The sequence below is a fragment of the Mytilus galloprovincialis genome, chromosome 14, assembly GCF_965363235.1.
Source record: "Mytilus galloprovincialis chromosome 14, xbMytGall1.hap1.1, whole genome shotgun sequence".
In the NCBI taxonomy this organism is placed as follows: Eukaryota; Metazoa; Mollusca; class Bivalvia; order Mytilida; family Mytilidae; genus Mytilus; species Mytilus galloprovincialis.
Window position 1 is genome coordinate 64,711,509 of NC_134851.1, and position 144,179 is coordinate 64,855,687.

General features: G+C 32.2%; 1 protein-coding gene and 3 long non-coding RNA genes across 4 annotated transcripts; 2 read left to right on the forward strand and 2 right to left on the reverse strand.

Annotated features, from left to right (window-relative positions):
* The first annotated feature begins 44,323 nt into the window (after positions 1 to 44,323).
* LOC143058539 (uncharacterized) lies at positions 44,324 to 53,640 on the forward strand. Its single transcript, XR_012973107.1, has 5 exons — positions 44,324 to 44,494; positions 46,472 to 46,684; positions 47,108 to 47,214; positions 49,447 to 52,090; positions 52,840 to 53,640. It is a non-coding gene; the product is annotated as an uncharacterized LOC143058539 (long non-coding RNA).
* Positions 53,641 to 58,755: 5,115 nt separating this feature from the next.
* On the forward strand, positions 58,756 to 74,290 carry LOC143059204 (protein cueball-like). Its single transcript, XM_076232691.1, has 8 exons — positions 58,756 to 58,856; positions 60,035 to 60,106; positions 60,791 to 60,965; positions 62,939 to 63,151; positions 69,391 to 69,512; positions 70,859 to 71,119; positions 72,700 to 72,799; positions 74,016 to 74,290. The coding sequence occupies exons 2-7, from the start codon at positions 60,046 to 60,048 to the stop codon at positions 72,771 to 72,773; spliced, it is 906 nt and encodes a 301-aa protein (XP_076088806.1). The 5' UTR covers positions 58,756 to 58,856; positions 60,035 to 60,045; the 3' UTR covers positions 72,774 to 72,799; positions 74,016 to 74,290.
* A 5,602-nt stretch (positions 74,291 to 79,892) lies between these two features.
* LOC143059052 (uncharacterized) lies at positions 79,893 to 85,850 on the reverse strand. The gene is made up of 4 exons (XR_012973363.1): positions 85,606 to 85,850; positions 82,694 to 82,776; positions 81,224 to 81,317; positions 79,893 to 80,189 (listed from the first exon to the last, which is right to left on the reverse strand). It is a non-coding gene; the product is annotated as an uncharacterized LOC143059052 (long non-coding RNA).
* Positions 85,851 to 99,130: 13,280 nt separating this feature from the next.
* On the reverse strand, positions 99,131 to 104,588 carry LOC143058567 (uncharacterized). The gene is made up of 3 exons (XR_012973123.1): positions 104,235 to 104,588; positions 101,011 to 101,090; positions 99,131 to 99,741 (listed from the first exon to the last, which is right to left on the reverse strand). It is a non-coding gene; the product is annotated as an uncharacterized LOC143058567 (long non-coding RNA).
* Positions 104,589 to 144,179: the final 39,591 nt, after the last annotated feature.

Genomic DNA, 144,179 nt, shown 5'->3' on the forward strand with positions numbered 1-144,179 from the left:
TACGTGATAAATCACTTCTTTTCGTGGTTTTAATGACATAAAAATTGACTTAATTGCACCATGGCACTACCAATATGCAACAGACTGTATTTGTTATATATTTGTTCTGTTATTTGTTAATATATAAACCATTAAAAAAAAGCATTTATATTTTAGTTAAGGTTCACATATTTCTTTTCAACGGTAAACAATATTGAATACTTACTTTTGAATATTTCAATTTCTACATTCTCTCTTTTCTTTAACAGCAACGTCTTACACATGCTCCATGGAAATGGATGATATTTTATAAATATATTGTATTTTATGTTTAAGCTTTACCTTCGTAAAATGTAGATTTTACTATCGCAAATTAAGTTTACCTAGCGCTGCGAAAGCTTAAGATATAATGCAGTTATCCTTATATAATACAACATGTTTAAAATAAATTCTATTTGATGAATATTGTGCCTTAAAATGACACAAATGAACACGTCCGCAAAATTGTTGCATCGTCTTTAGCATCTTTACCATGTCACGTCATATATATATATATATCGAACATTGTTGGGTTGTTGTTTAGACGAGTTGTATATACATAATGTACACAGCCATGTATCACCATCATTGCTGGTGATCCGATGGATAAATCTGTTGTAGAGTTGTCACTGACTCAGACGTACTTATAGATATAATTATTTTCCGTGACTGTATCTTACATTAATTTGTAGGATCCTTTACTATAGATATTTGAGCTGATCTGTAACAATAACATCTCCTTGCCTTATATATCATGTACTGTAATACGACGCTAGATTAAAACTGACGAGGACAGGTAACGCATGGCCACTGAAAGCTTTATTTTTGAAGCCCAGGTGGTCGTGTGGTCTAGCGGGACGGCTACAGAGCAGGCGATTAAGTGTCACGATATCTCAGTAGCATGGGTTCGAATCCCGGCGAGGGAAGAACAAAAAAATTTGCGAATGCAGATTTACAGATCTAATATTGTTGGGTTGATGTTTAGACGAGTTGTATAAACATAGTGTACACAACCATGTATCACCATCATTGCTGGTGATCCGATGGATAAATTTGTTGTAGAGTTGTCACTGACTCAGACGTACTTATAAATTCAATTATTTTCTGTGACTGTATCTAACATTAATTGGTAGGATCCTTTACTATAGATAATTGAGCTGATCTGTAACAATAACATCTCCATGCCTTATATATCATGTACTGTAGTACGACGATAGATTAAAACTGACGAGGAAAGATATCACACGGCCACCGAAAGCTTTATGTTTGAAGCCCAGATGGTCGTGTGGTCTAGCGGGATGGCTACAGTGCAGGCGATTTGGTGTCACGATATCTCAGTAGCATTGGTTCGAATCCCGGCGAGGGAAAAACAAAACAATTTGCGAAAGCAAATTTACAGATCTTACATTGTTGGGTTGATGTTTAGACGAGTTGTATCTATAATATATATATATATATGTGTCCTGTTTGTGTAGTATTTTTTTGTAGTAATTTTGATGATCCAATACCTATAGTCCAGTCGAAATGTGAAACAATTGCTCAGATTGTGGTAAAAGCATCAAACTTTGCAGAGTGTTAGTTGAGGTCATAACTAACATTTATAGCTATGGACCCAATTCAGAAAATCAAAATGGCGGTTCTGGGCGGCCATTTTGAAATCATGTCCAAAAAATCAATAATTTGTTTTAGAAAAAATATGAAAAATGTGTTACTAAACTAATTTTGATAAACTTACGTATTTTTTATGACAAAGAATATAAACTGAGAACCATTGAAGTATTAAGTGGCCATCTTGAATGGTGGCCATTTTGGAAACGTAAATTTGCAATATATTATCATTCGCTATCCTAAATTATTTTTTTGAATTAATACTAAGTTTTATATGCATTTACAACTAGTTTTGCTAATCATTTATTTATGACTGTTGCTTTTCATATTGCTCAAATAAGGTATGCATATGTTAACAAATAAATGTATTTAAAGAAATACGTAAATTCTTTTAATTGCAGTTTAGCATGTAGGGTTTAGGTACTTTTTTTACCATAAAAAAATGCGTATATACAATATGAGCACTGTATGTTGAACAGGAAAAATACGTAGGTATCAAAATCACTAGAGCTGAAAAAATCTAATAAATAGATAGACTGGAAAGAATTCCGTAACGGGAAGAGGGGACACGTGATGATTTACAATGCCAAGCAAATACAAACATTTGAGCTGTTAATCAGTCATTTTTTGTAAGCATACAACTGTTCCACGTTGATGAAGGCCATACAATGGGAGAATCACAAGACAAAAGGTACTAATCCTGTCAAAGCAAATCTTGATATATATAGTCAGGAAAAACAAAATGAGTTACGGATTGAAAAAAAAACCAGTAGAATAACCAGCCACAGTTGTGATGAATCAACAAGAACAATGATTGCAGATATTTTTTTCTTTCTTTGTGATGAGGTATCTGACTATCATCATGAAGCATCAACAATTGTGATCGACAATCGAGTATGTGACTGTCACTTGAACTACTAACCATTGTTCTTTTAGCCAGACTCAGTGCTGAAGATTACAAGATCTACAATATTTCAGGAGCCGATATCATGCTAAATGTTTGTTAAAACTGCACGACAAGGCAATTAGACAGAATTCGAGAAACAGAAAGAAAGTCAAGAATCTGTTATCCATTGCAATGGGGCTTGCCTAAATAATTTGCTCACAGTCTGGAACAAATATTGTTTTAATATTTGAAATTGATGATATGGAAAAATGGTACAGTAAACGTCCTTAGTGAATATGAGTTGTCATGGAAGGAATGATTAATACAACATTTATGAAAAATTAAATAATAGCTATCATAGATGATATGCAAGCACACATGAAACATTGTGAAAGGTTGCGTCTTTCTCTGGATTCTCAATGACTATGTTAGGGAAGTTTTGAAACAGGCCATGTCTTTTACAAATTGTTAACGTCGTGATGGGGAAGGCCTCTTCATAGTCAAAGTCACTAGAATAGTTTGAAGAGTTATGCTTGCTACTATAGAAAGGTTTACAGGGACATTAATTGTAGGCTTTCAAAATGAATCCGTTCCACAATCTTTGAGACATCTTACTCTCTATCAGAGGACTGAAAAGTTGCAGTTGTATCCTGTCGATACCGAGTTGCACAATTGAACTATTATAGCTGAGAAATGGTGAGTGTTGTCTTACACTCATCGATATTACTCGATTGTGTCTCGATGTTTGGCCATCCTGTATCATTCATACTAAGGAAACTTATGTCTGGTGAACTGATTCGTGTTAATAGCTGTTGTTGAGTGTCCCTGTAAAGCTTTTCTAAGTATCAAGCATATATAGTTTGCCTGCTATGGCTATGGTGATACCCTTTAATTATCAGGTCTGTTTCAGAGCTTCAAGAATACCTTTGTTGAAAATCAAGAGAACTAATTTATCTTGATTGTATGCTTGCAGATATCCTTTGTTAGCTACATTCCTATTTTGTTAGATGCGTTGTATCAGTCCTTCCTTTCATGATAACTACAAGTTGTTTCAGGCGTTTATTGTACAATTTAGCGTGATCTGCAAGCTTGGAGATTGGTACAATACCTCTGCCAGACCGTGTGCCGTCAATCTATTTTATTATTTTGGCAAGCACAACTCCAAGGATAAAAAATTCTTGGCTTTCTTTCTGTGTCTTTTATTCTGCCTATTTGCTATGTTGTCAAGTTTTATCAATTATCAAGCAGGATACTGGTAATTTACTCTTACTTTGGCTAAGGAAATATGTCTTGTAGTACAGGCGCACAGTCATGTCCCATTTTTGTCAATTTTTAAATTTCGAAGTATCATGGAGATCTTCAGATACATCACCACAGAAAAAAATACATTGCAGTCATTGTTTGTGTTGATTCCGTATTACTTAACAGTGTCTAGTTACTTCTTGTTTTCTTTCAACTGGCAATTTATCTTCAACATCAGAAGTATGTTTTCCCTTTTACTGATGAAATATTTTGAGGTCTGAAAATTTGTTTGACAGGATTTGTGCGGTCTGGAGTGCTTCTACAGTTTCATAACCCTCATTCAACTGTTTCAAATTGAGCGAAAGGAAAACCAATTCAAGACCCAACATCGCTGTATGCCGGCATCAAAAAGAGTGATTGCCAGCTCAAATGTCTATGTCTGTTCTGTTTGGATCTGCTTGGCATTGCATGCAAACCCTCACATGTCCTCTCTTGCCGTTTCACACATTCCTTCTAGTCTAAACGCCCATTATGTTCTTCTGATATCTAGCTCCAGTGTTTTAGAAATCTACAATTTTGATCTTTTCCAACAACAACGTTCGGTCATAAATTATGTATATGTAATTTCTGTTATAAAAACGTGTAAGTAACAGTTAGAAATTCTTATACTGATATCTTTATTTTGTAAACATGTACATGCCTTATCTGACCATTTTATAAATATCCAATGCATATTAGTAAAAAAAGTGTGAATGCAAACAGTGTGAATAAATAAGACTAGCGAATAATGTTATATTGGAAATTCGTGTTTTCAAAATGGCCATCATTCAAAATGGCTACCAAAAAATCAATACATATGAAGTCCTCAGATGACAGTCCTTGTCATCTGTGATGAATATACCATATGACTTTATAATAACTTCCTGCAGCAAGCGCTTAACTGATGAGTCAAAGTGAACACGGTTACTAAGGAAATGCAAATGTGTAAAGGCAGTATTAAGTTGTACTACTCTATGTAAATGTGGAGGACAATGTGATAGAACATGATAGACAGAGTGAGGTTTGACAAATCATGTACATTTCATTTTTGTTAGATATTGTTAACGTCAATTGAGAACATTGGAGCAGTTAATGTTCCTATAACATTAAGTACTTGTATGATATGAAATTCATTATGTCTGCAATCAAGGTTTTTGAAAGTTGTTTCAAATGAACAATATCAACAAAGCGAATTATCCTGTAATCAGCCAACTATTATAAGGGACAGGTATAAAAATATTTTCTTTCTTTATTTATATTTGTAAAATAAAATTCTCCTGTTATTCTATGTTGAACAAGCGGTGGCACGAATATTGCTTTCAGAGTAACAGTTCATTTTATGATCGTCTTCGTGGTCGCGTTTTAACTATGTCGATTACTTTTGAACATTAGAGACATGTACATTGTCGGAAAATATAAAGTAATTTGCACCCTCAACGAAACAGAAGAATAACTCGGGGGGGGGGGGGGGGTTCATAGGTTCGCTTTTCGGCCTGTTCATATAGCTCAAACAAATACATTTGTATATCTTCGACATTGGTTTTTTTTTTTTAATTTTCATCGAATAATGACTACCTTTTTTGGCTTAAAAAAAACAAAGATTTTCAAAATGGCCGCCATTCAATATGGGTAATATTTCAAAAAACTTTGTTCAACAAGACAATTGGAATCAGCACTGTTATACTATTACCCAGGTTTCATGTCAATATCTTCTCTCATATTATTTTCATAATTGTTTTTATTAATCTATAGAGATCAAACGGTCGCCATTTTAAAATGGCCGCCTCTTCCGCAAATTTCGACTTTCAGAGTGGGTCCATAGCTTAAAATGTTGTCCATGACATATACTACCATTATTCCAAATTTCATGCTTTTACCACAATCTGAGCAATTTTGTAAAAAATCTGCACAAATCGACTGGACTACTATTAAGTTTACTGGTTGGTAGATTCTTATAGACTCTCTCTATCTGTCTCTCTCTCTGTCTCTCTCTCTCTCTGTGTGTGTGTCTCTCTCTATATATATATATATACATATAAGTGCCTATAAATAGCAGCACATGACATACAAATCTATGGGAGTGTGGATTAATCAGTACGGAGATCAATTCAATTACACAAATACAATAATAGATTGCCTAACAATGTAATTTTAACACACTATTTAGTATGTAAATATAAGAATGTTTAAAATATTTACAAAATTATGAAAATAAACCCAATCTTCGCCTGACCAACTAGCTTTATCAAGCGTGCATCTATCCAGGTGAAATCGGATGTAGATGATAAGACACTTTTGCAGCTCAATGTATATGTTGCACTTAACTGCCTTGAAAATAAGAAAATTTTGCAGCTCAATGTTTATGTTGCACTTGATTTAGCTGCCTTGAAAATACGAAAATTTTGCAGCTCAATGTATATGTTGCACTTGGATTTAGCTGCCTTGAAAATACGTAATTGTTAGTTGAAGTTAGCAACGTCCATTGGTCAAAATTACGGAATAAAAAGGAAGATGCTTTGTTTTAAATTATTCTTTATCTTTCCTGTATCTTTTCTCGTATTTTCGTTAAGACCATCATGTTCTAAAGTGTGGAGTTGGTGGATCCAACAGTTTTCTCTTCTCCTTCTCGCCGTGGTGTTCCACTCGGTGTTGACTTCTATAATTTGGAAAGTGACATTATCAAAAGGATGTTTCGTTGAACGAAGATGTCTTGTGAGAGGACAGTTTTTGTTGGTTTTTTACAATGAACGATGGTTATTGAGCCGAATATTAAATTTGTCCATTGTTTCTCCCACATACTGAATGCCACAAGTGTCACATGTTAATATATAAATTGAGTTCTCTGTTTTACAGTTGGAATTAGATTAGATGGTATAATTTTGTTTAGTATCGGAGCTGATGAAAGAACTGTTGTATTGGCAGCTTTACAACACAAACAATTCCTTCGACCACATTGTTTGTAGCAACCGGGCGATGGAGTAGGCTGCTTTGATAATACAGATGTCACTAATTTGTCACGGATGTTTTTAGGTGTTCTGAAGGTCATTTTTAGATTTAAATCATTTTCTATAATTTTCCAATGCTTCTAAACAATGGATGACACTTTTTTAAAATCAGGATGGTAAGTGAGTACAAGGGGTGTTCTTTTAGCTGCTTTATTCTTATCTTTGTACTCAAGAAGTTCTTGGCGACTAGTTCTGTTTGCTCTTTCGAAAGCGCTATCAATGATGTTGTTATTGTATCCTCGAACAACTAGATGTTTACGAAGTTGTCCAAGTCTAGCATTTTTCGTATTTTCAGTAGAGCATATTCTCTTGATTCGCAATGCCTAGCTGAATGGGATACCACGAGAGCACTGTTTAGGATGGCAACTTTTAGGAGAAAGGAATTGATGTATGTCCGTTTGTTTGCTATGAAGGTCCGTTATAATGGTTCCGTTCTTGATGTAACTCGTAGTATCGAGGAAGTTTATTTTCTCAATAGACGATTCATATGTAAATTTTATTGAATGGTGGAAAGAGTTACAGTGTTCTAGAAATTCATTTAGATGTTCTTGTGAATCTGTCCATTTGAAATCAATATCGTCAATGAATCGAAACCATGATAAGGGCTGATATGGAGCACTAGCCGCCAAACATATAATGATTCATATCGCGGTTTCATCTCTAGGACATCATTATGATTATGTTCATGATTACAAGGGGGATATGTAACTTATATGTCTCTAAGCAGTCATAATCTTTAGGTTAGGGGTTCTTTTTTTGGAAAAGAAAAGTTGAACCATATATACCAAGAATTATGTAATATATGTTTTGAATATAAGTATAGAACACATATATTCAAACTCTGTTTCAACTTTGAACACAGCTTTCTCATCCCCTGTTTTTAATTGATCCACTTGACATTTTAGATTTCAAACGCTTCCTTTTACATGCGCATCCTACTGACACAGATTCTAAAACTTCTTCAAACTACATTCGAAAATCAGTTTCGGTGGAACATTTAGTGGCTCGCATTACCAGTGGTTAATAGAATACCTCTGAACATTCAAAGCTGCTTTCAACTTTATTCACGCCAGCATTAAGACTACATTCGGAACATCTACATTTTGCCTGAAGTAACATTTTTGGAATTCTGTTATCATCTACGTCTAGTGCATAATAGTGGAGACATGGATTATCATTCCTTTCAAGCGGACATATTTTGGAATCCAATCAAAGTTCAGTGTTCTGTTTGATTTAAAATTCAGCAGGGATCTGTCTATCTGTCTTTTTATTATTTAATATAATAAATTAAAACTATCAGAAAAATAAGAACCTCTCTTAATTAAAGAGTCTCATTTTATTTTCCTCATTGTTGTTTACACGTTAACGGTATCGCAACGACAGAAGAAAATGCTGCGGCCACATAGTACATAACAAGATATAAAAGAAGATTATACAAAACACAAATTTATTGTATTAATAAGGAACATTTTAAAGGAGGAAGATACAAGTACAAAATTCGATAAAAAACAATACATGATAGAAATAATGAATTGCTAGCTTTTTATTGTATTGCATGAAATATTGCCTTTGTACACAATTTATCTCTGTGTTAATCTTGAAAGGTATGCTGTGTTTTAATTGTTTTTTTTATGCAAAAAGAGATTTATTTATAAAGATAAATTGTTATAATGTATTTCTGTTTAATGAATTTGTGCATGAGCTTACTTGTATCATTTTTAAAAATGTCGGTACAGTAAACTATTGATTTACTTGCTTTTCATTTTATTATAATGCTTTAATTTATATGTAGTACATTAACTTCATCAACTGCGTATGTTTTCCTAAAGTTTTCCTTTGCCTTCTATATCAATGACATGTCAACACTAACTACTTTTAAAATGTAGTGATTCATCGAGTCAATTGAATGACACAGCGAGAAAATGCAAAAGAGCAAACAATATCGATTTTTCCGTTTATGTTAAGTATTTTTTATTCTTATGCGCGCTACTTAAGGATGAATACCCCCTTGCTCATATATATACCCTTCCTTCCTCTATCTATTATAATGACGTTAAGCAACCCACAATCAATCAATCTATCTATTATAAAACATGTAGTACTTTATTTTAATGTTCTTTCTGATCGTCCCATATAATTGTTTACAAACCTTATAGTTTCTCTATCCTCTATCTTGTGTCTCTTTCTATTTTTAAAAGTGTCTGTTTTTCAACAGTGATTCACCATACTCCAAATGTGGATTAAAACGTCATTTAAGGTCCAATATATAAAGAGTAAATTTTTTGGGTGTTTAAAAAAAAACCCTCATCAAATATACAAGGCTTATATGTTTGTACGCCAGACTCGCATTTCGTGCTCAAAGGGTGCAATCAACAGTTTTCTATGACTTCATATGCTAAGGGACCATGTATAAGTGACCCTAAGTGGTGGAATTGTTGATGAAGATACTTGTATAAAACTAGTTATCATATACTTAGACTAAATAACATATGATTTTTACTGTATGATAATAGCATTAAATCAACGTAAATTCCATATTTGTCGAATTGGTGCTTAGCGGGCTGATATGAAAAAAACTATCACATGCTTCGATTGTTATCACATGCCTCTCCGTAACGTTATCGCATGGCATTCCGGTGATACTCGGCAATTTCCGTAAAATACACCTCAATGCTACGTTTTCTATGAAAAACATTACAAAGTAGTGTATAAAACAATTATTTGGATACTGGAAAGAAAAAAAAACAAAAAAAACAACAACAAAAAACAACAAACAAATTATTAAATAAATGCATTTTAAATGTTTCAAACATAATTTAGAAAGTTACTTTAAAAAAGTTGACTTTTTCAAACAGCGTCTCTGGCCTTTGCTAGTCTTGTATTATTTTAATTTTAGTTTCATGTGTACAATTTGGAAATTTAGTATGGCGTTCATTATCACTGAACTAGTATATATTTGTTTAGGGGTCAGCTGAAGGACGCCTCCAGGTGCGGGAATTTCTCGCTACATTGAAGAACCGTTGGTGACCTTCTGCTGTTGTATTTTCTATGGTCGGGTTGTTGTCTCTTTGACGCATTCCCCATTTCCATCCTCAGTTTTATTCATTATGTATATTTTTGTCGATTCGTCCATATTAAAATGAGTTTCTTCTCTGTTTAGGCGCATGTATTATTAGCCCTCGGTCGATATCAGCCCTCGAGCTATGCAGCTCTTGGGCTGATATTGAACCTAGGGCTGATAATAGATGCAATATGAAAAATAACATGTAATAATCTGATAATATCACTGGAATCAGAATTTTCTCTAGTTGATATTGAAATAAAAACAAAGTGTACTTTTAAAATAAAAAAATAGTTCTACCATGAGATAATGGGAGAAAAAATGTCTATTCTGAACATGAAATTCCTGAAATCGGTCATGTGTAACAAAATATTTGTTCCGGCGTGACATTTGTTTCGCCGGAACAAATTTCATAGGAAATATGTTCCACCGGAACTTATATCCCAGAAAATGATCCAGCACTATAACATTTGCTCCAGAACTTTTTTCTTAACAAAATGTGAAATAAGTTCCGGAACAAAAATCATAGCTCCATCATGTCCATGAGTTTTGTTCCAAAATAAAAATTAAAAAAAAAAGTGGAATAAGTTCCTGTGATATAATTTTTAAACGAAGATATTTCATAAAAATCAATGAATATGTTCTGCTTGAACCTATTTCATAGGAAAATAATTACCTTTAAGAAATTGCACAGCAAAATATTTTATTGTTACACTGAAATATCATAATGCAAGCTGGATGTTGTACTGTGCTTGCAGGGGGTACATTTGCAATTGAAAGCATGACTGTAGAATGAAAATAAGGAATAAAAAGCAATGATAATGTATCATAATTTGTATCTATGTTTTATCATATATGTGATATTCGACCTCCTTGTTTCCTATTGATCTGTCATTGGTGTTCTCATCATACATGTACTTAGATAAGGTCATGGCACAGTTTCAAAAGAGTATTTCTTTTGTTTCCTTTATGTCTTTTATTGTTGATCAGTCACTCTGTTCTTTTCAATTTAGTACAAATGTTCATCTTTAACTATAATGCTTTTTTTCGGAATGACTTTTATTATTTTTTCTAATTCTACTCTTTCCTGGTTCATAAGTGTCATTTTTAGTATTATTATTTGATTATGTTATTAAACTTTTGCTTTACTTCAGAGGATCCAATTGGATGTTTACACTTTTTATTTATTACATTATCAATATAATACATGTTTTTTATAATGACTTTAAACTCACTGAACTTGTTATATGTAAAAATATCTTTCTTTGTACCGGTTACTTGGTTTTATAAGAAATAAAGAATATGAATGAATTTTATTTAGTTTTTTGGATTTAATTACCTTAAACTAAAGAATGCAGAAAGATATATTAAGGTAACTTTTTCAAAGTTTAAGTTGATCAATTATTGATTAAAGTGAATAAATCAAACTTATTTTCTCGAGGAATATATATATATTGTAAGGTATACTGTTCCCAGATTGAATAGTTTACAAATCCGTGTTCTTATATAAATAGTAATAATTTTTTTATCGGCGAAAAAGATAGATACTTTTGTTATATATCAATATGTATGGCCAGATTATGTTTCTGTTTGTAAGAGAGAGTTGTTCCCCTTTTGCCAGTATCTTGTATTGATGTTTGTGGCGTCAATCTTTGTCTGATTAAAATGTAGAAAATAGAAGCTGATGTGTTTTTATATGTCCGTATGTAATCGCCTCCATTCATGCTACCAGAGCTATTCCCCTAGTCTGTAATATGGTTGGGACCCTAAACGATCGGTGGATAAAGAAGTATACATTTTTTGGAGTTTTATTTTCTGTGGATTTTTGATATTTTTACATTCGAAGTTGACCGATTGTTCCTGCTGGATCCGGATTTATGCCGCCATGATGCTAACGCTGAACACTTTTAATTAGCTTTATAAATTTACAGCTGAACGTTTATTATAATATTTATTACTATTGTACCAAAATTTAAATTGATTTTTGGAAAGAAAAACAGACCATGTCTCGTCTCGAATACGTACTGTCTTTGTGAATTATTAATGAATGTCTACATGTATTCCGTTCGCAACCAGAAAGCACGCGAGATTTATCTCGTTGCATCATACATTATTTTATTTCTATAACATTGGATCCTGTTTATTTATATATAATATTTTTATTTGACATCATTCAATTTGTATCGGTGATAACTGTATCGCCATGCATACTAAAGTTCCGATTTCACCAGAAGAGCCAATTTACTGTTTATTGATGTTGACCCAGATTTATCCGTTGAACTACACGTGTGATGTGTATTGCGTAATGTTGACTGTATTGATCTACAGAAAACCCTACAGAATACCTTTTAGATGAAAATATATTCGGCAATTCAAGTTCAAGGGTCGTGCCTTATATTATGCAACTTGTGCCTCCAGTGAAATAGAAGAAATAAAAGATATAAAAGGACTTAAACAATGAATCATTTAAAACTTTGTTTGAAATTCTTAACAACCTAAAAGATCAAAGGAACTGGATAGCACAATATAGCCGCATTCAAGCTTCATTAACGTCTCAATAAACTGACCTTTTAAAGCAGACCCCATTATGCAAAGTCGTTCTGATAGACCTATGAAAATAATAAAAAATTGTGCCTTAAAGATATTAGATACTTTTATGAGAATAATATAACTCCAAATAGTCAGTTTAAATGGAATTTACAATTTTGGAAAGAACTACAATGGGTAGATATTTAGATTACTTTGCAAATAGGCAAACTTAACAACTTCAATGGAAGTTTATACTCTACTATAATATAATCTACACGGAAGAAAAATTGCAAAAAATTAATCGGTCAACGGAAAGTGTAAATTTTGAAATGAAAAAAAAATCACTGTTTTATCTTTGTGTTTACTGTAAACTGGCGGAAGACGTTTGACGGGATTTGTTTATTTTAGAAAATATGAGAATTTTGTTCAAAAATGGGAATCGAAAAATTACAAAAATCGGAAACGAGTACCATTCGGGGTGTCATAAATGCAAATACTTCTTACTCGCAAATTTTAGATATTCCATATGATAAAACATGAAATGCAAATCCTCTAAACTACATATGAACAATGAAGCCTTATCTACTATGTGCGACATTTTGGATATATACATATATTTTGAATGGTCAAGCCAGTGTAACATGTGTAATGATTACTTTAATACTAAATAAACTCTCTTATACATTGCTGTCATCTCCCTTTATGTATTATGTATTATGTATTTTCTATAGTGTATGTAAATTTGGTATATTTAAATGCATGTAACAAGGACATTTATTCAGACATGCAGTATCAAGAGGTCAGTATAAGCAAATATTTACTCACCATATACAGAAATACAAATAATCCTTTTTGGGAAACACATTCTTATTTTCCAATCCAATTTTTATGAAAAAACTACACACTTCCTTTCAGTTTTTCTTAAACGAAAAGCACGTGGGAATAGATCACTCGATCGTAAACTAACATAACAAAAGAATGGTTTGAAGGGCTATTGAAATATAAACTGCTTATAACATGTATAAATAAATACAGGAAGCTCCTTTGAGAGATAAAAAGACCCCAATCGAATGAATACTATATTCAAATGATTATATTTGGCATGAGGCATAGATACACTGATCATCGATTATATTGCATGTTGCATGTGTACATGATAGATGATATTTTTAAAGATAGATGTTGCATAATTATTTGAAATGAGAGTTGACCCCGACAAATGATTCTGTAAAAATAGAAGGCCCCTTAGTTGCCTCCCTGGGCAACTTAGGGTTGATGTAACAGGTGATAATTAATAAAATATGTTTGAAATTTAAAAAAAAAATCCAAATTTTGTTTTGAATTTTTCGAATTTTAACCAAATAATTAAAATAATTAAAATATTAGAATTCGAAATATCGTTTTTAAATTTGTAAGTTTAGATATTTGATCAATCTTTGAAAATACTAAACCTAACGTGCAATTTTGATTATTTCACTTTAAACAGTTTGATTTCTACATTTTTTATTAAGATATCAAAGATATAAAAGAGGCGAAAAGAGGAGTACCTGTAAACACGACTCTGATTATAATCATTCTTAGTTAGGAACAATAAGCGCGAATATATATATATATATATATAATTTTTTGTTTTAAATGAATTAAATCCTTAACAATATGTAACTTGATGGAACGGTGTATACAACAAACGTGTCGAAACCTCAAGTGTCGTAGACTGGAGGGTTATAAAAAGAATTACAAATTGTATTTCAACTAGAACTCCAGACATTTTACAGTGAAAGGACTTATGTTGATCACAGTTTGGACCACCTTTTTTTATCTGATTTTTGTTTTGTTATTTTGTCAATACATTTTTGCAAATGTTTCATCAAAAGTCATGAGAATTATACAAATCAAAACAAAACATAATTTCCAATCATTTTGCATTGATTGATTGATTTTTAAGTTTTATTTTTTAGATTTGAACCAGTATTGTTTTAAGTTATGCATGTTTTCGCACTTATCATCGACCATTACTACAGTAAAGTAGTATTTTGGTTGTCGTTCCGTTCTACACAGCAACCAATTATGTCGGACGACACTAACACTTCTTACTATCTAGAGGTTTTTTTTTGAAAAACCTACAAAGGAACTTAATATCATATAATAGTAGCCAGAAGATTTTGAAAATATACGTTGTAAAAGTGGTACATTTGATGTTTTGTATTGGTATAAGTGAAAAGGTTTCAGAATGATCGACTTTACCGAAAAACTTTTTTTTAGATACTAAGATTCACTGGCGCAATATTAAATAAGTGGCATTCTTATACGATTTACAATAACGTTCTAAGACAGATGCTAACGATTTTGATTGATTTTCTTAAGATGATATACAAATTCTGTTATTTTATTTTCATATTTTGACGTTGAAGTTCCCATCCGTGTATTAAAGTGTAAAATCCGTACTTCACATTCGTCGTCTACTGTGAAGTTGATCATTTATAAAGAGCTTACGTCGTAGAACAGCCCAAAGAAATCAAAACGTTACCTATTAGCTGACAAATAAATATATTCTATTTTTACCATCGGTGTGTTATCAAAGTGTTTAAAAACTGTTAAATTAGAATATACAATTAGCGAAATCTATGCTAAGAGGTGAAATATCTAAAATATTTCTAAATTTTGTAATATATTATGCACAGGTAATTGTAAACCGATGAAACATCAGCACGATATTTAACCATCATTGATGTATTCAAAGTTTCTTGTTGACATACAGACAAATTGTTTTTAACAATTTGTTTATCAAGGAACCAGGCTTATGATTTAATATGCCAGACACACGTTTCGTCTGAATAAGACTCATCAGTGACGCGCAGATCAAACTAGTTAAACAAGCCGAAACAAAATTCCAGAGCATTTAGGACCAAACTTTCCCCCAAAAAAGTTGTGCCAAATACGACTTAGGTTATCTATGCCTGGGATGAAAAAAATTATTCGAATAATTAATATTTTTGCAATTTGTAAGTTTGTTACAATGACCATATAACTTTGATCACCAATAATTATGTCTTTTAAGAACAAAAATAGCCTGCATATGTCACATTATAGAATGTGCACACACCAGGTCAATATACAAGTCAGACGATTATAAGAATATCTGACGATCTACAATAAATAATTATGATCAAATAATACCATTCCAAATATCGATTGTCTTTCTTTAAGCACTATTCAATACAACAGCGTCATAATCAGTGCATGGAAGAATGATAGTGTACAGCAAACATATACAGAACTCAATTAGAACACACGGACAGCTTTAAATCATTCTTAAAGTATAGATCACAAAAAATATTACTCCCTTTAATTATTTTATTATTTAGTTTATCCTTTCCTTTTTGGTGATATGAGTGTGTATTTGTTATTGGATGTACAAATACTATGGGAGTTAACGTATACAAATGATCCAGCTGACCTGTAGATATCGATGCGAGTGACATATCGTTTTGTAACATAGTATCAATATAGGCTTTATATTTAATTGAAAGCGTCATCTTTCCTATTTCTTTCTTTGTCAAATATATGAACTATTTGTTAAAATGAAATATAGTAAATTTTCACATTATTCGTTTTAAATCTGGCTGGTACTATTATGTCCTCCTGTAGAAATATGAGTTACAAACAAGAATTAAATAAATAACAATCAATAAACAACCAGCAGGCATAAAAAATAATATAAATTGCTAAATTTCTACATATCATTGTGTCCTTTAACAACAATGACATAAACGGGTTTTAATTTTAAGTATAAAGCGTTCAAATCATCCGTTGATTTAAAGTTTTTGTAAAGTTGACATCTATTGTCCGTTTTGTCCGCTTATCTGTATATCAAGATCAATAATAAAACACAACATTCATAATAGCATGACTAATTTGTATTGAGAATTGCAATATAGTTTGCCATGTTATTTTTACTGAATGAGATTGTGTCTATATAGAATTTCTTAATAACGGTATTGTCATTAGCAATATAGGCATTATTGTGCACCATTGGCATACACAAACCATTTTGTAAACAACATAACGCTATCTTAATAAGAAGAAAATTACATTTTTTATTGACTTGATGTTATGTCGATCAAAATAGTGTCAGATAATGAAAATAACACTGTGCGTTTGACCGGCTATTAAAACTATAAATTACCAAGTAACCCGCAGCACCAACGGACTATAAAGATAAGGACGGGAAAAACACCAGGTAAATAAAATAATAAAAAAAACAAAATATTTTGAATATATTTTCCACCTCATATGTTGTACAGAAAAAGAACAACAACGGGCATAATATGTAAGGTTGATTTTCGACAAATTTATTAAATCCACGATAGTTGATAAAATTAATATATGAACATTTACAAACATAAATTAATTTCTACTAAATTTTAATAAGAAGTTTTAAAAAGTAGCCACAAACACTTTCATGTTTCCAATCTAAAAGGTATAAGAATACCTCCTCGATAATTTTGCGCGAAAAGTGTAAGAAATAAATAATCAGGAAAATATCAAACAGCAAACTAGTCACAATGACTAAATGTTCAGGTATATCCTGCTGCGAATATGTTGGAGATTAATCCAGTCACTATTATCTCAGATATGAGATTTTCATTTTTACATCCATACAAAAATCGCGTTAAAAGTAATCCTATTCTTACCTTATATTAATGAGTGATGTGAATTGGATGCATACATTTGATTTCCTTTTTTACATGTGAAATTTGTTGCAGTCTCTATACTACTTAGTTTTTTATATCGAGTAATCGAATTGAGTTATTAAACTTTAAACTAATAAAAATGGCTAATTTTTCAATAAGTCGGAGTTCCTCCAGACACTTTTCAAAAACAAGTATATAACAAATAATCCAGTTAAGGTGGTACCCAACATCTTCACTAAGATTAATTTGGCTCGTTTAAATTTTCATAAAATTTTGATAAAGTATTTACTTTGACCCTTGACAAAAATATGAAAAAATTAAAATATTTGAACAAACCAAATTATCAGTTACACTGGTTATGTAGCAGTTTGACAAACACTAATTTTGATCATTGAGAAGATTAATATTTCCTTAACAGCACAACGTAATTAAAACGTTTAGCTGATTGTACAGAGTTATATCCCTGTAGTGTTAGGTACCACCTTAGTTTAACATTCAGATATATTGATAATGTTCTATCCATTACAATTCAAACTTTTGTAATTGGGTTTCATTATCTTCCAGAACTAGAAATAAAAGAACTGAAATAATACCTCTACATCATTCTTTATACTTATACCTCGAATTCAACATATGCTGTCTCAGTACCAGAATATATTAATTTTGAAATTATACATTTCTAACCTTGGCAGCAATATTCCAGCTTAATATTAAATATATATAAGTGAAAATGGAAATGGGGAAAGTGTCAAAAAGACAACAACCCGACCATAGAGAAGACAACAACAGAAGGTCACCAACAGGTCTTCAATGCAGCAAGAATTCCCGCACCCGGAAGTGTCCTTCAGCTGGCCCCTTAACAAATATATATATACTAGTTCAGTGATAATGAACGCCATACTAAACTTCAAATAGTACACAAAAAACTAAAATTAAAACTAATGCAAGACTAACATAGGCCAGAGGCTCCTGATTTGGGACAGGCGTAAAAATGCGGCGGGGTTGAACATGTTTTTGAGATCCTAACCTTCCCTTATACCTATAGCCAATGCAGAAAAGTAAACGTATAACAATATGCACATTAAAATTCAGTCCAAGGGAAGAATAAACAAAATGACAATAATACATAAATAACATCAGACTACTAGCAGTTAAATGACATGTCAGCTCCACACTTCAATTAAACTGATTGAAAGATTATGCCTTCTTTATATGAATATCAGGCACAATCCTTCCCGTGAGAGGTTTAGTATTATACCATCATAACATATATGAGAAGAACATAACCCGTGTCATGCCGACAACTTGTTAAATAAATGTGTTTAATTTCGATGCAAAGACCCTATAAGTGAATAAATAGTAACGTCAAAATATGCAATCTTTAATGAACTGACAACAGTATCGTAGCTATATTCCTTCTTAATAAGTCTATTTAAAGGTTTGGTAAGCTTCTGAGGTGAATACTGAGATTGTTGTGCTTTTATAACAAATATTTACATAAAATTTGCGATGTTAAATACGTATAAGAAGTTTGCATGTTGAGCTATATTGACGAATGATGTTCTTATACCGATGATAACATTTAGTAAATGTTTTGATTAGTTTGTGATATCAAAAACCCTGGTGTAATAATTATTCAGTAATACATAAATCTCTCTCGTTAAAATCTAAAACACTGTTACATACACGAGCGGATCGTACAAGTTGAGATATACAAACACCGTAAGATGGTGACAAGGAAACGTCACCATCTAAAAATGGTAGGAAATGAGAAATCATCTATTTTATCATCAATTTAAGTTTTAAGCTTTCCGTTAATGATATAGATATCAAGATCGAGGAAAGGGCAGTGGTCATTGTTAGTATTAGCTTTATTTAAAGTAAGGTCACGACCACATTTGATTAAGCAATAATTAATGAGGTGAAAATACGAATCCCTCCTTATCAAAACGCATAATTTGAAATGTAAATCATATATTGATAACCATTGCTTTATAAAATAATGCTAGTGACTTTGTGCACATGAAGTTTTTTGGTTAGCTATCTGTCAAAAACCGTATATACTTTTTTTCTAAATCTGTGTTATATATACTATTCTGTACGCCAATAATACTACCTACCAGATTTTCAATGAATTTCGATAAGTAATTTTCGGCTATTTTTATAATATAACAATAATTGTAGAAAAGAGAGTGGCAAAATACAAGAAGGACAGTCATACTCATTAATCGACTAAAAAATTAAACAAGACAGACAAACCTTAGCCCACAAAATATAACATTGATAATTAAATACTTAGCAATACGAACACCACCAACAACTAGGGGTTATCTAGGGTCCTCTGGAAATGTAAGCAGATCCTGCTCCGTACATGCCACGATTGTGAAGTTCATAATAGCAAAACGGGTAAATAGTATATTCGGTAGGCCAAATTCAATTTTGGAATAATTTGAAAGTGTAAATGTTGGGTTTCGCCATTTTTGCATGATATTTTTATTCGAGAAGCACTATTTAGGTTCTATCTGGATAAACACAAATACACGAAAAACGTCATTATAAATAGTTTCATTTTTACAATTTCGACTTGATATCTAAATTAAAAACTAGCGCCAAAATATTATTTTTTTCTCCATTAATACTGTTAAAATGATATTATTTTTCTAGCGGATAGAACAGTTAAAGGGGAATATTATCTTTTTTCAAATCTTCTTGTAAAATGCCGATTGGTTGCTTACAACAGTACACATAACGAAGAAAATGTTTTTATTTGATATCGTTCAACTCTGAATGTTCACAAAAACAACTACAAAGAAAAATGTGCAAAGTTAATACCATCGGAATGGTGTTTGTCTACAGGGATGTTAAGGAATGTTTATATAGTTTTAATGGAGTAAAGACATTTTCATGGTGAACACGTTTAAATAAAATGTATCAAACCAAACAGTTAAGCAATGAAACCTATCAGGCTATTCCTCAAATAAAAACAAATTATATTGTTATTATTGCATTATATTTTTTTCAGGATAATGTTGCGGTCTATTTCAATGAATAACTTTATACATTTCCGAGAACCTCAACGACTAGAATTTGAGGAGGGCGCTAACTATATTATTGGTGGGAATTCATGCGGCAAGACAGCAATATTTGAATTGATTCGTAGAAGTTTGTCTAACGATATCAATACAACCTTTTCGACGATCCCGAACATTGGAAGTTTATCTTACAGCGTTTGCCATTTTGTTATCCCGGATGAAGCCAATTTGAAACAACAAGTTTCTGATATTGCAGCATGTCTTTTTGTAGAGTCTAAGAAAGACCAGACAAACCATGACTATTATAAAGTACTGTGTACACCTAAAAACGGCAATAGCTATGATTGCTACGTGAAACAATTTCAAAATGGATACTTTAATCCAAAGCCAGTCAAACCAGTTTACAGACATTTCATCCAAAACAGTAGTTTTATGAAAAAGATTTTGATAAATCGTGCAGGAGATTTTGATACTCATCTACGAGACTTTTTTGAAAACATTAAAAACAATTCTAAGAAAAGTTCTAGTTGTCATGAAACTACGGTACAATTGCATAAGTTTCTAGGTTCTGCATATGTTGGAGTACTTCCAATGAGATGTATAGGTCCTCTCCAATGGACAAGAAATAAATCTAACTGTCATGACCAACGTGACAATAATTACAGAAAGGCTTGCCACAGGGCAGAGATCATAACTTCACTTTTAAACAGTAATTACACAGATCAAAAATTGAAACATATGTATAACCGCGCACTTGTTCATCCTTATGCATTCGAAATAAATTCTAAGGATAAAGATTTGATAGAAGTTTATAATTCTGAAACGAAAGGTGACAGACTGCCACTGTTAAAGACTCCAGAAGGAATACTTGAAGCAGAGCAATTAATACTGTTGTTATCTCAGAGGGATATATTCACAATCACAATAGAGGAGCCTGATAGAGGAATGCACCCTCAAATGATTGCGAAAATGAGAAATTGGATCTTTAAAAAAGTTAAAAGTAAATCTTTATTGATTATAACCCACAACCCCTCAATGTTAGACCATTCGGTAGTGGATCGAACACATATTTGCTCTGAACGTATAGATGGTGGACATGTTTTTCATAATGTGATTAAATTTCCAAGACCGATTACAGACGAACATATCTATCGAAAATATGGCAGAGTTGAAGAAATGAAAAACATTTTATTTTCTCAGCGAATACTGTTTGTTGAGGGTTTTACGGATAAAATTATTTTAGAATCAATGTTTGATGTACTATTTAATTATGAAGATCTGAAATATGTACATCGTGGTAAAGAAGCTGTTGTGCTTGATGAAGAATTTAGGCAATACATTTCAAGTATACAGATAGTTGAATTGGAAGGAAAAGATAATGGCCCAAAGAAGATGAAGTTTTGTGACGAACTTAGACGAGATTACTTTGTTGTTGAAGATTTTGATGTCGTTAGGGTCTCCAATTCACCTTTACAGATAGCAATTGGAGATTTTGAAAAAACATTTCCCCAAAAAAACGACTTTCTGTCAGATGACAATATGGTTTCTGCCTTTGACTCTGCTTGCATAAAAGAAAGAAAATTTATCTGGATCGTAGGTGCAATTGAATCAGTTATTGACACAGTGGCAAATAAGTTCGACCAAGAAACTAAAACCCGGTTAGAGATACCGATGAATTCAAGAAAGAATTATGGTGCTTGGAAAAAAAGTCTGATAACGAAATCTGACCATGATATTTTCGAGCTTGCTAAAACCATTATCCTAGAGTCTACTGAGTTTACGAGATTTGCTGAATTCCTGTGGAGAATGATGAAAAATATGCCAACAAATGGACAGAAAAGGAAAATATCAGACATGGATGTAGCAGGGCCTAGCAGTTCTATTGATTTACAAGAACAATTTCATAAAAGGCGATCTCCCCGAAGTGAACTAGATTTTTCAGACACAGAGTTATCAGCTCCTAACACTCCACCCAAGGATTCTAAGACACGTACTCCTCGAAGATAAATGGATTTTTCAGACATGGATTTATCAGCTCCTTACAGTCCGAACAAAGATTCTTAGAGACGATCTCCTCGGCATCCAAGTTTTAGTTCAAAGAAATTGGATACAACCGACTAATAACAATGAATAATTAGTAAACGTTATGGGTCATATTCAGAATCTAATTCTTGTTTATTTTTTTATTTGTTGGTGTGAAATGGTCTAAGGCAACCAGTGTGAAATGGCATAAGGCAACACTTAAAACTTTGAAATCATTACTAAAATTTTATTAGAATCTTTTTTTTTCTTTCCCTTTCTATTTTTCCATATTTATTAGAAACAAGTTTGGTTTATTAATTCACTGAGGTCTTTTGGAAGTACTAAAATCTTTCGCACAACTTTGTCTGGCAAATGTTAATTACGATAAAGATACGTCTAGTCAGTTCCAGTTATCAATGTTGAACTTAAATATGTGGGTTCTGCTTGTAGATAACATGCAAACGACAAATCACACCTACACCGATGCGTCAGTAATATATTTTTGAAATTTTCCTTTTCATAGGGTTTAGTGTTTAAAAAATTCCATACTTTTGTCATATAATGCAACCACTTTCTTTGTATTTGTGAGATTAAAAGTTATTAAATGGATTGATCTTTTGTCCTTGTTTTATAAGATGTAGAAGAATCTCACAATGATTCCACTGTAAGCATCCGATTCTATTTGGCGTCTTTAACTTTATTTATATTCTAGCACCATTGAAGAGTCTTTTGTTGACGAAATGCTTGTATGTCGTATAAAAGTGCATTGATGAGTTTAAGTACACATGTTTTTCATAGATTCTGTATATTCTCAACTTATAAATATGTATCTGTTTTAAATCACTTCGAATTTGATTTTGTTAACCTTCATTATATATTATACTATAATGGTTTTAGTATTTAGTTTGGTAATCTGAATTTAATAGAAAAAGGTACTCCAGTAAAATATAGTCACAATTGAGGTTTTTTTACATCCTATTTAAGGAAAATGTTTTGATTTCATATATTCTTCGAAAACAAGGACACTGAGATAAAAAGAATATTCCTTGCCAACTAAGATATGATATGAAAATAGATTCAGTTTTACAAAAGTTTGTTTTTCATCTTAGTTTGTAAATTCATTGAAAGCTTTATAACAATACTACATTCACTGTATAATAAGCATGTTGGTGCATACATGTATATCAATTAGTTTTAGTTTTATTTTCGTAATGCAAAATATAAAGCTGCTATTAGTACGTTTAATGATGGTATATCTAAAATTAATGTTAACATAATGAGCAACAAATCAGATAATGTATAAGTGTCAATTGGGTTTAACCGTTTTTGTTTAATTTGTCTCCGTAATTCTTTCATGTTTTTTTTACTGTTTTTTTTTTTCAAATTGGATCCAGAACACAGAAAAAACAACGGGGAATAAAAAGCATGTTAGATGCGTTATTATTTTCTAATTGGTCTTCATTAACTAATACAATGTATGTTGTGTGAACAGGGAAATCTCTGTTTTTCTTTAAAATTGTATATAATATAAAAAATATGTGTCAAAAACAGTAAGAAGTGACATTAATTTCATATATACAAATGCAATGATCATTCTAAAGGAGCATAATCAAAACTTCGATATATTTTATTGGTTTAGATATTTCCACTTTGGGCCGTGCAGTTCCAAAAATGTCCGACGTTGAAATCAAACCGTTTACATATTTTTTGTCTCTAGGTAAGACATTCAGTTTAAGTAGGTTATTGTTAGCAAGTGGTATATGTTGCTTACTTAATGATCAATATTGTTTGCATTCCTTATCATGATTATGAAGTTCGTTTTTTTAATTATGTTATTTGATCATCTGTTACTATACGCACTATGATTTATCTACTTTTTTTTTTATTGTTTTCATTGTCATAATCACTCGTTTCTTATTTTGTAATCACTTTCTCGTTAATAATAAAACAATTGATACCAACGTATTGCAGCCTGTTTTTTAATTCAATTTGTTTTACTTCATGTACACGTATTGGAGTTTTGTTCTCAGTTTTACTTTTATTTTGCGATTGCCTGCTATATGATAATTGTATCAACGCAGACAAAAAAAGCCTACATACATTTTGTACATATTGGCTACAAAGGAGGGGCGAAAGATACAAGAGGGACAGGTCAAATTCATAGATCGAAAATAAACTGACAATCTCAAGGTTAAAAAAAGAAAAAAACAAACTGACAAATAATAGGTATTCCGGAAGGGTACGTAGATCCTGCTTTTTATGTGACACCTGTCGTGTTTCTAATTTTATTTCAAACCCAGTAGATAGTCTCATTTCGTGAACAGGGAACGTGATTATAGGAACGATATAAGGAACATATCCGGTATCATCGGTGAAACGGATATTCAATAACGGCCAACCAAATCTAAATGGCGTCCGTAAAATTTGCAAAGGGATAATTTCTACTTCACCTTTTGAAACTCTTGGTTTATAAACGTCCCTTTAAGCAGCAACCGTGTATCAAGGATATAATGATAGTTAATATAAGCTCGGGTATATTGTATCAATTGGTCGATACATACTCCATATTCAGGTGCTGCTCGAATATTGCTTTATAGAAATGGACCATTCACAATTTGAAAACTTAAATCATCTGTAATGTCATAAAGTTTTATTTTCAACAAACCCTCATTGTCAATTTCTAGATTTAAATAAAGATATAAGGCAAAATTAACTGTATTTATTTTATCATATATCTCTAGTTCGAAGGGATAAATGCGTTCAAAATAGTCACTTTATTTTGAATTATTTAGTCAAAGATATCTTTATATAGTGTAATGTAAAGTTAATGGATATTGTTAACTTCTTATCTTTCTTCCTCAGAAGTTCCTGTATGAAGTCAGCTACAAAATAATAAAGGAAGATGTTGACATTAAGAGGTGCTCAATTGATTCCCATGCGAATGATTTTAGTTTGTTGAAAGAAACTTCCTCCAAACGTAATACATATGTTGTCAATCAAGAAGTTAAGCATCTTAGTTTCAGAGAATGTTTTTGTTTGAATTGAAAAAATTCTCTACATAGAAGGAAATAACAATTCCTAAGACAGACACTTGTATCTACATTGGCAATAACTTTTCAGTGCATTCGTAAACTACATGTATACTACGAGGGTGTAACGTTTATTTAGTTTGCAATAACATATTCTAACAACAATGCATATATTTCTGCGTCCTCAATGTTACCATACAGTTTGATTATGCCCATATTTTTTTTCTGGATTTAAAGCTTCGCTGGTCGCATTACTTGTCATCTGTCGTCCGTTGTCGTTGTCTGAATTAATTGAAACCAAACAGTGCATTAATATTCCTTATTAAGCGCAGACCAAGTGTTGTTACTTTGAAGCTGATCTATCATCCAACATGGCTTTCGGTGGGGTACTTTGTTTAAAATAGGACCGTATGTACAACACATACAAATGTCAATTTTAGAGCACCACTTAATGAAGCCAAACAAGGCATGAATGTTTCTATATATGTTTTGACCAAGTGTTGTTACATTGTAGCTGGTTTGTCATTCAATATGTCTGCCAAGAGTGAAAGTAATTTAGACATTGGACTTAATAGGAAATACATACATTTTTTTCTCCTAAAAAACACTGATAGGAATAAAACCAACATGGCATGAATGTTCCAAATGAGTTGCTGACCAAGTGTTACTTTGCAACCAAACCATCATCCAAGATGGTCGCCAACTGGGGACTTAGGTTAACATAAGACCATAGGGGAAATACATACACATGTTTCTTTTACAGGAAGAATCATTTGTATGTATGAATAAAAGGGAATGAAACCAAACATGGCATAAAAGATCGGTTTAGGTCATAACATGCCTTATTTTATATTATATAACCGATGATTGTTCGTTGTTCTGTTTTGCTTGCTTTAATTATTTAATGTATGACAATACTTCTTAGTTTATTTTTTTTTTATCTACGATGAAGTAAACACTGATATCAAAATCGATACACTTCAAGATGAAAGTATTGCAAATTAATACTTGAAAGGTATTATTACTTTAAGCAAATAGTTTTAAGCAGTTTTGAATAGATTTAGAAATTAGAATTATACCAAACTATGGAACGATAAGTTACATACATAATTAAAAGTTTAAATTTTAAAGAATACTTCCATAAAAAATGGATGTGAAATACCTGAACGTATAAGAAATCTGCATGTTGAGCATATTTACGAATGATAGCTTTTAACTTTAGATGATCATGTTGGTAGTTGTTTCATTTTTATATGAATTGTATTTGAGCAGCACTATAACAATACCACTATTAAACAAAAATGCCATAGAATTGAGTCCTATGTTTAAGCTTTAACATACCGATCGACACTTAATGAAATCCTCTGAAGCTTTTCGATATTATCACCTGGAATTTTTTTTAGTTAAACAAGATTTTAGTGAACTAATTGTGAGTATCTGTGGAAGCTTAATTTAATCATTCACCTGTTTTGCTGATACATATAGCTGTCGTTTTCTTATGTTGTGTACTGGATTATGTTTATTTAATATAGCAATGCATAACTTCACTATAGATCTTAGAGTACAACAATTGTAACCGCCATTCTTTGACCGGAGAGTTATTTGGTTGCACAATTAATGTAGTATACTATTTACATAGTATTTTATTTTATTCTTTTTTTTTTAAATCCGGCCTTTCGAGATAAAATATGTTTCTAGTTGTGTCCAATGATATAGAATTTTTACATTTTTATCGTCTCATTGTAATTGTGATCTTCATGTCATTAATGTATTCATGAATTTAGTAAGTGCACGGTTAAGTTTAAATACGAACACAAAAGAGTCCGTGTCAGTTAAAAAAAATCAACCTATTGTGTATAACATAGGATGCAGAACAATAAACATATTTTCTACAAAAGACATGTATGAAAGAAATGAGGTCAATCTCTGATTTTAAGTAACTTGACGCGGAAACTTTTAGTTTAAAACACACATTGCATTTGTGTTTTAAAAATTCACACATGTTTACTTTGAATGAATTAAAGTACCTGTACACGCTATAGTATTTACGGTTGGTATTTACTATTCAACATTGTTTCCTTAATTGATATGCCCGCCATATTATCATAATTGAACTTAACGTATTGTAATAAAAAGAAAGAAAGCAAAATATAAACAAATATCATTGAATGGTAGACAAAGATCATGTTTTCTTAATATGACCTATAAAGACAAATAATGTAATCCAATCAAAAACGTACAAATCTCTGGAATGGAAATGCTTATTACCAATACCATACTTTGATATGATGTCAATTGTTATTATAGGGCTACTAAAATATCTATCTATTGAATATTTCTTATTGTTTCAAGAAGTCGCGTACCACCGTTTTTTTTTAAATAAAAATGAAATAAATAAGCTATCGGTTAAAATTTCAAAAATATCCTGAAAATATATAACTTGTATTCAACTAATTGAATACCGTTTTGAAAAAGTTTATTGTTTGCAAAAACGAATTTGGAATACTTTTGAATCTATTATACATTTGAAGGTGATGTGGCACACATAATTATCTACTTACTATCATCAAGTATTCCTTGCCAGTCATACTGATGCAAAAGGTCACAACTGGAAACAAAAATACAAAAAAATTACAAAAACAGGATTGTCACTGATATGGAGGTCATTTCTCTTTTTTTATTTGATTTCTTGCATTCACACAATGGTTTATACGCACTTCATACTTCAATGTTGAACACATGTAGTTCAGTTTAAATATTACAAACCCATATCATGTATATTATTAATCTATACTATATAAACGCAGAGACCAAAAAGTCTGAAAAAAAAACTGATGACATATAACATTGAGAATGTAAATGGGGAATGTGTTAAAGAGACAACAACCCGACCATAGAAAAAACAACAGCAGAAGGTCAACAACAGGTCTTCAATGTAGCGAGAAATTCCCGCACCCTGAGGCCTCCCTCAGCTGGCCCCTTAAGATATATATACTAGTTCAGTGATAATGAACGCCATACTAATTTCCAAATTGAAACTAAAATTAAAATAATACAAGACTAACAAAGGCCAGAGGCTCCTGACTTGGGACAGGCGCAAAAATGCGGCGTGGTTAAACATGTTTATAAGATCCCAACCCTCCCCCTATACCTCTAGCCAATGTAGAAAAGTAAACGTAAAACAATACGCACATTTAAAATTCATTTCAAGAGAAGTCCGAATCTGATGTCAGAAGATGTAACCAAAGAAAATAAACAAAATGACAATAATACATAAATAACAACAGACTACTAGTTGTTAACTGACATGCCAGCTCTGGACTTCAATTAAACTGATTGAAAGATTATGATTTCATCATATGAATATCAGGCACAATCCTTCCCGTTAAGGGTTTAGTATCATACCATCATAACATATACAAGAAGAACATAACCCGTGTCATGCCAATATAACTTGTTTATAATTATGTATACTTCACGCGAGTTTTGCCTACACAATACTCGCCAATAATACTCAAATAAAAAAACATGCGAAGTAAAGGAGCATTAGTGGCAAAAATTCCAAAATTTTTGGCAAATATAACCTAGGTAAACTATTCACAGGGTAACAAATCCTTAGTATTTTGATTTTTTGAAAGTGATGTCAACATATCATTTATATATGTTAGAGTGATTTTGTGTAATCACTGGCTATTTTAGGGCTTATATATAATCACTTAAATATTCAGGGATTATGTATTATCACTAGAAAAAATGTTAGGGATTATACAAAATAACTAAAATGAAAAAAATAGTTTTATATAGAAAGAAACTGAATAAAAGTCAAATAGTTAATTAAATAAAATCATATTAACACATCATTATAAACATTTTTGTAAAATGTTCAGCACAATATATCAAAAGGATAACCCTTTTTTAGCTCACCTGGCCCGAAGGCCCAGTGAGCTTTTATCATCACTTGGCATCCGGCGTCTGTCGTCATTCGACGTCGTTAACCTTTACAAAAATCTTCTCCTCTGAAACTACTCGGCCAAATTTAACCAAACCTGGCCACAATCATCATTGGGGTATCTAGTTTGAAAATGGGTGCGGTGACCCGGCCCATCAACCGAGATGGCCACTATGGCTAAAAATTGAACTTAAGGGTAAAATGTATTTTTTGGCTTATAACTCTGAAACCAAACCACAAAGTGCAAATCTGACAGGGCAAAATTGTTTATCAAGTCAAAATCCATCTGCCCTAAAAATTTTCATATAATTCGGAAAACTGGTTGTTTGGTTGCTGCATCTGTATTGGTAATTTTTAAGGAAAGTTTGCCGATTTCGGTTATTATCTTGAATAGTATTATTGATAGAGATAAACTGTAAACAGCAATAGTGTTCAGCAAAGTCAGATGTACAAATACATCTGTAAGTCAACATGAATAAAATGGTCAGTTAACCCCTTAAGGAGTTATTGCCCTTTATAGTCAATTTTAACAATTTTCATAAATTTTGTAAATTTTTGTAAGTTTAACCAAATATTTTCCTCTGTAACTAATGACCCAAGTTCACTATAGATAGAGATAATTGTAAGTAGCCAGACTGTTCAGTAAAGTATGATCTACAAACACATCACCATCACCAAAACACATTTTTTTCATGAATCCATCTGTGTCCATTGTTTTTAATGTGCACATAGACCAAGGAGAGCGACACAGGCTCCTAAGAGCATCTAGTTTAGAATGTTAGACACATTATATTAAAATTTTAACAAAATATATTGAAATAATATGCTTCACATCTGTTTTTACCACAATATTCACACTTAAAAAAGCTTTTCCTTCACATATCGAATCAGATTTGACGACACGCCTAGGAGAAATAATGTGTTCAGTAAAAATATCTGAAGGTACCCCAAAAAAAGGGATTAGCAACTCAAACTGGTTCTAGAAAGACACGATGTGTTGTGGCCAGGCGATATCGCTTTTCAGACTGTTTGTGAATAATTGTCCTTATGTTTTTTTAGGGTTTCCCTTTCCTTTTTTACACTGCTATGAGAATATCACACCAAATGCCAGCTTCCACTAAGAATTTGTTCTATTTGTCAATCCTTAGTTCTGTCTATTTTTCTATACATTTAGATGCAAAAGTTCTCTCAGTTTGACTTTCTTGATCTTTTAATCAACAACAAAAAAACACAAAAAACAGCCCAAAAAAACAGATGTTCCATACTCTTCTTCACAATTCAAATTTTAATTGAGGTCGGGGTTAAATCATTACTTTACACAAATCTACCCGATACGAATACGTCGATCCGTGTACGTATCGCATTACGTGAATAATACAAATGCTCAATTATAAGTTAAATATAAAGTTATTTAGTTCTGATGTGTTGTTTGTTTGTGTTATTATCATTTAAGAAATAGTAGTGTGTATAGATGTTTATGTTACAGTGAATTTGTATAATAAATCAGTGCCTTTATATATGAACTACTGATAAAATTTTGAGTTAGATATTTCTTTACCATTTCTTACATCATTTACTAAATTCTTCCATTTATACAAAGATTGATTTGCAAGTTTAACTGTACATGCAGAAACCTATCTTATATTTACGATGATGTTGTGTCCAAACCTTGAAACTAATAAACGGTTTAGGTTACCTCCTCAATAAACAAATTTAATCATTCTCAAAGTTTATTTTATTTGTATAATTATAGATATTGATATCAGTAGATTAAAACCAAACTTAGAAATTTCATGGTTATTTTCGACTATACGGTTTAGGATTTTCTCATTGTTAAAGACCGTGCAGTTCCCTAAAATTGCTGACATCAACTTCCTTTTCCTTTGGTGGACAGTTTAATCATAAGCCATCATAAATCGTTCTTTGTTTTCATATATTGTCAAAGCATAATCATAATGATATTCATTAAATTGAAGTTTTACAGAAGTATTGTCGGTATTTTTTTTTTAAGAACATAGTGTACGTACGTTCACCTACCTTTGGTTTTATATTTTTTATTTTTGGACCCCCCCCCCCCCCCTACAAAAAAAACTCTCTACGCTTGACAAATGAGATCTAGCATTTTGGATATGAACACCCTTCTATCTGTGTGCACTTGATCCATCCGTGATTGTAATGCTAATATATATTTTCATTACAATATATGATATTCTGAAATTCATTTTGGCTGCTCTCTTTGTTTGCAGCTTAATATAGTGTCTTCTACAAAAGAGTGATCTGTTTTACAAAACTTTAATCACTTTAGGTGTAATAAGTTGATTATAAAGGTGGATTTAAAAAAAAATCATTATTCTGACCTCATTGAATTTGCAACCCCCTTTAGAATCAAAGGTCTTCCCTTTAGTAACAACTATTGTTCAGCCTTTCCATGAGACAAACATTTTGTTATGCCATCTTTGAACGTGAACTATTTAGAGAAAGCGTTATCAGTACACACGTGTTTCAGTAATTAGGTACAAATAAATGTGCATGACATAATATACGTCTTACTTTATCATATAAATATCCCACATATCATATTTCGCCAAATTTAAATGAAAATCCATTCCAAGTTACTGAAGCGCATCAATATTTTCAATAATATCAGTTTATATAAAGGCAGAAGGAAGATTCGTGGTTTTGTTGTGTTCAAACGAAGTGATTATTCAGTTAAATTAATTATATAGGAAACTATTGAAGAAATCGGTAGGTGATATTCGTTTTAAGGTGGTACCCAACACCTTCACTCACTAACATTAATTTGGCTCGTTTAATTATCTTAACATTGTTACGGCCAAAAATCGCCTTTAAATTGTAGCCAACAAAAGACACAAATCAATAAGAAAATTTAACAATATTTATTATACAAAAGTTTACAAGAAGTATTACACAATATAATTGTCAACTTAACTGTCAAAATATGAGTCCAATCTTTTATCTTTATCTGTATCCGGATATCTTTCGGAATCCAATCTGAATATTACGGTCACAATCCAGTATGATGTTGTTTGTAGAATTAAAGTGTCAATCCAAATGCTATGAATATTAATGTCTATCGATGTCTAAGTCGAAATCCAAGAGTGAGTTTAACTTTAGTGTCTGTATATATATATATTTCTCATGGAAGATTCTAGAACAGTCTATAATGGAACATCCTAGAAAGTTACAACAGAAGTTTCTAGTAAAATGTAGAAGTTTATATAATGCATCTTTTATTAGGATCATTCTGGAAAGTTCCAATCATTCTGTAATTGTTCCAGAGATTTCTAAACTGCACAATTCTAAAATTATTCTGTAAACAACTATCAGGCCACACAATACAAATCAGGCCAACATAAATAAATACAATAATTACAATATCATAACACCTCCCCCCTTAAAAGAAGTTTTAGTGTAACAAAAACTTATCATGAAAAAAATGAACAAAAATACATAGTATATACAAAGTGTTTTAATAAGCTCTAGATAAAGCATCTGCTATTACATTATCTTTACCCTTAATATGTTTTACAATTACATCATATTCCTGTAACAATAAACTCCATCTAGTCAACCTCTGATTCTTGTTTCTCATTTTATGTATGAAGGTGAGAGGATTATGATCAGTACAAACAAGAATAGGATATACAGTAGGATTCAAATATACATCAAAATGTCGAAGTGCTGACAACATTGCAAAACACTCTTTTTCGATAGTTGAATAATTTTTCTGATGTTTATCTAATTTCTTTGAAAAATATGATATAGGTTTCTCAACATTATCATCTGTCTCTTGATATAAATTGTTTTTCAAAGTCTGGAGTAATCAGAACTGGACTATTAATTAAAAGTGATTTGCTATTTTCAAAAGCGTTTTGACAATTTTCACTCCAGATAAATTTAGAATCTTTTCGTAAAAGATGAGTCAATGGTTGAACCACAGTAGCAAAATTTGAACAAAATTTTCTGTAAAATCCAATCATGCCTAAATATCTCATAAGTTGTTTTCTATTTGTAGGAGGAGGAAATTTGGAAATAGCTTCCACTTTAGCCATAATAGGTTTCACTTTACCTTGGCCAACTGTATGCCCTAAATAATCAACAGTGGCCTGACAAAATTCACTTTTACCAAGATTAACAGTCAAATTTGATTGTGACAATCTATCAAAAGTATCATACAAATGTGTTAAATGCTGTGCCAAGCTATCACTACATACAATTAGATCATCAATATAAGCATAACAACAGTTTAAATCTTTTATAACATTATTGATCATTCTTTGAAATGTAACTGGTGCACTTTTCATGCCAAACGGCATTACAGTATATTGAAATAAGCCATCTGGTGTAACAAAAGCTGATATTTCACGAGCTCTCTGTGTCAGTGGAACTTGCCAATAACCTTTCAACAAATCAAATTTACTCACAAATTTTGCTTGACCAATGTTGTCAATACAATCGTCTATCCTTGGAATCGGATAGGAATCAGATTTTGAGACTGAATTTACTTTTCTGAAATCAGTCACGAAACGAAAGGTTTTATCTGGTTTTGGCACAAGGAGACAAGGAGATCTCCATTCACTGTAACTCGGCTCAATAATATCATTGTCAAGCATATATTTAATTTCTTTTCTTATAACTTCAAGTTTGAGTGGATTGAGCCGGTAAGGATGTTGCTAAATGGGAGAAGCATCTCCCACATCAACATCATGACAAACAGCAGTGGTTTTGTTTGGCACATCTGGAAAAAGATTTTTAAAAGAAAATACCAAAGTTTTTATTTCTTCTCTACGATCAAAAGACAGATGTGCAAGTTTTGAGTCTAAATTTGACAAAATTTCTGAATTTTTCAATCTAACTGTCTCTTCCAAAGTTTTAGAACTAAAAGGTGGTTCAATTACATCTGGTTTATCATGATTGTTCTCAAATTTAACCATGCCTAAAGTGGCAACTGGTTTACTCTCACATTCATTAGTACGCTCAAAATATGGTTTTAACATATTAATATGACACACTCTGTTTTGTTTACGCCGACCTGGAGTTTTTACAATATAATTCAAATCATTGATTTTACTCTCTATTGTATAAGGACCACAATATTTAGCCTGTAAAGGATGTCCAGGGACTGGCAAAAATACAAGTACCCTATCACCAGGCTCAAAAACTCTGTCCCTGGCATCTTTATTATACCATATTTTCATCTTGTTCTGTACATTTTTTAAGTTTTTCTGAGCAATTTGACAAGCAGTATACAATTTTTCTTTAAATCTAGACACATAGTCTAAAAGATTTAAGTCAGTATGTTCAGTTAGCCACTTTTCCTTAACCAATTTTAACGGTCCCCTTACAGTATGGCCAAATACCAACTCAAAGGGACTAAATCCAAGGGATTCTTGAACAGCCTCTCGAACTGCAAAAAGTAGAAAGTGAACTCCATCATCCCAGTCTCTGTCAAATTGAAGACAAAAAGTTCTAATCATGTTCTTCAATGTTTGATGAAAACGTTCTAAGGCACCTTGAGATTCTGGATGGTACGCACTTGATCTATACTGAGCAATCCCTAACTGGTACACTACTTGCTGAAATAAACTTGACATGAAATTTGATCCCTGGTCGGACTGTATAGACTTAGGAAGTCCTAATTACGTGAAAAATTTGATAAGAGCTTTGACAATAGTAGGTGTCTTGGAATAGCCTCAGGAAAACGTGTGGATGTACACATGATTGTCAATAAATACGCATTTCCAGTTTTGGTCTTTGGTGAAGGTCCAACGCAGTCAATTAGAACTCTGCTGAAAGGTTCGTCAAAGGCTGGAATAGGCAGAAGTGGTGCTGGTGGTATTTTCTGGTTAAGCTTACCAACAACCTGGCATATATGGCATGATTTGCAGTATTCTGCGACATCATTTCGAAGTCTGGGCCAGTAGAAATGCTGCAAGATCTTAAGGCAAGTCTTCCTTATACCTAAGTGTCCAGCCAAGGGGGTGTCATGGGCAAGACCAATAATTTCTTGCCTATAAACTTTAGGCACCACCACTTGGTATACCACTCTCCATTCCTCCTCTGGGGTAGCATCAGGAGGCCTCCACTTTCTCATTAAAATGCCGTCCTGATGGTAATAGCATTCGGCCACTTTGTCTGCTTCCTCCTGTGGTTGAGCCTGCTTGTTGAGCTGAAGAACCTCAGGGTCTTTATGTTGTTCTTCGAATAAATTATTTCGGTCTAATGAATGGCTGTTTACGTTTGGCCATGGCATAATAACATTCTTGTTAACACTAGGTGGTCTTATTATGGCCTTTTCTGAACTACCAGGACCTTCAATGTCAGCTAGGAAAGTGTCAGAAAGGTCCATGCAATCAAACTGGTCTTCTTGCAAATTCTCATCTTGTTGTTTTCTAGCCATCGCCCTAGTAACAACACAAGCTGGATACAATTCAGCATCATCTTCAGGTGATTTAATATCCACCACTGGTTCACTGGTAACAATTGGTTTAGCAACCACTTTGTTCCTAGCTAGATCATTTCCTAGCAATAATGTAACACCCTCAACAGGGAGATTAGGACGAACACCTACAATAACTGTCCAGTTATCAAATCTGACTTCAGATAAATACGATGGAGCGGAACATCTATACAACCTAACTCTACACCTTGTAACAAAATGGAGGCACCAACAAAAGTCTTCTCGGACAAAGGCAACACACCTTCTAACAATAAAGACTGAGAAGCTCCAGTGTCCCGTAAAATCTTAACAGGCTGAAGAGTGGTATCATCAACAATAGAAATAAACCCATCAGACATAAAGGGTTTATATTCCTCCATGTAATCACAAAAACTGGATATATCATGTACTGTAGTACGACACTAGTTTACCTTAGCTGAATTTGGCAAAACTTTTAGTAATTTTGGTCCTCAATGTTCTTCAACTTCGAACTTTATTTGGCCTTTTAAACTTTTTTGGATTCGAGCGTCACTGATGAGTCTTTTGTAGACAAAACACGCGTCTGGCGTATGTACAAAATTTAGTCCTGGTATCTATGATGAGTTTATTTACGGACGCCATCACAAGTTGTTTGATCGGTATTGAATAACCGTTTCACAAATGATATCAGATATGTTCCTTACATCGCAACTACAATCCCCTTCCCTTTCATGAATGTAACCTACCGAATTAGACTATTAACAGGATTTGTTATAACATGAGCAACAAGACGGTTGACACTTGTGGAGCAGGATCTGCTAAACCATTCAGGAGCACCTGAGATCACCCCTAGGTTTAAGTAGGGTTCGTGTTGCTTATTCTTTAGTTTTCTATGTTGTTTCATGTGCTCTATTGTTTGTCTGTTTGTCCACTTTCATTTTCAGTCAGGCGTTGTCAGTTTATTTTCGATTTATGAGTTTGACTGTTCCTTTTATATCTTTCGACCCTCTTTTTTAGCCAAAAAATTAACAATCAAGTAAGCTTTAATACTCTCTGTATATCAACTAGATCATGTAGATATACAATGGAAAGGGCAACGACACGACAAAAAAATTAAAAAAAACTCACAATAAATTTAAAGTAAATCTAGCACTATTTATTAATGATAATACGAAATACAACACGTGTTACATTTCAATATTCGACTGTGTTTTCGTTTGATCTGTAGATATGTCTGTTTTGACGTAGGATCATTTGCTATTGTTTTGTCTTAAGACTTATAGAACCAAAGAATTGTGGCAAAATGCATGGGTGACAATCTTTCTCATATCAAAATGTGAATTACAATATATCGAACATGTCAAATTGCGGATATTTTCATATATTTTTTTTAATTTTAGACAACTAGAAGTTTGAGGCCCTAATGCCAATATGAACATTTAAGATAACATGTAAATAACAACAAACTGATTTGTTACAGACATACTTAAACACTTTCGAGGAAGCGATTTGGTAGGTGCATATCATTGTGCTTTTAGCTTTTACGTCCTATATACATTTTTTTTGTACCAGTAATCCTCACAAATGCCATCGAAAAATAATGCTGACACGATTACCACTCATTTCGTTTCGACCTGTTTCGTGTATGCATATTATGTAAGTAACATTAATATCGCTTCGATGCGGTTACTATTATACTAACGTCTGTATATCATGTATATGTCACTTAAAGATGTAACATATAGCATATAAACCGCCAATATGTCAGTCAATGAATCAATTAATGATATTGACAAAGAGAGAAAATCTAAACTCAGGCACTATTCACTTAATCATCATGCTTGCTGATGTTTTAGGTGGGCTTCTCCATGTACCACTGTTATATGTTATTATTATGATATGTAATACTCAAATGTACTTGCCTATGTTGCTATTACCATGCTTACAAACACAATAAAAATATTTGCTTGTACATGATTTTTTTTTGTTTTCAATATAAGAACAATGCACTCCCCTAGACACACTATAATGCGGAAAGCATTGATGATGAAGGCACCTTTATACATAACAATAATACAAACAAACATTGTTAAAACAAGCGCAAAGGATCTTAAGCATTTAACGTCAGTTTCATTAAAAACAAACATGATGTATGTCCTATTAGAAAACTAGGTCAATTGTTGATAAGACCATTAATATATGTCAACATTTTAGATTATATCAAAATGGAATGCAGTGGTTTCTTTCTGTTCATGTTTTATTAATCACGGTAAGGAATGTACGTTTAGAAAAAAAAAATGAAATGATTTAAGACAACGAAATCGCTTGCCCCCTTTACTCATCAACGAACAACGTCAGTTGTAAAACCAATTAAATTGTACGAGGAATAAAATTCAGATATTCGAAAAGGCTATTCTTAAAAGTTTGGGTCAGTTATTCCTCGATTTTGAAACAGAAATCATCATATCTATAGGTTGCAGTCTTGTAATTGACTGCTCCATAGGCTTTCATGCTTAACAGCTGATCTTTGAATTGAAAAATTAAAAAATGCTACATAGAAAAAAAATTTCATGTTCATATCATGTATGTACTAATGTAAAATTGTGATTTAATCGAAAAAAGTGGGTCATGCCACGAAGAATAAAAAGTTACGTAACCCTGAAGTCAAAACATTTTTTTTCTACTTTCTGTTTGTTGTTTTCACTAGGCTGCACCACTTCCAGTAAACATGAAATCCTTCCACTTTCCTGGATTGATATCCCCAAAAAGATGCAAGATTTTTTTTTAAATCTATATACATGTTTCAATTCAGCATAAACCTATAATCAAACAGAAAAAATTGAGTCCAGAAAAAAATTCAGAAAAAAATGGACTATTTTGTTTCCCTCCATGTTTTGAAATGCACCGGAAACTGGAGTTGTAATACAATACTGGTACCTATAGTTAATTTTCAAAACTAATACATGAAAACAGCATCGATATTCTGACAATGATTTAATGACAAAAAGGGTTAATAGCATTCTCGGAGTAAAAACGTTTTCTAGAAGTAATAATTGTATAAGGGATTATCCGTTTCGGTATTTGTGTGATTTTACTTTTTACATCATAGTTATTTGGAAGGGAATATCAGGAAAATACAATTGTTAACAGTTATTCATTGGTTATTAGTGTTATACACAACAGTACATTTAAAACAACAAACTGAGCAACACGATCTCCAGCTAAAAGACGGTTTTATTTCCTATATTGAATAATTATCAACTATTAACTAATAGTTTCAATCGTATTGCTTAAATATAAATCGCTTATTCAATCTTGATAAATAGTTGCAGATGCATTAGCACATTAGAAAAGTGATAAAATGTCTTGTTATTCTCAATATTTACATTCCAGGTATACAGGGTTTTTCTTTTTTTTATATAGATGGTTTAGTTTGTCTGTTATAATTATTTATACTAGCCATTTGCGGGCACTTTATAACTTGCTGTTTGGTGTCATTCTGTGCCAAAGGCCGCACTTTAGCCTATAATTATTAACATTTTATACATTGGGACTTAGATGGAGTGTTGTTGCACTGACACTCATACCACATCTTCTTATTTATATTAGCCAATTATACTTTAAAAATAAACATATTTATGTTATAAGTGTACAAAACCAATACGCTACATGGTCATTACCGTAAGATCACGAACTTGTAATATCTTATAGACAAACCATATTAGTTAAATATGTAACTATATGATTGTTCAGACTAAATTGATTTTTCGTTTTAAAGCATCCAATGGTGCACGAAAGGTTATTAATTGTTTGTTGTAACTTTACAAGAAATAGTAATTATATTACACCAAAATAATGGTTATATTTTTATTTATCATATGTTTAGTAGTAAATACCGTCGTTTTGAATATTTGATAAATAGCCTGCTGCTCAATCCATATTGCGCAACTTTGATGCGCACCCTTTATCGCATACCCTTCATCGCACCCCTATCCTTTATCGCATACCCTTCATCGCATACCCTTTATCACATCCCTACTTTTTTCTTTTTTTTTTACATAAAGTCATTTTTTTAATTTTAGCTTAAGGACTATTTTTCCTCAAAATAGGTCCAATAGAACGCAATTTATTGAATGACGTCATTGTTTGGTAAATACATGTGACGTCACGAACGTCAAGTTTTCATATTTTTTGGCACCCTAAATGCAACTATATAAAATACAAAACACACAAAAGAATGCAATAATAAACAAAATATTTTTAATTCAGCACGCAAATTGTAAGGTAACCCAGGTGATTTGGATAAGTAATTGAGCATTTCTTTTAAGGCTTTTAAAACAAGACAAAAGAAGAACTGAAGGTTACCCAGTGCTATGGATCAGAAAACAGTTCATATAATATGATACTCTCCTGTTGAAATATATGATAAAGCGTATAAAACATGGTAAAACCCGTATAACATGCCGTATCACCCTCGACCAATATCATCCCTCGAGCCTAAAAGCCCTTGGGCTGATATTGGTGTCTCGGGATGATACGACATATGATACGGATTTTGCCATGTAGTATTCTCTATGTAATCCTTATCTGATATTTAATGAGTCCATAGAGATAAATTAACTCTTCGATTGACTGGTGGAAAATATTTGGCATTGGGTGCTGGGATTAGGACAGAGATAGACAACTCCATCATACTCCAGAGTTAGGTTAGAAATCTAGTGTATGAGTTGATAATTACCTAATTGTGGAATAAGACATCTATGTTTTGCACATTTTGGTTTTCTGTATCATGTGTTCATCTATTTCTCAATAAACAGTGAGTTTGTTACATCGTTAGCGCTGTAAATGTTGAATTCTTAGCACTGAAAAAATAACAAACTTTGGTCAATTCCAGTCAACTATATACTATCTGTACGTTTGTAGTAGTATCTACATTGTAACAAGGTATGATTAAAAAAAGGTAACGCATGAATTGTACATTGTTTGTACTCTTATAGTTCAGCTTAGTATATAGTTTTTATCTTCAATAAATCATGTGTGTTTCTACCGGTTTAAGGTAAGCAATTTATTACTAGTGTTTAAATTTTTTTGATGGTATTTTTTTTTAAATCAGCTGGGAAAAGGTCGAGCGCTGACATAAATGTTGTACCCATTCTAATCTTTAAGTGAATGTCCAAATTTGTCTTCTCTTCATAGCTGGCATCATTTTTTCGTTGGTTGCAATAAATAAATTATAGTGTTATTTGTCTCATTCGAATTGTTTCACATTTTAATGTCGGGGTCTTTTAGAGCTGAATGTACATATATGTATTTCTCATTTTTTGCATACCGTACACCTGCAATTGCTGATAATTGTTTCATTGGCAATCATTCTTCAAATTTTTTTAATTATGTAGACGTGAACTATTTAATGAGGACACGTAAATTGGCTAATCCTTTCATATAAGACATCATATCTTAAGGTTTATATTTTCGTTGTATCATGTTTCTGAAGTGCGTCGACCGTATAAAGTATAGTTTTTATGAGACAATACTTGTTTCTGTACAGAGTGATATCAGTCGTGTCTTACTAGCTTATATAGTTGGTAAGTATTATACACCTATTGACTGGGTGTGAGGGTAATAGCAAGTTTGTTGTCCCTGAGGTACCAACTATTGCTCGAGGCAAGCAATAGTTGGTATGCAAAGGGACAACAAACTTGCTATTACCCGCACAACCAGTCATTAGGTGTTTTATTATACTGAACAACACAGCCATTAAGTGTTTTTATATACCAAATAACTGATTTTCTAAAAGTGTATATACCTTATCTGAAAGAAAGAAAAAATGTGACATAACTTTACATGCACATGATGAACTTTACTTTTTTTATAATTCGTTTTGTATTTATAAATATTTCATTAATTTCAATCAAGACTACAAATACTTGTGTTAAACTTTCCGTGCTTATTATAAATCCTAGTTAAAGTACACCAAACGCAAATTCACTTTTAATATACGGAGAGCGAACCCATGTTATGAATAAGGTACTATATTTTAGATCTTTTAAAAAATTTCCATGAAGATTTTCATTCTCTTTTATAATTGCTTCTTGTAAGTGAAATTACAATCAAAACAAACAGATTCCACCGTTTAGAATATAAGAGTGAGTTTGACGTTGCAAAGCATATGTAACCAAGCAGAGTAGTCAATGACATCATTATCGTCCAATGAAAAATAAACATGGAAAAGTACGGGAAAGATGATTATGAAACTATTAACCGGGGCAATAGTCTTTGAAACTATTAACTGGCAAATTGTCTTTAGAATGAAATAGCACAACTATTTCATTGATTTTATATTGGAAAAAAAACTCTTGAAGTATAATAATTTTAAATATGTTTGATTATACATTTATTTTACAAACTCAACAAAATTATAGTGTAAGCATATCACATTCTTTTACTTGAATCAAAATACAAAGGTTGAACAGTACAAATGACATGGTTAAAAGCAATGATATGAAAATTATCTGTATTAAAGGTACATAGTTAAAAATAATTTATTTGTTACAAGTCTTAGTATCCATGTCTCTATCGTTGAACACTTTGTGTGTATTCATTGTTTGTGTTAAATGTAAACAAAATACACTCGTAGCGAGATATTTAAAAAAAAATTTAAGTATAACAAAGGATACGGAACGTCAAACCTAGTTTTTACACAAAAGAAGCATAATATTAACCGAAAGGTCATCCTTTCATCAAACTGGAATTTGATACGGAAGAATTTAGTAACAGCAATTTATATTTGCATTTCATTATTTACCTTGCTTGTCAATAGGATTCTTGATTGGAAATATATTATACTTTTGCAATTCATTGTATAGTACATCTCAGGGTAAGTGATACTAGTGGTAATCTCGTTACTTACACATCATAGTTTCGTAAAATATACTGTTTTATAGTGTTCCTTGTTAGATTGTGATGTAACATTATTGTTTCAGGTAACGGTGAAGGTTTTTTTCGCATCTGTTCTAAGTCAGCAAACTGATGTTTAGCGGTTGTCGTTTGTTGATGTGATTCACAAGTGTCTTAAGGGTTTTCCAGTAGTCAATTTTGGGGCCCTTTATAGCTTGCTATTCGATGTAAGAGTAGGCTTCATGTTACAGATCGCATTTTGACCCATCATGGTTGACTTTGTATAAATTGTGACTTGAATTGAGAGTCTAATAGGCACTCATACCAAATCTTCTCAAATGTATGCATCAAGTCAGGTATAGGGCTATTGCTACAAACTAGTCCGTTTCTATGTGCGTTGAAATTTTGTTTTTTTGCAGTAAGGTTGTTCCGTTGTTCTCCATTACAACTGATAATTTCCACTCGGTTTTATATTGAACTCGGATTTGTTTTCGCTTAATAATTTCATTAAACAGAGGTTTACAAAGTGTACTACTGTTACTTTTATTTATTTCAAGGAAATGCAAATAATACTAAGACGTTTATCAAACAGAAAAGTAGCTCATCACAGCCTAAATAAAAAAAAATACAGAGAATGTCCGATGAAAAATAAACGATATGATTAATCACCATTTAAAAAGGTTTAATTTTCAATATATTATACATGTTATAACAATTTGCATTAAGGTTTTTTTTTTTTACTTTGAATAATAATTACAATAGATTCTTTATATTTTGCAGATAACATCGTGATGAAATATAGTGTTTTTGTTTCTATTGAGCTGCTTATCTTTCTCTGCGTCATCAGTAGAGGTAAGTAGGTATTAGAAGATGTGGTATGAGTGCCAATGAGACAACTCTTCATTCAAGTAACAATTAATAAGATTAAACCATTATAGGTCAAGGTACGGCCTTCAACACGGAGCCTTGGTTCACACCGAACAGCAAGCTATACAGGGCCCAAAAATTACTAGTGTCAAACCATTCAAACGGGAAAAACAAATAAGGCACATATGTGTTTTAAAATAGACATTCACGTAATAGTTTTAAATTGAAGGAACAAAACGATAACCCAATTCTCTTTACGACAAATGATAAATAAAATTGGTATATAATTGAAAGGTGATCCTATTTACCTTAAATACGATCGTATTTTCCTACAAACAATTGTTGTTATATGGTAAGATTCGTCTGATACTTTATAAAATTTCATGTCAAATTTAACGTGACGACAACTCTTGGTGTTAATATCAGCACAAACTAGATGATAAAATTAGTAAACAACCAAACTCTAGCTACAGTTGATGCTTACCACACGATGAATTATGCGCGTGAAATATTAGATTGATCGATCGAATCTGTGATACATTTCCTAAATGTTTAAATGAAGCTAATATTTTTCTATGATATCGTCATGTTCGTGTTGGTCAAAGTTATTGTATGAAGCGACGATGTTAATGACTATACAATAATTGTTTTATTCATTTTTTAAGGTCGACACAAAATCTTTTAGCACTATTTATATAACATCTACCAACCTCAGTCGTCAAGTGTCTTGCTACATAAATTGTTTTGTTTTTTTTTCTGAATTAACGTGCCATTGTTAGTTGGTGTTCTTTGTTTTGCTCTAATCAAATATACGTTTAGCGGCATTTGGAAGTAAATTGTTCAAGAGGCACGTAAATACTACAAAGAAAAAGAAGAACACAAAAATACAGCCTTTACAGCCAAAACTTTCTAGTACTGCGTTTCTAGTGAAACAAAATGTAAAAAAAGAAAAAGCCGAGTAGAATTTTAATGAAACGTTGTTGTTTTTTAATTTAATTTCAGGGCTTCAAAACAAGATAATCTTTTCAATCAATGGTTCAATCAAAGAAAGAGACTTGCTTAATGACGTAGTATCAACTTTAGTATCGAATCTACAAAGTAATATATATTCCTTAGACTATGATTATAAAACTGGATATGTGTTTTTCCCAAGGCATAATAAAAACGACATTCTAAGGTAATCACTTAAAACATTTTCTTGTAATCTTGAAATTGATATATGGATATAAAAAGATGTTGTATAAGTGACAATTAGTCAACTCTCCACCCAAGTAAAACATTATAGGCCGTACGGTTACCTATAGTTCTTTGTCATTTTGGTCTCTTGTGGAAAGTTTTCTCATTGGCAATCATACCACATCTTCCTATTTATATATACATTATAGGTCAAGGTACGAGCTTCAACACGGAGCCTAGGCTCACGCCGAACATTAATCTATAAAGTGCCCCAAAATTACAAGTGCAAAACCATTCAAACGGGAAAACAAACGATCTTATCTTTATAAAATATGAAAAACGAGAAACACTTATGAACCATATAAACAGACGATATGCATGTGTATGTTGTATAAGGCTAACTCGTTCAGTACATTCGGTAAACTTGGACGCGACAATAGATACGACATTATAAACACACTTGTATATGTTATCATCAGTAAAACAGATATTCCATGATCTTCATTACGGAAACAAAACTTAAACCTTACGAAGGGATAATTTTAACGTAAGCTTGTGACTCCTTGTTTATGTATAGTATTTTTTAACGTCTCTGTAACCTTTATACTTGCATGGTTTTATGAGAATAAAATATCTATCTCTCTATCAAGAAAATAATGATACGAAACAAAAATCCTGAAAATTCGTATCAAATGATAGAAATATCAGCCGTATGCGTGCGCAGCAAGAATGTTTGTACATATAAATAGTAACTTCTGTGTGACATTACAGTGTTGTGATGTGCTCCGTTATTTTCAGTGAATTCCTCTTCAACTGATTTTAATAATAAAATATCTTGTAGTGATCGTCAATGAATGAAACCAATGGTCTTATATTAAAACAAAATAAATCGGTGAAATCGTAAGATATTTTGGAGGAACTATATTGATAGAATGAACAGCAACAACTTTTAAATATAAGTACATACATTGATATTTAAAAGTTGTTGCTGTTCATTACATCAATATAGTTCCTCCATATATATATAGTTTAAGGTGTTATATGGGATTTTCAAATATGAAACAAAAATTAAATAAAAAAGAGAAAATGTCTATGAAAGATACATTTTTGTACGACGATATTATATCCTCAAAATACTGATAATGTAGAAAAAACAAGTGTCCATTCATATTGTTATGTTTAGTTGATATTTTTTTTTTTGCATTATCCATGTAATCTATTCTCATATGTATTGTTTACATGGGAGCAATACACCTTGGTTTCATTTTTCTTGCTTACCACTATGTCTTGGTGAATTGGTCATGGTTTTGTTCAATATTCTCAGCTCTGATGGGCGAATGATACCAGAGGGACATCCGAACTCATAAAAATAATAAACTGACTACGACATGCATGGCTATAAAAGACAAAGACAAACAGACAAACAATAGTACACAAAACAAAACAATAAGCAACACTAACCCCACCGAAACCATCGGGGTGATGTCAGTTGCTTCGGAAGGGTAAGCAGATCCTGTTCTACATGTGCATGATATGGCACTCGTTGTGTTGCTGATTTTATTACAAACCCTGCAAACAGTCGAATTTCGTAGGTCACATTCGTGCAAAGGGATCGAGGTTGTACATGTAGTTACGATATTAAGAAAATATCCGCTATTATCTGTGAAATGAATATACCATTACTTTCAACCAACTCATGATGTCGTTCGTGAAATTTACAAACGGATGATTTCAACAACATCATTTGTAACTCTTGGTTTTATATATTCCTTGTGAGCAACCCTCTATGAAGAAAATACACGACCGGGAATATTGTACCGATTGGGAAATATATAAACTCCGTATACAGGCGCTTGTGTTGTATGTTTTTTTTTTTTTGGCAATAACTTGCGGTATTTTAAGAAGGAAATTAAGAAAAGCGCTTCAAACGCACGGATTATATCTATTTTTATACAAAAATATTATTTACTTTTCATAGATTTCGTTATCCATCAGAAACAGCTTATAGCACACAATTCGTAGCAGCTGCCAGGGAACCAATAGCTCTGGTTATTGACCCGTTATTGAATCATGTGTATTGGACTGAAATATACCAACAAAAGATATATAGATGTGATTTTGATGGGACAAATAAGATATCAATTATTCAAGATGATCAACTTTATGCCATTACATTAGATTATGTGAACAGGTATGTATTAACAGCAAAAACTATCCTTTTCCAGATATTGATGTTTATGTTTTTTTTACACGAGAAGTCTTCACAAAACAAAACTTCTAAAGGGACGATTGTTTATTTTTTTTTGGAGGTGTTGCTCATCTGGCACCGTATAACGGTAATTATACATCACTACGTGTTCGCTAAACTCGTGTCTGAGGTGACGATTTGAATTTGAATGAGGTACCCACGTGATATTAACTTCATGATGACGAATAAAATGGAAATAAATCGACGTAATACACATTTTTTGTAAAAGAATTAACCGAGTCCATGGGATGGAAGCCAAGCGACAACATGTTCCTTTTAAGGAATATGCCACCATCCAATTTGATGTCGACTAACATTATTCATTCATAACTCTTTCATTCCTTTTTACTGTAATTGTAATTGCAGCTGGCTGTATTATAGTACAAAAACAAACAAAATAAGAAGATATAGATTAACTAGTAGTGAAAAGCAGACAGTCAAAGAGTCGGTAGATGTAACTGGTTTGGGTATAGGTATGTACACGCAATGGTTTGTGTTAAACGAATAAGACGACATGGGTATAACATGTGTGGTTCCGATGACCGATAACCTCGATTTAAAAAGAGAACTCTGGAAATTGTGGGTAGATATAGATGACTAAGTTTAAAATCTTTCTGTCCTGATTGTTAAGCTCATTGGGCCCGAAGGTTCCCATGTGAGCTCATGCCATCATTTGGCGTCCGTCGTCGTCTGTCATCTGTCGTCATCGTCGTCTGTTTATCAGACCTGAAATGTATAGACAAAATGATGGGTTGCTGCCACATATATATATGTTAATTCAGAAGAAATTATCCAGTTTTTGGTTATTATCTTAAATATTTTTGAAGATCAAGATAAATTGCAAACAGCAACAATCTTCAGCAAAGTACATTGTAAGTTCTACAAAAAGGTGAAAATTATCAAAATAGTCAATTGATCTCTTAAGAAGTCATTGGCCTTTAAAAACAATTTAACACAATTTGTTCAACACATTTGCTTACATTAAAAATCTTCTCCTCTGAAACTAAATCAACAACTATCAACAAACATGACCACTGTTGCTAAAACAAGAACATATGGGTCAAATGTAGTTTTTGGCTTATATCTAATAAACTATAGCAGTTAGAGCAAATGTGAAAGGGATTTAAATTGAAATTGATGATTAGGTAAATATATATATTTTATAAAATGTCCAGTCCAATTGGATAATGTATAGTTCGGCTACTGTTATAAGTTGGGTTTTTTAGGAAATTTCACAGTTTTTTATTACTTAATTTAATTTTGTGCAGAGTTATGGTTCTTTGACTTAAAAAAGCACGAAAATAATAGGTTTTCCACACTTTTTTTTCACTCTTGAAGATATTAATTTGATAATTGGTATATAGTTTTAACTTAACAAGTTACAGTTCAAGTTCAAGTTATGATCTTTGGATTTAGTAAAACCTCGAAAAGAATATATAACAATGTATTATGAACATGTAATGGGAGAAGAGTATAGTGGTGTTATGTTACCATTCGTTTGATAACTGAAATTAATTCACGTTGATGGAAGGTGACGAAAATACGCCTAACCCTGGTACCATGATGTCGTTTGAAAGTACATTTCCATTTGATTAGGGACTTTCCGTTTTGAATTTTTCTCAGAGTTCAGTATGTTTACGATTTTACTTTCTCCTTAAGCAAGTATTTATGAATTGGGAGCAAATAATGTTAAACAATAACAGTTGAGCTATAATTCAAGTTTCTATTCTCTAATTTTCAATAAAAATTAGAAGGTCAAAATGACAATGATAATATAAAAAAGCGAGAAATAGCCAAAGGTCATCTATAGCATACTAACATATTACAAAAATCCTATTGATGTACAACTCTTTGAATCTTAGATATCATCAAATATGCTTTAAATCATATTTTGGGTATTCCTATTTTTGGTAGAACTAGTAGTTTTTAAGTAGATATCTATTATCAAGTTATAATTTTCAGTTTTGTAGTATCATTCAATAGGAATCCTAATTTAACATTTAAACACTAGTTTTGCCTTAATCAGATTAATAACCAATCAATTTGGAGTATTAATTTTAGACGCATCTTTCTTGCAATTTGTAATGATGTAAGACTGGAGTTAAATCCCAGAAAAAGATCAATTTTAACCTTTGTTGCAACATTCGATTTGAGAAACTATAGTGGTCACTGTAATTTGCAATATTCAAAATCATTGTTGAACTCGACATTTAAGCTGTTAATCAACAATTTCATTATTATTATACGTATAGCTAGTACTATGTGTGTAGTTTTATCATCGTGTAATGTATTACATGTAATTACCACTAAACTTTGCAATTAATCATTCGCAAAATGAGAAGCAATAAGTGTGTTTATTATATTTCAATTTCATCATGATAATGACGGCATTTGTTAGTCTTGTACATGTTGTATGCTTTTTAGTTTTAGTTTCTTGTTTATTATTCGTTTAAGAATGACGTCCATTTAGATTGACGTCCATTATTATTGATCTTGTATACATAATTGTTTAGGGGCAAGCTGAAGGACGCCTTTGTATGAGGGAGTTTCTCGCTGCATTGAAGACCAATTGGTGGCCTTCGGTTGTTGTCAGCTCTATAGTCGGGTTGTTGTCTATCTCTTTATGAATGCCATGTGACACCTGTTGAAATATTCAACTATCAAAACTGATGTTAGTGAATCTAAGAACACCATTGCTATTTCAGATGCTTATAAGAATCGTTTGTATTGGATGGAATATCAAAGAGGAGATTTGGAATCTTCTGAACTCAATGGAACAAATTCTATCAAAGTTGTCAGCACGAATAAAACCAGAACAAACATAGGCATTTATGTTTATGGTAGCAAAATATATTGCTCAAATGGTAATCAAATATTAAAGGTCACAGTATCACCAATTACAATGGCAGAGGTCATACACACAGATACAGCTGGAATTAATAGTGTACTTTTTTATTATGGTAAGAATAAACGTATTGGAAAAAGGGTTAAAATAAGTTATCTGACATATTTGTATAATGTTTATATTTGTCGATCGATCAAAATAAAATCACATTAAACGATACCACTTTTTTTTCTGCACGAAATTCAATTTCACTAATTGCAAATGGAAAACGTAACATCTATCAACATACTTCGGGTTTAAAAAAACTCTATGCTAAATCTTTAACAGTTTGAAAATTAAGTCGATATAAAAGACCTACAAAATAGACTAAAATCATCTGTTATTTCGTATTTGAATGTTCACAAATTCATTAAAGAATGATACATATACATGTTTGCATGCATTTGTCGATATCTTTCTAGACAATAAAATAAATATTTGACTGATAAGACTACCAGTCCCATAAGCCAAATAGGTTCAAAACTTGTGGATATGTTTTAACGAATAAATTCATATATTGTTGGCTATATCTTTTAATTTGATGATATGAAATTCAATCTGTGTAAATAGTAATTTGTCATATGCATACCCACAATATATTTTGCCCCTATATTAGGATAGATATGTTAAAATAATGTTAGCATCAAGTGTTTGAATTATTGACCTAAATATATATAATGCATATATTATATTTATATTATTTATACAATTTTATCTGCAACTTGTATCTATCGTTAGCTAACAATGATAACCTTTTTTGTTTGTGTCTATGACTCAATATTGGGTAATAGTTGTGTACTGCTTGTGCTATGCACCTATATGGTCAACATTATCTCATAACTATTAATTCGCATTAAATTAGAAAAATATGTAAATGTTAACTAACACTAGTACCTAGCTTCATGTATGCAATTTTGTTTTTACCAATTTTCATGGAATGAGGAAACCTTGTATTTTCGTGGATATCTAATTCGTCGTAAATGGTAAGTCTTCATTCATTTCTATAGAAAATTGAAGTGCGTTAAACATTAAAATTCGGGGTTCCTATGTTTCAACTAAATTAACGAAATTGTTATACAACCAATATTAATGGTAACTGATGTCTATGGATATGAGAGAGCAGTCATTTATTCACGCTTCAAACTCAGACATCAGAGGTTGAAGTCATAAAACTTTGCTCTGTGCTCGAAGCACAAAAATCATGCTCTAAACCTAAAATCCAGCATTTTGATTTGTTAATTTTGGAGTATGAGTACAAATAAAAATTAAGTCGGAAGTTTAATGACTTCAAGACCATATATGAGTTATCAATGAACAAAACAACCTAGCCAACCTAATAGTACAACCGAATAAACATACGCTACGTTGTATACTTACACGGTCATGTTTATCAATTTCCAGTAAAAAAAGGAAACAATAATAAAAAATAAAATAGACTGCAGATATTTGTTCTTTCGAAAATCTAATTTCGAGGGCATTGACAATGAACATAAGTGACATGTTACAATATAGTTAAGACGTTTTCTAGATACTCAATTACAAGTTAACATCAATATTATATGTCAAGTTGTGTCATACGTTCTTAATGTTAGGTTTGACTAATTTGATAATGTCATAATTGAAACAAAACTCGTTTCTACTTTATTTTTTTCGAATAATATTTTCCTGCAAACAAAATATACACTCCATTAACAAATGGTTTGCAAATCAATGAACGTCATCTAATGAATTATTGATATTTTATTATACATATTTTTAAATTTGCACATGTTATTATAATGATTTTAAACAACATATGTTTATTAATTTGATATAGTCATGTTCCTTTTTCCTTTAGGACATGAGTAAAACTAACGTTTTTACAAACATGAACTTAATTAACACTTCTTGTATTCGCAGGATAGAAATTCAAAACGTGTTGTAGAAACTAGCACAAACATGTTTAAAAGTACATATGCAAAACCAAATGATTGTTATTTCAAATTGATTTTGAATAAGAAGATTTTTTTTTTTAAATATACACATATTTTTTACAAATTGTAACTTGGATGGGAATTTGTTTTATTAGCACTCATACCATATCTTCTTATATCTACAGTTAAACTGAACACAATTTTTTTTCATATTGTTTTTCGCGCACATGTGATAATTGCAAGTGTGGATTAACTGCATAACAGCTTTTTATCTGCAGACTAGACTTTACAAAGTATATCACATTACACAAACACTTGTCTACAAAATAATAAAGTGTATTATACACAAAACTGAAATACAGAGTATCCAAGGACGAAACAGAATCAGTACATATTTTTTTTTAAATTATAAGAATATACAAACAAGTGTTTACGTGAATCCTGTTACCTGTATTTTGAAAAAAAGGAATTTTATTTTTCATACGAAGATTTTGCTAAACGTACCGGACTTACAGTTTTTAAATCAACCATCTGTTGAATATATCCTACATTGTAAGTACTACTTATTTAAAGTACATGTTCAAATTAGTGAAAATAGAAACTTTTGATATTCAAAAAATATCTGGTGTCTTACCAATGCGTATAATTCATAATCGTAGTCCTTAATTTCATTTTTCTATGTTGTATTTTGTGTACTTTTGTGTACTTACTTCGTTTGTCTTGTTCTTTGTAAGCCATGGCGTTGTTTGTTTATTTATTATGTATGAATTGTAATGTTTATTTCATATCTTTCGTCCCTTTTTCATATTTTTTTCTATACGATGATTTATCAGGTCTTCTATGTGTTTGATTGTAAATCCTGTCATCTTGAAATTCACAGACATGTAAACAAAAAGACACCATTGAACACATTTATTTAAACAGTCATGTGTTAATGTACCTTTTAAAATATACAGACTCTTCCTTAACGTACGGCATCGATTGTATGCAAAACAAACGTACACGCGACATCAAATAACGTTACCTTAAAAACGAACACAGGGTAGAAAATATAACGAGTGTATTATAAGCCAAGTATAATTTATCAGTTTTTACATTGCTTGTTGATGCTATAAACAGGTGTACAGTTGAGGTGAATGGAAAACGTATATTTATGTCCTATGATTGTTGATAAACTATATGGAAGCCTACACGATGACCTACATTTTGTTAATTTACATGCAAGTTATCAGTGATGGAGATTGTTCCCTGAATATCATACAAAACTTCATATTTTAAATATTTATATTTATGTTTAATAGATATGTCGGCAGTGGAAATAAGTGATCACAACTACACTTCTTGAACTCGAAAATGAATGGCACGAAAGAAGAACGTATGGATTTTAAACGACACACTACATTGCACATGCGGTGAAGCCCAATTCTGGACTTATCTCGTATTTCAAACTTTTACCAAAAGAATGGCTACAAGGACTTTCATTAATTTAAAGGAAACATTTAAAGGAATAATAACAGATAATGAGAATGCAAGAAGGATTACCACAACACATTTATTTTACACACTAATAACACAATCAGACAAGCTTGTGAACGTACTATAGACTATGATAATAAGTTTATTCAACAGGGGACATTCGAAAATGTAAATTGAGATGACATATATATACATTAGCCATACTGCTAGCGTATTTGGGTCAATGGTTTTAATTACCAAAGCAGAATATAAGCAGACTTGTGTTTAAAAAGTTCTAAAAGAAACTTGAACAAAAACATTTACCGTCTGAAAATGCAAAAGGCGATTTTAGTAGGCTGTTTGCAATGTGTGTGTTGACATGATGCGATTAAATTGTACCATCTAGAATATATTACAACTGATAAACTATACTTTGTTGAAAAATTTCTTGATATAGAATTGATATCAGCAATGTTTTTTTAAATTTATTTATTAAGTTCGAAAATAGGCAATTCATACGTTTTCCTTCATTATTACATGTTTGTGTAATATTGAAAGCTATTTCGTAAATATGTAAGCATTAACTGCATAATGCATTTCTGTATCATTTGGTCTCTTGTGGATATTGTCTCATTTGCAATCATACCATATCTTCTTTTAGTATATTAGTCAATTAAAAACAATCGTGAATTTTTTTATTGATACAAGGTATCCTGAATGATATCATCATCCATTCCAAATTGTAACCAAATATATATTTCCTTTGTTTGAGTAAGATAGTACAGATACATACATTTACTGTAAACAATAATGTTTAAGTGTTTAAATATGTGTGCATTGTAATTGAGATGAGTACCTGAAGAACACAAAATAAAGAATAGCATTGTGAGCTGTAACACTATAAACAGAAGAGTACAGCTGGGTGCTTATAGTACAATCACAAAAATACTGAACTCCAAACTAACAAAATGACAAAATTAAAAGCTCAAACTCATCAACCGAACGGATAAACAGTTAAATATAAGAACATAGTATACTGTGAAGGTACAATATAGAGAATATATATAACAGGGTTCTTACTTAGTAAGACTAGAGAATATTTGGGTGTTATGAAGTACACAGAAAATAATAGGATGCCACAATATAAGGAAAATATATTGACGGGGTGCGACAGAACAAATAAAAGAGGATACTAGTAATGTGAACATATAAAACAAAGAAAAGAGAATAACATGAGTAATGGGTTCCTACACTATAGAGAATAGACACTAATTAGGTGCTACTCTATAAAAATATAGATTACTTGGGTGCTACACTACATTTGTAAAAAATAGAGAATGTTTGAATTCTAACAACAACAAGTAGAAAGTAATGGGGTACGACAATACAAAGAATAGCGAATAATGGGTTGCGTCAATACAATGAATAGAGAATAATGGGTTGCGTCAATACAACAAATATCGAATAATGGGTAGTGACAATACAATGAATAGAGCAAAATGGGGTTAAGAAATAGAATGAATATAAAATAATGGGTTGCGACAATAAAAAGAATAGAAAATAATGGGGTTAAATAATTCAATGAATAGAAAATGGGTTGCGACAATACAAAGAATAGGAAATAATGGGTTGCGACAATAAAAAGAATAGAAAATAATGGGGTTAAATAATTCAATGAATAGAAAATGGGTTGCGACAATACAAAGAATAGGAAATAATGGGATGCGATAATACAAAGAATAGAAAATAATGGGGTTCGACATTATGGAGAATAGAAAATAATGGGATTCGACATTATGGAGAATAGAAAATAAAGGTGTTTGACAATACAACGAATAGAGAATAATGGGGTGCGACCATATACAAAAAATATAAAAATGCTGGTATTAAACAATATCAGGAATAAAAAATAACGAAGTGTTGTAACATGGAAAATACAAAATATTGAGATGCTGGAATAAGAAATAGGGAATAATAAATTGCTTCATAGACAGAATATACAGTGTTGAATTATAGGGTGTTAAAATATGAAGAACATAGTAATAGGAGTGGTATAAATTTAGATAGAGAATAATGATGTGTGACATGTAGGTTTCATAGAGTAGATGATAATAGGGTGCTACATATACGAGAGTTAACGATTAAAATGGTCCTACAGAATACAATTAAAGACATACGGATTGCTCTTCTGTTTAGAAAAAGGCCGTAGTACGATTCTACATTATTTGACAATTTGTGATAATAAAGCTCTGCAACTGTTTCAGTTTTATACATCCTTTGGTTTCAAATATTCTCATTAAATGAAGGTAAATCAAGAAGAGCTTGTGGTTCGAACGCATTTATTAGATATGTGATGTTTTCATTATTTATGAAGAATAATTAATAATCAGATACCATTTGAAACCGTTCACATCTCAGGCTCAATTCGATATTTCAAATATACGCTTTATGGACATTCATTTGGTATGTAACGTCAGAGAAGTTTTATATGTTTGTACTAAATGATCCCAGACCCTCCAACTGGAATGAAAAGCGGGATAAAATTTCATTTTTAAGAAGAGCGCATCTATACGTTAATTTGGATATATCAAATGACCGTATTTGACAAATATTCGAAAAGGATGCAATTTCAACTGTAGAAATAAAACAACTTATGAAAAAATCAATGTGAATTAAAAAAGATTAAAATGATCCCATTTTCATTGAATGGTTTTGGTTATTAAAAAAGAAAGAAAACTCTTCAATTTCAAAAGATTGCAGGTGGAAAGCTGTTTTTTATACAGAAAAAAAGGATGTCTCCATTCGCAAAATTTCAAACTGCATTATCTTCATAATAACAACAACTATTTCAAATCATCTAAATGGAAAGTGAATTGCAGTTACACACAAAAACAAAAGATAATTGGGATTATTTAAAAATCATCAACGTCACGATGAATAATCAAACATATGATGCGATACCAGACATGAAAACCGAAAGTGGTTGAGATTGAAGACTACCAGCATTCAACTCAGGATATTTTGACCTGTAAATATCGCTAGGTCGAGATCAAAATACATTGTGAAGGTAAATATATAATTTAATCAAAAATTATTTCGTCTTTAATTTTTAACAGATGGTCGGACAGTTTTGAGCCAATGTATTTCCCTCAATTTTAGTTTGTTACCCGGATTTTTTTCTCTCAATCGATTGATGAATTTCGAAGAGCGGTATACTACTGTTGCCTTTATGTATGAATTTTACAGCTCGTAGAAACGAAAATTTTATACACTTAATGTCTTATTGTTTTCTTATAGAATGGGTATTTGTAAGCCTGAAGTAACATCGTTATTGCTTATTGTACTCGGTGACCTTTAACCTTTGATGCAAATGAAAGGACATGAAGTAAAGATTATGGAAATAATTCATGTAATTGTAATTGATAACAAAAAAGATATTTATGTTATACACTTAATGTCTTATTGTTTTCTTATAGAATGGGTATTTGTAAGCCTGAAGTAACATCGTTATTGTTTTTTTGTACTCGGTAACCTTTAACCTTGAAGTAAAGATTATGGAAATAATTCATGTAATTGTAATTGATAACAAAAACAATATATTTATGTTGATAACATTGATAGTACGTGTTGCAATTTTCTAATTTTTGATCAATTTCATTCTTTACAGAAAGGGTAATAATATCTTTGTTTAAAAAGGACATCGATAAAATCAGTTGTGTGTTACTTAATAATTGCGTGTTAAGGAAGTTCACTACTGCGCTTTATAATAACATGATTTTTCAAATATTGTTATATATTGATAGTATATACTTAGAATAACAAAAATTGACCAGTATTCGTGTCCTTGACTTTGAAATATCAGCTATTGAACATTTTGCGGAAACTATTTTCTAAATTGTCCTTAACACGCAATTATTAAGTAACACACAACTGATTTTATCGATGTCCTTTTTAAACAAAGGTATTAACCATTCTTTAAAGAATGAAATTGATCAAAAACTATATTATATTACAGTAAAAAGGTGTTAACTCCGAAATCACTTCGTTTATGAGACTAACATACTAGATCTTAAATGACTTGCGTTTTTGTAAAGATAAAAACGCTTTGTTCCTTCTTTTATTTTCTTCAACAAGTGCACTCACTGCATGTCAAATATTTAAAGGAGATGTGATCAACAGTGTTTAGAATACATCCAACAAATCAGTACGCAATTTCCGAATTAAGTGAGAAATACGGAAACGATTTAACATAATATACGTATTGCATTCATTTTAGTATACAGTAAAAACAAGACATTAGAAGAGAAAAAAAAAATAAAACAAACACTATAAATCAACATAATTAAGGCAACAGATGTTAGAAATAACATGCTATTTTGCATGAACCTACTTCCTTATTAGACGGACCCGCCCTCACATACTTTTTTCCCCAACAGATTAAAAAAAAATTCTATGATGTTGAGTTTAGACAGCCCGCTTGTGGGGATAAAACATTTGATATATACATTGCAGATATAGGAAGATGTGGTATGAGTGCCAATGAGACAACTCTTCATCCAAGTATGCTGTTGTACCCCTATTTTTGTCATGTTTACCCCTTATGTCTATTTTTTGTGTTCACGTATCGTTGTCAATAAATAGGAATTTGATGGGACTGTCTTACAAGTAAGAGCTTCAAAACTGGGTTCAATCCACCATTTTTGACATAGGGAAATGCCTGTACCAAGTTTTGCATTTGTGTAATGCGTTTAAGCTTATGATTTTGACATTTGATCAGGGACTTTCCGTTTTGAATTTCCCTCGGAGTTCAGTATTTTTAAGAGTTTACTTTTTGATATCATAAAAGATTTACGAATTGAAACACAGCGTTAACCAACGACTTCTTACTGGCTACCATGGATATTAACAATAATCCTGGCCTTTTCATACGGGAATTATGAGGATAATCATCCAATACATGATATTTGATATAACTTAGATCATATGTATAGTCTTAAACTAATCAACTGAACAGTTGAAAGAATAAATAAACCATCAGATGGATACCATCTAATTCATCGTATAGACATAGTTATTATCAATCTGCCTATTCGACACGCCTTTCTGTTTGTGTGTTTCTTCCACAACCAAGAATCATTTTCGAAATTACAATGCACTTCGATGATTATTTTTCTCTGCTAGATTATAAAAGTTGGTACAAAAACAACATGATTGTAATACAAGAATTATATTGCATGATCAGTTTAAGAAACCTTGTCTTAACTTCGAGTGTGTGTTGCTTGAAACCAAATATGATTGATTGTACAGCTGCATATGCTACAGGGAAAGTTTAAAAGCGGCTCCTATTTTATATGTTCAACCTGGCAATAAAAAAGTTATATATGAGTGTATTTAATCTATACACATTAATATCTGTATTTGTTAAAAGGAGTGGGTGGACTGATTGTATAATGTCTAGTAGCAAATATATTATAAATGTACACGATCAGATTAGATTTAAAATACATTTACAAATGATATATAAAAATATATAAAGGTCCGGACAATTTATTTTCAATTCCCCTTTTTTGAACATGTAAAAACAAATAACAATCATACGTTTTGGAACAAAATTATATATGTTCAATATTACTATACTGTGAACATGTTTATAACAATATCACCTATTCAATATCACCCAATTTAAATAGCTTATTTTCAGAACCACTGAAGTACATCGAAATGTGTTCTACCATAACGTTGATGTATGATGTTGATGAAAGCACACACTTACATTTTGCAGTAACGAGATACTGAAGCATATGGTGAAAGAATCTTGTTTACAAAACATTTCTGGAATGCAAGTTTCTTGAAGTTTGACTAGGTAAGTAACTTTACACAGTTTCGCCTCGGGTGATTATGTTTTTTTTTCTATGACAACATGTGCACACCAGCGTTCAAAGACGTCATGATCATAACACCATTCTTTGACTTCAAGTACATAACGACGTTTTATATTAAGTGTCCTTCACATACCAACGTTCACTGACACCATGTGTAAAGCAAGGTTTAATGAATTCACATACATAAACAACACTACAGTCATAAAAAAATGACAAAAATGTGGTGAGATTGATTTTTGTTTGACAGTAAATGAAAATTGCATGCATTGCATGACCGAAAATTATCGAACAAAACCATACTTTTTTGGGGTTCACTCATATCCTGGATAAAAGAAAATGGTACGTCGGTCATGCCTGTGTATCTCATAACTCGAAAGGTTTCAATTCATGTTTTTGTTAGAATCTTTGCAAATTAAAGAGTCAACTCCCTTTAATTGGTAACTTTTATTGCATTTCTCTGAAGTTTAGTATTTGTGTTAGTTTACTTTTCTCAGTTTTAAGATGTTTGAGTAATTTTAGTATTCATGATTTCACAGTTTCTTTTTTGTCATATAATGCCCATGTTTATTATGTTCAACGAATTGGTGGTATATCTGTTTTCTGACTGTTCCTTGTTAAATTCAGCTTGAACTATCGTTTCGAAAACTTTCCATCATGCATTTCCTGGAAACTATTGACACATATAATTGTTGGGTATAATGTGAAGAGTCATTTTGTTGGTAATATTTCTATAGCACTACAAACAAAATTCATTAACTGCTTACATGGTCAGAATATACGTATATGGTATTGCTGCAGCAGTTAGTTTAGTGTAACTTTGGATGAATAATAATGTGCGCATGCCAGTTATTGTATATTGGAAAGTTAAAATTACTATGTTGTTTTTTTTTTTTGTTCGCAATATCAGTAATTGATAGTCCTACCTCATACTTTCTACAACTGCAGTTCATTTTAACATTTAAATCCAGAAAAAAGAATTCTCAAAAGAGGTGTACATTTATAAATCTGACGAGATGTGCAATGAGTCAAATAAAAATAATGTAAATCAAGTTCACTTATAACAAATAGACGAAGAGGTATGAATGACGTTGATCAAGTTTGCATAATGTAATGTATTTTATATAAAACTGATTTTAAATGCTGAAGAGATTATTTTTAGATCAGTTTAACATGAAGTGCAAGTTAGTGGTTTTGTCTGAATTGTTTATTTTATTCTGCCTTATTGGTCAAGGTAAGTACTAGAAACACTTTCAAATAAAATATTACAATAAATTAGCAAAAAATACCAGAAACAATTCTAAAAATATATACGGTTGAATAAGAAAAGAATGGCATAATAAGACAAACTTAATCTTCTTTAAAAGTACAACGAATAAACCCAGTAAAACATGAAATGAATCAACGTATCTTACATTTCTCAAATTTATTCACGAATGTTAAGGATGACAACAAATTAACAATAAATACAATATGTACATGAAGATGTTTCAACTATGTAGACTCCAACCAGAAATTGATGGTGAATTGGATTAACAAAATAATATGCTTTGCAATAGGCCACGCACGGACCACTGAGGGGTTTGTTGCAAGGGTTCTATACGACAAAAAAGTGTGGCGCTTTTTCTACGTATATCATCTTAAACGTCCCCATTCTGACGGGATATTGCTTCGTACTTGTACATTTCGCACAATAAACGTTATTAAAGGTGTACTCTTATATCGTGTATATATAATGTAGTAAGCGAAGACGGATAACATGATACATAGGAAAACGAAAAACAAACCAGTTAACAGTTTTGAAGAAATCAGAACCATGTCTTTTCTGTAATGATGCAACTTATATTTGATAAGTTATGATTTTGAGAGTAAAGCGTTGTGGCAATTATATATAATATATTTTTAATTCACATTGAAGGTGTTCAATTCAAACTTATTGTTTCAACGCTTGGTAAGATTACAGAAGTAAATTTGCAGACTAGGGCAGTTACACATCTTTTGACCAATCTAGAGAGTGAAATTGATTCTATGGATTATGATAATAAAAATGGATATCTTTATTTTCCAAGATACAGTAAAAACGACATATTAAGGTATGTCGAACTATTTGAGACTTATTTCAAAATATGGTATGAATGATACATCAATATACGTTATCCGTATTATACATTTAAAGTATTGAAGTTTATATGCATGTTTGAATAACTTTTCTTAAATCTTCACCTTTAATTTAACATGCATATTCGTGTTGTTCAAGAAATTTGTTCTGTATCATACACATTCTAAAGCTGTAAAACCTCAGTATTTTATAGGAACGATGGTTATGGTTACGACATAACATAATTAATATAGTGAGTTATTTAAAGTTCTCAAAAAATGAAATTCATTTTACTTTTAAAAACAGTTAAATTGCTATCCGGAAACTCAAAGTTACAGTATTGTACATATATACGAGTTTCATCCTTTAAATGATGATACAGTTGTAATAATAGTCATTAATCGATTAAGCGACAGAAAAAATCGGGATAAAAAAAATCAAAATCGTACCAAGCGTTTCTAGTCATTCAACAGACACACGAATGAGTATCGAAGTGACTACACCCGCAAGCTCTACCTCCCCGTAAATCGTCAATTTAGATAACCTGGGCACCTATTGTCTGATCTCAAAAACCTTATCATCACTGACATAGGCCGAAACGACGGTTGGTTAAGGGCCGACAGACTTGCCCGAGAAAGGTTTTGGATACAAACAATAAAGAACATTTTTCTTAGAAGTCATTATTGGAAAAAAAAGTCCATACCAACACTTTTACTGTAACTAAGCTTTTAGTACCGGACTCGCACGCACACGTTAAAGGAATTCATTCCTCCTCAAAAACAGCAATACTGAAAAAAAATATCAGCATATTAAAATCTTATAATTTGTATAACGACCACGGTTAATATTTTAGTTTGATTACCACACATCAACCTAATTTTACATCTTACTTATGTAGGATATCTATCCAATCAAGCATGATATACAAGAGGGACATTCAAACTCGCAGTTCGAAAACAAACTGACAACGTCAAGGCTTAAAAATAAAAAGACAAACAAACAAATAATAGTACACCAGACACAACATAGAACACTAAAGACACGAACCCTACAAAAATCTGGGGGTGATCTCAGGTGCACTGGAAGGGTAAGCAGATACTGCGCCTCATGTGGCACCCGTCGTGTTGGTTATGTTATTACAAATCCGTTAAATAGTGTAATTCGGTAAGTCATTCTTGAAAAGAGAAAGGAAATGTAGTTAGAACAAAAAGATACAATAGATACAATTATTTCGGCCTCATATCTTGACTTACATGTAGAAATTTACAATGAGGGTCTGTTAAAAGCAAACCTTTAAAAAAAAAGAGATGATTTCAACTTTCAAGTTTTGAATTTCCCATTTCTATGTAGCAACAATACAGCGGCCCCTTTCCTATGATGATTTTCTAGAGAGAAGTGTGATGCTCATAAGGAAGCTACTGAACCAATAGTTCCAAATGGTTAAGTTGAAATCTTCATTTTGTTAATTGAACGGATGTCATCTCGATTTGGTTGACCATTACGGAACATCTGATTAACAGATGATACCGTATATGTATAAAATGTCATAACTGCAATCATGTCCCCTTTTCAAGAATGTGACCTACGCAATTAAACTTGCATGAGCAACCCGATGGATGTCTCGTGTGGAGCAGGATCTGCTGATGAACACACCTCAGTTTTAGAGGGGTTCGTGAAACTTAGTCGCTGTCTTTTTATGTTGTGTTTTTAACCTTGGCGTAGTCAGTTTATTTCGACTTATAAGTTTGAATGAATGTCACTCTGTTAGATGTCGCCCCTATCTTATACAAGTTATTCGAAATATTTAATATTTTATCATGATTTTACTCTTTTTTTGGTCATGTTGTACCCTTTAAGACTTTCTCATTATATATAAATAAAGGCAACAGTAGTATACCGATGTTCAAAACGATATAAACGAGTAACGATACTGATAACAATTTGTTTTGCAATTCGTTTTTTTTTAAGATTTCGTTATCCATCAAACTATACGTACCAGACAGAAAATGTGACAATGGCAAATAACCCTATAGGTATAGCAATTGACCCATTATACAATCATGTGTATTGGATAGAACGATATACGGGCAAGATTTATCAGTGTAACATGGATGGATCAAATCAAGTGTTAATATTACAGGATTATCCGATGTTTGCTTTAACATTAGATGTTATTAACAGGTATGTCGACATATAGAAAATTATAATTTAATAATTTAATTATGGATGTAACGCGTCTTCTGATTGGCTGACGTTGGTTTGTTTATCAGCTCATAGACATAATATTGTCATGTGACCGTGACGTCATCAACGATTTTTCATGAATTACTCCAGTTTAAAAAAGAATTTAGAATCAAATTGTAAGGAATGACTGTAATATTTTTTTCTGTCTGTTCGTAATAACATAAAAAATGTGGTGAACACTTAAAAAAACAAATGCTGCTTCATTGTCAACACATCTGTTGGCCATAAAAAGAACGTTTATTTCTTGAAAAACAATAACAACAAAGAAACAAGGGAAGTTGTCTCATTGGCAATAATATCACATCTTCTTTTTTATATTAATTGTGTCTTCATTATAAAACACATGCATTTTACATCTATGTGTGGCATTTCATTTAATAATAGTTAAAATGGAAATAGTGTTTCTTAAAATTGCTTTCAACGTTGGTTTTCTTTTGTGCATAATGATACATTTTTTTAATAGACAATGATGAAAAAAACGTACAAACCGCCCTGTATTTTATTAAGAATACTGCTTGCATCTTTGTGTCGTTTCGCACTTTGACACAAAACACGTAATATGCTCTGTGACTCAGGCCGTTTATATGTATTTTAAATCATGTTTTGTCTACATGCAATCGATAGTGGATGTAGGCCTTGTGTAGGTTAAGTGTACACAAAACTAGGCATTCAGAACATTAATTGTACCATGTATAATTAAAAAAGAAACGATTTTTATATAAAATTGATACTTATAACACTTATTAATAAAGTTCTTTACAGAAATATTTGTCTAAACTTGATATATTTATTTGTGATAAAAACACTTTACGTAGCCTTAATAACCCCTTATCAAGACTCATTCATCATCATTGCCGAACACATAATTCATTTGAAATGATCTTCCCGAATCGACTGAACGTACACACTGACAGCAATATTTGCCACTGGTCTTTACTCAATCAACGATTCACTCGTAAATGCATTACTGAAAAAGGGTGAGGTTAATTGTTTGTTTGTGCAGTATCTCAAACCCGTTAAAATAAAATTAGAAATAAAAAAACATTACCCCCTCCCTTTGACAAATACTCCTTGAAGAAAAAATCCCATTTGAAACAAACAGACAAGATAGAAATGTAGAGATCCTTAACATCGCAATTCTTTTTCTATGTCTGTAAGCACGCCGATGCAGCCTATGTTTTAATACGTAATCGAGACATCTTTAAACTACTGCAAATCATCCAAAATGACTTTCTTAAAAATGACCACTTAACTTCAAAGAAAAAAGGGGGGGGGCTTCTGAGTCAGAATTGTTTTCTCGCGCGAAAGAATATATTTGGTTTATTTCGATGGTACCAATTCAATAATTAACACTATAATGTATGGGGAAACTTTTGATTCAGAATATTTGTTCATTCTAATGATCTGTACGCGCATACAGATTTGATATTTTTTTTTATCAAATTGTGGAAAATTCCATCCCCCCCCCTTTATTTTAAGTCAAGTGGTCGTTCCCTAACTGCTAGACAAGTTGTTCGAAATTCGGATCTACGTAATGAACATTTAAATGACATATAGTTGACAAGTGTGAACAAATCTTATGTACATGTAGCTAAACAAGGTGTATAGATGTGAACAAATTTAATGTGAAACTAGACAATACGCGTACATTACATTAAACCAAATGAAAACATGTTTACGGTACACGGTGTTTGGTGTGAACACGGCCTCAGTAGAGATTTCCAATAAAATGACATTACTTGACATAACCGATCTATCTGACCGTATCTCGGCCTAATGCATTGAAGGTTGACGAAGGGGGCCATAAACTGTATGAAGTTTTGACTCGCTGAATACACACACTTTGTTGGAATTAATATTATTTAAAAACTAGCACAATTTATTTTTTTTTTTTTTTTTTTTTTTACATTTTTGTTATCAAATTTGCCGTGATTTCACCGAAAATAAAGGGGATACTAGTAATTAGTTCAGTAACCGGTTATCAAACACACCGATCATTACTTCGTCAATTCAATTGACCTATATATTTATCTCTTAAACTGTGAATTCTTAAAGCTCAGAAATCAAAATTAAGTTTGAACAAATAAAAATAATAAAATATGAAGCGTGATCATATTCACATTTTTAAGTTATCAGATTGAGGAAAGAGGTTCAAACACGCCGGAATGTAAAAGGTGTACACAACTTTCCTTTTCTTCTATTTAGCATAATCCTATAACTATTTCAAGCTACTTTGGCAAAAGAAAAATTAGATCACTGGTGCATCTGTGTCACCTTTCCGTAGAACTTTAACAAATGAATTTATGAGGACGCATCTATAGAACAATTATGAATACACTTTACTGAATCATATAATTATAATAATATATCCTGTCTTTAATTATTATGATGCATGGGTTCTAGGAAGAGCCCGTACAAAGGTAGGTGTAATATAACTTCAATGTTCTTAAGTTATGCTTTTCTAAAATAGTTGGCGTTTAATAACTGTCTCTCTTGGTCGCAACTTCTCGACACTAACCTCTCAAAGATATCAATGGAATCGAAATATGGTCCACATTGGTCTTGTTCCGTTTAGCAGTTTAACCATTGCCAATGTTGGAAGTCCGTTAGATGTGCGGGTTGAACATGTACGCAGTCCCGTCCGGTCAAAATACGGAAGTTGAATCCGATGCCTCTTTTAGATATTATGTCACGCTCTCTATAAGTTAATGGTGTATACAATATTTGCCACTGGACGTTAAGCAACCAACTGTCAATCAGTCAACAGTAGCGTAAATTGAATTTTATTTCTGATGAGGCAAATGATTTGAATCCTGGAGGTTTAAGCCTCACCTTTGTTAAGGCAATGGCAAAAACATAGTGCCTATGAAAATTCAGAATTGTTGGAAATCTATCATTAACATATATTTCTAGCGCGCATTTAATCAAACGATTCCAATTACACTTCTTTTTAAAGGCCTAGTTCTCAGTATTCGATTCGGTATTAGAATTAAGATAGGTTCCTGATCGACAAAATTATATGTATGATCTCCTCTAAAATGTTTTTTTTTACACATTAGGGGATACTAAATTTAAGATCTACTATGTCTTCTAACTTTATTAATTTAACTTTTGTCAGCATGTATAGATGATACATGTAATAAAATGGAGAACTTTATTAAGTCTTGTTTATATTAAATAGGGTTGAAGAGTACTCCATAAAATGTAGGAATGCTGCGTGTCTGTTCAAAACCTTGCTCACCAAAAGTAAGTTCGTTTAAAAAACGCAGCTATGACCCCTTGTTCGGATCAGTTGTTTTCAATTTACACTTTGTATGTTACTTAAACAAATATCCGTATCTAGCTTCCTATTTTATGATGTATCTTGGATTTGCATCCGATAACAAAATCTTATTATGCTATGTTGTTCAATGTTACTTACCTTACACATTTCCGTTAATATAATGATTATTTCCCCTTTAAAATGAATTCAGTCACCCATTTTAGTTTTTTAACAATAAATGGATAAAATTCTCCTAGTTAGTTCACGTCAAGAGATATTAAATATATTCCCTGAAATTGTCTTTTGTATTTGGACTCCAATAGCATATCCGTTAAAGAATACATTACAATCCATCGAACGCACCTTAATTCTCAAAAAAAAAAACTTTTACATATAGCGGGATTTCTTTATCAATGCATTGTGTAATAAATGAAAAAAACAACTTTTGTTTGTAATGTAAATGGAAGCGATAATTATATGAATTTTCAACCTTTCTAAGGATAGATTCTGAAAAAATCGGCTTTCGATATTTTCGAAATTGTCAGAAACATATCCTTTTAAATATTTTCCCCGAAACAAATGTAATAAAAAGATCGGTACACTATAAAGACAGAAAAGCGTATAAGTGGGCGTTCATCTGCAAAGTATATTGAATAATCAAAGATAATTTGATACTTATACTAGGTATACGAAACGTTTGTTACGTGATTTTATGTCAGTAAAATAAAAGCAAGAATCCACAAAACCACGTGATAAAAAAAAATGCATTATTTCTATCATGTTTCGTCATAATAAAAAAACAACAACATATGAACGATCATTCAAGTGTGGGATTTTAAAAGTCTTGGAACACTTTGTTTAAACTAGAGAGACGTATTCAATCAAATTTGATGGTTGGCAATAACCCGTCCCATTACGTCCGTACGTCGAGTTACGTGCGTGTGTCATTTTATTGGAAATCTCTATTACGACTTTAGAGAAATTCGATTTAATGATTAATATTAAAAGAAAGGTTCTGCTCAAAACGATTCGCCAGTGTTAAATCATTAGACAATGGAAAGCAGGAAGACAAAATCAAAAGCCAAACAGATTCTACACGTATGTTATCTTCTCTGTATATAATAAAATGTAGATGAATTCACTAAAGAATGAACTTAGGTGAAATTAAAAATATCACGAAATTAAAATTGATACTTTATGTTGGATGAGCAATAGTTAAAAAAGAAAATAAGCTTAAATTACTCATAAGTCATTGAGCTCCTTTTCGATTAATATAACAATATTCAAAAAATCATACGTATTTATCTCCAAATAGATACGATATCCCCGGGATTGTAATCATATCATGATTTCCTTAATAGAGGGTTGATGCTCACAAGGAAGCTATTAAACCAAGTTTTCCAAATCGTGAAGTTGAAATTATCCCTATGTTAATTCTACAGACGGAGATGGTCGAGTGTTATGGCATAACCGTTTCACAGATGATATTTTCTTTATGTCGTAACTGCAATCCGCGAATATGAACTACCGAGTTAAACTATTCCAACTTTATAGAAATACGTAAACACTTTATCAGCTTTCAATCAGTTTTGTTTATTTTGTTTAGTTTCATATCTTATCTTATCTTATTCTGACAACGGACTCAGACTTCTCTTAAACCGAGTTTTACTATGCGTATTGTTGTGCGTTTGTTTTTTTATACATTGGCTAGAGGTATAGGGGAGGGTTGATATCTGAAAAAACATGTTCAACCCTGCAGAAATTGCGGTTGTCCCAAGTCAGAAGCATCTGGCTTTTGTTAGTCGTGTAGTCATTTTTATTTAAGTTTCTTGTGTGTAATTTGGAGTTAAGTATGACGTCCATTATCACTGAACTAGTATACATATGTGTTTAGTGGCCAGCTGAAAGACGCCTCCGGATGCGGAAGTTTCTTGCTACAGTGAAGTCCAATGGTGGCCTTCAGATGTTGTCTGCTCTATGGTTGGGTTGTTGTCGCGTTGACATATTCCCCCTTTCCATTCTAAATTTTATTTCTGACACAGTTTGTTTCTAGTGCCGTGTGGAAACAGAAAAGTGCCTCCCCGTGCTTCAGGTTTATGCTCTTGTATTATACTAGATTATGGAGTGTGTGTCCGAACGAGAACTTCTCTAAGTTCATTACTTTAGGAATATTTATCAAAAAGTAGTATTTTAATATTCAGTCCCATTTCCATTCGTATTATTATTAAACGGATTTGTTATAACAGGAGCCACACTTTGAGTACCACATGTGGAACAGAATCTGCTAACCCTCCGGTGCACCTGAGATCACCCCCAGGTTTTGGTGGGGTTCGTGTTGCTTAGACTTTAGTTTTCTATCTTGTGTACTATTATTTGTCTGTTTGTCTTTTTATTTTTTTGACATGGCGTTGTTGGTTTATTTTCGATCTGTTAGTTTAACGATTGTCCCTCGGGTATCTTTCGCCCCTTTTCGAGATATTTTTTTTATAGTTTTGGCTAACTCGAACTTTCAACTTACCTTTGCATTGGTATTTTTTAGGTCTCCCAATCAAAAGAAACAAATAAGTATTCTGATTAAATTTTGGCAAACTACCTAATATGAGCTATCAAATCTATGGACAAAAAACAAAATTGGGGTAACAAACTAAAACTGAGGGAAACGCATTAATTACAAGAGGAGAACGACGACACAAAATCAAAAGTAACACCCACAGAAACGGACTAATCATTAGACAAAACCTGATAGGAATAAAAAATATAACAAAAGTACCGTGACACGTCTTATACCGCCTTAAACGATAGAAATTTCGGATAAAAAATCTTTTGTTTTGCATTTCTTAAAAGTAAGAATTGCTTTATATAGATGTTCTTCTTTCATGAAAATGTCCAAGTAATTTCACCATTTACATTACAGATGGATATATTACAGTATAATTGACACCTCACACAACGTTATACGGCGAGCAAGAATAAATGGGACTGAAAAACAGACTTTTACAGATGTGCATACACAAACAGTATCTGGTTTGAGTATAGGTATGATCATAATTTAAATACTACTGCGACTTCCACTATTATTACTTTTAACACCTAATGTTTCTACTAATACTAATACTACTACCACTTTGATACGTTAAGTGTTTAAATTAGTCAAATGGTAATGTTTCTCTGTTAATCAAGGTTAAAATCAACAGCTTACATGGTTAAAACATATACACTTGGCAGACGCGATAAACAGTTATCTTGATGATACCGGTGCCAAGCCGTTTGCAGACGCTTTACAAAAAATACCACCACCGGAAAGAACTAGTTTTGTTTAATATAAAGTTCGAAACGTGATTGTTTTTAATGAGTAAACATGCTTACAATTTGAAAGTTATTTTCTCATATTACTTTTACAAATAGACAATAAACACAAAGGTTACACATATGTGACATGCAATAGGTGCAATTACATGTTGATATATGTTAAAAATATAAAAAGACTGGTATACAAAGCTATATAACACATAATTATGATGACAAACAACGTCAGTGTCTAGAATCTATACTTCAAGACCATAACGTATTATCTTTTATGTTGATACTGAATATTAATAAACAAGTCTTGGTATCTTCAAGTTAATTTCGATAAAGGACGAGGTGTATTTTAACATAACCATAAGTTATTATCCTTATGCTCAGATACTAGTTATTGCTCACAAAGTCTGAAGAGCAACTGCAACCTCGTGTGAATGCCGAATTAGTTGGGAAATGTATATCTCATATTTAGGTTAAAATGATATATTGCTGATAAGGTATGAGACAATTATAATTTCAAAATTAAAATCGTCCTTTTTATCATTAGGGGCCGAATTTGCCCGAGTTGTCTAAGGAGTTACTACTGTGATCACTAGCCGATCAACATTGCTGTTGGGAGTTCGAACCCCGCTGGTGCGGGTGCACTCGACCTAATTCCTAATTGACTAGGATTGTCAATTTGCCTATCGAAGATCGGTTGTTTTTACGGGCACTCCGGCTTCTTCCACCAATAAAAAAACTGGTCGCAACGAAATAGTCAAAAAGTGGTGTTTGGCGTGTCGTTGTTTAAACGCCAAAATAAAAAAAAACCAATATTTGTGATAATAGATTCATGTACTGAGATGATCGCTTAATTTAAGGTAGAAGTCTTTATGAGAGCATGTAACACACACACACACACCAATAGATGTAATAAAGTCGTTGTCTTGTGGACGATCAACATGTATTCTTTCAACTAAAAAATGTAGATAACAATCAGTAATCTTTAATTAATAAACATAGACAATAATACAAGTTCATTTGTTTTTTTTTTTTTTGGCGAATGCTTGAAATTAATTTTGATAAAACAATTTTCATATCAGATTTTAATGAAGGACAAATTTATTGGATGGAATATATAACTGGTGATTTGATGTCTTCAGATGTTAAAGGAACTGCCGTATCACAAGTTTTCATGACGAATACTGCCAATACAAATAGAGGCATACATGCATATCATAACATAATATACTGTTCAAATGGCAATCAAATACTAAAGGTCACAGTATCATCAACAGTTACAGCGAATATCACATACACAGACAAAGAACAAATTTATGGTGTATTTATTTACAGTGAAACAAGTTAGTATGTTATTCAGCATTTTCTTTTCTTTTAACACTTGAATGTGTTTTTAACGCAATGGATTGCTATTTAATTATATAATTGGTACGTACCATTTGCTCCGAAATACTTGTAACTTTAAACATATATTTTACAGTTGATTTCATATGTAATATCATCTGCAATAGAACGATTTTTATATAAAAACATGATTAGATACATCGTAGATTAAGATATAAGTTTTTAATTTTGAGGATTTTTATAATGCAAACAAGCAGTTGTCTTTACATACTTCATTATTTGATTTGTCTAACGTGTTAATAGTGTTGTGTGAACACACTTATATACATATGTAACTTTCTATTTTCTGAAAATGTTGGAACTGCTTGATGTTACCGCTTCCTAGCATATGAGTATAACCAACATCTAGATAATGCTTTGACATATGTAATTTAATTTGCTTCAATTACAACTAATCCAGAAAATTCAATTGAAGATTCAAGTTTGTCTTCGCATGATACCTAGCTATTATTGGAATTAGCAGTTCTTTATAATATCAAATTAATATTAAAATAGCATCCCTCAAAAGTTGTATATTTATAACATGTTTGAAACTGTATTATTCCCTCGTCAGTTTTGCCGTTCATAAATGTCACAATCGTTTTGTATATACACAAAATTACATAGTTAGACGTTAAATAATGGATATTTGTTTAAAGATTCATTCACATTTAGAAAATTTAGAAAATACCCATTTTCAATACTGTAAATGCAGAAATTATTGCTGTGTTTGTCGTTATTATTGCAATAATTTAAAGTCTAAAGAGACAAAATCGCAATAATAATTGATCGCAATAATTTCTGAAATTACAGTATATGTAAATGTATTACATTAATGTTCGCATTGCTTTTAATTTTGAAAGTTTATCTGTGTTTAAAGATATGGTTTTAGTTAAGGTAGGTATGGAAAATACAATTTTAAGGTGATACCTAACACTACAGAGAGATAACTCTGTAAAATCATCTAATTGTTTTAATTACGTTGTGTTGTTAAGGGAATATTAAACTTTTCGATGATCAAAATAAGTGTTTGTCAAACTGCTATATAACAAGTGTAATTTTTCTGATAAAACGGTTGGTTAACATTTTTTGAATTTTAATATTTTTGTAAAAGGGTCAAAGTAAATACTTTGTCAAAATTTTAAGAAAATTAAACGAGCCAAATTAATTATAGTTAAAGTGTTGGGTACCACCTTAAGTCCAGTCACAGAAAATTATGAGTATGATTTCTGTCTATTTATTAAAAAAGGATAATTATTTTTTCCATTTTTTTTTTATTTTCAAAAATCTTTATCAAATCTATTATTGCATCCTGGAAATTAGTTCTTCATGTAACTACATCACTTAAAAGTAATGATTACATAATTCATGATCATATAAGATATGATCTTGTCATGCATATTAAATAACCAATCTAAATTGATGCAGTAAACATTCGTTTTTTCGAAAACAAATTGCATATAAGTTAACAATGAAACGAAGAAAAAAAAAAGTAAACATCTTTTATTTTAGCAATCTTATGTGTTTAAATATATTGTAGTTTTCAATGAACAGAAAATGCAGATTACGAATGCAGTATGCCTGGGTGAAATCGACAAAACAGAAACACGATAATTATAACTGTATTTTTATCTAACACTGTAAGTAGTATGCTTTACATGTGTGCATACATCAATACATACACTTTAAGAATTGTTATATTAATTTCTAAGTTCCCAGAATCTGGAAACGCCGTATTGTGTACTGACATTAATTGAAAAGACAGAACATAATTTAAGTAGTACCTACCATACGGTATGGGTTTCATATTGTTGAAGTCCATACATTAACTTACAATTGCTGTCATCCACGTTATTTAAACTTTGGTGGAAAGTTGTCTTATTTGCAATTATACCACATCTCCTTATTTTCGTATCAACTATAGCTGACCATGGTTTGTAATTTATTTAATAAGTCTGATTGTGTAGTAGGTTATATTGGTATAATCTGTATGTTTCTCCACAAATGCTCAGCCTGTTTCGAATATTGCCTCGAGGACATGATCAGACGTGACCTTCAAATATAGTCTTTCCTGGTCTACACTGGTTTTGTTCTAACTAAGCGCATTTATATATTGAGTTTTCAAAATTTTGCCAAGTTCTTTCAATTGGTAGTTTGGTTTATTTCTGTAAGGTTCAGTCATTCAGAATACAAAAGAAGTTCATTCAGACAAATTAATTCAGAACATGTCTGTGACTTTTTAAAATCAGCTTGAATTTTAATAGCAACTGACAGCTTTCTCAATTTTATGTATTGCACCAAATTACCAACTATTCTTGCATTTTGTAAGATTATTATCTAATGTCATCAGGGTAGATACGAGTTACCAATGATTTTTCTTTTTGTGATTTTTTTTGTCATTATGAGCACAAACAAGTAATTTAATCCTATTTTATAATATCAAGAACTCTATACTTTTTACAGCGGTGTTTTTATTTTCAAGTTTATTTCCGCAAAAGTAGATACTCGCAAATTCATATACAAGTTACACAGAAATAAGAAGAAGTGGTGTGAGAGCCAAGTCACAATGTGTAAAAAGTAAACCATTGTCGTTCAAAGTATGGCTCAAACACAATAAAAAAAATACTTTTCATGTGCCCCTATGTATATACATTTAGTACTCATACTATTAGGATTTAGGGTAAATACGTCTCTGCAAGTGACAAATCTACGACAGATCCATTCAATGACGCACAAGTGAAAGGTGATGCATGGCTGAAAACACATATTACAATATATTCATACTTACTCTAAATATCACAACAACATTGTTAAATGTACAAATTCGTTAAAGTAAACAAAAGTTTCTTTTTCCAGGATATCGAGACAATATTGCTTGTACTGTGTCCAGAGCTCTCGACAAATCTGCCACCTAGACTGAACCAAAAATTAAATCTCGAGTGGCTTTATCCAGTCAATTAAATCTTAGGATCGTTTTTCAGATATTGAATATGAGCGTTACCAATCCTGAATCAGTGCAACTAAGATGATCAGACTACTAATATACCAATGTATTTTCATGTCAATATTATTCTTAGACTTTTGAAAAAATGCACTTTAGAAGATAGAACATTCAATTATTATTTGTTGTTATTTCAGTGACTTTCAAATGTGAACTGTTTGAAATATTCTTAAATATAAATATAATTGAATTTCAAGTTTTTTAGTCGTAAAAGAGGGACGAAAGATACCAAAGGGACAGTCAAACTCATAAATCCAAAACAAACTGACAACGCCATGGCTAAAAATGAAACAGACAAACAGAAAAACAATAGTACACACGACACAACATAGAAAACTAAAGAATAAACAACACGAACCCCACCAAAAACTAGGGGTGATCTCAGGTGCTCCAGAAGGGTAAGCAGATCCTGCTCCACATGTGGCACCCGTCGTGTTGCTTATGTGATTACAAATCCGGTAAATAGTCTAATTCGGTAGGTCATATTCATGAAAGGGAAGGGGATTGTAGTTACGACGTAAGGAACATATCCGATATCATTTGTGAACGGTTATTCCATATCGGTCAAACAACTCGTGATGGCGTCCGTAAAATTTACGAAGTGATGATTTCAACTTCACCATTTGGAACTCTTGGTTTAATAGCTTCCTTGTGAGCAGCAAACCTCTATCAAGAAAATCATGATAGGAAATGCAAGCACGGGAATATCGTATTAATTGGGAGATATATACCCCGTATGCAGGTGCTCCTGGAATGTTGCTACTTAGAAATGGAAAGTTCACAATTGGAAAGCTGAAATCATCTCTTTTGTCGTAAAGTTTTGTTTTCAACCGACCCTCATTGTCAATTTCTAGATCTAAGTCAAGATATGAAGCCGACTTAACTGTATCTGTAGTATCCTTTATCTCTAGTTCGATTGGATAGATGAGTTCCACATAGTCACCAAATTTTGAATTGTTTAGTGAAAGAACATCATCCATATAGTGGAAAGTAGAGTTAAAGGATATTGCTAACTTCTTATCTTTCTTCCTAAGAAGTTCCTGCATGAAGTCAGCCTCATAATAATAAAGAAACAAGTCGGCGAGAAAAGGGGCACAGTTTGTTCCCATTGGAATGCCGACAGTCTGTTGAAAAACACGTCCTCCGAACGTAACAAATATGTTGTCAATCAAGAAATCAAGCATCTTGATAATATCAGTTTCAGAGAATTTTTTGTTTGAATCAGAGTGATTCTTTACAAAGTAGGATTTATCCCTCCCTAAGACAAGATACTTGTATCTACGTTGGCCATTCTTTTTTCTGAAGCAAAGTAATACCAACTCTTTCAATTGGTCTTTTAGTTTGGAATGTGGAATGCTTGTGTACAGAGTAGAAAAGTCAAATGTTTTAATACTGGTACAAAATGAAAGAGAGTTAGATTGTATGTACTCTAAAAGATCTTTTGAATTTTTAAGTATCCACATCTGATTCACGCCACCTCTAGAATAGGCAGTTTCACAATAACTTTGAAGCCCGTCTTTGATTGCTGATAAAATAGATGTTAATAATTTAGAAAGAGGTTTCGTGGAGCACTTGGAAGACCCAGCAATATACCGTTGTTTGTAAGGACACTTATGTAGTTTAGGTATCCAATACAGTGATGGAAGATCCAGTTTTTCATCTTTGGTTGAAATTCCAAAGGATCATAGAACAGACCTATGATTATCCAGGATTTCCTCTTTGGTAAGTGTCGTGAGAGTATATGTTGAGTTTCCAAGTGAATTGTCAATACCTAATTCGTTTATCAAGCGATAAACATTTTCGAAATCAACTTCCTTTCAAATTGAAATAAGATTTGGATTCAAATATATTATAATGATAATTACGTTTTGATGTATGCTTAAAATCCAGCTGCAAATATTACATACATATTTAGGATGATAACAGGTACATTAAACATGCATATGAAATAGGTGATAATCAGTTATAACCTACAAGACAATATATTGTTTAACTCACTTTTACCCTACTTTTAAGATAAAGAACCAGAGAAGCATCTTCAACTAGAGATGACCAAGAACAACAAAGACAATATTTCATTTTTCCAAATGGCTGCTTCACATAAATGTCCTTTGTATTATCACGTTTATATTACGTGTTCTATATTTAACTTGAATGTCACGACATATACATTTATCAGGTTGTATTATCACGTTAATTTCATGTGGCAATATACACAACGTGAATATCACCTGTGACCAACGTTTTGTTCACGTTGTGCTCATAACGTGAATATAACGTTTCTGCTCGTTTCACGTTCTACTCACGTTGTGTGGACAACGTGAATATCACGTGCTTCTCATGTTAAAATCACGCTGGAAAACATTGCCTGAGTATTAAACTCTGAAATATATAAAAAAAAAAAAAGAAACTATAATTAAATAGCATACAAAAAAAACAAAGGCAAGAGGGTCCTGACTTGGGACAGGCACTAAATGCGGCGAGGTTGAACATGTTTTTTTTAGATCAAAGTCCCCTTTTATACCTCTAGCTTATGTAAAAAAAAAAACACTCCAAAATACGCACAGTAAAACTCAGTTCAATACAAGTCCGTTTCTGATGTTAGAATGGGAAACAAAAGAATATAAATGAAATGACAATTATAATCAATTCATAAAGGACTACTAGCAGTTACTGACATGCCAGCTCAGTTAAACTGATTGAAATATTATGACCTCATCATATGAATATCAAGCAAAAATCCTCTTGTTAGTGATTTAATATTATACCATCATACAATATACGAAAAGAACATAACCCGTAGCTTGCCAATAACTGGTTTTGGAATAGATATGTTTATTTCCGATGAAAAGACCCTATAAGCCAAACTATGAAATCTAGAATGATCTGACAACCGGATCGTAGCTATAACCTTTCTGAATTCGACTGTTTAAAGGTTTTGTTAGCTTCAGAGGTGAATGCCGACATGTTTGTCCTTTGTTAAGAAAATTACCGTAAAAATATTGGATGTGAAATACTTGAACGTATAAGATTTCTGCAAGCTAATATGTTGACTAGTTTGTGTTATCGAAAACCCTCGTGTAATAAATTTTCAGTACTACATAAATGTCTCTTGCTAAAATCTGATACGTTGTTAAATACACGATCAAATCGAAAATTTAAATAAAATAATAAACACACCATAAGATCATGACAAGAGAACGTTTACATGTAAAAATTAATAATTAACCGTAAGAAATGAAAAATCATATCTTTTATCATAAATTTCGGTATTATGTTTCCCGTTAGTGATAAAGATATCAAGATCTAAGAAAGGAACGGACAAGGCAGGGTGTATTGATAGTATTCACTTTACCTAAAATTAGTTCAACAGGATATTTTTTTTTAGTAATCATACTGTTGACGTAATTATTGAGAGCCAATATATCTTCCAAATATCTAAATGCATTGTTAATTTATGTATGTGACGTTCTTTCGATGGTTCTTTCCTAATTTTAGTCATAAATTGTAACTAACAATAACAGAAAGACGTCCGCAATAAGTGGTGAACAGTTAGTCCCAATTTGAATTCCGAAAGCTTGACGATATACGGAATCTCCAAAGCGAACAAAAGTGTTATCTAATAAATATCTAAGGGCAGTTATAGTAACAAAGCATGTCCAATTACATAATTCTTTGTGTGTTTTACTTAAAAAAGATAGTTTGAACATATGTGAAATTGAGAATGGAAATGGGGAATGTGTCAACAAGACCCGACCATAGAACAGACAATAGCAGAAGGCTCACCAATAGGTCGTCAATGCAGTGAGAGGTTCCCGTACCCGACGGCGTCCTTCATATGGCCCCTAAACAATTATATATACTAAATCAGTGATGATGAACGCCATACTAAACTCCAAATTGTATACAAAAATCTAAAATTAAAAATAAAATACAAGACTAACAAAGGCCAGAGAGTTATGACTTCGGACAGGCGCAAAAATGCAGCGGGGTTAAACATGTTTATGATTTTTATATCTCTAGGCAATGTAGAAAAGGAAACGCATAACAATACACATATTTAAATTCAGTTAAAAAAGTCCGTGTCTGATGTCAGAAGATGTAACAAAAGAAAATAAACAAAATTCTGACTTTGTTAATGTCCATACACTTAGATGTATGATGTTTTTCTGTTTAGAATATGATGCAAAGTGGTATACATGGTATATGGGGTAGAAAATTAAAAACTTTGAGCAGATTCAAAATCATCAATATGAGCATGCAATTTATCAAGTTCTTCTAAAGAATTTTTTACACTCCAAAAATAATTAATTCCACTTTTCCAACGGCCTTAATTCAAAAATGTAGTATTAGGTTTATGATTTTACTTAGCGTATTAGTAAGAAGAATAGACAATTTAGTAATGAAGCAATGGATTGAAGACGAAACAAATCTATATTCGTGAGTTATTTTGTGTAGCTTCAGAAACCATAGCATAGCTTCATTATATTTGCTTCTGCAGTTAAAGAAATAAAGAAATAACTAACGGTTTATGATTATTACTGATGTTGTTTTCCGAAAATTGAGTCAGTTGGAATATTGGTGAATTCGTGATTTACTTTTGTAGAACATTGATTTATTAGACAAACGGTAGAAGTGAGCATATGGAGTTACCGACAAAAAGGATTTTCAGCCTCATTATGCTGTATTGGTTGATCTTTGTTTTCACTGTAGTGCATCTGTAAACAATAGCACATTTTTTAAAACGATAATATATATTATTTTGTATTTGCTCAAGTATAAAACGAAATTATATTACATACATTAACTAAGAGATATATCGTATCGTTACTATCATGTGGCTTGTTTACTTACAATATGCAGAAAAAACAAATATAACATTGAAGTATATTATTTCAAACCATGAAACTCATATTAATCCAAGAAAATACGAGTTCAAATGAGAAAAAGAAGTTCAATTCTTACTTTTATAAATGATGGAGACAGATTTGAAGAACAATATCTTAAATTGTAAGCTTAAAAAACTTAATACCTATCGTTGTTCAATATGGAAGTAAAATGCCATCAGGTATAAACCACTTGCATACTAAATCAGACTTCCACAATACATAAATGTATGATAGTTATCAAAGGTACCCGGATTATAATTTAATACGCCAGACACGCGTTTCGTCTCCATAAGATTCATCAGTGACGCTCAAATCAAAATATTCATAAAGCCAAACAAGTACAAAGTTGAAGAGCATTAAGGATAAAAAATTCCAAAAAGTTGTGCCAAATATGGCTAAGGTAATCTATACCTGGGATCAGAAAATCCTTAGTTTTTCGAAAATTCAAAGTTTTGTAAACAGGAAATTTATAAAAATGACCAAATTATTGATATTCATGTCAACACAGAAGTGTTGACTACTGGGCTAGTGATACCCTCGGGGACGAAACGTCCACAAGCAGTGGCATCGACCCAGTGGTGTAAATAGTTATCAAAGGTACCAGGATTATAATTTAGTACCGACTTTTGCACATATCTTAGATGTTCCTACAATTAATGTATGTATGTTTGTAACTAGTAAGGAATTTCTCCTTTAGCAATTCGAATAACTGCAAAAATAGACACTCAATAAAACAATCAATATAGTATCGCAATCAAGGCCTTTTGATAAATTTTTATATCATGAACGTTGAACAAATTCTCATTTTCTGGAGAAAAAAAAATAAATGAAAATATAATTTCATTTTTTTTTTGCTATTCATTTATATTTAAAAAAAAAAAAAAAATAACACATGTCAAATTTCACAAATATAACCTCCAAGGTAATCTCCTTGGTCACATCCGTGATCATAGAACTTGTATCTATCTCTAGCGTAGAAGAACATGCAGTCGTTTTCACGATCAGTTTGACCATCGGGTCCCCGATTAAAGGCAAAGGCAAAATAAGTCATCTTTGTGGCTTTACCATGTTTAATCCATCTCCAATCGCCATTTGGTAGGTATCTATTGATATTACGTCCACCAACGTAGTAATGTATACCTATAAGGAAATCATCTTCATAATAAATATTCAATGACGCATGCATTTTGTTACAATGTAATCATTGGTGCTTTGTTAATCAACCGGACCGTTTGGAAGAGATCAAAAGTAGCAACAAAAACATTTAAAGAAATTTTATAAAATAAAACTACTAAAACATGTAAAACGAAGTAATTATTTTGTTTAAAATATCACAAAACTATGTGGATTCTTTCTTTTTTAAGAGAACATGTCTTCGAGACACTGTAAAACAATTAAAATCCTGCTACCTGCGTGTCAAACTGTATTTTACATCTTACTTGATAGTATAGTGCATTTATAGATTATCGTTCATCATCTCAACGAAATTGAATTTTCTCGCTTAACCAATAATAATATGTTTGTCGCTATTTGACATATGACGACATTGTTGATTTTATTGACAACGCGCACGTACACCTTAACTTTTAAACAATAATGTTTCATTTTACACTAAAGTACTGAGAATAAAAATTGTCTAGGCTTATACACGCAGATATGTTTGAATGTGGATGAGCTAGAACATTCATTTGTGAAGTTTAGCAGATTATAACCGTCTGCTAGAGTGTTAACTTAACAATACAGATACTGAATTATTTTGTCGTAAGATTTTAAACATCCACGATTATATTTTTATTAACATAGTTCTGATTTTTTTAAGCAGCCTTATTAAAAGTTATTAAGTTTTTTTTAGTTTGGTAAGCTCCTCAGTGTTTGTACCTATTGTTAATATTTTGTCCTCGAGCATTACTGGGGAGACATTAAATTGTCAAAAATATTCATCGCAATTTGAACATGGATAAAGATAAAAAGGTGTCTCACATAGAATTTTAAGTCATTTCCGTTTTTTATATTATATCTGGTACAGTAAAATTAGCACAGGTATTGTTCTTATGAATGTTAAACAAAATTAATAAGATTGTCTTCATAATCAAAACGACAGTATAGTTTCCCATCGATAATTCTTAAATTGTAAGTAAACAATAATTTCTGCAAATATTTTGAGAGATAGTTACCTGAATTCCGCTTCTGAAGGAACAATTTCATGATCATGGCTTCTTCGATAGTTTCGAAGTTAGCAAGGTAAGCACCAGGGTCTGTACAGCTCGCCTGTGATATAAATAAAAGTAAAATGACAAAAATACATCCATAGAACATATGTAGAAAATTCAAAACGCAAAGTCGTTTTATAAAACGGCAAAATCAAAGTGCAAACACGTCAAACGAATAGAAAACAGCAGTCATATTCCTCATTCAGAACATGCATTTCCTTATGTAGAAAATGTTAGAATGAACCTGGTTTCATAGCTTGCAAAACCCCTGAATTATATAACAGTCTAAAACAATTCCAATATATTGACTACAATGTATGAGTATATCAAAATCAGGTATAAAGGGAAAACAAATATAATTAATAAAGTAATAGTAGTTTACCGTGGTTCGAAATTTATAAATCGATTGGGAAAAAAAGCAAATACGGGTTACAAACTAAAACTGAGGGACACATGAAATATGAGAGGAGAACTACAACACAACAAACACACAGAAAAGAACTATAATACAACAATGGCCATTTTCATGGCTTAATACAGGACAGTTTAAGAAAAAATGGTGGGTTAAACCTGTTTTTTTTTGGCCATGCCAAACCTCCTAGTTTTATGACAATGTTAACTATGACATAACAATGGCAAGACTACATGACAACACTACATGACAAGACTACATTACAATTAAATGGGAGAACACGTAGCACAACAAAACACACGAATGCTAACAAAAAGGTACCAAGTTTAACATTTAATACTCCAGACGCCCGTTTAGTCCATACAAGACTATACAGTGACGTTCAGATGGGAAAAAAATCGAAAGCCAAAACAAAACAAATAGTAAACCATTTCATAGTAAAGCATTGAAAAATCAAAGATTTAAAAGTTGACATATTTTTTATGGGAAAATCACCATGAACATTTTATCAAAACACTTAATTACATGATACTTATATGTGGCTACCCGCTAAATTCACGCTTATAAAGCTAGCTTATGTAATATTGTTTAGCTTTTGCGTGATTTCCCTCTTATTTTCAGTATTTCATACTAAAATATCTCATCATGAATACCAGGATTAAAATATATTATTTTCGGCACGCGTTTCGTTTACAAAAGGTTCATCAATGACGCTCGATTCTACCAAAGTGAAAAAGTTCGAAGTTTAAGAGCATTGAGGACCAACAAATTTTTAAAGTTTTGTCATATACAGCTAAGAACATCTATTCATTTGTCATTTAGGGGCCTTTTATAGCTGAATATGCGGTATGGACTTTGCTCAATGTTGAAGGCCGTACGGTGATTTACAGCTGTTAATTTCTGTGTCATCTGATCTCTTGTGGATAGTTGTCTCATTGACAAATATACCAAACTTTTTGCATATATAGCCTTGTGTTCCCGTACTTTTTTTCTAAAAAGTTTTCTATCTAAGTAATACATACAAATGCTGCATCACCAGATACGTTGTCATCCTTGATAGAATAACAACCTTTCCCTATCTTCTCGTATGGTTCTTCGCAGCTCACTGTTTAACATAAAAAAAAAGATACGAAAGATTTATAACTTCATAACTTCATATCATTTAAATTCATAATTCATATCTTTTATTACAATATGTACAATGTGCATTTACATGTAAATAACCTCTTCATAGACACAAGGATTGAAATTTGATATTTACGCCGGACGCCCGTTTTGACTATAGAAGACTCATAAGTGACGCCCGAATAAAAAAATGTTAAAAAGGCCTAATTAATATGTTGAACAGCATCAAAGATAAAAAATCCTAAACGTTTTGCCAAATACAGCTAAGTCAAGGCAACAGTACATGTAGTATGCCACTATTCAAAATTCATAAATCGATAAAGAAAAAAAAAATCCGGGTGACAAACTTAAACTGAGGGAACCTATCAAATATAAGAGGAGAACAAAGGAACAACGGAAACACAACACCAACAGGGAACACACATAGAAACAAATGTTAATGTAACAACGGTCATTTTCCTGACTTGGTACAGGGTATTTTATGACAAAAATGGTGGATGAACCTGGTTTTGTGGCATGCCAAACCTCCTTCTTGAATGGCAGTGTTAATTATAACATTTAAATGACAACAATACACGACAGGGTTACAATATATAAACAGGTAAATGGGACAACATATAGAAAAGAGAAACAAATGAATAAAAGCCTTCAAAAGGTAACAGGTTGAAAATATTTGTTAACGCCAGACGCGCGCTACGTTCACACAAAAATATGTTCAGATGTAAAAAAAGTGTTAAAGCCGTAACAACTACAAAGTTGAAGATCGCCGAGGACCAAAAGTTTCAAAAAGTTGTGAGGCCAGGGTTATCCGTCTGGGACAAAAACATCATTATTATCAAGAATAATACATAGTTTTGCTAACAGTTAATTATATAAAATGACTATACAATATATATACATGATTAATTTGAAGTGGTGACTAGCTAAGGTAACACCAACAAATAGGTAGAAAAAAAACCATTTACTTAGGCTAAACAATTGAAATTATCAATCTGGCAATTGATGGTAACAGCTTTTAGACGAATTATGTATGCATAAGTAAAAGAAATAAATTTGGCAAAAATATCTCATCATTATAATCAAAATAAAACCACATCTTTTTATTCTTCACATTGATCTAATAGTGTTTCTTTACTAATGCTTTAGCAATTATGGCAGAAAATGATGATTTCAAACATTGTTTTTATAGGTAGATTTAATAGTTAGAGACATAGAACATGACACAAAAACAAATGTTGCAAACCTGCTGTTATTTGCATGCTTTACAAAAAAAAAAACAGGACAATATTTGATCTTTATAATAGCTACATTTCTTAAAAGTAATGTATAACTAACCATGTATCTTTGAGGCTATTACGTTTTTCAAAATTTAATTTGCTTCAAAGCATCTTGCGTATTCAAAGTTTCATATTTTAAATCAAAATGTGCTGCTTATTGTGTTTATAGTCAAAAGTCATATTCCTGTGTATTTATGTATGGCTGAGGTCCTATTCATTTTCAAAATTTACCGCTATTTAATCTAACAGTTGTTTGCTTTCAATAACGGTTATCGATCTACTTATCAGTCCGGATCCATAACGTGTTTATACTTAATAAGGTATTATCTGCATATACCCACATTGACGTACTTTCTTGTATCGACCTACCTCTTACACCCAGATATAAACTATGATATACTCAACAAGTAACATTCGATTTATTCACTTGCATCGATGGACGTACATGCTTACACTTGCATCTACAAAGTTTGTCAAACTATACACCTTGTTAAAACTAACCTCTGATCGAATTATTAAGCTATGTGGATTTTATTTTAAACTAAATGCACCTAACTTTTGTCAACATTATTGTTTGGTCTAACATTTTAACTCAATTGTAGGCTTTTTAACATGGTTCCCTCTACCATTTCTAATAGAGAAAAGTAAAAAAAGAACATGCGCACACACTAAAAGGAAATTCATTTTTGTTTTCAACTGTTACAACATTTTGCTTTTTTTGAAATATTAAGGCTTTTCTACCTCATGCATAGATTACCTTAGTTGTATTTGGCAAAACTTTTAGGAATTTTGGTCCTCGATGCTCTTCAACTTTATACTTTATTTGGCCTTTTTAACTTTTTTGGATTCGAGTGTCACTGATGAGTCTTTTGTAGACGAAACGCGCGTCTGGCGTATATACAAAATTTAGTCCTAGTATCTATGATGAGTTTATCTATATACTGTGAATTCATTCATTTTCGTGGATACCAATTTTCGTGGTTTAAAGAAAATTTGCCTATTCGTGAATATTCATCATTATCATTATTATTGTTATTATTATTATACAGTATTCATAACAGCGCATTATATAATATTAAAAGTGCCCTAAGCGCGTTACAACATATATCTATTCACATATATAAGTATTACCAAAAAAATATATACGCCCATGTTAAAAACTTCTAAATCAAACAGATTTTAGAAATATAGCATTGATAAACAATAAAATGTATAAATAATGGGCATGATAAAATTAATAAAAAATCAATGCAGCGAGAAACTCCCACATCCGGAGGCGTCCTTCGGCTAGTTATTAAGGAGATATTGAATCTGTAAAAAATGTTAAACTTCAAAAATATTTGCTAATGAAAATTCGAAATTAACTAATAAAAGTAAGTTTAAAATTCAAAGTCTGCATGCTTTCCTTCAGAAGAGGATTATTCGTTGAACAACACAATTATTGGTTCTCCTGTACCCACGAAATCCACGAAATTTGATATCCAACGAATATAAATGAATCCACAGTACTAGACGTTTTCTCAAACACTTACCATTAACTGTATTTTGTATGACTTCCTTGTTAAAAATCTCTCTCAGTCGTTGATTCAAATTCGACATATTAAATTCAGCATACAGAGGAGCTGTAGCTTTATTATTCAATAAAGGAATCTGTACGTTTGTTTTTCCGTCAGCGGCACAAATTGCGAAAGACATCGAGCAGTAGAAAAGCCAAACAACGCTGTGCATAGCAGACATATTTGAAAACTGTGTACAACTGAACAGTGGAAAACTGTACGACTATGGACACAAGCCTATACCTTTATAGTGATCATTTGAAGTGCGAACATCCGAATATTGTAATTATGTTGTAATTTAACAGTACATGGTGGGCGTTGGTTCAACAAATGCATCCTTGATTGTCTTATTGACTAGGCGTTATAGAGTTGCACCCTATTCATCACTTGTGTTATAGATATAATTTAAAATTGTACTTCATTGCTAATAAGTTAACTCCCAAGACAGTCGAGTGTCATCAAACATCAACCAATTGTAAGTGTTTCTGTGATTGGTTCTAACTTTAATTATAAGTGTTTGTTCAATTGCCATCAAGATTGAAGTACATTTGTAGTGACATGACAACATTTAATGATAAACAGAAATGTTTTACGTAATTTTATGTCAAAACATCAGACCTAAAAATAAATAACCATGAAATTAAAATACATGATATAAACAAATTATATCTGTTTTTCAGTGTATATATATAGTCTCAAAACATGTTAAAGAAGCAACAGCAAAATCTAATATATATGAAAAGTTAAATAAAATTATGTGTTTAATTACATGCATGCATGCTTATGTTTGTTTGTGTTATGTTTTATTTATGTTCATGTACATGTAAACTGTCAAGTTTGTGTATATATTTTGTTTATTACATGCACTTATTTCACACATGATCATGTATCATAGTTTTTATAGTAATCATAAAATAATACAACTAATGAAAATATGTTGTAAATATGAGGTGAAACAAATATATCTTCTTTTTGCATCTATGTAAAAAAAAAATATTTAAACTCAAAATTTAACAATGGGAGAAAATCTACATATAATACATTGTATAACTAAACTGTCAAGTTTATGCAAAAAAGGGAAAATAAAAAGATTACAATTATGGAAAAAAAATCAAAAATGTAACATTCTTTTCATGCAAGAGTCTCATTTTATGTATTTGGTTTTGATGTTATATATATATGTTATATTTGTTATTCTCGTGGGATTTTGTCTATGTGTGTTACATTTTAGTGTTATGTCGTTGTTCTCCTCTTATATTTAATGCGTTTCCCTCGGTTTTAGTTTGTTATCCCGATTTTGTTTTTTGTCCATGGATTTATGAGTTTTGAACAGCGGTATACTACTGTTGCCTTTATTTATAGAAGAAAAAAAATGAAAAATCAATAAATAATGAGTTTGATGGTAAAATGTTTCATAGTTATGGTAACACACAATCAAAAGGGGTATCGATCTATGTGGAATAATAATTTAAAATGTAAGACAATAAATGAGATAAAAGATACAGAAGGCAGAATAATTTTGATGAACATAGAAATAAATAACAACATTTTTTCTTTAATAAATGTATATGCTCCAAATCAACACAAAAACAGAAACAAATTTTCAAAAAGGTTCAAAATATAATTGAAAACAATCGCTTAGGTATTCTTATACTTGGAGGTGACATGAACGAAACCCTATCAATTAATGATAAAAAACTAATAATATCTCACGAAACAACAAACCAGTTAATAGATTAAAAAAATAATAAAGAACAATAATTTAACAGTTAAATGGAGAGAACTTCTTTAAATACAAGTAAATTTACATGGAGAAGGAAAAATGATACAAAAATAGGCAGTAGAATTGACTTCTTTTTAATAAGTCCTGATATAAGACCGCATGTTATGAAAGCAGATATTCGACCTGCAATGATTTCATATACTGATCGCCAAGCCATTTCAATACAAGTTAGACAAAATTCGGAAGAAAGAGGCAGGGGATTCTTTAAAATAAATAATAGTATACTTAAAGAGCAAAATTATATTGATCTCATAAATAAATTAATCGAAAAGTATAAATAAACAAACATTCACCAAAAATTTGAAAACACTCTGGGATATGTTTAAATTAGAGGTAAGAACCGCAACTCTAACTTACTGCAAACAAAGGTCATCTGAAAATAAAAATGATATGAAAAATTTAGAAATAAAGTTAAGAAAATTAAATGAAAAAAACAAATGCAAGCCCAACTTTGGAAAAAGAAATTAAAACCATTGAAAACAAACATGAAAACCTCTACTTAAATAAAGTTAAAGGTGCACACATAAGATCCAGAGTACAGTGGTTAGAAGAAGGATAAAAAACACTAAATATTAAAGGCGGTATGTTAAACAACGGCTGGATTTCAGAAACCTATAATGCATCTCGTGGGATATGACAAGGGTGTCCATGCAGTTCTCTTATTTCCACAATAGCAGTAGAAATTCTCGTTAGAAGAAGGATAAAAAACACTAAATTCTTTCTGGGCCTTGAAAAATCAAGAAGATTTACCTATATTTGTACCTTTTTTAGCATATAGTTGTTTTATTGAATTAATTGGCTTATTTACAAAGTATGTTAAGTATAGTGTTCATCACCCTAGAAAAAATTGTATGATTTTATCTCATTAGTTTCTATAGAATACTATTTCTTTAGATGACAGGCATGTTAGTTTTTTGATTGGCACCCTCTACTTAAAATATTATATGATCAGCGTTGTATCATTTATTAAAGATTAAGTTATCTTTTTTAGACAGTTTCAAAGGGAGAAGCTATTATTTGAATGTTATAAAATTGAGAATGGAAATGGAGAATATGTCAAAGAGACAACAACCCGACCATAGAACAGACAACAGCAGAAGGTCACCAACAGGTCTTCAATGTAGCGAGAAATTCCCGCATCAAGAGGCGTCCTTCAGCTGGCCCCTAAAACAAATATATATATAGTTATATTGTTATTCGTTGAATTTTGTTTCCCAGTATTTGGCACAACTTTTTGGAATTTTGGATCCTCAATGCTCTTCAACTTTGTACTTGTTTGGCTTTATAAATGTTTTGATATGAGCGTCACTGATGATTCTTATGTAGACGAAACGCGCGTCTGGCGAACAAAATTATAATCCTGGTACCTTTGATAACTTTTATCCATCGTTGATTTCAAAATATAGGAACCAATCACTCAAAGTTAGAAAAGGTGCACTTGTGTATCATCTGGTTTTAGTGCCTGAGATTGTGTGTTATAAGTTATTTGTATTTTAGTAACATATGGTTCTATCATGTTTCAACATACATGGCATACGAGTCATTTTGTTGGGCAAAACTAAGTAACTTAATAGTTATCAATAATAAAGCAGTACACTTTCCGGATTTGTTATAACATGAGCAACACGACTAGTGCCACATGTGGGGCAGGATCTTCTTACCCTTCCGGAGTACCTGAGATCACCCCAAGTTGTTGGTGGGGTTTGTGTTGCTTAATCTTTAGTTTTATATGTTGCGTTCTGTGTATTATTGCTTGTCTGTTTTTCATTTTTAGCCATGGCGTTGTCAATTTATTTTCAATTTATGATTTTGACTGTCCCTCTTGTATCTTTCGTCCCTCTTTAACAGTCTTTTTACATGATACTGATACAAACATGATCCGACATGTTAGACACAAATAGCCTGATAATAATCTTGTAGGTATTCAAGTAAATTATCTTATTATAAAGGTGTGAACAGTGATTAACATAACATTAAAGTTATGCATCAGTGATCATCACTGCCTTCATTTCTCCTGCCTGTAATTGTAACCACACAAATTTTCAAAAAATGTCACATTGACTTTCATTTAACATTTCTTTTTCAGAAAGTGAAAAAAAAACATATTTAATTGATGATGCTTGCTACTCTGTTTCAAAGTAACCAGCTTTTTTAAAAGATCGACTGTTATAAATTGATAGTATAAAAATAACGGAACTTAAATATACGCATTTGTTTTCCATTTTTTAGATGTTCAATGAAGTATTGTTAAGATAAATACCAACAACTGAACAGTGTGAACATATCTCAATTTACCGCAAGCGAACTATCTGAATAGACCGCAGTGGGTTAAGTCTGAAATTTAACTGATAGACTGAAAATATCTTAATATATCAGATGATGTGTAGATCTAATTGACCGTTAAAGACGATAATTAAATTACTTGTGTTTGTTTCATACACGCTCATTAGATTTTCCTTTAAACAAAACCCTCAAACACAGAATATCAGTTCGGGTTATTCATTCATATTTTCAAACTTGTTATAATATTTATTTTATATTTCACAAATTTAATCCTAAGGTACTTGCACATCATGGAACTTATATCTATACCTTACAACCTAGGTAACGCAGTCTTATTTTTTTGTAGCTGTTTCATGAGGTTTTTCATGAGCAAACACAAAACGTCATCTGATCATAGTTACTTGAATGACGAATTATGTTTTATTATGTTTTATTATGTAGCGTATTCATCGTTGCTTTTTTTATACATTTTTAGGATATAATTAATCAATTTGAAAGTAATGTTGACCCTTTTATTGAAAGTTTATTGACGTATAGATAAAGGTAACAGTAGTATACCGCTGATTGAAAGTCATTAATCGGTTGAGAGAAAACAAATCCAGGTTTCTAACTAAAACTGAGGATAACACATCAACTATAATAGGAAAACAATGAAACAACCGAAACACTTAAGTGCAACTAAAAACCAAACGACAATCCTTAGTATTAAGAATAATTCCTACTTTTGCAAACAGTATATTATAAAAAAAAAAATTACCATACAATTAATATAGATGTCTGCATAGAAGTGAAGACTAACCACGATATTAAAATCGACCACGTAAACAACCTAGGTCAGCAATATAAATAATAATAGCTACCGTAAGAATATTTTGACGATTTTGATTTTTTTATGCTATATTGGCAATCACAATCCACATAAATTGAATGGAAAATCGAACTTAATATGTAATTCCTTATATACATTCAGAAAAAAATATATGTATATGTACGTTGTACACTCTGTTGTAGGATTACTCAATGTCAAATTTATATAATTCAATTTTGGATATAACGCGTCTACTGATTGGCCGACATTATTTTGTTATCAGCCCATAGACATAAATATGTCATGTGACCGTGACGTCATCGACGTTTTTTCATGGTTTCTACGGTTTTAAATGGAATTTGGAATTAAATCATATGACATGACTGTAATATTTTTTCTGTCTATTCGAAATAACATTACAAAAATGTGGTGCACACTTTAATCAAGAGAGTTTCAAAATACTTTTTTTTTAATTTTCAATAGTAAATATACAAGATAAAAAAGGTTATGCTGAAAAATCGAAAGTTGAAAATCGTTCTACTGTAATCAGCCAGATTACCGTTACAATTACCGATGAGGCAAATCTTATCGTTAACATGCTCATTGTTAATGTCGTTTTAATCTGTTTCACGAAATTAAAGCTGATAAGATGAAAACTATGTTAAATGTTTGAATTTACAGAACAGTTTATGATATATTAGTAAGACAAATGCATTGCAAATGTTTTAATGGAAGCATATTGTTTTCAAATTATAATAAATAATAACATTTTAAGACAATGTAATTCCCTTATTTGGTGTACCTTCTCATAAGTTTACAATATATCCAATCACAGGAGGATTGGACCTATCTTTAAAATTTGATTTTAGATTGTTTTTCTCTAAAGGAGGAGACCGATTCCATTGAGCGGCAAAGTCGGAAATATTTGTGAAATGATGTATAAATGTTTTTTTTTTTACTGCCTGAATTTGTCTTTGAAACAATTTCTTTTTTCTACAAAAAACGACATTTTTTTTTAAATAATATACAAATTTAAGATTGTTATCGATCCGTGTCTTTTACGCTTTCGTAAATCCTAAGTCGACGAACTGTTCGCGAAATCCAAATGAAAGAAGAACAGACAGAAAATAAGACATTAGTTAGGCCTATAAGGATCCTGTATTGTTTTGTAAGTGTAATATTTTGTTAAAGTAAACGACATATACCCTTTTAATTGAGGCACATTACTGTACAAAAAAAAATGAACGTTGAACGTGTCAAACTGATCATCACCATGTTTATGTGTAAACACAGATACACGACGTCCTGACAGGACCATTCCCGATTAAAATATGTCAAAAGTCTGATCAGAATCCTGTGAATCGTGGATGGATATTCAAACTTTAATACAAATTTGTAAAACAATTATTTAATCTCGACAACAATCAAATGTTGTTCAGGAAACGTCGATATTCAACTGTTCCAAGCGATTTTGTACCGGTTACCCCGTTCTGAATCCGATATAAAACCGATTTGTATTTTTCGCATGCTAAACTACAACTGAATTCGTCCCGACAGCGTCCCGATTCTACCGAATGTAATTCGACAGAGATCAGACAGTGACCAGACAGTTAATCGTCTCTGACGGAAGATATCCGTTAGAAAACTGTCGGCATATTCGGGATGGTCAGGTACTGGCGGAACGTAGCCCATCAAGGTCCACTGTACCGTATTTCAAACGGCATTACTGAACTATGTCGTATTGTGTTCTTTTATTGTTGAGACTCTAACGTGGTCATCATTGCCGAATTTCGTATTAATGCCGGGACTGTTCCCGAGCAGTTTAGACGAAGACAGTTCCCTTCGACAAAAAATGGATGCAATCCGGATTCAATCGGCAGAAAAAACAGCAATAACAAATTTCTCCAGATCATTCCCGTTCAACAGGACAACGTCCATAAAACACTGAACATTGTACCGATTTTGATCCAATATAACAGAAAATATGACGTCATACATAGTCACGATTGTAATCCGACTAGACAAAATCGGCTAAGTCTTCACTAATGTACGGGACGCTCTGAACTGTCGGGGTGCTTGGTTGACCCCTCCGCCCCATTTCCGATCCGTATGAATCTGTTGCAAACGTATACGACTGTGTTCAGACAATGATAGGATATTCCAGATTATTGAGGATAATAATCTGACTTTTTTGTTTTTCGTGTCTTATCGCTGTTTGATCTCAGACAGGAGCCAGAATCGGCACTGTGTGAACGTCGCGTTATAGTACATGGTTTAAAAATGACATTTTGAAAACTATGTAAATCTTTTATATTGAATGAATGGTTTAATTGGCAATCATACTAATCTTCTTTTTTTATATTAAGAATTATTCTTTAGTTATGGAAAGAACGTGAAAGAAAATCTATGTGTTACATATTTGTTTTTCGTTCATTTTTTTTATATAAATAAGGCCGTTAGTTTTCTCGTTTGAATTGATTTATATTGTCATATGGGGGCCTTTTATAGCTGACTATGCGGTATGGGCTTTGTGCATTATTGAAGGCCGTACGGTTACCTATAGTTGTTAATTTCTGTGTTATTTTGGTCTATTGTGGACAGTTGTCTCATTGGCATTAATAACACATCTTCTTTTTTATAAAAACTAATAATGATTGAAGTTATTCTCGATATATCTCTCACCCGGAGTAATAAGTGATAACAAGAACTGTTTCACTTGTCTCACATGATGTTGACACTTATCCTTTCGACACTGATTCAGATAATATATGTTTTGTTTGTATTTTAACTGCAATAAGACAGGATTGTCTTTCTTGTTTTTGGGAGTTGTGAATTTTGAATTTCGAATTTTGAATTCTTAATTCTGAATTCTGAATTCTGAATGATCGTTCTCGGCTTTCGTAAAGAACAGACAAATACTAATACACAAGGCACAACATAGAACAGTGAAGACACCAAAATAAATAGGGTTGATATCAGGTGCATAAGAAGGGTAAGCAGATCCAGCTCTACATGTGGTATATATCGTGTTGCTAATGATATATCTTGACTTACATCTAGAAATTGACAATGAGGGTCGGTTAAAAACAAAACTTTACGACAAAAGAGATGATTTCAGCTTTCTAATTGTGAACTTTCCATTTCTAAGTAGCAACATTCCAGCAGCACCTGCATAAGGGGTATATATCTCCCAATTGATACGATATTTCCGTGCTTGCATTTCCTATCATTATTGTCTTGATAGAGGGTTGCTGATCACAAGGAAGCTATTAAACCAAGAGTTCCAAATGGTGAAGTTGAAAACATCCCTTCGTAAATTTTACGGACGCCATCATGAGTTGGTTAACCATTATGGAATAACCGTTTCACAAATGATATCGGATATGTTCCTTACGTCGTATCTACAATTCCCTTCCCTTTTATGAATGTGACCTACCGAATTAGACTATTTACCGGATTTTGTATCACATAAGCAACACGACGGGTGACATATGTGCAGCAGGATCTGCTTACCCTTCCGGAGCACCTGAGATCACCCCTAGTTTTTGGTGGGGTTCATGTTGTTTATTCTTTGGATTCTATGTTGTGTCATGTGTACTATTGTTTGTCGGTTTGTCTTTTTCATTTTTAGCCATGACGTTTTCAGTTTATTTTCGATTTATGAGTTTTACTGTCCCTTTGGTATCTTTCGTACAAATGACACAACATAGAAAACAAAATAATAAACAACAAGAATCTCACAAAAAACTAGGGATGACAGACATACAGACAGTTATTCTTCTTTTGAATTTTACTATCAACTATATAAGGTTCTATAACTAAACAACACAACATGTTGTGATTATGTTGAACGCATCTATCTCATCGAACTGGAGATAAAGTATACAACATACACATCGCTCTACGTATGCCTCATATCTTAGCTCTCATCTAGAAATTGCAAATGAGATCCAAGAGAGATCACACAATGACCAGACAGTGAACCGGCGTTGTCGGGAGATTTCCGTTAGAAACTTTCGTCATATCTTGATGATCAGGTACTGTCGGAACACAATGCTATTATAGTGTTCTGTACCGCATTGCAAACAGCTTGTTTCGACTTCGTCTTTTTCGTCTGTAATAGTCGAGACTCTGACATGGGTACCAGTGTCAAATGCCGTATTAATAACGGGCCTGTTCCCAAACAGTTTCGGCAAGATGGTTTGCATTCGGCATTCAAAACCTGGTTGCTATCTTGACTCTATCAGGGGAAAACCCAGTAATGAAAAATGTATCCAGATTATGCATATTCCACAGGACACCGCTCAGAAAACACTGATCCTTGTTACAATTTTGATCCGATACAGCAGAAAATGTCACGACAGAGTCATGATTGCAAGTCTTCACGGATGTCATGAGACATGTTTTATTGTCAGGATGTCTGGTTGACCTCTCCACATCATTTACGATCCGTAGGAATTTGTTCCGAACGTATACGACTATGTTCAGACAATGACAGGACATTCCAGATCATTGAGGATAGTAATCAGACTTTTTCGCTTTTCAAGTCTTATCGCTGACGGATCTCAAAGGAGAGTCATAATCGGCACTGTGAATACGTCGCATTATAGTGAATGTGTTACAATTGCCAATTTGAATACTGTATAACACTTTAATATTGATAGACTTGCTATATATGGGCTCTGTGTAGAAGCTGATGATGAACCAATCATTATATAGTACTGTGAAAAAATAAAGGATTGGGCTTTGAAGTTAAACATTTATCAGAGACAGAATCGTGTTAAGTCTTTTATTGCTTGAAAAAGAACGCATAGATATATAGATGATAGTATGTGTTTTCTTGAAATAACCAAAGGTTGATATAATAAAAATGCATTGTTAAATTTTAACACCCCTGACAACATCAAGAAAAAGACTTTCCTTTAATAATTTCGTACTTCCACTGCACAGATCAACACTGATCGTTGTCAAATATATTTGTCGTATGGTTTTGGTCAAGGCAGGTGTAGGCAGGGGTGATGAGAATTAGGAAATATTTTCAAGTTATGTAAAGGACGTACAAAAACAATCTACTAAGGATTGAAGTGACTCTTGATATATATATTTCTCTCCCGGAGTAAAGATGATAACAAGAAATGTTTCATTTGTCTAAAATGATGTTGGCTGTCTGTGCACAATCATATAATCAATCTTTGATATATTTTATAGGATAATTTGCAAACGATAAGATGTAGATAGTAGTACACAAGACACAACATAGAAAACTAAACACACCACAAAACGGGGTTGACCTCAGGTGTATAGGGAGGGGAAGCAGATCCATCTCTACATGTGGTACATATAGTGTTGCTCAGGGTATTACACACCCAGTGTACAATCTAATTCAGTAAGTTAAATTCATGAAAAGGGAAGGGGATTGCAGACACGACATAAGGAACATATTCGATATCATCTGTGAAATGGTTAGTCCATAAAGGTCAACCAACTATTGCATTCTATTGGTGGCGTCCGTAAAATTTACGTACAAACAAGTTCCTTTTTCATTACGAATGTGACCTACTGAATTAGACGTTTTACCGGGTTTATATTAACATGGACGACACGACGGTGTAGCGCGTCTTCTGATTGGCTTACGTTGTTTTGTTTATCAGCTCATAGACATAATTTTGTCATGTGACCATGACGTCGTCAACGTTTGTTCATGATTTACTCCATTTTAAAATGGAAGAATAATTAAGTTAAAAGAAATGACTGCAATTTTTTTGTACTGTCTATTTGAAATAAAATAAAAAATGTGGTGCACACTTTAAAATAACCAGCTACGAAGGTTATTCGATGTATACCTCATTTTGTATGTTATTTGTTCATAGACAGAAAAAATAATGCAGTTATTCCTTAAGTAAATCTGACCGTTCCTTTTCCCGCTTGAATTGATTTACATTTTGTCAGGTCGGGTCGGAGTTTAAAAAAACAGTAATACAAAAACAGAACTCCAACGGAAATCCATAAAGGGGCAAGTCCACAAACAATGGCAAAATCAGTCATTTTCTTGATTCGGTACAAGAATCGTCCGTAGAAAGCTGAATCTAAGTCTATAAATAAGGACAGCTCAAACTTGTATGATGTTTGTATATAGTCTATAGTATATTGACCAAATTGGATGAGCATCACAAACATGCACGACAATGATTAGAATCCATTCCCAAAAACTGTAAATACATACATCACAATTATCATGTTTTCAAGTTGTCTTTAAAATTCCCATCTTTTCTTACAACTGACACTCAAATGTTAAACTTGATCTTGCAAAACTGTTTTCACTTGAAACTAGGTGAAAAAACATATTCGACTTAAGTATGTGTAAGTTTTGAAGTATACTATGATTGTTAAGCTGTATAGATTGATTTCTTACTTGAAAACATCACTTTTTTTTCATCTTTTTTAACTATCGTAAATTTAGAAATTATTGCGAAAAATACGACAGATTTGTTAACGCAATACATTCAAATCGCATTTTGAGTAATTTACATGAATTAAACAGGATTTTTCTCGAAATCGTTAAAATCAAAATCGCCTTTCAGTCTAATATTACAAAATTGCAATAATAAATGAATGCTATAATTTCTGAATTTACAGTATCATCCTTTTTATACGTAGCAGTGATTGTTCTAAACTAAATTTCAAACTATTGATAATAAATTTGGTAAACGAAATATGCTGCAGGTAACACATTTTATTATCATTTTCCTTCTGATATTATTTCCACTTGTGCATGTTGTGTAAGAGAATCATCTGCAAAAGAGATAGGAATTGAAATGAGAATAATTAAAATTTCCGGTTTGAATGGCTGACCACGGTTTTCCAGAGCTCCCGGAATAACACAACAATTTATAGTTATGTACAAGTGTGAAAGTCACTCCAACCATTTAAATAATAATCAAAACGTTAATTAACATCTAGAAACTGTCAGATAATCTTTAGATAACAAAATACAGAAGTTTTATACTTTGCAATATGAGTAATCAAAACAGTGAAAATCCTTACAATGACAAGATGGCCGGCTCCTATGTCTCGGCACTGAAACAAAACAACAACTTTTCCAAGATAATGCAGAACCTGACGCTGAATATTTCAACATCAAGCCTGTATTTATTCTTGAATCAGACATTTTCGGTATCTCAAAACCCGACAAAAACAACTACCTAACACACACAGAACTGTTTAGATGTATTGACCTCACAATACCAGCTAGCCATCTAAACGGGCTTCAGAGGGTAATTGGAGGCATCTGGCGCATCTACCCAGACAATGAGGAAGACAGGAATACACTTGTGGTTAATTCAATTACAGTAAGGAAAAAACGCATTGAAGTATACCCTAGAAACCCAAGATATGTAGAAAAAGAGAGTCCGACTACTGTGAGAATAAGGATGAAAAATATACCACTGTCCGCCGATGATGGCCAATTGTTAAGATACCTGCAAAATTGGCACCTCAACATACTCAATTATCACAGAGAAAGATTAAGGATCGATGGGTTTATGACAAACTGTCAAACAGGTGACAGAATTTTTCATTGCGAACCCTTTCCACACACAATTCCAAGAAACGTAAAAATTGGCAAGTACCGTGGCCTCATATTTTATAAAGGACAAATAAATGAGAACAACACAGACATTGAATGCTCCAAATGCTTGCAAAAAGGTCACAAAAAAACAAACTGTAGCAATGATTGGAAATGCAAGACATGTGGTGAAAACGGACATATCTCAAAGAACTGCATTTCTGAATTTGATAAAAACAGTCAAATTGCCTCAGAGGATTCAACAGAAGAGTCAGATGAAGGAAGTGAAAATGAATTGGAGAAAGATGAGGAGATTGTTACATCTCAATCGACTGAAAATCTCTCACATACTGATGATACTCCACAGAATAAAGAAACCAGTAATATTACCGAACTTACCAAAGATACCAGTAAAGTAAATGTACCAACACAAAACATATCTAAATCAGAGTCGGAGGCACCAATAGAACAGTCTCCTGAACAAAATCAAAAAAAAAAAAAGAAAAAGAAAAAAGTATCCAAATCCCAGGAAACAACTCACGGTCCGCTGGACAAATATCTTGGAACAACCCCACAGCAAAAAACAGCAAAACGATCTGCAACAACACCAACCGACACTTTGCATGACCGAGATATTGGCTCAACAAAACCAAGGACATCTGAAAACTCCTAACAATTACAAATTAAAACACAACCATGAATAATTGTAAATATTGTATTATATTTTTTACTTGTTTGTCTATTTTTCTTTTTATGCAAAAAAAAAATACAAAAAAAAATAAGTCAAAGTGTGATATAATTCTAGATTATATATACCTTGAAATTAGTAATAATATAAATATTAATCATGTGAATGAAAATGTATATATATGTAATGAACTGTGTATAATATTGTTTATTATGGAAAAGAATGATTTTCAAATAACCCCATTCCTGAAACCAATGAATAAATGTTTCTGCTCTCAATATGCGATCCAACAAACAAGAGATGAGAACAAGTCAAGCTGTGATAAAACAATCACTAAAACAGCCTTCCCTGTTTATGAAAAATACATACAAAAAATTGTATCGATAATCAAATTTATTAAGACGCTAATAATACAGAATCAAAATACAATAAACATATTAAATAAATATATTTTTGAACTGTTTATAGAAAATAGAATAGCTGTCAGAAATAAAAATAAAATAGATCCAACAAATTTAAAGTTTATAAAGAAGCTATCCCTGATAGATATCATTTCATTACTCCACATATATCTGAATTCAATTTTTCTGTTTATCTCGCTAACTATCCGCAACAACTTCTCAATGATACATCCTTGCTTTATAACAAATTATCCGTCCATTTTAATCCTTATAATAGTAGAACTTATTCATAGTCCTATTTTACATCATGTAAACAACATTTGGATATCACTTGTAATCCACACATTAGAAATATTTCAAATGCCCAATTTAATCCACAATATAAAAATCTTTTGTCAATCCATCGCAAGTCAAATACATGTATCACCATCTAACATGTTCCTCTGTAAAAAAATGCAAGTACTAATTCTGTATGTTCTGCAAACAATAACTACTCCAATTGTTTCCGTAAATACTGTAAACATGGTAAACGCCTACATCATGTACATAGTCCTACAATCTCATTATACTGTTAAAATAACAAACCTACAAATAAATAACAATAAAATTATTATACATGATACAAAAAAAATATATCTGTTTTTTTTTTATTATATATTTATAGTCTCAAATTATGGCAAAAAAGCAATACTTAAAACTAATGTATGGGGACAATTAAATGAAAATATGTGTTTAAATACATGTATGAATGCTTATATATATTTGTGTTGTTATGTCTCATTTTCTTCCATGAACATTGTGAAGTATGTGCACATATTTTGTTTACCAGTACTGTATATATTTAAATCACAAATAATCATGTACATGTACCAATGTTTTTATAGTATACTGTGTAACTTTAAAACCAAACATTTAATGAAAGTACTTTGTGAATATGATGTGAAACAAATATGTCTCCTTGTAAATGTAGTTTTGATATCAACTACACATATAAACTCTAAATTAAACAATGGGTGAAAATCTTCATATAATATCACTAAACTGTCAAGGTTTAGGCCAAAAAAACAAAAGAGAAAGATTACAACTATGGACAAAAAATCAAAAATGTAACATTCTTTTCATTCAAGAGTCACATTTTATAGAAAATATTGAACAAACAATAAATAAAGAGTTTGATGGCAAAATGTTTCATAGTTATGGTAACACACAATCAAGAGGTGTTTCAATCTTTGTCAAAAACAATTTAAAATGTAAAACAATAAACGAAATAAAAGATAATGAAGGTAGAATAATTTTGATAAACATAGAAATAAATGACAATATTTTTACTCTAATAAATGTTTATGCTCCAAATCTACACAAAAATAGAAACAAATTTTTCAAAAAGGTTCAAAATATTATTGAAAACAATCGTTTGGGTATCCTTATATTAGGAGGTGATATGAATGAAACTCTCTCAATTAATGATAGAAAAACTAATATCATCCCAAGAAACTACAAACCAGTAAATAGCTTAAAAAAACTAATAAAGAAAAATAATTTAACAGATATATGGAGAGAACTTAATCCAAATACTAGTCAATTCACATGGAGAAGGAAAAATGAAACAAACATAGCGAGCAGAATTGACTTCTTCTTGATTAGTCCTGATATAAGACCGCATGTTATAAAAGCAGATATTAGACCTGCAATGATCTCATACACTGATCACCAAGCCATTTCTTTACAAGTTAGACAAAATTCAGAAGAAAGAGGCAGGGGTTTCTTTAAAATTAACAATAGTATACTTAAAGAGCAAAAATATATTGACCTCATAAATGATTTAATCAAAAATTATAAAGTACAAATACTCACCAAAAATTTAAAAACACTCTGGGATATGTTTAAATCAGAGGTAAGAACCGCAACTCTTACTTACTGCAAACAAAGATCATCTGAAAATAAAAATGATATAAAAAATTTAGAAATAAAATTAAGAAAACTAAATGAGAAAACAAATGCAAGCCAAATTATAAAAAAAGAAATTAAAAACATTGAAAATGAACTTGAACACCTCTATTTAAATAAAGTTAAAGGTGCACAAATAAGATCTAGAGTACAATGGCTAGAAGAAGGAGAGAAAAATACTAAATATTTCCTTGGCCTTGAAAAATCAAGACAAACAAAAAAGAGCATTACAGCGCTAAAAAATAATCAAGGGAAAATAGTAACAGATTCTGCAGAAATCCTAAATATAGAAAGATCATACTATGAAAACTTATATAAAAGCACTTCTCCAAACTTAAATGATATAAAAAATTATATAAATGAAACCAACATTGATCACAAACTATCAGAAAAAGAAAGTGATTCCTTGGGGGGGGCCCTTAACTATAGAAGAATGCACTAAAGCAATATTCAACATGAAATTAAATAAATCTCCAGGAATAGATGGGTTAAGCGTAGAATTTTATCGCACTTTTTGGAGTAATTTAAAAGAATTTACAGTTGAAGTTTTTAATAAATGCTATGATGACGGAGAACTAACAACTATACAAAAGATAGGTATCATCTCTTTAATTTACAAAAAAAAAGACCCTTTGTCACTGGATAATTATAGACCAATTACGCTATTAAATGTAGACACTAAGCTCATTGCATATACAATAGCCCAGCGCTTAAAACCAATACTGCTGAAAATAATTCATGGAGATCAAAATGGGTATATCAAAAATAGATATATTGGTTTTAATATACGCCAAATCCAAGACATTATAGACTATGCTGAAACTTTTAACATAGATGGTGCATTACTCTTTATTGATTTTTCAAAAGCTTTTGATTCGCTAGAATGGGACTTTATGTATGAAGCCCTTATAAAATTTGGTCTACCAAACTCTTTTATTAAATGGGTTAAAACATTATATAAGAATATTAAAGGCTGCATGCTAAATAATGGGTGGATTTCAGAAACTTACAATGTATCTCGCGGGATACGTCAAGGCTGTCCGTGCAGCTCTCTAATTTTCACAATAGCAGTAGAAATTCTTGCATGCAAAATAAGACAAGATACTGGTATTAAGGGATTTCAAATAAAATTAGATTCCAAAACACATAGTCTGAAAATCTCACAATTAGCCGATGACACAACTCTTTTTTTAAAATCCAAGCAAGAAATTAGCTATGCTCTGAATATTATTGAAATATTTGGAACGCTCTCAGGTCTTAAACTCAACCGATCAAAAACAGAAGGAATATGGCTAGGCAGACTTAAAAGCTGTAAAGATAAATATGAAAACATTAACTGGAATAAAGAACCTATTAAAAGCCTAGGTGTATACTTTGGACTTAATAAAAATGAATGTGACAAATTAAATACTGAAAAAATTCTAAGAAAGTCTCAAGATACAATCAATAGCTGGAACAGAAGAAATCTCACAATGATAGGTAGAATAACAGTAATTAAATCTCTCATCTTACCAAATTTAACTTTCTTGGCATCAGTAACAACCATTTCCAAAGAATTTTTAAATGAATTTAAAAAAATAATTTACAACTTCATCTGGGGTAATAAAAAAGAAAAAGTTAAAAGAATCACCCTATGTAAAGATTACTTGGAAGGAGGCCTTAAAATGATCAACATTGATGATTTTTTATCAGCTATACAATTATCCTGGGTCAAACGTTTAACATCAACACAATTTGCAAACTGGAAAGTCATCCCCCTTTTCTTTTTCAATAAATTTGGAGAAAACTTTTCTTTATTTAACATGAATCCAGGTAGCATAAAAGCAATCCCAAAACTCAGTAAAACAATCCCTCTTTTCTATTTAGAAATAGTCAAAAGTTGGTTTAAGATGAAAAATATCTCTGAAATAAAAACCAACAGTACAAATTTTATTAATATAAGACAACAATACATACATGACATATGGGGCAATAAACATATAAAATTTCAAAACAAATGTTTAATATTCTCACATTGGATAACCAATGGAATACTATTTATTAATGATATAATAGATGAAGCAGGAAATATATCACAAAAGGCAGTATTAGATAAATTGACCCTCAAATCCAACTGGATATCAGAACTATCTAGAATAAGAGCTGCAATACCAAAAAAATGGCAAATGATAATGAAATCAGATAACTCGCGCAATACTCAAGTTAAAACAGATAAAAGGCTATACTTAAAAACACAAAATAATACAAAATTGATCAGAATTGAAAACCTTCCATCAAAAGAAATTTATAAAAGTATTAGCTCATGTTATATACTGGAAAAAACACCAATTGGCTTTCTAAAATGGAAAACACAATTAAAATTAGATTCATCAAGCCATTTGTACAAAATGCTGAACTTTATATTCAATAGTTTACAAGTAAACAAACTAAAAATATTCAGATGGAAGTTAATTCATTATATACTTCCTTGTAAACAACTATTGTACACCTGGCATCTGAAAAATGATGACCAGTGCCATATTTGCAACCAATTAGAAAACTATGAACATTTTTTCATTTCATGCAAATACTTTAAAAACTTTTGGAAATAGGTCAAAATACTCCTTGATAAAATAAAAATGGGAACACACATAATCACCTTCAAAAATCTAATACTAGGCTACAAAATATATGATAAAAATTATTATGACATTAATCTATTTCTCACTGTAATATTATTCTCTATTCATAAATCTACATATGCATCAGAGTATAAACAAAACAATGTTGATGTCTATCGAATATTTAAAACAGAATTTAAACAACATTATGAAAATATGAAACTTCTTGATAAAACAACAAGTAGATTCTTGAATGATGTTTATAAAAAAATATAATAACCATAATGTATTATTGCGCATGATCATTCTTCTGTATTACTATATATATTATGTAGAAAAACTCAAATGTAAACAAATGTATTATTTTAAGATGTTTAAATGTGACGCATGGTCAATGTTTACCTGTAGGACATGATTTTTGACCCCGTACTGTCTACTGTCTAATTACTGGAAAATATCTAATATTTTATGGGGAAAAAAATCCTTCTTGATCAATTTATCATAAGTCAATGGGAATATAACAAAACTCACCTTTAGAAATACTCAATTTAGATCCTTTGTTCATGAAATCATTCCACGTGTTTAATATCCTTCAATCATTCGATCATCTCAATTTTCACGAGATTATGCCGATCAAGGTTAAGGGTCAATGATTAAATTATAACCAACATCGGATAATGAATAGTACAACTTCCGTATTTACGTTACATTATGATGACCTCCACATAACTAAGAACTTAGACAAATTGTTAAAATCAATGTATTGTATTTATGATAACTAATCATAATTAATATATATATATATACATATAAATATAAATTTACTGTATAATCTCCCTGGTTAAACAGTAACTAATTCACAGGGATACCCGGCTGAATGCTGTGAGTCGAGTAATTTGTTAAACAGCAAAGAAATGTGCAATAAAAGATTTATCGTTTAAAAAAAAAAAAGAATAATTAAAATTCATAAATATTAATGATTAATAACATGAATTCGTGAAAGCGGTGGATACACCGTTACAAAATAGCATTAACATAAACGTTAAATTATGTTTTATGCGTTTAATAAAAAGGTAATCAAATAGTATAGGCCTCAAATATATAATTTTGATAATTCTATAAAATTTCTACCTAACGTTATCTCATAAAAAAGTTAATCACTGTAAGCTTTTTTAAATAATTGCTTGAAATTTAGAATGAAGAATGCTATGTCAGGCACCTGAACATGTTGAAAATAAGAAATTAAAAAGAAGAGAAATTCATACTCATAACTTAAACTCAAATGAGAAGTACTAAATTTAACATATTATAATTATTAATTTATGATGCATGAATTTTCAAGACTGTTAAATGTATCCACTATTTTTTTTATGTAAAGAGTGCCTCGGTATCAAATGTCCATAACGGTTAATCTTCGAACAAAGCAACACGACGGGTTACACGTGTACATCAGAATCTGCTATCCTCTCCGGAGCACTTGAAATTACCCCCAGGTTTTGGAAGGGTTATAGTTGCTTAGTCTTTAGTTTGGTGTGTTGTGTTAAGTGTACTATTATTTGTCTGTTGGTCTTTTTCTTTTTCTCCCTTGCGTTATCAGTTTATTTCCGACTTATGGGTTTGAATGTCTGTCTAGTATCGTTTGCCTCTCTCTTTCTTTTATATCGATATGGTAGGACATTACTGGAATGGATTTTTCTTCCGCTAATGGAAAAACACCTGAGTGAATGCAGCTGATAATTGAAAAAAAAATCGACAAAAAAAAATGTGCCAATTTTTCGTAACGGGTACAAAAAAGTCCATGTAAATAAATAGTGTGTTAATAAGTTTTGTTATAATTACAAAGCTTATAATAAATAGATGTATATATAGACAGTCTGTCACGTCTTTTTGTCATTGCTGTTATACTTATTATTCATTTTTGTTCACCGTACGGTCAGTTTGCGTGTTGTTCATTTAGAAGTTTCATTTCATGTATCTGTGTAAGTAGAAAACATGTCGAATAGCTTGTTCCATTCTTTAAATACTACAATCAATGTATGTAGACAGTGTGCTATGTAGCTGTGTTAAAGCCTCGGTCACACCTTATATTACCGGATAGCACGAACGGACGACTAACGGATGAAAATAAAAGTTGTCCGTTGACAAAATTATTATCCGTTGGGAGTCTGTTGATGTACTAACCGAATAAAACGGACGCGTAACGGATGCATAACGGACACACAACGGATATGCAACGTACGAGAAACGGAAACGTACCGGACAACGTACATCCAACGAACGAGTACCGCAGAAAACGGACACCTAACGGAAGCGTACCGGATAAAATGGATGAACAAGATATACGAAAAAATCAAAGGCGACAATTATAATACATGTAAATCGCATAAATATTCAAAATGTTTCTGTGTAACTGGCTTTGGTTTGGTCTTCAAAATTCCACCAAAGGACAGTGTCTGGCCTGAATAAGAGCTGCTTGATTGTGAAGACGTGCCTATACTCTAAGATCGATTATGAATAATAAGAATTCACGAACCTTTAGAAATCTGACATACCAATAATTGGCATTTCTGACGAGAAATTTTCAATTGGCATTTATCCGTTTCAGATCCGTTCATCATCCGTTTTATCCGTTATACGTCCGGTATGAGTCCATTTCTCATCCGTTCAACATCCGTTTTATCCGTTAAACGTCCGGTAGAAGTCCTTTGGTGAATTTATTTTCCAGACCTCCAACGGATGTATAACGGACACGTAACGGATACAAAACGGAAACAAAACGGACGAGTACCGTACAAAACGGACGCCTAACGGACGTTCAACGGACATTTTATCCGTTGGAACTCTGTTCAAAGTTTTGCTTAACGGACATGCAACGGATATGGACGGACGTCTAACGGATAAGAACGGACGTCTAACGGACATGAACGGATTGAAACAAAGTTATCCGTTAGGCGTCCGTTCGAGCTATCCGATAAGGTGTGACCGAGGCTTGTGTTAAGGAATTTATTACATGTGTGACGACAATGAGTCATGTAGCTTTAGTCATTATATTACGTTTTTAATCCTTGTATGTAGACAGTGTGAACGGTGACTTTGTCACTAGATCAAACTGTTTAGTAAAATTGAGAATGAGAATGGGGAATGTGTAAAAGAGACCACAACCCGACCATAGAACAGACAATAACAGAAGGTCACCGATAGGTCTTCAATTAAGTGAGAAACTCCCGCACCCGAAGGCGTCCTTCGTCTGGCCTTCATACCACGTTTGAATAATGTGCGTGACTGTCAAATATAGCTGTTTCATTTTTGCAAAGATTGTCACTCGTGTAAGAAGCCAGTGTACGTGTCAAGCATTTTTATTAATTTTAACTGTATAATATATATATATATATGTGTTATGTGAATAGTAGGTCAAGTAGATTTGTCATTAATATAAGTTATTATTTAGCGTATGTAGACAGATTGCAATAAAACCGGGTCAGTACTATACGTAGACCAAGTACATGTAGTTGTGTCCTTGTTTGAATGATTATTTTCCAAAATGTAGACAATGTGTCACGTAGCTTACTCGTTACCTTAATCCATGTTTTCAAACAGGGTGCCTTAACATTAACAATTTTATGCATTTGTTTTTTTTTTATTAATTCAAAGATTATAATCCACGTAATTACTATATAGATATACTTTGTTCAGTAAATATATCAATTCTTAAAGTGTTTATCAAATGTGTCAAGTAGCTTTGTCTATAAATTGTTTTGTTCCTGGTGTGTATATACAATGTAATTTAATCAGCTATATTGTAAGTACTTTCCAATAAATAGCTAAAAGTTTACATTTTAACAAGTTTGTAAAACAGCTATATTTTGGGCTGCGAAAGGGTCTTACTGAACCTACTCGTTCGTTCCTATCTGAACGTGCAAAATTGGAATAGTAAGGGAGCTACCATTTGATTTTTATGGGGGGGGCTAGGATGAAAAATTTTGTCCTGCATTTTTTTTTAGCTGTAATCTCTGTCCTGCCTTTTTATTTTTCACTCTAATCGGTCCTGCCTTTTTTTTTTTAGTTTATCCTGACTTTTTTTTACCTAAATTGTCGTCCTGACTTTTTTTTTTTTGCAAGTGTCACATCCTGCCTCTTTTTTAACTCAAAATTCCTGTCCTGCCTATTTTTTTCAAATTTCATCCTAGCCCCCCCATAAAAATCAAATGGTAGTTCCCTAAGATAAAAAAACAACGGAAATATTTCTATTTCGAATATATATAAATTGTCGACATTTCCCATCAGGTTGTGCAACTCTCGTTAAACAAGACCAAGCGTTTTGCTCTTTTGAAATCATAGATAAATAACAACGAACACATATATCTCTCTCTCTCTCTCTCTCTCTCTCTCTCTCTCTCTCTCTCTCTCTCTCTCTCTCTCTCTCTCTCTCTCTCTCTCTCTCTCTCTCTCTCTCTCTCTCTCTCTCTCTCTCTCTCTCTCTCTCTCTCTCTCTCTCTCTCTCTCTCTCTCTCTCTCTCTTTCTATGCGTTAAAAGAACGACTGTCATGCCTCTTTGGATAGCCCGTTTAGGGCCTGTTTGAACTAGAAAGTCTCCTAGGTCCTTATCAACAATGAGCAAAGCCCATACGGCATAGTCAGCTATAAAAGGGCCCAAAATGACAATGTAAACAATTAAAACGAGAATACTAACGGCCTTATTTATGTATAAAAATCAACAAAACACAAAAAGGTAACACATAAACAGTCAATCACTGAATTACAGGCTCCTGACTTCGGACAGGCACACATATATTTAGTGAATACATTGTTTAATTGTTATTTGTCTATGATGATTCCAAAAGAGCAAAACGCTTGACCTTTCTTTCTCGTTGCATTGAAGAACTGTTGGTGACCTTCTGCTGTTGTCTGCTCTATGGTCGGGTTGTTGTCTCTTTGGCACATTCCCCATTTCCACTCTCAATTTTATTTAAATATACATGAACCTCGTCTCTTAATGTGAAATAATTCTTAAAACGAAAACAAGCACATGTGTATAGATTGTCGGCTTTGCATTAAATTGATATCGTACCATGTCTGCTGAGAGCAACAATGTGAACATGGTTTGAGAGTGGTTGAGCGAAAAAAATTGTTATCAAAGTGTCGAGTGGCAGTTTTTTTTTAAATATGTACTATACGTTGAGAACACGAAACTCTTTATATCGTACTATAATTGGTAGTTGAGACAGACTGGCGGCGTCGCCATTGTGTCAAATATCAAATATATTGGTTCACGTATGTTCACTTGTTTTTGTTTATACAAAAAAAGAAGATGTGGTGTGATTGCCAATGAGACAACTCCACACATGAGACCAAATGACCCAGAAATTTGTCTTTTGATTGGTTTAAGCTATTTCAGTTGATACATTTGTATCGTATAGTGTGTCGTTCTATGCTGTGATGTTACACTAGTGTTTCATGTAAAGTAAATGTTGGTGCCTTTTAAAACGTTTAAACCCGCTGCATTTGTTGGCACAGGTCATAAATAAGGAACCTGCTGCTCAGTGGTTGTCGTTTGCTGGTGTGGTTCATTAATAAAAGCAACAGTAGTATACCGCTGTTCGGAATTCATAAATCGATTAAAAAAAAAAAGATCCGAGATGGTGGATTGAACCGTGTTTTGTGGCATGCCTAACCTCCCGCTTTTATTGCAATGTTAATTATAATATTAACATGACAACATTACATGATAGGACTACAATACAAATAAATGGGAGAACATATAGGACAGAGTAATACACGATTAATAGTTAACACATTTAAAGGTGCCGGGTTTGAAATTTAATACACCAGACGAGCGTTCGTCCACACAAGACTAACCAGTGACGCTCTGATGACAAAAGTTCTAAAACCAAAACATGTACAAAGTTAAAGAGCATAGAGGACCAAAAGTTCCAAAAAGTTGTTTCTCTTTTCTCGTGTGTATATTGATTAGATCGTTGGTTTTCCTGTTTTACACTAATCATTTGTGTAGCCCTTTATAGCTTGCAGTTTGGTGTGAGCTAATGCTCCATGTTAAAGGCCGTCTTTGACCTATACTGGGTTACTTTTACAAATAGTGACTTGGATTAAGATTTGTCTCATTGGCACTCATACCATATCTTCTTATATCTATTCACACACTGTGACGTCTCTGATAACTTCTTTACAGACATCGAGATCGCCATACGAAAACTACGGAGCGACTGAGGCGAACTAAAGAACGATAACATAGTTAGCACCAGATAACGAATTGAAATATCTGCCACTGGAAGTTTTAAAAGAAACAATTAATCAAGTAATCAACAATTAACTTTTCCCCTTTGATTGTATCTTACAAATCATGGGGTGTCCTTAATATATATATAAAAAAAAGTAGTTAATTGATTTATCCTATTGAGATGCATTGTGAGATCGAATTCTTACTCTTTTAAAATCCGCTTTGTTTTACTGTTATTTTTTTTAATCTCTTTTGAATTATTCGGATGTTAATGTAATATTTCTCACTGGACACAAATCTCCAACCTTCTGCAGGAGTTTGATCGATTTGTTAATTCACAAAGTTCACAAATTTGACAGTGGATTTGTTCTTTTAAGTGTAGAAATACAGATATTGTCATTAGAAAAATTAATAAACTGGAACATTGAGATTAAAAGTTTTGTTTTTCAACAAGATTAATGTTTGGCATATTTATGGATGATATTTACAGTTTTACAGGTACTGATATTTTAATATCTTAACGCTTAAATTCAGTATTCAATTTGAATTTTTATGTATGGTATATAGTCTAAAAAAATATTTGACGTTTGTATTTATATTCGTTATATAAACATTTATGTTTAAACATATTTATTTATAGAGGAGTGGATTGGGAAACAGTTTATTGCAATTAATACTAAGTAAGTAGAGTGTTGCCTTGTAGGAGCATTAGACTGCTTTTAGAAACCTACAATTTGTCTTCCTCTTCCTTTTTATCGCTTCTCAATACCTTGCAATTGTTGTCCCTGCGTGAAATTTTCTAACCAAAACTTAGTTCGCAAAACGAACATTTGTGTTAAAAGTCCAATGCGCTATAAAATGTAACCACTACACCAAGGCTATCTAATAATTCACTGTGTTGCAGATCTTATGTACACCCGTTATTTTGTTTACTTGATTCTACTTGATGAAATGTTACTTTCAATATCCATAAAAAAAAGATGACTGTAATAAACTATGTATAAGCCGATGGGTAAAAGCTGTTTGAAAAAATACCTGAGAAGGAGTAACTTCCCTTGAAAAATATATTTAATAGAGTATTTTGGGTAATTCGTCATCCTCTGGACAATTTCGACCGCTTGTTCGTTTAAAGTATCACATAAAAACTAACACATTAAAGAAAACATACTTTAAGTCTGGTATTAATCACGGAAACAATATTCTTTGTATAACAGCAAATCAGTATAGCAGCTTTGCATTACAATTGTATCGCACATATTTCATAAAAGAAATACGTAGGTCTTACTGTAAAGCGACACGAGATTCTCTCGCGAGATAACTTTTGATACTTGAACCTACTATAGAAGTAGGATTATTAATTTCATTATGCAAATTTCTGACAATAATTTGAATCCTTTAGTAAAGTTAAAACATATTTATGTCAGTATAGCGGATTCGGAAACAAATTATTGTAACTTATATAAATTCCTTTCCAATTTGCAGGTGCGAGTGCTGCACTGTAGCGGCATTTGCCTGCTCTTTTTCGAAATCTACATGGGTGTTGTTTACGTGTAAGAGATATGGGTCTCTCTTAATATGAAGGGCCAGCCATTAATCGTCCCCTTCCGACGAACTATCATCGTTGCTGTAGGGTTTCCGTATTGTGAAAATTAAAAAAAAAGAAGATAAGGTATGATTGCCTATGAGACAACTAACAACAAACCAAAATGACACAGAAATTAACAATTATAGGTCACCGTACGACCTTCAACAATCAGCATACCCCATACCTAATAGTCAGCAACTAAAGGCCCTGGAATGACAATTTAAAATAATTCAAACGAGAAAACTAACGGCCTTATTTATATAAAAAAAAAACGAAAAAAATCAGTTTTCTCCAAAATTACCCGAACTATTCAAACTAGCACAAGCACCGTTTTACAGACAAAACTCATTTGATACATGCACAATGTGTCCTTGTGTGTTTTAAGTAAATCTGAAGAAACACAATTTTGAAGATATCACAATATCAGAAAGAAATTAAACACGACAACTTTATTTTCCTTGCGAAAGCTTTTGCAGTGGAAATACAAATATCGGGCGTCTGTCTGATCGATGTGTCCATGTGTCTGTGCGTCGGAGTGTTTAAACGTTCGGCCTTTTCAACGCCTTCATCTGTACAATTCTTGCCAATTATTTTTTATAAAGCTTAATATATTTTATCTTGATATTAGCAATATCTTGGAGAATTTCGATATTGACTGCCGTTCGACTTTTTTTTTAAAGAGTTTTAAAAAGGAGTTATGTCCCTTGTAAATATATAATATGTACAACGCTGGGGGGGGGGGGGGGACATTGGAACAATTTTTTAGGTTTACGTTGGTGTATCGTATTAGCAAATAAAAAAGCATTATTCTTAAATGCATGTTATAATTTGACTCAGGTACAGTACAGCATATTTACTAAAAAGATATATTCAACAAATGTACAAAACACTGTAAATTAATATTTTTCTGTATATCTTTGATACCAGAATAACATTTTATATAGCATGCAAATTCAAGAACATCATGTTCTAGCATTCGGTCAAAATCCTCTTTTTTATATATAAAATAGAGAATATTGAATGAGGATTACAGAAAAATTTTCCCGGCTAAGTAAAATAATGAATAAAAGATACAACAATGAGAAAAGAATGATGTTTATATTTAGAAAATACAGAGGAAAAACGAAAACCAATAGTTAAATGCTATGAAAAGATATGTATAGAATGCAGAAATGATGTACCCCAATTGACTTTTTCGTAATACCGACGTTTGACTCCGGATTATTCAATGTTTTCGACAGGTTACCTATTCTTTGGTTAGACATCTTGGAACTCGGTAAAGTACGAGCAACCAAAAACAAGTAAAATCAAGCACGAAATATCTTCACTTCGAGGGGAAAGTTTATTGTTTTTCGATTAATTTGTCGTATTGTGAAAGCATACAACAGTTCATTTTCTACAAACAAATGTACCGATTAAAGCTTGATTTTACTTCTGTACGTGGCTTTTTGTTGTTGACCGAATACACGGCTGAATAAAGAGGGTTACATGTACCTGTCGAAAAAATATTCTGACCGACTTCAGAAACGCAAAACTAGATTATTCTTTTTAATTCCCTTTTTCAAATATATGCAAATGTTTGTAAACAAACTTATGAACAGAAAGTTCATTCATTACTTTAATGTTTAAAAAAATCGCCAGTTCGAAAGTTGGATTGATTACGTCCTGTTCAATGTTCACACATTCTGGTATACACTGAAACCCTTGTTTTCCCCGTACCAATGAACGTGTCACCGTCAAAAGCAATGACTGCCTGATACAAACGCCAAAATGATTGTCAGAAATGTCAACCAAATGAATTCTGTTCGGCACGTTTTGATTTCTGTTTTGCACCTTCTGATTTTGCCGTTGTTCAACCCATTACAATGGGTTTTGGCAATTATGCGGTTGAGACTTTAAGGCTTAAAATGTTTTTCTGCAGTCGATTGTTTAGCAGTTCGGTTAATGAGAAACATTTATAGCATACATCTGTTTCAAATGGCATTCAGCAATTTGATTAGCAGTTGACGTTGCGGCCGTAAACCTGTCTCGCAAATGACGTTGCGTTATCAAAATTTTATTGATGTTGCATTGACACTCCATGTTGATCTGGTCATTGATGGTCAGCAACTAATCTCGTCTACCTGTATCATTGTCGGAAGGACAGTATTACGAGTTTCCGACGTCAAACTGTCTGGTTACATCACGTTTACGTTTTCCTGTTTGCAGTATTCTAATGAGTTGATTCAGTGTTTTATTCCTTAGTCATGTCAATATATGGAGATGCAACATTTTTCAACTGAATGAAGTGTGGCCAAGGATTAAAAGAACAGTGTCTCTAAAGAAAAAAAAATGGAAAAAATCTTTTATTGGTTCGAAATTTCGCTTTCTGAAATTCGTGCGATCTAATCAAAATTTCGGTATGTTCAATAACCACCGCGGGTAAGTCAGATGTTGATTTTTTCGAAAGAGAAAGAAGTATGGTAAGCATGATTATTATACCTCAGTATGTTTTTTCTATATAAAAAGTAATGAAATAGTTGTGCTATTTCATTCCACAGATGCATTTGCCAGTCAATAGTTTCAAAGACTATTGCCCCGGTTAATAGTTTCATAATCATCTTTCCCGTACTTTTTCATGCTTATTTTTCATTGGACGATACTGATGTCATTGACCACTCTGCTTTGCTACGTAAAACTCACTCTAATATTGTAAACGGTGGAATCTGTTTGTGTTGATTGTAATTTCACTTACAAGAAGCAACTATAAAAGAGAAAGAAAATCTTCATGGGATTTTTTTTAAAAGATCTAAAATATAGAACCTTATTCATAATATGGCTTCGCTCTCCGTATATTAAAAGTGAATTTGCATTTGGTGTACTTAAGCTAGGGTTTATTATAAGCACCGAAAAGTTTAACACAAGTATGTGTAGTCTTGATCGAAATTAATGAAATATTTATAAATACAAAACGAATTATAAAAAAAGTAAAGTTCATCATGTGTATGTTAAGTTATGTGACATTTTTCTTTTCTTTCAGATGAGATATATACACTTTTAGAAAATTAGTTATTTGGTATATAAAAGCTGTGTTGTTCAGTATAATAAAACACCTAATGACTGGTTGTGCGGGTAATAGCAAGTTTGTTGTCCCTTCGCATACCAACTATTGCTCTCGGCTTTGCCTCGAGCAATAGTTGGTACATCAGGAACAACAAACTTGCTATTACCCCCACACCCAGTCAATAGGTGTATAATAGTAGTTGTATGGAGATAAAACATGATTTGGTAAAAAAAAACCTGCAAAATGAGTGTTGCGTTTTTAAAGTATTCATTATATAACTCCGGAGTTAAAAGTATTTAATAATTTTGAAAATAATTTATTCCATACCTTACGTAGAGTACTGTTGAATGTTAAATATATGAAACGAACACTACACTTACAAAATGTAGCTACTTCATCTGAGGTTATTCAATATACAGTTTGTAATATTGTAAGACTTCGTAATCTTGTTAATAGACATCATTGAACATTTGAAAAGGACAAAGTACAACGAAGTAGGGTTTCCTGTTTTTAATTGGTCAATTTATATATTATTTATTATGGAGCAAATTAAACTAAACTACAAAACGGGTCTGACGAAAGATACGTATCGTGTCATGAAAGTGTGTGCATCTCGATTATAAAAACGTCATAGGTTCGGTTGGTCTAGACGAAGCGTGTGTTTGTTTGGTGTTTTTTTTTTGCGTGGTTGATGAGAACGATCGATCATCTAGGTCAAACAAGGACAGAAGCAGACAATATGTGCAAAATGCAGGACGACAGGTCTTGGGACCAGAACATTTAATGTGCGCATCAGAGTGTAGGTCGAGTACACAACAGGGGTTTCAAAATTTCAATTTTCTTTATATTTCCGTAAATAGCCGTGTATGACACGACGTATTGACAAAATATTTGGTTATTCGTATTATCCGATCATTAAAGTTGTGTTTTCTGTTACATCTTACTTAAGACAAACATAATTTACGAAGGAGCAGTAGAACTTACGCTTTTTTAGAAATCTAATTGAGAATTCGTAATTGCTTTGTAGATTACACATTAGACCGCGTGGCTGTACACACGGTGTACATTTAGCTACTCCTATTCACTCGTAAATATCGCCAAATCATTAATGAAAATTTTCTCGGAATTTTATTTAAATTTCAATGTCATACTTTCAAAGTATTAAATAAATGCATGACTTTTTGTTGTTATATATGCATCAGAATAGAAACAAATGTTATGATTTGGTTTTTCAATCTCAACTTGCTTGAATTCTTGAATTCTCGAGATCTATGCATGCATGTGAATCGCGCATTAATTAATCACATTGAAAGTAATTTCGAAAACAGGGTTCATAGAAGTGTAATAAGGTAAAACTTCTAATTGACCAATCCAATTCAAGTATTTATATATTTGCAAATCAAATTAGAAGTATTACCTTTTGCATTTCAAGGTTAATGTCACCATACAATTATCGAATGTATTGAGACAAAATTAAACGATAAATATAAAAAAGAAGATGTGGTATGATTGCCAATGAGACGCCTGTCCACAAGAGACCAAAATGACACAGACATTAACAACTATAGGTCACCGTACGGCATTGAACAATAAGCAAAGCCCATACCGCATTGTCAGCTATAAAATGCCCCGATTTGACAATGTAAAACTATTCAAACGAGAAAACTAACGGCCTTTTTATATAAAAAAAAATGCACGAAAAACAAATATGTAACAGATAAACAAAGGTCATTTCAAAATTACAGCACGAGGTTCTGAAAAAAAATGCTAACAACGTTTACATCATGACCCGTTATTGTTGTACGCAGCACACGCTTTTCTTACTCACAAACGTATGAAAGCGAACTGGAATATAGTTATAATATGCGTTATTATTTACGATACTGTGAAACTTGTTTCAACCGAACTTTTACGGGACTTAAGGCTTTGTTCGGTTTTGACCGATGTTCGGTTTTATCAGGTTCACAATGCATACAACTCGGTATGATAGTGCTTAATAACTTGTTTGGTTTGTATAGCTTTTCGGTTTATTCAGGATTTGGTTAAGTCAGGTTTCTCTGTATTTGCATTATTCAAATCAATTCTGTTTGCCTTATTGCTGAACTAAGAACATACGTGTATTGTACACTATTTTTTTTATTACATGTACATTGGCAATTATCAAATACACAACTTTAATAATATATTAAATTAAGTTTTTCAAAATGTTGCTATCTTTACACAGCACGAAATTCGCCATTAGTATATCATGCCTTGCACGAACGCCTTACCGTATATCCCGTTTAGGTACAGATAATTTAAAGGTAACATTATTGAACACGAGCACAGTCACTTCCCAAAAGGACAAAACAGTCTGCTACCAATGTTAATTTTTTTTTATCAAAGCTGCTCGATCCCCCCCTCCCCCAATTCCCCCACCCCGTATAAATATATGAAGAAACAAAGGATAGGAAGAAACGTTATGATTCTACATATTTCATAAAGATTTAAAAAAAAATCCATTGCTATGGTAAAGCTGCTACCTCCACCTTTGGTTTGCTGTAGTTTAACTTTCGTCCAGCCTTTACTGTATTATGAAAAGTGTAATTACTATTTTCCGGATGCTAACACTTTGAAAGGAGAATACTGTTTCATATTTATTTAATTAAAACATGCATGATATTTTTATGAACCTTTAACGTTATTTTATAAGTTTTTGAAAGATTTAAAAGATGTCCCCGGTGTTCATTGTCTGTGTTTTGTACATGTTGACAGTTTTTCGTGTTTGCAAAGCGGACGAAAATACAAATATACAAATTCCATTAATGAATAATGTTAAGGCGCCACTTTTTGCTGATTTAAATTGGTCATCCGTGACTCAACAACTCAAGAGAGTTATTCAACAGGAGGTGAAACGCAGCGTACAAGATAAAAGTAACGGTAAGAACACGTGGTAGGAATAGGTGTAGGCAAACAGAACAGGATAAAGGGTTAAGTCTGTGCAAACAAAACAGGATTATAGGTAATTCAGGGCAAACAGAACATGATTAAGGGTAAGTCTATGCAAACATAACACGATAAGGGGGAACACAGGGCAAACATAACAGGATTTAAGGTAAGTCAGGGCAAATAGAACAGGATTAAGGATAAGTCAGAGCAAACAGAACAGGATTAAGGGTAAGTCAGGGCAAACAGAACAGGATTAAGGGTAAGTCAGGGCAAACATAACAGGATTAAGGGTAAGTCAGGGCAAACAGAACAGGATTAAGGGTAAGTCAGGGCAAACAGAACAGAATTAAATAAGTTTGCTGCTAAGTTTCAAAATAAATAGCTTTACATAACAATAGTATATATTGATAGGGTACGTATTGATTGAGGAATCAAAAACGCAACAACAAAAATATAGGGGTCCATATGCCTGTTTTCGGAATTGGAGTTTTGACTGGAAATGTTCACTCTTGATTTTTCATAATATTTAGGTTTATTCATTGACCAGGTAAAATTCTCTAAAACTATTAGAAAATGAATAAAATTTCAGAAGACTTTTGCAAATGACTTATAATTATGCAATGTAAACGATTTATAAAAAGGAAAATGGGGGTACATTGGCAAAATCGAAAATCTGACAAAAATTTCAAAACATGACAAGCAATCATCCTTAATTGTACGTCGGAAAAACAGAACAGTATTTAGTTGACGTCAGGGCAGACATAACAGGACTAAGTCTTGTACTTTTATGACGTCATATCTCGTGTTACGGTGTCAAATTTTAACACTAGACATTGTAGACACTAGAAACTGTTTATCTTCTTCAGAATATATAATCAAAGATTACAGAAAAAAGATGTTCAAGTGAAAAGGTTGAGTGCTTTGATTTGTATATTAATGCAATACTTATATATGTCCGAAGCCATGGCCGTAATGTACATTGTGTGTGTCATCAATGACGTAAAGAATAGCCAACGTGAATTAAGTAATATTGTTTCATGGTCATGGACAGGACATTTAATTTAACGCAGGTTTCAATGGAGTTTGATACGAGGAATATCTCGTTGTGCAAAAAATAGATTACAGGCAGTAGATAAATTTCACTTATCCAGATGTGAGCAGAATAATAGAAACTTACCGATAACCGGAAGTTGTTTACTGTTACTTGTAAAAGCTTGTTACTTTATTTTCTATGAATGTATAAATATTTGGTGGCATTTGTTACAGACTTTTATTGCTATTTGAACGGATATTTAAGACATAGCAAAACGCATTTTTTCCCATACACTATCGAAGTTCTGTTATAAATTTACTTATTAATTTGACAGATAGTGGGAATTGTGACCGAGAAATTGATGCATTGGAGAAAATCCTTGGACTTGGTGGTAAATTATACAAATACACTAAATCAGCTGACTAAAACGGTTGAAACCATATCTCCAGGTTTGTTAAATACTGATTTTATTTTAAGAATAGATTGTGATCTTGACTTTTTCATAATAAGGAGCTCCTAGGTATATGATTTGCTTTTTTTTATCCATATACACCATTGTTATCATAATCCGGTAGTTTCCGATAAAAAGCTTTACATTCAATATATATCACGATACTTTTCTATCAACCACGAGATTAATAATGTCAGTTTAACTTAATTAACAGTACATATTGTGACGATCCTTCATTAAAAAGAACGAGTCACGTAAACACTGATATTACTATATAAAAAAAAACTATCCTTTTGGCTAGACAAAAACCATCAATCTTTTTATTATTATTATATGTATTTAATATCTATGCAAGTTCAGGAAAAAAAAAATTACAATAGATACAATAGTGAACTAGGTCCTGCAATAGGTGTCGCCCAGGACGAAGGTCTGGACATTTGAAAATGCCATGCATTGGAAAACGAGGGATTATTGGATAGGAGCAGAAGTACAGAGCTATTACAATAATGTGATTAAATAACATTATTGTTATATCTCTGTAGGTGTATTTTCCGGTACTTTATTTGTACTTAAAATATTGGTACAAATATGATATCAACAATGACCACTGTATTCGTGTTTGAATATCAAAACTTTATGAGATTTGAAAAATACCATGTATCAAAATGCTGAAAATGAGGCTGTGTAACCAAAAGTCTGTAGTACTTAAATTTCAAGTACAAATCAGGTACTGTAAAATACAGGTAACTAAATTTTACAATAATTTTAAAGTAACAAAAAAGTACTGAATATTAAAGGTATATCCAGTACTACAGATTTTTGGTACAGATATAGTGCCTATGCAAAAGTAGTTGTGTACAGTATTATTTTATATCATACAGCTTTCGGTCCTTAGAAATCTGACTAGTCAATGTTCTTTATCATTCGGAGGATACATGTATGCGAAATTTGAAGGCAAACAAACAACAAAGCTAGTATATTGTTGGTACGGTGTAAGGCTTCAAACCGCATGTATCTATTTGAATCATGTTCATGTATACTTCTAGTATATATTTGTTTAGGGGCCAGCTGACGCCTCCAGGTACGATAATTTCTCGTTGCATTGAAGACCCGTTGGTGACCTTCTGCTGTTGTCTACTCTATGGTCGGGTTGTTGTCTCTTTGACACATTCCCCATTTTCATTCTCAATTTTGTACTATAGATGAGTAATTTTTATAACTGTTATTTGATGTTTTTCCCTAAAGGGAATTTGCTTCTCAGTTTCAAATAATTAACTTTTCAAAACATCAGTTGATATTGAAAGGGGAATCATAAAGATATCAAAAGAGAAAAAAATATATATATAGGCCAATGTGCTTGTTTTCGAGATATTAGCCATTGAAATGTTGGCGGGAAAAGATTCTCTCTTGACTTTTCATACTTTATCATTGACAAGTTCAAGTTCTCAAAAACTATTAAAACATAATTAAAATGTTATGAGACTGTTATAGATGGCCTATTATTTTACATTGTACAAGATTTATAAAAAGAAAATGGTGGTCAATGGGATTTTTTTTTAGGCATTCAAATTAAAAATAACACAGGATTCCGAAAAATCTGACGATAATCCCAAAACATGACAAGCGAACTTCCTTAATTGTTCATGTTAAAATTTATATCGATATCAGTCCTTAGAATCTGATTTGTCATGGTTCTTTATTCTTATAAACCAGGCTAGCTGTACAGACCCTGGTGCCTATTTAGCTATCTTTGAAACACTAGAAGAGGCAACGGTTATTACCTTATTCCTTCAAAAGAAGAAAACTGGTAGTTACAAACTTTTGTTAAAGCTTTATCAGGGGTTTTTGTTTGAACACTTTTGCAGTCTTCAAAATCATTCAATATCTTAGCTAAACTAAACGTTTGTCTGATTATAAGCTCAAAGATTTCTGAGTTTCTACTACTGGGCCAAATTAATCCAAACTTTTCCACAATCATCATTGGGGTATCTTGTTTAAAAAAATGTGTCCGATGACCTGGCCAACCAACCAAGATGGTCACCATAGCTAAAAATAGAACATAAGGGTAAAATGCAGTTTTTGGCTTATAACTCAAAAACCAAAGCATTTAGAGCAAATCTAACGGGGTTAAATCGTTCATCAGGTCAAGATCTATCTGCTCTGAAATTTTCAGATGAATCGAAAAACCCGTTGTTGGGTTGCTGCCCCTGAATTGGCAATTTTATGGAAATTTTACTGTTTTTGGTTATTATCTTGAATATTATTATAGATAAAGATAAACTGTAAACAGCAATAATGTTCAGCAAAGTAAGATTTACAAATAAGTCAGCATGACCGAAATGGTCAGTTGACCCCTTTAGGAGTTATTACCCTTTATAGTCAATGTTAACCATTTTTCTTAAATCTTAGTAATCTTTTACAAAAATCTTCTCTGAAACTACTGGGCCAAATTAATCCAAACTTGTCCACAATCACCATTTAGGTATCTAGTTTGAAAAATGTGTCCGATGATCCGGCCATTTAACCAAGATGGCCGCCACAGCTAAAAATAGAACGTAGGGGTAAAATGCAGTTTTTGGCTTATAACTCAAAAACCAAAGCATTTAGAGCAAATCTTATGAGGGTAAAATTGTTTATTAGGTCAAGATCTATCTGGCCTTAAATTTTCAGATGAATCGGCCAACCCGTTGTTGGGTTGCTGCCCCTAAATTTGTAATTTTAAGTAAATTTTTGCTGTTTTTGGTTATTATCTTGAATACTATAATAGATAGAGATAACATGTAAGAAGCAATAATGTTCAGCAAAGTAAGATTTACAAATAAGTCAACACGACTGAAATAGTCAATTGACCCCCTAAGGAGTTAATGTCCTTTATAGTCAATTTTTAACAATTTTCATTGGGCCAAGTTCATTATAGATAGAGATAATTGTAAGCAGCAAGAATGTTCAGTAAAGTAAGATGTACAAACACATCACCATCACCAAAACATCACAATTTTGTCATGAATCCATCTGTTTCTTTTGTTTAATATTCACATATACCAAGGTGAGCGACACAGGCTCTTTAGAGCCTCTAGTTTATATGTATCAATGACTTATCACTAAAACCATACTACTTCATTATTTAATTCATATATTCAAATCGAACTTTCCAAAACTTCCAACTTTTTTTCTAAATGATGCAACATTACGAGGTCCTTTAGTCAGTATTGTATAGTTGCCCCAGAACTCCTCAGACTCCGTTCATTAGTGGGTTTTTTTTAAGCATTTCATGTATCTTTCTACCTTTTCATCCACATCATTAAAACAGATGTTCTTTTGTTTAATGTTTGGTGGTGTCAAACATGTAAAGCTTACTAAATCTGTCTGCATCATTCTTACAGCCAAATGTAAAACAACATAAATGCTTGATCACTGTTTTATTTACTGCTATGTTAAAACGCACTAATGACTTTCATTCAATACATGTGTAAGAGTTGTTTCCCATATACCAGGTCTATAGCTAAACCAGAGTATATGTGAGATATATAGTAAAAAATAAAGAATATACCAAGAGTACAACCAAAACCAAACTAAAAACAATAAAAGTCCAACAAAAAAACGACGAAAACAACCAATGTAATGACACCGAACACAGAAAGAAAAAGAAAAAAAAATAGCAACACGAACCGCATCAAAAATTTGGGTTAAACTCCTGAAGGGTAAACAGGTCCTGATTTCCTGGAAATGTAAACGAGGGGATACTGTAACAGCACTTTCCAAATTCCAATGTCCGTAGCGCTTTTGGTTGAAACTAGTTACAAGAATACAAAAAGAATACAAAAATAGTGGTAAACATTCCGATAGTGGAACATTTTAAGCTACTCAAACATACTAAGGATGCTCAGATCCCTAATCGGGAGTGATATGTTAAAATCTTACAGTAAAAATAAACAGGAATAACTAAAAACCGCCCCCCCCCAAAAAAAAACAACAAAAAACAACAACAAACAAACCAACAACAAAAAATAACAAAATCAGAGCAATTCAAACAATTTTGAACTTAGAATTGCTTTGTTAGCGTTCCATAGCTCTCCAAATCACAAACAAGCGGGGGGAAAAAACAGTTGTTTGGTTGTTTTTATAATGGCGATATAAAGATGTTATTCGCCCTTTTCAGTAGGGCTTTATGAAAAATAAGCAAGCATCAACGGTAATTTTATTGAACAATCAAATTAGGATTCGGCAATTTTAAAAGTTGATTTCTGCAACATTTCACTAGTTTGTGCAAGTTTTAATTACTAGTAATCGTTGGAAGACGGGTTTGGCCAATAAAACCACAGAGAGTGGTTGTACTGCACAGAGCTACGCTCGTATTCGCTAATGAATATTGTTTAATGACTGTCTAAACAATCCCCTGAAGGTTTTTTCCCCAGTAATATGGAAATCCAATAAAACATCGACCATTGTACAATAATGAAGCTACCCAACAATAGGTATTTTCTCAACCTGAACTTTCAACGAGTCTGCAAGATCATTTAACTCAAACGGTCGGACGATGATACGAGCTTTAGCTTTATGACTGGTCCCCATTATTCCAATGACCTCGAATTGGCTGTCCTTTATAGATATTGTTTTAGTATGTTGGTAATATTCTCCGCGTCGGAAATTTAAACCAGAGCCGCTTGTTCCAGTCTCCATTTGCTGGAACCAGTCTTTATGTTGTGTTACTCCTTTATCTGTTATCCCAACGCCTAGTTCGTTGCTGTGTAAATCAAAACTGTATGGACAACTCCACATGACGACTGCTCTCTTACCAGTAGACGATATCAACCAGGATACGTAGGAATTTGTTCCGAACGTATACGACTATGTCCAGACAATGATAGAACATTCCAGATCATTGAGGATAGTAATCAGACTTTTTTGCTTTTAAAATCTTATCGCTGACGGATCTCAAAGGATAGTTATAATCGGCACTGTGAATACGTCGCGTTATAGTGAAGTTTTACAATTTCCAATTTGAATACTGTATAAAACTTTAATATTGATAGACTTGCTATATATGGGCTCTGTGTAGAAGCTGATGATGGACTAATCATTATATAGTACTGTGAATAAATAAAGGATTGGCCTTTGAAGTTAAACATTTATCAGAGACAGAATCGTGTTAAGTCTTTTATTGCTTGAAACAGAACGCATAGATATATAAATGTCATAGATGATAGTATGTGTTATCTTGGAATAACCAAAGGTTGATATAATAGAAATGCATTGTTAAATTTTAACACCACTGACAACATCAAGAAAAAAGACTTTCCTTTAATAATTTCGTACTTCCACTGCACAGATCAACACTGGGGTAGCTGATCGTTGTCAAATATATTTGTCGTATGGTTTTGGTCAAGGCAGGTGGAGGCAGGGGTGAGGAGAATTAGGAAAGATTCTCAAGTTATGTAAAGGACGTACAAAAACAATCCAATAAGGATTGAAGTGACTCTTGATATATACCTCTCTCTCCCGGAGTAAAGATGATAACAAGAAATGTCTGTGCACAATCATACAATCAATCTTTGATATATTTTATAGGATAATTTGCAAACGATAAGATGTAGATAGTAGTACACAAGACACAACATAGAAAACTAAACACACCACAACACGGGGTTGACCTCAGGTGCATAGGGAGGGGAAGCAGATCCATCTCTACATGTGGTACATATAGTGTTGCTCAGGGTATTACAAACCCAGTGTACAATCTAATTCGGTAAGTTAAATTCATGAAAAGGGAAGGGGATTGCAGACACGACATAAGGAACATATTCGATATCATCTGTGAAATGGTTAGTCCATAAAGGTCAACCAACTATTGCATTCTATTGGTGGCGTCCGTAAAATTTACGTACAAACAACTTCCTTTTTCATTACGAATGTGACCTACTGAATTAGACTATTTACCGGGTTTATATTAACATGAGCGACACGACGGGTGCAACATGTAGAGCAGGATTTGTTTAACCTTCCGGAGCACATTAGAACACCCAAGCCTGGTTAGGGTGGGGTTCGTGTTGTTTATTCTTTAGTTTTCTATGTTGTGTCTTGTATACTATTATTTCTGTGTTTGTAATTTTTTTTAAGCCATGGCGTTGTCAGTTTCGATCTATGAGTTTGACTGTCCCTCTGGTATCTGTCACCCCTCTTTCAGATAGTTTGGTATATTTTGTGACGCCTAATCCCACTTTTCTTTCAAGACATATTTTTACGCGTACCATGTAAATGCGAAATACGACGGTTTTTGATTCATGCCTAGAACAACGTCATAGAGCTTAAATGTCACAAACAAGATGCCTGATTTAATGCGCATCAACAATAATATATTGTGTTGTCAAAGCTGACTATACGGTATGTTTTTTTGTTGTTGAATGGCGAATAGTTGCAAATAATTGTTTACATCAACATACTAGTAACTGTATGCTATATTTGCTTTTAAACATTCTTATAATTTAATTTTGGATGTAACGCGTCTTCTGATTGGCTTACGTTGTTTTGTTTATCAGCTCATAGACATAATTTTGTCAAGTGACCATGAAGTCGTCAACGTTTGTTCATGATTTACTCCAGTTTAAAATGGAAGAATAATTGAATTAAAAGAAATGACTGCAATTTTCTTTTACTGTCTATTTGAATTAAAATAAAAAATGTGGTGCACACTTTACCAGCTACGAAGGTTACTCGATGTATACCTCATTTTGTATGTTATTTGTTCATAGACAGAAAAAATAATGCAGTTATTCCTTAAGTAAATCTGACCGTTCCTTTTCCCGCTTGAATTGATTTACATTTTGTCAGGTCGGGTCGGAGTTTAAAAAAACAGTTATACAAAAACAGAACTCCAACGGAAACCCATAAAGGGGCAAGTCCACAAACAATGGCAAAATCATACAACTAACTTTATCAACCAACTGTAAAAATGGATAACAAATGTCATTTTCCTGATTCGGTACAGGAATCGTCCGTAGAAAGCTGAATCTAAGTCAATAAATAGGGACAGCTCAAACTTGTATGATGTTTGTATACAGTCTATAGAAAAGTGACAAAATTGGATGAGCATCACAAACATACATGACAATGATTAGAATCCATTCCCAAAAACTGTAACTACATACATCATAATTAATCATGTTTTCAAGTTGCCGTTAAATGTCCCACCTTTTCTTACAACTGACACTCAAATGTTAAACTTGATCTTGCAATACTGTTTTCACGTGAAACTAGGAGGACAAAACATTTTCGACTTAAGTATGTGTAAGTTTTGAAGTATACTATGATTGTTAAGCTTTATAGATTGATTTCCGACTTGAAAACTTATTTTTTTTTTCTTTTTAACTATCGAAAATTCAGAAATTATTGCAAAAAATTACCAATAGAACTTGACCTGATTAACAATTTTACCCCATGTCAGATTTGCTCTTAATGCTTTAGTTTCAGAGATAGAAGCACAAATCTACATTTTACCCCTATGTTGTATTTTTAGTCATGGCGGCCATAATTTTTGGTGAGCGGGTCACCGGACACATTTTTAATCTAATTAAATCTAATCAATTACACTTCAGACAGGACGACACAAACATTTTTGTTTGTCTACAGAATACAATTACAATTGTAGGACCATGACAAATGTATTTCAAAGTACTATTAACAAAATAGAATGGGTTTTGTTTACTGCTCGCGGTTTAACCACAAATAAGACTGTTGAAAACATTCACAGTGCTCTACTGAACTTGTGAAAATGAAATCATTTGTAGACGAAACACGCGTCTGGCATACAGAAGTTATCCACAAGGAATATATAAACAAATTTACGATCATAGTTCTTACAACATGGCTACTGAAAAGACATTCAGGGTATCAAGTGTAGAATATGACAAACCAACTAAATCAAATAATATTGATTGGGCAAATTGCATCCTATGCCAAGAAATTATAGATGAAAAACTGATATGCCCATTTGGTTCTAAACGTCTCAATGTTGGGGCTGGTTATCAATCTTTAGCTGACAATATTAAGAAGTTTCATGCATTGCGATTAATGCCACATTAATGCCTTCATGTGTGCATTGAAAACTTAGATGAGGGATCTGGAATAGCACAGTCTTTCATTGACCACAAGGCATGTTGGCATAAATCTTGCAACTTAAAACTGAACAGGACAAAGTTAAATAGAGCAGAAAAACGAACATCACGTGAGAGTATAGATGAAGCCACCACATCTCAAAAAAAATACTAGACATAGCTTTTCCGTTCAGTCCACCAGTAACCCGTCTGTGTGCTTTTTCTGTAATGAAAATGGCCAAGAAGCCCTTCACGAGTCCTCAACATTTGGACAAGATACACGTGTGAGAGAATGTGCAGTAAAATTAAATGACACATTGTTGCTTGCAAAGTTAAGTGCTGGTGATCTAATTGCACAGGAGGCAAAGTACCACTCTAAATGTTTAGTTTCCCTATATAATCGTGCATCTCGAATTAAAATGAAAAATGATAATGTCGAATCTAAGAAAGAAAGGCAAAGTCATGGCATTGCATTTTCAGAACTAGTCTCTTATATAAATGAAACAAGGTCATGCGATGAGACCATAAGTGTTTACAAATTGTCAGATCTATGTAAACTGTATACGGAAAGAATAACATGTCTAGGTGCAGATGTTTCATCTAGAGTTAATAGTTCACGACTAAAAGACAGAATTGTATCTAATTTCCCAGACTTAGATGCTTACAAACAAGGCCGTGAAAACATTCTTGCTTTCAAAGATGACCTTGGTCCTGCATTGAAGAGAGTCTGCTTAGAAGACTTTGATAATGAGTTTGTCAACATATCAAAAGCAGCTACGTTTGTTCGTAAAGATATTTTCGCATCAAATTCAGAATTCAAAGGAACCTTCCCAAAGGGATGTCAGGAAGCTTCTGTACCCCAGTCATTGCTTTCTTTAATCAGTATGATTCAGTTTGGACCCAACATTCAAGACTGTTCCTATTCTCAGTCGACATTAACAATAGCACAGCTTCTGATGTATAGTTGTACAAAGAAACAATCCAACCGTCACATGAAAGATCATGAACCTCCAGTTTGTGCTTATTTGGGAGTCATGATCCACTGTAAGACTAGAAAACGTGATCTAGTAGATACTTTCTTCAAACTTGGACTGTCTGTCTCCTACGATCGAGTGTTAGAAATTTCTACTTCAATGGCCAATGATGCTTGTCGTCGTTATGTTCAAGAAGGTATTGTTTGCCCTACCAATCTATTGCAAAATGTATTCACTTCATCTGCTGTAGACAACATTGATCACAATCCAAGCAGTATATCGTCAAAAGATTCATTCCATGGTACAGGTATATCTTTATTCCAACATATTTCAGAGGATGCTCAAGGCGTTGTTCAAGCATTGGACCAATCTGAAACTATGTTGAAATGTCAGTCAAAGAGAGTTTCTCTTTTACCAGAGAGTTATTCAAATCTTCCACCAGCTGTACTAAGATTCAACGAACCAGATATTCCATTAGTTGAAGGAGAACTTTCAATTGATATGTTCTCATTCCCAGCTGCATCAAAAGGGGAATTCAAATGGCTGAAACATGTTGCAGAAAATTCAAGTGTTAGGGCTACAGTGGGTACAAATATTTCATGGTCCGCCTATCATGCTGCAGTCCTGCCAGATGGGAATAAATTACCAGCAGTGTCTGCCCTTTTACCTCTGTTTCATGAGCAAGCAAAATCTGTTGCAATGATACGACACTCATTGAACATTATTCGTAGCGCTGTTAGAAAGCTAAATCCAGGCCAAACTCCAGTTGTTGCTTTTGACCAACCCCTTTTCACTGTAGCAAAACTAATACAGTGGAACTGGCCTCAGATATATGGTGAGGATCACTTTGTTATGATGTTCGGTGGCCTACACATAGAAATGGCTGCGTTCAAAGCACTTGGAAGTTGGCTTGAAGATAGTGGATGGACTAGTGTGTTAGTAAATGCACAGGTTACATCACCAGGTACAGCTGATTCATTCCTAAAGGCATCTCATGTTACAAAAACACGTAGAGCACACCAAGTTACAGCATACACACTTTACCGTCTATTGTCAAATGCTTACTGTCAATACAAAGATGTTTTGAGGGATGATGAGGTTACCTTAGAATTTGAAGACTGGTGTTTGGAACGATCTAAAGAATTTCCTCATTTTAAATTTTGGTATACAACTCTCGGATTTGAATTGACAGTATTAATATTTATAAGGTCTATACGTGAGGCTAACTTTTCATTTATTTTGAAGCTCTCTCAAAGATCATTCCTTGGTTTTTTGCCTTGGATCACACCAACTGTTCATGATGGCTACCAATTCATCTGCGTGATATGGTTCAGTTACCAAAAACGAACCCAGAAACCCACAGAGCATTCCTTGAGGGCAACTTTGTTGTCAACAAGACCGAGAAGAAATTTTCCTGTATGGCTATTGATCAAGCCCACGAACAACATAATGCTTGTGGTAAAGCAGATGGTGGTGCTGTTGGGTTGACGGAAAATCCAGGGGCGCTTCGTAGATGGATGGTAGCAGGGCCTGAAATGGCTAGGTTGGTAAATGAATTTGAAAATGTCACTGAATGCTTTGTGAACACTAACGCATCTAATAAACTTCATCATGAACAAACATTATCCTTTCAAGAATCTTTCCGAAATGACATTGTGTCTTTGTATGATGTAATTGATGATCTTGGAAATCCGTTTTTAGAGACAAGTAAGGATTTGCTTGTATTAGATTCGAAGAACATTGTTGACATATCAGTTGTTAAAACTGTTAACACAATAGAATCATTGGGACAAGAACAGTTTGAAAAGTATACGAAAGAACGCCTTGTTGATCGAACAACGTCTGTCTTTGATACCATCAAGAGGAATAAGTTACCACTTTTTCAAACACCACCTCCTGCAAAGAAAACGTCTACGACAGATCACAAGCTAATGGCTTTGAAAAGTAATTGTACTTTATTTTCAAGATTGTATATTGCTTGTCAATCAAGAGATGGAAACCTTGACGATTTCTTCAGACATGAGAATCATGCTTTCCCTCCATCGCTTAGTCAAAATGGTACTATACGTCTAGGAACAAAAGCTGACCTTCTTTCAAAATGTCTGGAGAGCTTAACCCCTCCAACAGATGTTAAACCTGTAGTGTCGTCTGTTATTCTTGATGGATCTGCAGTTGTTAATATGCTTAAGCCTGTCAATATCAAATCATTTAATGAATACGCTTTAAAAGTGTTTATACCGTATATTCAGAATGTTGGAAAAGATGTACAAAGAATTGACATTGTATTTGACACATACATTGACAATAGCTTAAAGGCATCTACTCGAGGAAAACGTGGGAAAGGTATTCGAAGACGAGTTCAAGATGAAACAAATGTACCAGGAAATTGGCAGGAATTCTTGCGCCTAGATCATGTAGATGAAAATAAAATTGAGTTGTTTCATTTTCTCGCTGATAAAATAACCAGTGCTGGTATCGACAATGAGATCGTAGTAACTGACAAGATCAACGCCCTTGGAAATACTGCAGAACACAGCTATGAATTGTTAAGCCCATGTTCACACGAGGAAGCTGATACTAGAATGTTGTTGCATGCCTTAGATGCTTCCCTGAAAGGCCACAACAGAATACTGATCAGAACAGTTGACACAGATGTTGTTGTCTTGTCTGTCTCTTGTTTCAACAGACTACAAATTGAACAGCTGTGGATAGGTTTTGGCACTGGAAAGAACTTCCGATATATTTCAGTTCATGGATTGTGCCTTGCTCTAGGACCATTGAAATCGAAAGTCTTTCCACTGTTCCATGCTTTTACCGGTTGTGACACAGTCTCAGCTTTTTCTGGGAAAGGTAAGAAATCAGCCTGGGACACATGGTCCGTATATGAGGAGTTGTCAGATGCATTTCTGCAGATTATTGAGAATCCAAATGAAGTGGAAATTTTAAAAGTGTTGAAAGTAATAGAACGGTATGTTGTTCTTTTGTATGATCGGTCTACTACAGCTCAAACGGTGAATGAGTTAAGAAAACAGTTATTCACACAAAAGACAAGAACAATTGACAATATTCCTCCAACAAGAGATGCACTTCTTCAACATACGAAACGTGCAGTTTACCAAGGTAGTGTTATTTGGGGAAATTGTTTAGTTGCAAATCCAGGTATGCCATCACAAGATTTATTTGGTTGGCAAAAACTTGATGGTACTTGGGTACCATTCTGGTCTGTGCTTGCTGAAGCTTCAATGTCATGACAAGAGCTCATCCACTGTGGCTGTAAGAAAGGATGTCGAGGAGCATGTAAATGCTTGAAAGCAGCACTAAAATGCACAGCATTATGCAAATGCTCACCGGACTGTGAAAGAGAAACCGATTGAGACTGAGCTTTATTTTGATTTCCCTGCATTTGGATCCATTATTTTTCAATCATTTTATACCATATTCAAAAACAAACGTCAAATTTTTACATGTTAAACGGCTCGATTTTGAATATTGCCGCCATTTTGAAAATATAATCTTTGTACCCAGGTAAAAGTGATACATTGTAAGCCTTTGTCGATATCAAATGATCAGTTTCACTGCTTTGGTAACTTTCTGCTATCACACAATGATGGTGTATACATTCGAATACGGTAAAACTTAGACATTTTGACGCGCCATTTTGAATTTGGACGCCATTTTGATGATTTCTGTACCATAAGGTTTAACAACAAAATAAATAACATATCTGAATTGTATTTCCTTAAGTTTCTGACATCTTTGGAACTCATTAGAAATGGAAGACTTCATCAAGTGAATGATGTTATACTTATGTCGGCCATCTTGAATTTGGCGGCCATTTTGGATTTTTTTTTCGTGGCTCCATATCTGAATTTTGTCTATACCCTTTAATCTTTCATTTTGCCAAGTTTCATGCTTTTACCATAAAGTGATCAATTATTCTGATATACGCTGGACTATATGGCTATAGATTATGAGATGCATGTATAGCTAGAAAAATATGTAGAAGTTTAACTATACATAAGAATTTTGCAAGCTAAAAGAAAAGAAGGGTTAAGATGGGGATCAGTTTTAACTTATAATTTATGATCATTGTTGCATTAAGGGACTTAATCTGAAAATGAAAAAAAACAACATAATAGAACGTATTAGAAATGCATAGAAAGCTGTCAATCTTCAAAATTTTCACAATGGAAAATCTATTTCACACTTAAACATTGTCTCATTTTTTAATCTGGTATTATAATTTGTTATGTTTAAACATGAAACAGTTGATGTGATATGTATATGAATGAAACAGAAACTCAGCATAAAGAATATCAAAAATTGATTGGTTTTAGCTTTACTCTCAAGTCTGCATTAAAGAGTCAACATTCAGTCTTTAACAATATAAAAATAGATAGATGGCGTAACAATATATATAAAAAGAAGATGTGGTATGATTCCCAATGAGACAATTCTTCACAAGATACCAACATGACATAGAAATTAACAACAATAGGTCACTGCACAGCCTTCAACAATGAGCAAAGCCCATACAGCATGGTCGGCCATAAAAGGCCCCGAAATGACAATGTTAAACATGTCAAAGAGAAAGCTAACGGCCTAATTAGTAAAAATTACAAAAAAGAAAAGAAAAAAAATATGTAACACATAAACAAACGACAACCACTGAACTACTCCTGACTTGGGACAGGCACATACATACATAATGTGGTGGGGTTAAACATGTAAGCGGGATCCCCCTAACCTAGGACAGTTAGTGGTATACCAGTACAACATAAGAACAAAATATAAAAATCAGTTGAAAAAGGCCCAACTCACCAGATGGACAAAAATACTAGTGGACATGGTCGGGTACTTGTACATCCCAACAACAAAGGACAATATGTCAAGTACAGGCAACTCTTGCAATCAACATTATAAGATGAACACATTCAGTATTCAGTCATCAAAGTTGTAAGCTGAGTACGTTTAATACATTTGTAACAGAAATGGCCACAAAAACATGCCAGTACAGCATATCAAATCAACCACCCTACTTTATTATCTGTGTGTATCCTCAAAGTCAAGAGTATCATGGAACTTACTGAGTTTTGTTTGTTGCTGTATAGAGTAGAATAATTAGTTCCCTTCCAAGGAAATTGAAGGGGACTTAGGTTTGCACTCAGCCTGTCTGTCTGTCTGTCCTTCCGTCAGTCAGGCAAATCAGTTTTCTACACTTTTTTCTTCATGCTTGAAAATATTGATTGAATATTTGGTATATAATTTAATCATGGCAAGTTAAAGTTTGATATATATTCCAGTCTGATGATTGTGAACAGAGTTATAGTCCTTGGACTTATAAAATTAAATAATCATTTTTCCACATTTATCTTCGCCATGCTGGAGTATATGAACTTTAAATGTGATATATAGTTCACACCATGACAAGTTATAGGTTAAGTCTGAATTTTGTTTCAGAACAATGAATTCTTAACTAGTATACGTAGGGAACAATGTATTTGCATAGTTGCCATGCAGTACTCTCAGAAATGTTTGATTTTATATTTGAAATTCCCTATATTCAGGGCAGCCGCTCATAGATTACAGGTACACGTATAAGATATATGTGTTTTGTGTTTGTTGGTTTGTTCATTAATAAGGTCCATAGATTTATCGTTTGCATGTTTTACACTTTCTCATGTCAAGGCCTTTTATACATATGTAACTGGCAATGCAGTATGATGACACACAGCTTCGAATGTCTGTTGTAAATCTCTTCGACTATCTTGGGCCAAAAATAAAATATTGTTTGTTTCCCCTCCCACCACCGACCCGGTAGAATCGCCGCGACTCGAAAAATTTTATTGGCCATTCTTGCCAAAACAATTTTTGTTGCTATGTTGGTTTTTGGTGATATCTTTCCGATGCTGTAGTAAACGTGTGTTGGTTTTTTGTAATACCTTTCCGATGCTGTAATCAACAAGCGTTTTAAATCAAGACATTTTTGCATTGAAGCGTCTAGTATATGATTCGGAATCAAGGAAAACAAACTACCTTGCTACACGATTTGTGTTGTGTGCAAGGGTGATATTTGAAAATAAAAAAATCTGAAGCCTCTTTCAACCCACTGAGTGCACCTTGATTGGCTTTGTCTTTTACCTCTGTTCCTGTTTAAAGGATAAAATCTTTAAGTAAAATGGTCTGAATCGTGCTTTGAAATCAATATATTTTGTCTTCGACTTCGAACAGGTTGGGCACAAGTAAGAAAATGTTGGATACGTGAATTCCCTGCTTTCACCTCTTGTGTAAACAAGACCAGTTTAAATGTGTTTTTATTTTTTCAATTTATGGCATGAAATTTACAAAAGGGTACGTTTTACGTTATAACTGCATCAGTTGAATTTGTAAATACTTAAGGTATTCTAGGAACAACAAAACATACAAGTGAGGCCATGTTTTTTCTAGAACTAGAAAAAACATGCAAATATTTTGTTTAGGAATTAATTGACCAAGCTGCATGATTCAGGTGCAACTGAACATAACTGAATTATGTTCACTGCTATTGAAAATTTTTATTCATTAAATTTTAATTCCCAAGTCATTAATTTAAGTCACTAACACATCTTTTTGTCATCTCATAATTGATGATCAAGGTATGAATTGGTAAACAGGAATTGTTTTTTTTTTGTGAGTTATGCATCAAATTAGACTTGAAATAAGCTTGATTTTTAACTAATTAAACACTTGCTTTCATTACACCTATTGTTATCATCACCTTCCTTAAACCATATTCTTATGAATGTGAGTTTAAAGAAATACCAGTGTATCATACACGCAAGTGAAGGCAACAGTAGTATACCGCTGTTAAAAAAAGTCATAAATTGATTGAGAAAAAAAGTCCAGGTTACAAAATTAAAAAACTAGGGGAAAACGTTAACTATGAGGGAAAAACAACGAAAAAATATTATACTGAAGTTCAACAAAAATAACAAAAAACCAACACTGCGATGCACCATAAAATGTTCATATTTTTTTTTCAATTGACTCCACTGAAATAATGTACCATTGCATTGACGTATAAGGTGTCAGAACTAGGTTTGACCTACATACATGTATAAACTAATTTTATCTAACAATGGTTGAGTCACTGATTGCTAAATGATCTAGGTGGTGCAACTACTGCATCGCAGACCTTTCAACACTGACCATAACGTTGTGAAGTTTAATCCCTCACGTGACATCTGCACTCGTCTCTGATTTTAATTGACTAGGATTATCAGTTTCCCAACCGAATGTCAATGGTTGACAGCCACAAAATAAAAAAAAATATTGCTGAAAGTGACTTGAATAACCATCAATCAACCATACACATTATGTAGAGACTTTTTTTAAACAACGACCCGAAAAAGCGTAACATTGAGTACAATTGTGTTCACATTTTGTAGATATCAAAATAATATACAATTTATTAATGTCTTTCTAGTTTGAACACGTACAGGTAAAAATTCACTGATGTGAAATATATCTGAAGAAATACAAATGTAAAACAAAAGATGAAAGATGTCGCACGCCAAACCCATTTTGCATATATTTTAAAAATTGAACAAACCTACACAACATATGTCACTAATAATTGTTTCACACCTACAGCATTCTTCGATTACATCTTTACAGGTAAAAATTCACTGATGTGAAATATATCTGAAAAAAAATGCAAATGTAAAACAAAAGATGAAAGATGTCGCACGCCAAACCCATTTTGCATATATTTTAAAAATTGAACAAATCTACACAACATATGTCACTAATAATTGTTTCACACCTACAGCATTCTTCGATTACATCTTTAACTGTATGTATGGAACGCCATAACGGTCTTATAGTGTAAATATTTAATGTGCTGCGTAGCTTTGATTTTGTCCTGTCATTTCATCTTGATGTTATGTACAGATGCCTTTATTTCTGACAGTTCATTTTTGTGTTATGTCAAATTAATTAATGGTTTGGTCAATCAATGTGATATGTCATTTTCAAACTTTGTTGTGTGCTATAGGCAATACATTAAACATTAACTACTATATGATTTGTGAATACCTCCAAATTTTATGATTAACCACTTTTGCTTTCTTTCATATGTTGTGTGTATTCTACCTCCAATTCAGTTGATAATTGCATCTTGCCTCAAATGTGATTGTTGTGCTAAATTTTCTAAACGTTTTATTCTGATACATCTTTCTTAAATGAAATCTTCATAATATTATAGTCTAACGACTTTAGTTTATACATATGTATCTCCAGTGAAAAACATAATACATAATGGTATAGTTCATATGCGTTTGAACAATTGGTAATCTCTGTTAGCATTTATTACGTTATGTGCAAATGCCTTTTTAATGTTTTACATGTGTATGTCCAAACACCCAATAGATTAGTTTCAAACACTTATAACCTTTTATATACAAAATGTTAAATTATGCATGAAAGATACTAATTTGGAATACTGTTTGTCAGGTGATATCGAAGATCTTCCTTCTGTTGATTTGTCATGTTATGATCAAACATTTTTTGAATATTGAAAATGAAGATTAGATATAGGAAGATGTGGTGTGAGTGCCAATGAGACAACTCTCCATACAAATAACAATTTACAAAGTAAACCATTATAGGTTAAAGTACGGCCTTCAACACGGAGCCTTGGCTCACACCGAACAACAAGCTATAAAGGGCCCCAAAATTACTAGTGTAAAACCATTCAAACGGGAAGATCTTTTTCCATAATTTACAGCATAAATAAATGCAAGGAGGAAAAGACTTTCACGCTGAAATTTACAAATAATATTCTACATTTACTATGTTGTTTCTTGTATACTATTTGTCTGTTTGTCTTTTCAACTTTTAGCCATAGCATTGTCAGTTTATTTTCCATTTAATGATTTTGATTGTTCCTCTGGTATCTGTTGCCTCTCTTTTTGACGTCAACAATGATCATATATTTAATTAATTAGCTAATTTGATAATTTGTTTTTGGTTTGTAAAAATGCATGTATAATATAACATTGACCCTCTGCTGTTGTTTTTTATTTGGTCGGGTTGTTGTCTCTTTGACACATTCCCCATTTCCATTCTCAATTTTATAGTGCATTACAATTATTAAAGTTGATTAAACATTCACAAACATAATCAATGTCTGAATATAAATGGATACCTTTTTTCTTCGTGTATGCAACAGATTAAAACAGAAAATCTAACTACTGTACAATACTAGTTCGTCAATGCAAGAAACTTGCTTTTTGAAAATATTAGTAAAGCTGAAAATTTGGAAATGCGACCTATCAAGGGCATTGCAACTTTTTAAGTTGATTAAACTTTAAAAACTTTAACCAATGTCTGAATACAAAATTAGTCTAGCCAAGGGAATCAAAGTGCTATTGCATCATTCATGTATAGGCAATGAACTCAGAGCGGTCTTGCATCATTTTTCCTGTAGCTCAACTAGACCAGTGCATTTAAAACGCAATGCAAAAACAATCTTTAAAGAACATGTTAGCGAAAGAGTAGGCAATTGATAGCATTTGCTTGGTTTGTATCAACAACCTTACACTTGCAGATTTTTACTATTTCGTTGGTTTCTAAAATATCAAAATAAATTGCGAATTCGAGTTTTTTCTTTAAAAAGCCAATACCAAAGTGATTTTGACGCGTTTTCCTTTTCACTATGACAACTGAGTTCAAATTGATCTTTCATACTCTGAACAACTGTGTTTACCAAACATCCCGTGTTTATAGAAGCTTCATCATCAATGAATGTAGGAGATTTAGAACTATTTCATCGTTTTGTTTAAGGGAGTATTCGTTAATGTTGATCAGTTTTTAGTTTTTAGTTTTCAAGTTGTGTTTAGTAGGCTGTTGTTAAGTCATTCCGTCGTTTTTCATTTTTTCGCCATTGTGTAGAACGCCACATGCGGGGTGATATTTTGATTTCGCCATTGTGAGATAACTTGTACAATAATAGCGAAAATAACAAACGAACTTCTTTTTCGCGTCGAATCATGGCGAATCACACTTGACGTCACAGGATGCATTACGTCATTTGAAAAGACGGAACTTAACATATTTTCAGGGGTTAGTGGGGCAAGAGAACATGCTTTTCGGACAATACAGTCGTCAATCGTCATAGCAATATCAAACTAGGGAACATGGGAATAAGAAGTTGCTAATCAGAAGTCAAAAAGGGGGAGTAGCGGTAGTCTTGGAAGTGCAGTAGGAGTCAGAATGGGAGGGGGTTGAAAAGTAGGATAATCTGGGAAAATGGCTATTTCACTGATTTTCATTTTTAAGAAAATAATGATATATGCACAGCAAAAAAATGATGATACCTGTGTGAAATATCTGTTGAGATATTGTCTGGTTTAAAAAAAAAAACACACATCGATTGTATAAATGGACCCTTCAAGTTCATGAAAATGGTAGATGATACAGAAACAGCAGAAACACACTTCATGTTTTATGTTATCTTGTTAACATCAATTTGTGTAAATGTCAATAGAACATAAATGCTACATATGAATTCAACAAAAGCAAAGTACATGAATTAAAATGGACTATGGTGCTACAGTTATATTCTATATAATGATATATTTGGGAATTTCTGAGAAAAAATGACACTCAAATTTGTTTTATTGTCGAATGGAAATGTTTGCCATTCACAAGTAAGTTAGTTCTTATTCATTTTCCATGTTGATCCTTTAATAATTGACTTTCATTTTTTTGTGGATAATATTCTTTCATTGCACAAACATTTACCGAATACCCAAGTCCACATTAACTACATCTCTTGTTTTATAATCTGCTCTATGCAGGTTCATTGTTACAACTTATAATTATTGTTCATCGTTAGTATTTGTTACAATGTATGTTCAAGAAAGGTAAAAGGGCTATTTTGAAGTGTCTTAAAACAGGTTTTCAGTCATTATGAGTTCTAGTAATATTTGTTAAAAGTTAATACGTTTAACAAAGATATCAGTTTGTATGCGTGTTTTATACTTGTTAACTTGCAGATGTATTATTAACCACACGACACTTTTTTAGAATTGGTAGAATCATTAATATAATGTTGTTTATATATACATGATATATGCGATGTTAAGCAGCACATTATGGACAGTACACGTTCTGTCGTGATATATTTATAGTACCGACAACTAGCTATTACATGCCCCGCTGCTAAAGTTGCCGTTTTTTCAAAAAGTGGATAAATCATATATCAGAACGGCGCAATAAGCAAACACATAACATGCAAGGCCAACATTAAATATATCTTTGTTTTCCCTCCCCGACTGAGATTATCAGGGTATGGGTAGGTAGGTAGGTAAATTATTTTATTTTATTTCTTGATATAATTGTTCTATATTGAATTTTTACAGAATTCAACAGGTAAGATAACATAAGTCAAGAAAAGTGGGTATAACCTGTATTCAGTGTACACCCCAGTTTTCTGATGTTTAAAACAGTATACAGGGACCTCCTTTTTCCTATTCATTTTATGGTATGAAATCTACAAAAGCACATATCCTTCATATGAACACTATAAAGATTGAGCAACATGAACTCCAAACTTAGGGCGATATCGGGTGCTGCAGAAGGGTAAGCAGATCATGCTTCACATGTGGCATTCGTCGTGTTGCTCAATAAATGTTTTCAAAAAGGAAAGCTTTATGATCGTTGTATTGTACCGTTATTTATATTTGTTAAAACAAGAATAATCAACGCCATGGATAGACAATTATTCATATTTTATTAATGCACGAATATTTTGTATTTTGAGGTAAATGACATGTTACAAAACTATATATACAATGATTGCTAATAATAATCAAACAGACAAAAAAAATACACATATTTTCGTATGCAACCGGACGTACTTTAATTAAGTAGTAAATGTCCGACAGCTAAGAGAACAACCGATAAATAATAAAGGAATAAAAAAATGCAAATACAACGAATTGAGGGAAAGTTGTCAAAATATAAAGAACACAGAAATTATTAAAGTTTACGATAAAGATAAGATAACTTACCAATATTTAAAAATAAAATAAATAATGAAACATTAAGAATAGAAACATTTAGATTTAACATACAAATAAACAATGCAAATTAAAAAATAAAGACCAGAGAAAGTATTTACATGTAATTAGTAGATTTTTCAGATGATCTGTAACATATTTGTGAATAATTATGATAATTATTGACTTTTTCTGCAACATTTGTTGAGAAAATACAATGTCTCATGTTTATATAAAATATGAATATGCTATAGTATACAAATGAACATTTAACTTTGATGAATTTTGGTATTTGAATGGTTTTCTATGCATGTACTGAAGATGTCGACTTAATAACCTGTTCAACATAATTGTGTGTGTTGACTTCACTTCATCTCTAAGATATATTTATATGTCGTAATCATCAATAATCAAAGGAAAAAAAGTGCGTCCATTATTTGTTTTTGAATTTGAAACATCTTTTTGTTCTTAAATTTAAATCGTGTATATATTTGCTTAACACCACAACCACGACTTACTGTCGTAAGTGATGTACAATGATTTTCAATGGTTTACAAGATATATGGACTAGGTATACTATAACTTTTCATTTCGTTTATATCTGTCATTTTTGTTTTTGCACCAAAAGATTCCTTTTCAAGAATTTCAAATAAAACCTGCCAAAACAATAACCAAAAAAGTAGAAATATATGATATGATCAAATAAATCAATTGTCCGGGATTTGAATATAATTCTTAAACAATTTTAAAATCTGCAGAAACAATACTTTCATGTAATTGTAAAGGAGGAACATCATAGAAGTACACGGTACCTATAAAGTACTTAACAATGTTATTGCATTATTGGAATTTTGTCACGTTGTACAACTGGAAGTATTTACATTCAAATACCAAAATCCTCAAAGTTAAATGTTCATTTGTATAATATAGCATATTCATATTTTATGCAGGTTTCATATAAACATGAGACATTGTACTTTCTCAACAAAATTTGCAGACAAATAAAGTCAATAATCATCATGATTATTCACAAATATGTTACAGAACATTTAAAACATCTACATTATAATAAAGTCAATAATCATCATGATTATTCACAAATATGTTACGGAACATTTAAAACATCTACATTATAATAAAGTCAATAATCATCATGATTATTCACAAATATGTTACAGAACATTTAAAACATCTACATTTGTACATTATAATAAAGTCAATAATCATCATGATTATTCACAAATATGTTACGGAACATTTAAAACATCTACATTATAATAAAGTCAATAATCATTTAAATGTTCTGTAACATATTTGTGAATAATCATGATGATTATTAGTAGATGTTTTAAATGTTCTGTAACATATTTGTGAATAATCATGATGATTATTAGTAGATGTTTTAAATTTTCTGTAACATATTTGTGAATAATCATGATGATTATTGGTCTGCAAAATTTGTTGAGAAAGTACAATGCCTCATGTTTATATGAAACCTGCATAAAATATGAATATGCTATATTATACAAATGAACATTTAACTTTGAGGATTTTGGTATTTGAATGGTTTTGTATGCATGTACTGAAGATGTCGACTTAATAACCTTGTCAACATAATTGTGTGTGTTTTGTTCACTTCATCTCTAAGATATATTGCGTTGACTGGTTATCTTGTCGGTTAATACATTTTGATTCTTTAAATATAGGTATAAAATAAAACTCACACGAACTAAAAGAATTATATGACTTCTGATATTGAGCACGATCATTGCATGACTACTAGATGGTCAAATCACGTGGAGACCTACGATATAAATTAACGGCACTCGCTGAGGCGAATATCGTTTAATAGCCATACCTGTTATATGTGTTAGTTATTTACAATAGAGATTAATAAATACATTTTGCATTATACTTAATCAGTTATATACATTTATTAGTCGTAATCATTAATATTTTGAGAGAAAAAAAGTTCGTTTATTATTTGTTTTGAATTTAAAACATCTTTTTGTTATTAAACTAACAATTTGTTTAGATCTGCTTTACACCACAACCACGAGTTACACCCGTAAGTGCTGTACAAGGATTTTCAAAGGTTTAAAAGATTTATGGACTAGGTATTACAAAACTTTTCATTTCAGTTATAGCTGGGAGTGTTTTGCATCAAAAGAGTCCCTTTTCAAGAATTTCAAATTAGTCCTGCCAATAACAATACTTAAATAAATAGGAATATATGATATAATCATATTGACCAACAGTCCGGGATTTGAATAATTCTTGAACAATTCATAAAAATCTGCAGAAACAATAAAGAACGTCTCCGGGTGCGGGAATTTCTCGCTACATAGAAGACCTATTTGTGAATTTCTGCTGTTGTCTGTTCTATGGTCGCTCGGATTGTTGTCTCTTCGACACATTCCCTATTTCCATTCTCAATGTTATTAATAGCAAAGGAGAAACAACACACAAGTACAGGTTACCTATAAAGTACTTTAAAATGTAATTGCATTATTAGAATTTTGTCTAGTTGTAAAACCGGAAATATTTACATATAATTAGTAGAATTTTTAAATGTCCTGTAACATATATTTGTGAATAAATATGATAATAATTTACTTTATTTGTCTGAAAATTTGTTGAAAAAGTACAATATCTCATGTTTATATAAATTATGAATATGCTATAGTATACAAATGAACATTTAACTTTTATAAATTTTGGTATTTGAACAGTGTTCTACGCGTGTACTAAAGATCATAATTTATAAACCTTGTTAAGTAAAATTGTGAGTGTTGACTTCACTTCATCTTTAAGATACCGTTTACTGACTGTTGATCATTTCCGTGTTCTTTTCCCCTTACATGCAGAGAACAATATCAACAATTCCAAATGCCAACAATGTATGTATATAGCAGCTCAATGCTACTTTGTGCAATTCGAATCATTGTATATAGCTAGAAAATAAAACTCATATTAACTGAAAACATAAAAGGACTTCTGATTTTTAGCACGATCATTGCATGAATACTTGTTTTATACCAAGAGACCCATTCGATGGCCGTAACAAGAAATGAGTTGTACTGATATTAATTATTATTTTTTATTCAATCTCATCTTCAACACATGATAGAGGTTATTTACATGTACTTCATATTCTATAATCGGACAAATCGATTCAATACTAAACAGACGATTTCATAATACATTAGCATGTTAATATCATGTATATCAATGTTTAATTCCACCTGGATTAAATGCACCCCACAATTAAAGTCATATTTAAAAACAAATCCAAGTAATCTATAGGGTTTGGGTGTTGTTTAAACGTTTTGACTCATTCCAAATATCTTAATTAATATTAGTTTGTTGTACATGCAGTACAAAAACCATAAATTGAATGCTCTTGTAAACTTATTATTCACAAAACAATAACAAAATGGTAGCCTTAGGATTTTCATGTTACATACTCGAGCCAATCGTACCAGTGAAGATACATAAATACCGGTAGGTTGTGACAAGGGAATGTCACCATCTATAGATGGATAACTAACTATAGGAAAAGAAAAATCATCTCTTTTATCATAAATATGTGTATTAAGCTTTCCGTTAATGATATATATATCAATATCGAGATAGAGCAGAGGTCATTGTATGTATTAGTTTTATTTAAAGTAAGTTCAACAGGATAATTTTTGTAGTATGCATACTAAAATCGTAATTATTGACAACCAGTATATCATCAAAATATCCAAAAGTATCATTAAATTTTTGTAGCAAATGTTTTGCGATGGGTCTTTGCTGATTTTCGTCAGGAATGAGACTCATAGCAATACAAAAAAAACACGTCCACAATTTACACAGTAAGACCCTTATTTGAATTCCATTAACTTGATGGTCCAAAGCGAACACAGATGACTTGTGCACGGTAGGACCCTTATTTGAATTCCAATAACTTGATGATATATGGAATCTCAAAAGCAAATACAAATGCTATCTAGTTAAAACATGAAGGGCGGTTATAAAATCAAAACATGTCCCATTGACATAGTTCTTTTGTTTATTGCTACTAAAAATGACATAACAGAATTTTTAA

Excerpts from the sequence above, each read along its gene's own strand:
- LOC143059204 (XM_076232691.1), top strand. The coding sequence starts at position 60,046 with ATGAAGTGCAAGTTAGTGGTTTTGTCTGAATTGTTTATTTTATTCTGC. Across the intron at positions 63,152-69,390 it reads ACATTAGATGTTATTAACAG|ATGGATATATTACAGTATAA; the intron begins GTATGTCGACAT and ends TTTACATTACAG. Across the intron at positions 69,513-70,858 it reads AGTATCTGGTTTGAGTATAG|ATTTTAATGAAGGACAAATT; the intron begins GTATGATCATAA and ends TTTTCATATCAG.